This window comes from Aquarana catesbeiana, linkage group LG10, assembly GCF_042186555.1.
Source record: "Aquarana catesbeiana isolate 2022-GZ linkage group LG10, ASM4218655v1, whole genome shotgun sequence".
Classification (NCBI taxonomy): Eukaryota; Metazoa; Chordata; class Amphibia; order Anura; family Ranidae; genus Aquarana; species Aquarana catesbeiana.
In genome coordinates this window covers 186,238,279-186,382,457 of record NC_133333.1, presented here as the reverse complement: position 1 = coordinate 186,382,457, position 144,179 = coordinate 186,238,279, and the positions used below count along the sequence as shown (strand labels likewise).

The 144,179-nt window shown below is 43.8% G+C and overlaps 1 protein-coding gene across 4 annotated transcripts; it reads left to right on the top strand.

Annotated features, from left to right (window-relative positions):
- Positions 1–30,787: 30,787 nt before the first annotated feature.
- On the top strand, positions 30,788–142,356 carry LG10H1orf159 (linkage group 10 C1orf159 homolog). Of its 4 annotated transcripts, none has more exons than XM_073603066.1 (10): positions 30,789–30,900; positions 49,298–49,432; positions 62,345–62,417; positions 70,403–70,472; positions 78,636–78,737; positions 113,893–113,958; positions 116,952–117,086; positions 131,643–131,668; positions 140,380–140,410; positions 141,795–142,356. In XM_073603066.1, exons 3-10 carry the CDS (start codon positions 62,346–62,348, stop codon positions 141,890–141,892), a joined length of 600 nt encoding a protein of 199 aa, XP_073459167.1. In that variant the 5' UTR covers positions 30,789–30,900; positions 49,298–49,432; position 62,345; the 3' UTR covers positions 141,893–142,356. The 4 variants fall into 4 exon arrangements, with proteins under 4 accessions (XP_073459170.1, XP_073459167.1, XP_073459168.1 ...); XM_073603067.1 differs by lacking the exon at positions 30,789–30,900 and adding an exon at positions 30,909–31,051; XM_073603068.1 differs by lacking the exon at positions 30,789–30,900 and adding an exon at positions 40,225–40,469.
- The last annotated feature ends 1,823 nt before the right edge of the window (positions 142,357–144,179 follow it).

Sequence of the window (144,179 nt, the reverse complement as noted above, 5' to 3'; positions counted from 1 at the left end):
TAAAGGTTTTAACCCCCTGATTGCCTCCTAGTTAACCCTTTCACCAGTGATCACCGTATAATTGTTACGGGTGACGCTGGTTAGTTTATTTTTTATACCCGCCGTTTATTACCCAATAATGGTTTAACCCCCTGATCGCCCGGCGGGTGATATCAGTTAGGCTTTAGGGTCAGTTAGTGTCTGCGTCGCCCCAGGCAGAGTCAGATTAGTGCCAGTACCGCTAACACCCATGCACGCAGCATACACCTCACTTAGTGGTATAGTGTATGAACGGATCAAGATCTGATCAGATCTATACTAGCATCCACAGCAGTTTAGGGTTTCCAAAAACGCAGTGTTAACGGGATCAGCCCAGATACCTGCTAGCACCTGCGTTTTGCCCCTCCGCCCAGCCCAGCCTACCCAAGTGCAGTATCGATCGATCACTGTCACTTACAAAACACTGAACACATAACTGCAGCATTCGAAGAGTCAGGCCTGATTCCTGCGATCGCTAACAGTTTTTTTGGTAGCGTTTGATACAGTTGCTGACAGCCTAGGAGCTTTTTTACCTGTGAGTCTCACTACTGTGCCAGTAAATTTAGAGCCCAAAATGGCAAATTGAAGGTACACTAGTGAAGAGGCCTACACGTTTCTGTGCATGACAGATGAAGAGGAAGTCACTCATCTGTCAGATTCAGGCTCAGAATACGATCCTGTAGACCACAGCGACTCCATGACAGATAGCTCTGACGACGGAGTTGTGGTCCCTGCCAAGGTCAGGCGTACCAGACCCCAATCTTCTTCTGCTGTTGTTGAGGTGCAAGAACCGCAGGGCTCTCGTATGGAGCAGAGAAATACTAGTGCCGCTCATCCTTCTGGTGAACTGGCAAGCACCAGCGGCCTAGTACACCCTGGTTGTACATCCAGCACTGCAGTATCACGTGGTGGCGAATCCCATAAGTGCAGTTCAAGCTGGCGAGGTGGCAAGCACAAGTAGTGTCCTGCTGCCACCAAGAAGACAAACACAGGCCCGTCGTGCCCATAGTGTCCTTCCTGCAGAATTTGCCAATCCTAATCCCAACCCGGCAAATGAGTAAGTTGCGGTCATATTGGTCCACTGACCCAATTTACCATATGCCCGTGTTCTCATGGCCAGGGCACGACACGAGCAGATCTTGCGGTTCATGCACTTCAACAACAATGAACTCTGTCGTCCTCATGGAGACCCTGGATACGATCGGCCACTTCAACAAACGTTTTGCAGCCTTGTTTACTCCCCATCAAGTTGTCTGCATTGATGAGTCCCTGATTAAGTTTTCTGTCCGCTTGTCTTTCAAACAGTATCTACCCAGCAAGCGTGCCAGATACGGGGTCAAGATGTAAAGGCTCTGTGACAGGGCCACAGGCTATACATATAGTTTTATGGTTTAAGAGGGAAGAGATAGTCACGTAGAGCCGCCGAACTGCCCAGATCACATAGGGAGTGCTGGCAAGATTGTGTGGGACTTGGTGTCACCCTTATTCGGAAAGGGGTACCATTTGTATGTGGACAATTATTACACAAGCGTGCCACTTTTTAGTGACTTGTTTGATCATCAGATTGGCGCATGTGGCACCGTGCGATCTAATCACCGGGGCTTACCCCAGAGGCTTGTAGATTCTCGTCTTAGGCTGGGGAAAGAGCCTGCTTGAAGTGTAATAACTTGCTCGCTGTGAAGTGGAGGGATAATAAGAATGTTTTCGTTCTGTCCTCCCTTCATGCAGACACGACGGTCCAAATTCCTACGGTGACTGGTGTTGTGGAGAAACCGCTCTGTGTCCATAAATATAACCAAAATATGGGAGGGGTGGACCTCAACGACCAGTTGTTGGCGCCGTACCTAGTTGGCCGTAAGGCCAGACGCTGGTACAAAAAAGTGTCTGTATACTTATTTCAATTGTCTTTGCTGAACGCTCATGTGCTATACAGAGCTTCAGGACAGACTGGATCCTTCCTTAAATTCCAGTAAGAGATCGTCAGAGCCCTTCTGTATCTAGACGGTGCTCCACCTCACCTTCCCGATTCAAATCCCTAGTACCTCTACCCAATGAGCCCCCTAAAGAAGATGTGGTGTCTGTAGCAAGCGCGGATATAGGCGTGACACCCGCTATTATTGTCCCTCCTGTCCTGACAATCCTGGTCTTTGCATTGTTGAATGTTTTGAATACTACCATACACTAGTGGAGTTTTAGCGTAGGATACAGCACTGCACAGACTAGGACACTTTCACAGGGTCTCCCAAGATGCCATCACATTTTGAGAGACCTGAACCTGGAACCGAACCGTTACAGTTACCGGTACAAATAAAAGTGTAAAAGTAAAAAAAAAAAAAAATATAGAATATAAAAAACAAAAATAGTTGCCGCTTTATTGTTCTCTCTCTCTCTATTGTTCTGCTCTTTTTTACTGTATTCTATTCTGCAATGTTTTATTGTTATTATGTTTTATCATGTTTGCTTTTCAGGTATGTAATTTTTTATACTTTACTGTTTACTGTGTTTTATTGTTAACCATTTTTTTTGTTTTCAGGTACGCCATTCAGCTGCAGCGTGAATGTATTTATCTTGACAGCAACAGCGTTTGCTCCCACCATGCATAAAGCCGTGACTCCAGCGCTGTAGGAGGTGATTTCACCACCACAGTTAAAGCGGGGGTCCACCTATCTATCGTTTTTTTTTTTTTTTTTTTTTTTAGTTCATTCACAAACTTTTCTTCTCAGCATTACATACTCACATATTGTGTGTAATATGTCCGCCTGTGTCAGATTTCGTCGGAAAGAATAACTTATATTATTCACTGCAGGCGGTTTCCATCTTCATTGTGGGCATTTGAAGCCCACAAGCATTTATTTCCTGGATGTGGTGAATGCTGTGCTCCCAGCATTCACCGCTCGTTCCCGCACATGCTCAGTGGCATCCTGGGAAGCCTGAGACTAGCTCCCAGGAGTCTGGGAGAGGCTAGAAACACGCCTACTCCCATGGGAGGAGAACCAGGAAGTGCAAAGAAGAATAGAAAAATAAAAGGTAATTACGGCGATTTAAATTTTTTTAAACGGCATGTCAGCATTTAGGCAAGGAAGAGAATACATACAGATATTGTTCAAAATTTGGGTGGAACCCCGCTTTAAAAAAAAAGAGCATATATGCCGAAGCATGGGGGCAGCACGGGTGGAGGAGCGATTTGCTCCTAACTTTTGGGGCTGATGCCCCCATGCTTCTGCATATATATATTTTAGGCACAGATTGCGTTAAAAAATGTTTTATTTTTTACAATTTTTTTTTTTGTATTTGCTTTGCAGGTATGGTATGTCTTACTGTTATACTGTAATGTTACTTTGTTTTATTGTTAACCATCATTTGCTTAGCAGGTGCGCTATTCAGTTGCAGCGCGTATTTATCTATCTTCACAGCAACAGCGTTTGCTCCCACGATACATAAAGCCGTGACTCCAGCACTGTAGGAGGTGATTTCACCACCACAGTTAAAAAAAAAAAAAAAAAAAAAAAGCATATATGCCGAAGCATGGGGGCAGCAGGGGTGGAGGAGCGATTTGCTCCTAACTTTTGGGGCAGATGCCCCTCATGCTTTGGCATATATTTTTTAGACCATTCAGCTGCAGAACTGATTTATTTATCTTGACAGCAACAGCATTTGCTTCCACGATACATAAAGCCGTGAATCCAACGCTGTAGGAGGTGATTTCACCACCACAGTTAAAAACAAAATGGTGCATGTATGCGCATCATTAGAAGTGGGTGGATGAAGGGAGGTATTCTAATGGTGGGCATACCCACCGATCAATCTCTTTTTTTCGTTTAGCTCACAGGCTGCATGAAAAAAAATATTACAATATATGCCCAACAAGGACCAGCAACGTACTGGTATGTTGCTGGACTTTGAGAGGTTATACCAGAATGATGCCTGCGGGTTTAGGTATCATCTTGGTAACATTCTTTTCAGCCAGCAGTCGGCTTTCATGTAACAGCAATCCTAGCGGCCAATTAGCCTCTAGACTGCTTTTACAAGCAGTGGGAGGGAATGTGTGTGTCCCCCCCCCCCGTCTTCCATGGTTTTCTCTGGCTCTCCTGTCCCAACAGGGAACCTGAGAATGCAGCCGGTGGTTCCACCAGCTAACCATAGAGCTGATCAGAGACCAGAACAGCCCCAATCATCTCTATGGCCTAAGAAACCGGAAGCTACGAGCATTTTATGACTTAGATTTCGCCGGATGTAAACAGCGCCATTGGGAAATTGGGAAAGCATTTTATCACACCGATCTTGGTGTGGTCAGATGCTTTGAGGGCAGAGGAGAGATCTAGGGTCTAATAGACCCCAATTTTTTCAAAAAAAGAGTACCTGTCACTACCTATTGCTATCATAGGGGATATTCATTCCCTGAGATAACAATAAAAATGATTAAAAAAAAAAAAATGAAAGGAACAGTTTAAAAATAAAATAAAAAAGCAAAATAAATAATAAAAAAAAAAAAAAAAAAGCACCCCTGTCCCCCCCCTGCTCTCGCGCAAAGGCAAACGCAAGCGTCGGTCTGGTGTCATATGTAAACAGCAATTGCACCATGCATGTGAGGTATCACCGCGAAGGTCAGATCGAGGGCAGTAATTTTAGCAGCAGAGCTCCTCTGTAAATCTCAAGTGGTAACCTGTAAAGGCTTTTAAAGATGTATGTAGTTTGTCCCCACTGCACGTTTGTGCGCAATTTTAAAGCATACGGGACCCCGAAAACCAAGCACCGCCTCCAGGCTTTCTAAGGGTGTAAATTTTTTATTTCCCTCCTCACTGCCTATCACAGTTTCGGAGGCCATGGAATGCCCAGATGGCACAAAACCCCCCAAATGACCCAATTTTGGAAAGTAGACACCCCAAGCTGTTTGCTGAGAGGTGTTTTGAGTATTTTGCAGATCTCGCTTTTTGTCACAAAGTTTTGAAAATTATAAAAAGAAACAAAAATACATTTTTCTTTTCTTTCTTCATTTTCAAAAACAAATCAGAGCTGCAAAATACTCACCATGCCTCACAGCAAATAGCTTGGGGTGCCTATTTTCCAAAATGGGGTCATTTGGGGTGGGGTTGTGCCATCTTGGCACTTTATTGCCTTCAAAACTGTGACGGGTAGTGAGGAGCGAAATCAAAAATTTACGCCCTTAGAAACCCTGAAGGCAGTGCTTGGTTTTCGGGGCCCTGTACGCGGCTAGGCTCCCAAAAAGTCCCACAAATGTGGTATCTCCGTACTCAGGAGAAGCAACAGAATGTATTTTGGGGTGTAATTCCACATATGCTCATTGCATGTTAGAGCAATATATAATTTAGTGACAACTTTGTTCAAAAAAAAAAAAGTTTGTCATTTTCCCGCAACTTGTGGCAAAATATAAAATATTCCATGGACTCCACATGCCTCTCTGCAAATAGCTTGGGGTGTCTACTTTCCAAAATGGGGTCATTTGGGGGGGGTTTGTCCCCATACTCAGGAGAAGCAGCTAAATGTAGTTGGGGGTGCAATTCCACATATAACCATGGCATGTGTGAGCAATATATCATTTAGTGACAACTTTTTGTAAAAACAATTTTTTTTTTGTCATTACTCAATCACTTGGGACAAAAAAATGAAACATTCAATGGGCTCAACATGCCTCTCAGCAATTTCCTTGGGGTGTCTACTTTCCAAAATGGGGTCATTTGGGGGGGAGTTGTACTGCCCTGCCATTTTAGCACCTCAAAAAATGAGATAGGCAGTGAAACTAAAAGCTGTGTAAATTCCAGAAAATTTTCCCCCAGTTTGTAGACGCTATAACTTTTGCGTAAACCAATAAATATACGCTTGTTGACATTTTTTTTTTTACCAAAGACATGTGGCTGAATACATTTTGACCTAAATGTATGACTAAAATTGAGTTTATTGGATTTTTCTTATAACAAAAAGTAGAAAATATAATTTTTTTTTCAAAATTTTCGGTCTTTTTCCATTTATATCGCAAAAAATAAAAATCGCAGAGGCAATCAAATACCATCAAAAGAAAGCTCTTTTTGTGGGAAAAAAGCAAATGTTGCTTGGGTACAGCACTGCATTACTGCAATTACCAGTTAAAGCAGCGCAGTGCCAAATTGTAAAAAGTCCTCTGGTCTTTAGGCAGCCAAATGGACTGGGGCTTAAGTGGTTAAGGGCTTTAGGAAAGAAAGGCTTTCTTTCTGGTTCTGCCCATTCCTCCTTAATAGCCTCAGAAATGACTGAGTCCACAAGAAAAGTAAGATTGTTAGGCGCACTGAGACCTGCGTACATGCTGTCATGCAGAGATAATTCTTTTCTTTCCTCTTCCAGACCCAGCGTAGTATAAATCGCTTTTAACAGGCCATCTACATGTTCTAAAGACAGTTTGTATTTAGTAGGTGCATTCTTCATACCTTCCTCCTCCTCCTATTCTTCCTCAGAATGGGAAGGGGAATGTCCCTCTTGGGTGAGAGCTGCCTCAGTCTCTACCACCGGGACTAATAGTGAGCCCTGAGAGGACTGTGAGGTAGTTGGCTGACTCAGGGATGGATTTGCTAGTGAAGAGCGAAACGATTGAATAGTGGCATCCAGCTCTTTTTTAACTGATGCAATCAAATTGCTGCATGTGGAAGAAGCTTCTTCTTTAACTAGCAAATCAATACAAATTTGACACAAGGGGGGTTATTTACGAAAGGCAAATCCACTTTGGTGCTACAGGTGTAAACTACAAGTGCAAAGTGCACTTGAAATTGCACTAAAAGTGCACTTGGAAGTTCAGTTGCTGTAGATCCGAGGGGGAAATGCAAGGAAAATAAAAAAAACAGCATTTTAGCTTGCACATGATTGGATAATAAAATCAGCAGAGCTTCCCCTCATTTCAGATCTACCCCTTATGCCGCGTACACACGGTCGGACTTTTCAGCTACAAAAGTCCAACAGCCCGTCCGACAGACTTTCAACAGACTTTAACGACCAAACTTGCCTACACACGATGACACAAAAGTCCGACGGATTCGTACGTGATGACGCACACCGGACTAAAATAAGGAAGTTGATAGCCAGTAGCCAATAGCTGCCCTAGCGTCGTTTTTTGTCCGTCGGACTAGCATACAGACGAGCGGATTTCTGGGTCCAGCGGAGTTACGACGTAAAGATTTGAAGCATGTTCCAAATCTAAAGTCTGTCAGATTTGTGGCTGGAAAAGTCCGCTGAAAGTCCGGTAAAGCCCACACACGATCAGATTGTCCGCCGGCGTCCGTCAGACTTTTGTAGCCGAAAAGTCCGACCGTGTGTACGCAGCATTAGATTTACAGCAACTGCATTTTCAGTGCAATTTCAAGTGCACTTTGCACCTGTAGTGCAAAGTGGATTTGCCTTTCGTAAATAACTCCCAAGGTCTTCTTTCAGCTTTCAGGTAGTTTTGCTTTACATGAAGGACACTTCCTTTTTGCCACCGGAACAGAAGTCTTGGCCTGCTGTGAAAACAAAAAAGGAAACAGAAAAAACTATCCCAGCGAGACAACCTGCCCTTTCAAGGGAGGCTCACCACAGGTGCACAGTGAGAACAACAGTCGCCTCATGTGCCCAGACAGGCCCCTGCTATCGGGGGGGGGGGAGAGAGAGAGAGACCCCAAAGTAACGTAGGGCAGTATCACATCTGCCGCTTACCTGGGCCTTGCTGGTGCCTGTGCCACTTGCTGCCGCCATCGATTCCATCGAGGAGAGTGGTATGTATGTGTGTGGCTGGATGCCGGTTCCGGACTCCAATACCGCAGCTCCAGAACCAGCAAATATGCACCAGCCCCTTTCCTCCCTTCTCCCCCTGCGACTTCCGGCAGAAATGACACCACGCAGCCTGCTCAGTGGGCGCCACCCCTTTCAGATACCTCACTTCCGGCGGATGCAGTCACAGAATGCCATCCCCCAGATGGCGGCGGTGTTAGGGGAAGCAAAGGAAAAAAATTATGTTCGCCTGCACCTCAACGCCACCCAGGAGTGATGCCCACAGCAGCCCCGACTCTCCCTGAGCACTTTGGAGAGGAAGGAGCCCACCCAGCAGCATCCTGTGGAATGGGAGGAACAGCTCTCTGAGATAAAAATAGAAAAACGGTGGAGCAGGAAGCCTGGCCTCTCAGGACAGCACCCAAGAGCTCCTGACTCCCCAATTATGCCGCGTACACACGGTCAGACTTTTCGGCTACAAAAGTCCGACAGCCCGTCCGACAGACTTTCGACGGACTTGCGGCGGACTTTTTAACTATCGGACTTGCCTACATACGATCACACAAAAGTCCGACGGATTCGTACGTGATGACGTACACCGGAATAAAATAAGGAAGTTGATAGCCAGTAGCCAATAGCTGCCCTAGCGTGGGTTTTTGTCCGTCGGACTAGCATACAGACGAGCGGATTTCTGGGTCCGACAGAGTTACGACGTAAAGATTTGAAGCATGTTTCAAATCTAAAGTCCGTCTGATTTGCGGCTGGAAAAGTCCGCTGAAAGTCCGGGGAAGCCCACACACGATCGGATTGTCCGCCGGATTTGGTCCGTCGTCGTCCGTCGGACTTTTGTAGACGAAAAGTCCGACCGTGTGTACGCGGCATAAGTGTTCCTTCCGGAGGAAACACAAAAACTGGCAACATGTGGGAAGGAGCCTCCTTTTAAAGTTCGGTGGAAGAGGTGTTTCCTGTTGGCAAGGGGAGGAGCCACTCTCTCAGGTGCTGTCCTGAAAGACGTTAAGGGAAATTGGCCTGTTAGGAAGGGTGTTTAACCAGTTCAGATCCGCGCTAAAGCCAAATGACGGCTACAGCGCGGATCTACATTGCCGGGAATACGTCTACTGACATTGTCCCCTTTCCTCGCTTCCGGCGCGCTCTCATGAGCGCGCCCTGGGGAAAATCTGTGTTGACCGTGTCCCTTGGACACAGATCGCTGTAAATGGCCAATCACAGCGGCCGTTTACAGCGCGATCACCGTGGCCCATGAGAGATGAACTCAAATGTAAACATATAAGTTCATCTCTCATTCCCGGCTCTCTCTCCTCACACAGAGACAGCGTGTGAGGAGAGAGAGGATTTGTGAACAGTGAGTGAATTTTTGCAGTCTAAAACACAAAGAGTCCAGGTGAACACGGAGAATTTTACCCCAATTAATTTTTTTAATTTAATTTTTACGGAGGACATGTTGGCGTCAATTGTGGCCCAGTGCAACCTGTATGCACAGCAATTTATTTTGCAAAAGCCAAAATCATATTATGCCCGTCCCTACGAGTGGAGAGACCTAACAGTGGAGGAGTTCAAGGTTTTTTTGGCCTCACATTTAATATGGGACTCACCAAAAAAAATCAATTGCATTCCTATTGGTCAACACACCCCATCCACCACATGCTGCTCTTCTCCGCGGTAATGCCCAGAACCAGGTATCTGATGATCATGAGGTTCCTACATTTCAGTGACAATACCCAGTGCCCTCCCCGAAATGACTCAAATTATGACAGGCTTTACAAAATTCGGCCAATACTAAATTATTTTTCTGAAGTATTCCCCCCAGCTGTTCACCCCGGACCAACACATATGTGTGGATGAGTCCCTTGTTAAATTTAGCAGCAGGCTTAAAATTAAGCAATTTATCACCAGCAAAAGGGCCCGCTATGGGGTGAAGGTGTACAAATTATGTGACCGAGCCACAGGGTACACATATGCCTTCATAGTGTACGAAGGGAAGGACACCCAGCTGCAGCGCCCTAATTGCCCGGACTACTTGGGAACCAGCGGGAAAGTTGTTTGGGACCTCATATACCCCCTACTGGAGAAAGGCTACCACCTGTATGTAGACAACTTCTACACATCTCTGCCCCTGTTCCACAACCTTCACCGGAAGAAGACACCAGCATGTGGCACGGTAAAAAAGAATCGGAAGGGCTTTCCTCAAAGTCTTGTCAATAAGAAGTTGAGAAAAGGAGAAACAGCAAGTCTGTGAAACAAAGATTCTGGCAGTGAGGTGGAGGGACAGAAGGGATGTCTACATGTTGTCTTCCATCCACAATAACACCTATGTGGAAATCCCCAGAAGGAATGGCCCCATCCAAAAACCAACATGCATCCATGAATACAATTTGTTTATGGGGGGAGTCGACTTCAACGACCAAATGTTGGAAACATACCTTGCCACAAACAAGATATTTGGGGGGCACACCTTCTCATTAAAGCTGGTGCAGCCATAAGACCATACACTAGAAGAGAAATATTACAGCGCACACATGCAAAAAGATTCACCTCCAGCAAGGCTAGTTTAAAAACAACTAAACATTCTCAAAAAGACATTTTCAAAAATATGGGGATTTGGTCACACCATATTGCTATATGGTGCTAAGCCCACTTACTACCTTGCCACAAGACGCACATACCATTGGTACAAAAAAGTAGCAATTTATTTTTTTCAATTGGCCATATTCAATTCCTATATCATTTACCGCAACTCCACCCAAAACCCCCAACCCTTCCTTGGCTACCAGGAGGAAATTTAGACTGCCCTTATATTCCCGAACGGCCCACCAGAAAACATCCAATCAGATGTTGTTAGTCGACTCTCCGAACGCCACTTTCCAGATAAACTCCCTCCCAAACCAACAGGCCAAAGACGTCAAAAAAGATGTAAGGTGTGTACCAGAGCAGGAGTCAGAAGAGACACATCTTATTATTGTGCCCAATGTCCTTCCCAACCAGGCCTCTGCATAGGTGAATGTTTCCGCCGTTACCATACTTCAATAAATTATTAGTGAAGTATGGTAAACGTAATCCTCAGTTCCTGCCTTCACACCCCTTATGCCACTGCCTGCTCTGTAACTGACCCTGGCTTGATATTCGACCACGCTTCTGCCTAACGATTCTGTACATACCTCTGCCTGATCTGGAACTGACCCTGGACTGTTATTCAACCATGCTTCTGCCTAACAATTCTGTACATACCTCTGCCTGATCCGGAACTGACCTTGGACTGTTTGACCATGCCTCTTGCCTGCCTCTTGGACTGATCTTGTACCCTGCAACTGGACTAGTGGGATTCAACGCAGGGGTCTCACATATGTGAAGGGCTCCAGAATAGTTTTTTCTGGATGAAGAAAACAATTTTCTTTGTTTTCTCATTCCTAGATTAGGGTCTGGAGGCTTCAAAGAGATTTGGGTGGGAGAAGCCTCTACCCCTGTCCCCATTCTGTCCTGAACGAGGCCCTACTTCTGCCTGTAGGACTTACTGCCGTCATGCCTCTGTTTGTCGCACTGACCACAGCACATGGACCATGTTCCTGCCTACTACCAGGACCAATATTTTGGCACTGCTGACAATCTCTGCCTGCACTGACCCTGGACTGTATATGGACAGTATCCCTGCCTGCACTGACTATGGACAGTATGCCATCCTGCTGCCTGAAAAATTGTGTTCGCTGTTGCTGACCAAGTCCCTGCCTGCTGCCTGGACCAGTGCTATCCTCCTGTGGACAACTGCGCTATTAAAACCACAGGTAATCTTTTGTTTACCCTTTGCTCAGCATAATGAATTTGGGGGTGTAATTCTTGGTATGTGCATGCTATGTGTCCCTGGAACACCTGACGGTGTTCCTTGCACGTTGGATCTCTATATGTGGCCAGGCTGTGTAAAGGTCTCACACATGTGGTATTGCCATACTCGGAAGGAGTGGCAGAATGTATTTTGGGGTGTGGTTTTTTTCTATGTAAATGCTATGTGTTGGAAATATCTTATAAACAGACAACTTTGTGTAAAAAAAAAATGTGTTTTCATTTTTTTCCACATTTTCCAAAAACTTAAACTGTTCAAAAGACTCATTATGCCTCATAGATTATACGTTGGGGTGTTAGCTTTCCAAAATGGGGTCATTTTGTGGGCGTTTCCATTGTCCTGGTGCTCTAGGGCCTTCAAAAGTGTTAAAAGTAGTCAACAAGTTAGATGGGTAATTTATGCTCTTTGAACACCTGATGGTGCTCCCTGCATGTTGGGCCTCTGTATGTGGCCAGGTAGTGAAAAAGTCCCACACATGTGGTATCGTAATACTCAGGAGTAGCCGAATGTATTTTGGGGTGTCATTTGTAGTATGCACATTCCATGTGAGAGAAATAAGCTATTACAATGACAATTTTCTTAAAAAATATAAAAAATAAAATCTTAATTTGCAAAGAATTGTGGGAAAAAATGACAACTTCAAATAACTCACCATGCCTCTTACTAAATACCCTGGAATGTCTACTTTCCAAAAAGGGGTCATTTGTACTTTCCTGGCTTGTTAGGGTCTCAAGAAATGAGATGAGCCTCAGTACATCAGATGTGATCATTTTTTTATGATTTGCACCATAGCTTGTAGACTCTATAAATTTCAGATCACATAATATCCACTAATTTGGGTTATTTTTACCAAAGATATGTAGCAGTATAAATTGTGGCCAACATTTATAAAGAAAATTGCTCATTTGCAAAATTTTATCACGGAAACAAAGAAAAATGCATTTTTTTTTCAAAATTTTTGGTCTTTTTTCATTTATAGCGCAAAAAAATAAAAACCCCAGAGTTGATCACATACCACCAAATGAAAGCTCTATTTGTATGAAAAAAAGGACAAAAAAAATCATTTGGGTACAGTGTTGCATTAATTGTCATTCAAAGTATGAGAGCACTGAAAGCTGAAAATTGGTCTGGGCAGGAGGGGGGTTTAAGTGCCCAGTAAGCAAGTGGTTAAGTAAATGTAAAAATTAAATTTTTGAGCCACCCCCTAATTTATTCCCTGCAGTACTGTGCCTTAGAGCTTACTGTGTGCCCCTGCCCAACGCCACAAAGACTTTTCTTTAAGCAAGCCCTGAATTTGCCAGGTTTCAGTGATTTCTGCAGTATGGGTACAAAGCCATTCATTGAACAGTGTGTATGCATGGTAGGTGAATAGTCCTTTTCCCACACGGTCTAAAAAAAAAAAAAAAAAACGCCTCAAACTGATGCTATTTACTCAAATAGAAACATTAAGTGGTCCTAACGACTGAGGCAAGGTTTGAGGCTACGTCTTGTTGTGTAATTGATTTATTTAGGGCAGTTTAACACCGGGAGCAGTGTGAACAGCAAGCCTTGACAAAGCATTTGCAGAGCTTTCATCAAGCTTTGAAGTTTTTAAAGTACCATTCAACTGGTCTGTAAATGTTGAACACAGACCCTAAAGGGAGTGCTGATTGCCACTTTAAACAAGCTGCTAGCAGGCTTTCAACAAACTTCTTTTAGTGCTGAAGCCTGTTAGCCACTTGCTTAAAGTTGCAATCAGCACTCGCATTAGGATCCGTGTTCAGCATTTACACACTGGAGCCGAATGGTACTATAAAAGCTTTGGAAATGCTTTTTCAAAGCTTGCTGTTCACACTGCTCTTATACAAGCTGAAACAGGCCTAAATTTATAAAACACTGTAGGCTAAACATTTTAAATTCAAAATGGAATGCATTAGTGTCTCACTGACACATCCCTGCGCTGCTGATGGGGAGGGGAGCCTCACGTGTCGGGGGTTGCCTACCCCTGATTTAAAAAGGGAAAGTTAAACATTTATACCAGCACTGTATTGATAAACATATATTTTTAAATAATATTCATGAATTTAAATAACCACTAGAGCAACCTCTCAACTAGGGTCATTCCCAGAGGTTGCTAGGGGTTCTTGCACAATCAGAAATTTCTAAATTGTAGACAAGTTGCCATTTCTCCAAAAGTGTGAGGGAATATTACAAACAAGCAACGTACGCCACATTACTTATTTTATTTATTCTAAAACCTAAAAAAAAAAAAAAGGTACGTCAAGGGTTCCTCAATGTTTAGAGGTTGAGAAAGGCTGGATGTATATTCCTGCACACTTTGGATCCAATCACACTCTCTCTATTGCAGTTGCCTAAAGGGGTTGTAATCCATCAGGGTTTTTCACCTTAATGCATTCTATACATTAAGGTAAAAAACCCTTCTGTGCCGCAGCTGCCCCCCACTTACCTGAACCTGGTCTTTCCATCGACGGGGACGAGCACACCAGCTCCAGCCACTGTCTTGGGTCCGCATTAGATAGATTTATAGCAGCAGGAGCCATTGGCTCCCGCTGCTGTCAATCAAATCCAATGACACAGGGGCCAGGTCCTGATGTCTGTCAATGAACGCAGCACGACATGGGAGCGCGCCTGCACGAGTGCCCCCCAGGGAAAGCGCTTCTCCGTCAGAGCAATTGAGAAGAGGAGGAGCCAGGAGCAGCGCGGAGGGACCCCAGAAGAGGAGGATCGGGGCCACTCTGTGCAAAACCCTTGCACAGAGGAGGTAAGTATAACATGTTATTTTTTTTTTTTTTTTTTTTAACGAGACTTTACAACCCCCTTAAGTTAAGCATTGCTACGTCTTATCTAGATATATAATCAACAACTGCAGCCATTTCCTTTAATGAACCAGACATACTTTGAAAATGTTCTATACTGTCACTATGAGCTGACTCACCTTCAGGATGACATCCCTGTACATGCACAGGACATGCTGTAACTGGCATAAAGAGATGGGATCTTACATAATGTCTCATCACTCATTAGGAATCCACAAACATCCTCTCAGGAACAAACACTTCAATATTACACTATGTAAATAACAGTATTTTAATATCATTGTTTATTACATCAACTTTTTTTTTTTTTTACACACAGACACTGCATACATCAGCCTTCTTACACAAAATCAGTTTTTACATTAGTAAAGGCAGCCAAACTCACAGGGGTATTTATCAATCTAGGTGCAAAGGGGCAAAGCTTAAAATGGGAATGGGAGATTCAATCTGCTAGCTGTTTGGTCTCCCCCCCTCCCCTCTTCCCAATCCAATGAACACAAACAGCTGTGTAGTTAGAAAGTAAACTCTCTAATGGTTTTGGGTCAAATTAAAAAAAAAAAGACAATTAAAGTTGTTGTAGAGGCTTAAGGTTTTTCACCCTTATGCATTCTGGTCAAAAACTTTGTGCTGCAGCCCCCCCCCCTACCCCCCCTTTCTTACCGGAGCCCGATCTAATCCAGCGATGTGCACAATGGCAGCAACTCCAGCTGCTGTTGCTCTCCCAATTGGACAAATTGATATCAGCAGGAGCCACTGGCTCCCGCTGCTGTCAATCAAAAGCTGTAACACAGGGGTGGGGCAGGGTCCCGCTGTCTGTGTAAATGGACGCAGCAGCGGGACTCGGGTGTGAGCCTCCACGGGTGCCCCCATGGAAAGTGGCTTTCTGTGGGGATATCCGATGAAGAGGAGGGGCCTGGAGCGCCAGTGGGACTGACCAGAAGAGGATCAGGGCTGCTCTGTGCAATTGGGAAGTATAACAGGTTTGTTATTATTTAAAAAAAAAAAAAACAGGCTTTATAACCACTTAAAGATTTTAGCTATGCACGTAAAATATTAAACAGGCTATAACAGTTGTAGAAGATGTATCTAAAAAAAAGACTGCGTTTCACTTCCATTCGCTGTTCATTTATTCAGCACCTTGCTTGATAAACTTCCCCCATGATATGGCAACAAGGTATTAAAACAGCAAAGAAAAAAAAAAAAAATACAAAAAAGCAAACTGGTCTAATAAGTTCCATCGGCTCCTCCACCGCTGGTGGTCAGTAGGATGGTGGCCCACCGGGCTCCTGCGCCGGCGGCCAGTAGGGTGGTGGCCCACCGGGCTCCTGCGCCGGCGGCCAGTAGGGTGGTGGCCCACCGGGCTCCTGCGCCGGCGGCCAGTAGGGTGGTGGCCCACCGGGCTCCTGCGCCGGCGGCCAGTAGGGTGGTGGCCCACCGGGCTCCTGCGCCGGCGGCCAGTAGGGTGGTGGCCCACCGGGCTCCTGCGCCGGCGGCCAGTAGGGTGGTGGCCCACCGGGCTCCTGCGCCGGCGGCCAGTAGGGTGGTGGCCCACCGGGCTCCTGCGCCGGCGGCCAGTAGGGTGGTGGCCCACCGGGCTCCTGCGCCGGCGGCCAGTAGGGTGGTGGCCCACCGGGCTCCTGCGCCGGCGGCCAGTAGGGTGGTGGCCCACCGGGCTCCTGCGCCGGCGGCCAGTAGGGTGGTGGCCCACCGGGCTCCTGCGCCGGCGGCCAGTAGGGTGGTGGCCCACCGGGCTCCTGCGCCGGCGGCCAGTAGGGTGGTGGCCCACCGGGCTCCTGCGCCGGCGGCCAGTAGGGTGGTGGCCCACCGGGCTCCTGCGCCGGCGGCCAGTAGGGTGGTGGCCCACCGGGCTCCTGCGCCGGCGGCCAGTAGGGTGGTGGCCCACCGGGCTCCTGCGCCGGCGGCCAGTAGGGTGGTGGCCCACCGGGCTCCTGCGCCGGCGGCCAGTAGGGTGGTGGCCCACCGGGCTCCTGCGCCGGCGGCCAGTAGGGTGGTGGCCCACCGGGCTCCTGCGCCGGCGGCCAGTAGGGTGGTGGCCCACCGGGCTCCTGCGCCGGCGGCCAGTAGGGTGGTGGCCCACCGGGCTCCTGCGCCGGCGGCCAGTAGGGTGGTGGCCCACCGGGCTCCTGCGCCGGCGGCCAGTAGGGTGAAGGCCCACCGGGCTCCTGTGGCTGTGGAGTGTTTTCGGGTCCCCAAGTTCCTTCACTAAATCCTATCAGGATAATAAAACAGTTTTTTTAAAATTTATACAGAACCAACGCTTTCCACAGTACTACATATTCAGTGTTATAAATAAAGTCAAAAACATGAATGGTGCTTATAAAGGTCCCAGGGCTGTTTCTCTGTGTGTTAAAGGGGTTGTAAAGGCAGAAGGTTTTTTATCTTGACGCATTCTATTCGCTGAGACAGAGCAGCGGCTGTCAGTCAGCCAATCAGGGGAGAGGGGGACGGGGTCAGGTTGGGGCTCTGTGTCTGAATGGATACACAGAGCATCGACTCAGCCTGGGTGCCCCCTGTAGCAAGCTGTTGGCTGAGGCACTCAACGGAGGGAGGGGGAGGGGGAGGGAGGGGCTAGATGCAGCAAAGAGGAACCCGAGAAGAGGAGGATCTGGGCTGCTCTGTGCAAATCCAACTGCACAGAGGAGGTAAGTATATTGTGTTTTTTTTTAAATTTCCTTAAATAACAAAAACACAAGCCTTTACCATCACTTTAATGCATTTTATGCAGTAAGATAAAAAACCTGTGTGCGGCCAGCAGCCCTCCTAATACTTACCTGATCCCTCTCTATCCAGTGATGTCCATGAGTGCCTTGGCCGTCCAGGATTCTCCCTGCTGATTTTATTGCATTTTAGGTGTAAATATGAGATCTGAGGTCTTTTTTACGCCAGATCTCATATTTAAGAGGTCCTGTCATGCTTTTTTTCTATTACAAGGGAAGTTTACATTCCTTGTAATAGGAATAAAAGTAACATTTAACAAAAAAAGACTGTGTAAAAATAAAGAATAAATAAAAAAATAAAGCTCACGCGTAGAAGCGAACGCATATGTGAGTAGCGCCCGCATGTGTAAACGGTGTCCAAACCACACATGTGAGGTATCACCGCGATCATTAGAGCGAGAGCAATAATTCTGGAGTCAAATTTGAGAAGCACCCCCACTGCCATATGTTTGTTAGGTGTTCCCATTTACACAGCACGCCTGAAAATATTATATATATATATATATATATATATATATCCATATCCCATTCTAGTTTCTATGAGCAGGCCTTTTTCCAAAGTCTTTCATATCAGTTGTCAGGCGTAAAGGTTTATAATTTGTACAAAGTACAAAAGGCAGACATATTTGCTTATCAGACATACAGACTCTGCTTCCTCAATATTAGTGTTGCACAAAGATTACACTATATTGCTCCTCTCTGGGTGCAACTCTTGTGGGTCTGACCGGAAACAAAAACGCTTAAGGCACCTTTCACACCAGCTGTTCGATCAGGTCCGCCTGTCAGTTTTTTAAGCAGACCTGATCAGACCCTCCAGTCTCTTCTATGGAGCTGTCCGCTATAGGGCTGGGGAAAAAATTGATTCAAATCTTGAATCGAGTTGAGAGGTCAAATCGATTCAAAATTTAATCAAATTGATTTTTTTTTTCACCGCACCAGTCCTGAGGAGCTGCGGGCAGGAGTTTTTAGGCGAGGCCACGGCTTCAGCCTAATCCGCGAGGCCAGACACCGCAGACTAGGCCGAAGCCGCGGCCTCGCCTAAAAACTCCTGCCCGCAGCTCCTCAGGACCGGCACGGTGTCCAAAAAAATAAATAATTATCGCAGAAAAAAAAAAAAAAAATCGCCCAGCTCTAGTCCACTAACACCCACCGCCATCCGATAAAAACAGACGGATGGTTGTCCTATTCCCCAGTCTGGTGGAATGCATGTCTGTTTCCATCTGACTGCCCCATAGAGAGCGGGGCTGTGTCCTTTCTGCATAGCAGAGCAGACACCGACCTGTCATCCACCTGTTCAGCAGGGATTAGGACCTCCTCTGAGCAAGGGGATTCCGCATAGCAGAGGCACCCATGTGAAAGGGGGCCCTTAAGCTTCTTGCACACAAAGGAATTTAGCTCATGTGAATGCAATCATTGTGTTTTAGCGCACCCGTGAGGCAAATATGCAGTGTCCAGTCCTAACACCTGCAGCCTATCAGAGGTCTATGGCATGCTAAAATACACTGCTGCTGGACAGGGCTAAAGGCTAAACGCTGTAGCAAGTGGTACTTACATTTAGGGCACTATGCAATTAGGGGCAAATGTACTACTTTAAACACTATACATAATTAATTAAGAAGAAACCAGCTCAATATAGATCAGTCTTGCCACCCCACAAATTACTCACCAGTCAAGGCTGCTGCAGTAAGAATATTCAGACTGTAAGGTTGCTCTAACCAACCTCCTTTGAGATCATCCTGCCATTAAAAAAATACGTAATTAATACTAACAGCATGGACAAACATCTGTACTGTAAACTCTGATTTATAATACTGTGTTTGGGACACAAAGGCAAACAACAAAGCACATAAGGAATAAAGTAGAAATTAAAAGGATAAGTTCACTTTTTGGGACAAAATAAATGCACATATTTTTGCAAAATCAGTGGATCACAAGCCCTACCGATAAAGCCTGTCCGATAAAGGGTTGTGCAGTGGCGCTTGGGAAGAGACAAGGAAATGCGGTGGGCAGATAAAGATTATTGAAAAAAAATCTGATAGATCAAAATATGGGGGCCAATGGCAACGTGTAAAAAAGGAACCCCAGTTCACCTGGCTCATTCTAATAAAGTTGAGATCAAATAAAAAAATAAAAAGTAACCCCAGTTATAAAAATGTTTAAAACAATGATCATAAGAATGAAGGATTCATGCATAAGAAAAAAAAATGGACATAAAAAAGTAAACCATAAAATAAGGATTAGAAAGTATATGGTGAAAAAGTCAGTATAGCGTTCAATAGTAAAGGGTTAAAATGTCTTTGCGGATTCTACCCTCAGTGTGTGCAGACAGCTGACAGGGAGAAAGTAGCTCTGAACAAGAAAGCAGGGAGACACAGCAGCGCTCATCAGTAGTATGATCAGTAAAGTTCATAATTTAATATATTAAAAAATGTCAGCTGTGACATCAGTGGGCAGCCCTTCATACCCACTGACGTCACAGCTGACGAGGACACGACTCTTGGATTCACTCGGAGCCCTGGAAACCACCAGAGCGGAGGTGTCTCCACCAGCGCCCAAACCCGCCAGCCCTCAGGATCCAGGACGTACAGCGAGGCCAATACATGTGACATGCCTTTATACACTTCTCCACTCTGACCAGAGCTGAAAAGAAAAATTCCTTTAGTTATACTTTAACCACTTCCCGCCAGGAGGGCGTACATGGATGTCCTGCCGTTTCAGTGGTATACCAAGATGATGCCTGCACCTACAGGTCCCATCCTCCTCCCTCCGCTGCCTCTCCAGTCTCATCGCGGAGGCCAGCGGCCACGGTTGCCCTGTACAGAGAGGAACTGATGTGGTTCCCCTCTCTCTGTAAGGAGCGACGAGCAGTTTGTGGTTCTTCTGGTTCCTCCCCTTTGTTTACCTGGCCAGCAACTGCCAGGTAAGTAGCCGATCTAAATGATCTTTGTCTGATCGGCTACATGGGAGGCCAGAGGAGAGATTTGGGGTCTAACAGACCCCAAATCTCTCCAAAAAGAAGACCTATCGCAGCCCATGCTATCACAAGGGATGTTGTTCATCCCTTGTGATAGCAATAAAGTTAGTACAAAAAAAAAAAAAAAAAAAAAAAGTGTAAAAAATAAAATATTTTTTGTAAAAAAATAAACAAACATAAAAAATTTGAAAGCGCCCCCATCCCACTGTGCTTACGCGCAAATGCATACGTTGCTCTCGCACACAACTGTAAATGCAGATCGACCCACATGTGAGGTATTGTCACGAATGTCAGAGCAAGAGCAATAATTCTAGCACCAGAGCTCCTGCGCAACTCTAAACTGGTAACCTGATTAAAGCATTGCCTATGGAGAATTTTAAGCACTGTAGTTTGCCGCCATTCCACAGTCAGATGCAATTTTAAAGCGTGACATGTTAGGTATCTATTTACTAACATCTTTCACATTATGCAAAAATATTGGGCTAGTGTTTTTATTTTTTTTTTATAAATTGCATTTGGGAAAAAAAAAAAAACGATTTTTACGTGTAGGGGCAAAGTGTCAGAAATGGCCTGGATGGCAAGTGGTTAAGTATATTTCTCACAAGGCAATGAGGGCAAGTACCATCAAGGGCACAAACGTCACAATTATGGGTGCATCATAGTAAGGCAAGGGCTGCAACAATTCATGTTTAGCACTGACTAGATAAGCCAGGTACACACGGGCCAAATGTCGGGAGACAGCGGCCGATTAAAGAAAAAACATTCGGCCTGTGTGTATTTCGGTCTGTCCGACAGAAGCCAGCATCTGACCGACGCCTGATCAGCGCTCTCAGCCAATGGCAGACAGCGCTGATCAGAGTATCCTGGCGGGTGGGGGGTGTTGGGGCGGTGCGGCGTCCCCTGTAGTACAGCGGCTCTGACCGGAGCTGACAGGTTTTTGGCTAAACAAAAAAAAAAGGCAATAGTGTGTACCTGGCTCTAGTAGATGAATGGTAAAGTCTGATTAGGTATTGGGGCCCGTTTGTGAAGAATGAATGCTGCTATATGCTGGGACACTGCGGTGTCTGCTAAACACTGCACCTGTATTTTATAACTGGTTTGTAAATTCAGCCTGGGGTATCCCCATTTAAAGAAAAGGAAGGTCACATGACTGACAGGACAAGTGGCAGAATGCTCTTCCTGTTTTTTCCCCCATTCATTGAAATGATTGGTGTGTCACTGCTTCAGTCAAAAAACAAATCAAGCACTAAATACATTTTTCTGCTCTGATAAAGTGCTAGTCTTTTTTTCTTCCTTTTTAAAAGCAATGCTGGCTATTTCAAGGTCACCATTACCCGGCAGGACTTGTATCAGCTTGTCTAAAAAGGAGTGGCTGTTTACAGAGTCCGGTGCTGTTAACCCCGATTGTATTTGTTGATGGCGATAAGTTAAAAGCAAACTAATCAGTTAATTGGGATAAGGAAACACTAAATGTTATGATACAATGCAACTACATTGCCTCATGCACACTGGACGGTAAAATAACGTTATAAAAACGTCAGTAGCTTTGCAGTGAGTTTTTAAACTTTTTTCAACATTTCTGTAATAGCAGTTTTTAGCGTTTATTAGCGTTTTTTTTTTTTTCCTTCAATGGATCAAAAATGTTAAACACTGGTAGGCGATGTTTGAGCGTTTTTACAGCTGAAAAACGTCTCTCAGAACTAGAGGTCGACCGATATGGGTTTTTCTCTGGCCGATGCCGATATTTAGAAATCGTGGTGGCTGATGGCCGATATGTGATGCCGATTTTTTTGGGCCGATATATTAGGCCGATTAGGCTCCCCTGCAGTCTCAGTGTGATATGCCGAGTGCTTTCACACTGAGGCGATGCGCTGGCAGGATGTTAAAAAAAAAGTCCTGCAAGCGGCATCTTTGGAGCGGTGTATACCGCTCCTCCACCACTCCTGCCCATTGAAATGAATGCGCACCGCTGCCGAAGCGCCTGCAAAGAGTTTCGGCAGCGGCGCTTCAGGGGCGCATTTAACCCCTTCCTCGGCTGCTAGCTGGGTTATAAGCGCCCTGCTAGCAGCCGAATAGCGCCACTAAAATGACGGTAAAGCGCTGCTAAAACTAGCAGCGTTTTACCGTCAACGCATGCGTGCTCCAGTGTGAAAGCAACCTTAAGTGATACAGAAAATTTTTTACATTTAAACATTTATTAAACAAAACAAACCTCCAATCAGTTCACTTGTATGTAGAATTTAGTAAAAAAAAAAAAAAAAAAACTATATCTTAAATATTAAATACACAAAAACAGGTAATCAAAACTTTTGGATGAAAAAAAAATGGGCCAACTTTACTGCTTAGTTTTTTTTATAAATTTATTGTATTTTTTCAAAAAATATTGAAAGACCGCTGCGCAAATACCGGGTGACAAAATATTGCAACAACCGCTATTTTATTCCCTAGGGTCTCTGCTAAAAAAAATATATATAATGTTTGGGGGTTCTAAGTGATTTAAGTGATTTTCTAGCAGAAAATACTGGATTTTTACGTGTAAGCAACAAGTGTCAGAAAAGATTTAGTCTTTAAATGGTTAAACTGAGAGCTTCTACACAAGGAGCTCAGTTCATTCATAAGTGTAAAAATTGTATCTCTTCAGGTTCTTTTTATCAGATTTGGCAGGCTGCCCAGAGGAGGAGAGAAGTGCTTCACAGAAGTTTTCAGGCAACTTGTATTGACTTCTATTACAGAAGTCATTTGCAAGTCTGCTGATATCGGCCTTTTTTATCAGTACAATTGGCTGATGCCGATTAAAGCGGAGTTCCACACAAAAATGGAACTTCCGCTTTTCGGAACCCTCCCCCCCTCCGGTGTCACATTTGGCACCTTTCAGGGGGGAGGGGGGTGCAGATACCTGTTTAAGACAGGTATTTGCACCCACTTCCGGCATAGACTCCCATGGGAGTCTACACCTCTTCCCGTCCCCACCGCGCTGTCTCCTGGGAAACACACAGCTCCCAGGAGAGAGTGGGGACCACTTACGATGCGCAGTGCGACTCGCGCATGCGCAGTAGGGAACTGGGAAGTGAAGCCGCAACGCTTCACTTCCTGACTCCCTCACCTAGGATGGCGGCGGCAGCTGCCGAGAACCGAGCGGGTTCTCGGCGTCGCCTGCCGACATCGCTGGACCCTGGGACAGGTAAGTGGCCATGTATTAAAAGTCAGCAGCTGCAGTATTTGTAGCTGCTGGCTTTTAATATTTTTTTTTTTTTTTGGCGGTGTGGGTGGACCCCCGCTTTAAGTAAAAAACACCAAATATCGGCCGATATATCTGTCAACCTCTACTCAGAACCCACTAGTTTTTGGGGTTTTTTTCTGCTCAGAAACGCCACTGCCCAAAACTGCTGATAACAGCCTATGTGTGCATGTACACATAGGATAACATGATGGAGAGTTTAATGGCTGTAGAAAAAGATGTCTAGAGCCAAAAACAGCTGCTGTAAAAACGTCAAAAAACATCCAGTGTGCATGAGGCCTCAATGTCCAAAGTTAAGATGGCCATAGACAGGGGGAAAGTCTTTCCTGCAACCATGGGATGCAGGAAAGAAATGTGAGATGCGGGAATCCCTCCTGCCGAGTGATTATTGCTAGCGGCTAGAACAGCCACTTGCAATAATCGCATGCAAATCCGGCAGGCTGACTGTACCAAAGTTGATTGAGCAATCAACTTGGGTACATTCAGCCTGCCCATACATGATTCAAAACTAGTCCGGTTCCTGCTGACCTGGCTGAGATTCGAACCGTCTATGGCCGGCTTTATTTTTTAAAGTTGCGGACTTATGAAGTCCATTGTCTGATCACTACAATAGAACCAAGCTGTACTTGGATAGCTTAGTTTTATCCTACCACTCCTCAAAGATCTGCCACACTCAGGTAAAAAATAAAAGAATAATGCCTCCTTTGTTTTGCACAGTGTCAGGCAAGAGTGCGAACATGGTGGGAAATATGCAAGAACCCAAAGCAAGTTTTGCTGGTGTTTGCACAGGAATTTTCAGGGCCTGCAGGGGGAAGCATGGGAGGGACAAGCAATGAGAGAGAGGAGTGGCACCACTCTGAGTGCAGTACATCAGTTAAAATTCAACGTTTAGTAAAAGTAATATCAACTCACATTTTGGTGAGACAAATTGTACATGGCATAAGTAGCTTGGGCTCCTGATGTCCAGCTGGGCAGCGATGGTGGTCAGCAGTTCCTGGCGGCTCAGAGGGTGAAGACGGTCACACAACAAGTGGGTCAGCAGTGATGGACGGGAGGCATGGTTGAGCTCACGTTTGGAGCATGCGTGCTCCTTCATCAGACAAAGATGTGTGTAAAAAACCTATTGTTTTTGTAGCTGCGCTGTCCCTTTAAATCACACAGGTGGCCTGTTAAGGACAGGGTTGATGACCACTGGTTTAAAAGATCATATAAAAGATTTGCACTCACATTTATGTGCCTTAGACCGGCACTGAGTCTCTCCAACTTTCCAGTATTTGCCAGTGATGGCTGTGTGCTACTAGGAGCCAGCGTGCGGTTTATTCGGCAGGAAATTACGTTAGCGCCGCTCAACCAGCCTCAATGCGTTTCGCATAAATGCTTCCTGATGATGCATTATTTATGCGAAATGGTTTGAGGCTGGTTGTGCAAAGCTGACATAATTTCCTGCCGAATGTACCACACTGAAAACGAGGCTTGAACCACACGCGAGGCTTGAACCGCACGCAAAGCTGGAGAGACTCAGTGCCAGTCTAAGGCACACATACACGCGAGTGCAAATCTTTTTTATGATTTTTTTTTTCAACTATTAAAAAAAGGAGAAGTCCAGCCTGAGCTTTTTAGGCTGGGCTTCTCCTAAGGGTCACAGGAGTGCAATTTGTTTTGCACTCCTGTGACCCGTTTTCAGCGGAAAGCAGTCTGAAGTCCCCTCTCCGCTGACGTCACTGCCAGTTGAGGCAACGCGTCATCTGCCAGCTGCCTTGATTGATGGCAATCTCAGCGAGCTGCTGAGACGACTACTCCCCGCCCCTCCACAGTTCAGTGCTCCAATGAGTATGGAGAAGCAGAGAGGAGAGACGCTGACTGACAGTCAGCATTTCTCCTCTCTGGGATCTGTGAAAACTGAGCCATTGGCAACGTCGGGTGGCTCTGTTCCCAGTGCAGAGACATCGGGGGACAGCTGCAGCATCGCTCTGATGCTCCATCCACATAGACAAGTATGAATCTAAAATAAAATAAAAAAAATCACAGTAACAATCTCTCCTGCGCTCAGGTGTCCATGAACCAAACATGTGGTGCGACCGCCTAAAAAGGTAATGCCTACTGTCTTGCAGCCCTCCTTTGAACAATGGGTATTCAAGCTAGAAAAAAAACAGAAAAGAAGGAGGGCGCACCAACCTAGTGCATTACCACTAATAAACTTTAATGCAGCATAAAAACAGCAGAAATAATACTCACAAACGAGCTTGTATAACCAGCTTTAAAAAGGGCGCAACAGCGCTGTTTCTGTAAATCGACAGAAACAATAATAAAAAAATAATAAAAAAAAAAAAAATCCCATAATTCTCTTTTAAAGCATGGAATTTTGCACAGTGATGGCCGTTTTTGTCTTTTGAGAAATATATTAACGGAGGATTGAGAGAGTGGTCTGGGATCTTGGTGGAGACATATCCATTTACCCATATGGAAGGCTAAAGAAAGGCTACATACAAGCTTGTTTATTTCTGCTTTTTGGTAAGCACATTGATTGGATGGTGGTGGTCAATCACAGCACAATTGTTTTGTAAGTCACCATTTGTTCAGCACGGAGGATAAATTTACTTGGACTTTATTTCTGATACCATGTATGTTATTTTTGTCGTGGGACTTTTTTTTTGTTTATATAAATGTTTTTTCATGGTAAACCATCGATACAATAACACACCTGTGTGATTTAAAGGGCCAGTGCAGCTACACAAATAGGTTCTTTACACATTTTTTCCACTGATCTAGTGGTGATTAGCTGCAGCATAGCCCGTACTATAAAATATTTGGAATTTGGTTTGCGCCGGTGGCACACATTATAGCAAAGATGTTGTGTGACCATCTTCAGCCTCGGAAACCGCCGGGAACTGCTTACCACCACCGCTGCCCAGCTGGACCTCAGGAGCCCAAGCTACTTATGCCAAGCACAATTTATCTCAAATTGTGAGCTGATTATTACTTTTACTAAACATTGAATTTTAACTGACATACTACACTCAGAGTGGTGCCGCACCACTCTCTCACCCATATACAGAGTCGCTTATGCTCTCTACAGCTGGCTGCCCACACTGATATAGACCAGAACCCCTAAACCCCGGTCTGGTCTCATCAATGAAGGAACTTTGCCTACTGGCACACCTGGGCCTTGGAACTATTTCCATATCGCACTAGCTGCGTTTCGAGTGCAGCATACTTTGAAGCAAATGTGTTCAAGTTCTGGGTACAGTAAGATTCAACAAAGTTAGCTTTAAAGTGTTGTCTAGGGATTAAAAAGAAAAAACAAGGATTGACAACACTATTTGGAATTTCAGCACACTTTTTTGTTTAGTTAGGAGCACACTGGATTTCTGGCAGATACAGGTTTTTGGAACATCTTTAACCACCTCAGCTCTGGAAGGTTTCACACGGGTACCAGGATCCGCAAATCTTGGGCACACAGCCCACCCTTAACAGGCTGGATGACATATATGTACATGATCCAGCCTACCTGTGCTGGCCGCCCCCAGTAAATGATAAGGCAGGTGGTTGGCAAGTGGCTAAAACAATGAATTGTGCATGTAAAGCAGGGATGTACAAAATAATTTTTTGCCCTAACATACTGTACACAATATCTATTGGCGTTGAAACGCATTCTGCAGGCAGCACTCTCCTGCATTCCAGCAGTGTGGGACCACTTTAAATAAAGCCCAGTGATAGAAACCAGCCCATTGCTGAAGGACACGTCTGCTATTACCAACCTGCAATTCTGAACAAAGCTTTAAGCTGGCCACACATGGGTCAAAATGTACCTGGTTCAGCAGGAACTAGACGAATTTCGATCCATGCATGAGCAGGATGATTATACCAATGTTGATCCATCGATTGACTTGTGTACAACCAGCCAGCCAGGAATGCTCCCTGTCCCTCTCAACTGGAGGAGCACAATAGCACTACAGAAGGGATTCCCCCATAAACACTGAATTTGTTGATGAGGGAATAGAGCATACGCTTGAGCTATGTTTTTACACACCCTCCCCCAATACTGCAGAGGCAGCTGTACATGGGGATGCACACATGCCACGCCCACAATGCTTTGAACCATGGTAAAAATGATCCTTACGGTCACCTTCACCAAACAGTTTTGCCCACTCAATGTGACCCGTTCAAGGACAAAGCATGTGGTTGCGATGTTGCCTTTTAGGGGTTAAAACAGGTGTTTGGGAAGACAACATAACACCACCTCATTACCTTTCAAACACCCTCTGAGCAAAAATCAAAGGATTGCTCTTCAGAGGGCCAACCCAATTGTAACCGGTTCCTGAATGGCTCACGCAGATATACTACAGCAGAATGGCTCCCTGGGAGAAATCCCGTACGGGTACATCCTTCTGCTTTTCGGCCACCAGAGGGGGCACGCGCTGATCCGCATGATCGCTGCCGGCCACGCACGAGCGCCGGCACAGGGATTTGTGTGTAAACTAAGTAGAAATAACAATATGTCTCCTCTCCTAGTCACTCCCATCCCCACACAGTTAGAACACACACCTAGGGAACACAGTTAACCCCTTCTATGCTAGTGACATTTACACAGTAATCAGTGCATATTTATAGCACTGATCGCTGTATAATTGTCAAAGGTCCCAAAAAAAAAAAAAAAAGTGACGGATCTGTCCGTCGCAATACCGCAAAAAAAAAAAAAAAAAGGAATAAAAATGCAATAAATCGTTCCCATAGTTTGTAGATCCGATAACTTTTGCGCAAACCAGTTAATATACATTTGCTGCGTTTTTTTTACCAAAAATATGTAGAAGAATATATATTGTTGGCCTAAACTGATAAAGAAATTTGTTTTTTGTTTTTTTTTTTTAATTTGGGTATATTCATTGTAGCAGAATGTAAAAAATATTGGTTTTTTTTTCAAAATTGTCACTCTTTTTTTTTTGTTTATAGCGCAAAAAAATAAAAACCGCAGAGGTGGTCAAATACCACCAAAAGAAAGCTCTATTTGTGGGAAAAAAAAGGACGTAAATTTTGTTTGGGTACAACGTCGAACGACCGCGCAATTGTCAGTTAAAGCGACGCTGTGCCAAATTGTAAAAAGTGCTCTGGTCAGGAAGGGGGTAAAATCTTCTGGGACTGAAGTGGGTAAACAAGCCCTAAGTAGTTTACTTTATGCTGCTGTCATGTAATGCATAGTCTCAACAGTTGCACTAAATCTGATCTCTCATCTGGCCTTTAGACACATATCACAAGCCTGGAAAATATATTTATGCAATTTGAAACACAAACCTGTTTAGTTGTCTTTAATTCTTGTTTCTCCAAGTTGCCAGGTGGAAGCGCGAATGCAGGATCAGCAGCAAAGTATCTCATTGACAACACAAAAAGGAAAAAAAAAAAAAACTTTACATCCTGCTTTGAAAAATTTGTAAGGTCATTAACAAAAAAAAAATCCACACACTTAGGCTGGCCATACATTATACAATTTTTCTAAACCATATTTTAAAGCCACAGATCAGTGCAACTTGCACCTCCGATTTCATTGCGGCTTGCAACTTCATTTAACCTAGGCAAGTGGCAATGAAATCTGTAAAAAGTAGTTTTCATAATCATGTCTCAGCAATATAAATGGTCCCATTGCTGGCAGTGCTGTGCGGCTTACCATGCAGTTTGAAACTGTCAAATCGCAGGACAAGTCGCTCTGGTGTGAACGGGGGCTGAAGGCAAATCCAAAGTTTATTGAAAAAGAAAATTGCACAGTGTATGGCCAGCCTAAAGCAGAGCTCCAGTCATTTGTGTGTTTATTAAAAGTCAGCAGCTACAAAAAGTGTAGCTGCTGACTTTTTAATAGACACATACTCTGTCCCAGGATCCAGCAGTGCACTCACCCCAGCAGTTTCCTTCCTCTCTCGACAGTGTCGGCATCTCTACAATGGGCACCAAGCTGTGACAGATTGCAGCTTCACAGTTGGGTGCCCACGGCGCTGCGCTCTGTTATTCGTCCCGAAGTCTTCTAGGACCTGTCCTGTGTCCCAGAAGACTTTGGGCGGGAAGAGAACTTGCACTTCAGATTGCCTAAGGCAACCAGAACAGAAGTGGCTGTGGGTACCTGCTCTCCCCTTCTCCTCCCCCCCAAAAGATCAGTTTCACCATCAGGAGCCGGAGAAGAGGCCTTAAAGTGGTTGTGCACTCTGTACAACCACTTTTACCTACAGGTAAGCCTATATTAGGGCTTACCTGTAGGTGCTGGAAATATCTTCTAAACCTCCACGGTTTAGGAGATCTTTACAAAAAAGCCAAGTGTCGATGACTACGGCGCATGCGCACTTTAGAAAGGGCACATTTTGCTTTTTCTAATAGGGGTCATGCCGTGACTGGCGGCTCCTGCGCGGAAGTGATGTCCGGCCAGTCACAGAGCCATAGTTCGCGGCCCTGGAAGGAAGAGGGGTGAAGATGGATGCTGCTAGTGGGGACAGCGGTGACAGGTAAGTGACACATAATGCATAGTAGCCCATTATGCTTTACCTTTGCAGGAAAATAAAGAGGAAGTAAAACCCACCAGGGCTTACTTCCTCTTTAAAGCAGAAGTTCCACTTTTGGGTGGAACTCCGCTTTAAGATTGGGGGTCACACTTGTGCAGGTCGGAAATGCTTGCAAAAATCACACAGGTTCAAGACCCGAAGGCAAAACACACTGATATTTAGTAGACGCACAGGGATGCCATTTATTCTTAAAGACCCCCCACATTAGGAAACGCCCGTGTATTTGTGCTCACAAAGCTGCATGGTGCGGCAGGATCATGCAATAATGCACAGTATGAATAAAAATAGAGGTCTGCTAATAAATGGCATTAATAATCAAATCTGAATTCTAATTTGTTAACAAACCCAGAGTGATCACCACCAGCATAGAGAATCTATAACAACTCCTCCCCCACCACCAGTGTGTGCGCATGCGCAGGAATCATGGCACCCTCAGGTCTCTCTCCTCACAAATCTCACCATCCCCTCCCCCCACTATACCGGCCAGCAATGTGCTCACCATTCCCTGCCCCCCCTATACCGGCCAGGAATGTGCTCACCATCCCCTCCCCCCACTATACCGGCCAGCAATGTGCTCACCATCCCCTCCCCCCACTATACCGGCCAGGAATGTGCTCTTATCTCCTCCGCCTGCACCGTACCGTGTGTGCTCACCTCTCCGGGCCCCATGCCTGCGTCATGCCTCCCGTGTACCCCTCTCTGCCCCCGTGTGACCCCCCCCAGCTCCCTTCATACCACCCTGCCCCGTATAGGACCGTCTATAGCCCGCTTATGGCCTCTACAAACACCCGAGTAGCCGCGCTCCCCGAGCTGTCCTTCCTTCCCTCATAGCAGGCGCAGCACGGTGTACGTCAGGCCCCTCAGACTAGCGCGCTCTACGCAGCCACGCCCCTCATGGCGCTTCAGACTACATCTCCCGGCATGCCTCGGGGCGCAGCCGAGCTGTCCCATCCTCCGCTCGGGGAGCTGCTTTGTTACCTGCAGCGGGTCGGACAGGTAGGTGGTCGCGGGGCATTGTGGGAAGCGTAGTTTGGCCGGCTGCTGTGTGACGGCGGGAGGTAATAAGGCCAGGAGGGGAGCAGGAGGTCTGGGAGACTACAAGTCCCAGAGAGCAGAGGAGGCTGCGGGGAGAGAACGGGACAAGGAGGTGAGGAGACTACAGAGACCGGCCTGATATGGGGGGGTGTAGGTCGTACTGGGGCTGATTTATGTGAGAGGAGAAAGTTCACAATGAATGTAACTTCTAGAAGGTTCACCTTTCCCAGATAATGAGGGGAGGAGCTGTGTACATTCCCTTCACCCTCCTCTATGGGAACACCATCTACAGCTGTCCTCTGGGGTTCTCAGCTCCGCCCACATGATGCTCTGTGTCCCCACAGAATCCACCCTTCAATGGTGACACATCACCGCCACCATCTTTATTATCCTTCCAGCTGCTAATGTTCTATAAAGCAGAACTTCAAGTGATTGTAAATGATCACCTTGTAAAACAAACCATTCAGCTTAAAACCAAAATGAATGGCAAACCATTTGTATATAGATATAAAAAAAATTATAAATTGATTTCACCTTTTTTTTTTTTTTTGTGATCGCATTCCCTCTGTTTTCAGCTGGATAGAGAGCTGGGGGAGGAGAAGCAGCAGCACACTGATCTTCCCAGTGAATGTCTGTGCAGGGGGGGGTGTCAGGACACGTCTGACTATTGGAGGAGAGCAGGCTGAGTTCCCAGTATAGCTAGAGAACTGACCACTGTGTGCTCTCCTGTCCAGTGTGGTCAGTTTTTAACCAGTTGCCGACTGCCCTATAGCAGTTTTCCTGCTACAGGGCGGCCGCACTTCACAGGATTGCGTGTCTATATACCTGATCCTGCATTTCTGGGTAGCGGACACAAGTGCACGCCGCCGGCGGCTCCCCCCCACTGTGATTCTACATAGCGTGAGCCAATCAGCGGGTCCCACAGGCTCTGTGTCTGCTGGCACCCGTTGATCATTTGGTACACCGGCAGAACAGCAGACGGTCTATGTAAACAAGGCGGATCGCCGTTCTGTCAGTAGGCAGGCATGGATCCTGTGTTATTGCAAAGCAGGGACCAGGTTCTGAGCCTTCCCCTGGTAAAAGCACCTCCCCCACTACACTAAAACACAGACTAGGCACACACTTTTTTTTTTTTTAAATCTTTATTTCTCATTTTTCATAACAAAAAATTTTTTTTCCCACCAGGGGCAGTTCTAGATACAAAATGATTTATAAATTCAAAAGTTGCACAAATTTAACCCCTGAAACCCCCCCTCTACCCTCCCCACCCTCCACCGCCCTCCCCCTCCCCCCTCCCCCCCCCTTCCGCAGGACGTAGCTCGCTAGGTGCGGATCATAACCAAGTCGCTCCTATCAATCTGTGGTTCCCTTTCTTGTTTTCGATTTATATAAACTCCTTCAGATAGGACCAAGATCTTTTAAATTTAATCCAACCTGACCACTTCCCAGTGTGTTCCGAGTCCTCGTCAGGTTCTGTTCCCCGCCGATCTAGACACTCCACATTGAATATATCATTGAGGCCAAGAAGCCAATCTCTCACATTGGGACTCGATGGTTTCAGCCAGTTTAAGGCAATCTGCCTCTTGGCCTCGTCCAATATTATAGGGACCAGCGAGGATCTATAACTCTTGACTGTTTCCTGAGTCCCATGAAAGAGGCAAGCCCATGGGTCTTCCTTAATTTCCCTCCCCGTAATATCCTTTATAAATGCCAGAATTCTTTTCCAGAAGGCCTTTATGGTGGGGCATTCCCACCAAATATGTGCCATCGAGCCCACAGTTGAGCACCCCCTCCAGCAGGTGTTAGCCTTTGTTCCGTCCATTTTATTGACTCTGTCTGGGGTGACGTACCATCTTGCTAAGACTTTATAGTGGATTTCCGTTCTCCTACTATCTAGTGACGTGTAGTGAGCTAAACTCAAAATTTTTTCTACCATATTCCTATTGCACTGTGTCCCCAGTTCCTGCTCCCACCTTTTAACATACGGAGGCCCTACCCCCTCCTGCTCTGCTTCCAAAATTCTATATATTTGGGCAATAACACCCCCTGTGTGTTCTTTCGTGCAGAGTTGCTCCAATGGCCTGAGCTCCTCCATACCTCTGAGAGGCTTCGGTAGGTTTCCGATGAAATGGGAAAGCTGGAGATACCTCCATCTGTCAATCACCCAGAGTTCTGACTCTCTGCTCAATTCCGTGAAAGTGCGTATTTTACCCTTATCAGTGAAATCTTTCAATTGAACGGAATCCTCCTTTAGCCAGTTCCCCCCCACCTCCCTCCTCCCTGGTTCAAAAAATAAATTATTTTTCATGTGTATCAACGGTGAATTATATGTCCATTTGTGCTGTGTATGTATTTTGTCCCAATATTTAAAAGTGTTTTGCGTTAGTATAGATGTGTTAGTGCTGAGTGCTCTAAACTTTGGAGGATTCCATAGTGACTGTGCTAGGTTATTATTACTTAAAGAGAACTCGATATCCACCCACCGTTTATCCGTCCCTTTCTTACTCCATTCCGTGATCCGTGAGAGCACTACTGCAATATAGTACCTATTTATATCGGGAACTGCTATTCCCCCTTTTTTTTTCCCTCTACTCAGTGTTGAAAAAGCAATACGTGGTTTTTTGTCACCCCAGACAGCTTCGCTGATTAATTTCCTTAAAACCTTCAGATAGTATCTTGGCATAGGGATCGGCAGCAGTTGGAATTTGTACAAGATTTTCGGAGTGATCATCATTTTGACCGTATTTGCTCGTCCGAACCATGAGAGAGGCCTAGACCGCAGTCTTCTAACCTCTTGCCTAATATCGTCTAGCAGTGGTATAAAATTTTTTTGGAATAACCCTTTAATGGTATTGACCAGCATAACTCCCAGGTACCCAATCTCTCTCTTCCAGGGAAAGGGAAATACTGTAGCTAGGTGGGCTTCTTCCTGCTTGGGTAGACTGATGTTTAAAATTTCGGACTTGGCGGGGTTTATTTTGAAATTGGAGACTTCTCCATATGTTCTGAGGATACGGAGCACGTTAGGAAGTGTTATCCTAGGATTTGAGACAAAAAATAGGACGTCGTCGGCGAACGCCGACAACTTGTGCTCCTCCGTTCCCACCCTTACTCCGCTGCAGTCCGGACTGTTCCGAATGGAGGCCAGGAGCGGTTCCAGGGACAGGACGAACAGGAGGGGGGAGAGCGGGCAGCCCTGCCTAGTACCATTTACCATCTCAAAAGGTTTGGAAATGGCACCGTTCACCCTTACTACTGCTGTTGGACTTCTATATAGGACCCTGATCCAGGAAATAAACCTGGGCCCGAACCCCATGGCTTCTAGGGTGTTCATCAAGAACCCCCAGTCTACCCTGTCGAATGCCTTTTCGGCGTCTATCGACAGGAATAGAGCTGGGGGTCCCCTAAGTCTACAGAATTCCGAGAGCAGGACTGCCCGAACCCCGTTGTCCCTGCACTGTCTTCCCGGGATGAAACCGGACTGGTCCGGGTGCACCAGCTCCGCCATGTAACTCTTTAGCCTATTAGCCATGACCTTGGCGTATAGTTTGACATCCGCGTTTAACAGGGAGATGGGCCGGTAGCTGGAACACAGCCCGGCATCCTTCCCTTCTTTCAGTATCAGAGTTATCGTAGCAGACAATGCCTCGCCTTCCATCTCATACTTAGTGCCCAATTCGTTCCAGTATTGGCACAGCCTAGGGGCTAGTATATGTTTCATTTTCTCTAGGTAGATGGTAGGGAAACCATCGGGGCCGGGGCTCTTACCCTTCGGGGAATCTCTTAGGGCTGATATGATTTCCTCTTCCTTGATTGGTTTGTCCAGGAGATCCCTGTCCTCTATAGGCAACACCTTTAAACCTGCTTCTTTTAAAAAGGCCCTGCTCCTAGCTGCCCGGGCCCTGACTTCCTCCTTCCCTCGCCCTAGTGAGTAGAGGTCAGCGTAAAATTTTCTAAACTCCTCTGCCATACCTCTGCTGGTCGCTATCTCTTTCCCTCCTGAGCTCTTTATTTTATCTATAAAATTCCGCCTCCTTTTTTTTCTTATTAATCTGGCTAAGTGTTTATTTAATTTGTTTGCCCAGAGGTATTTATCCCTTGCTATTAAATTGAAGGTTCTACTGGCATCCTGCTCCATCCTGTCCCTCAGCTCCTCTCTCCTGGCGACCAATAAGCGGTAACAGTCCTGGTCCTGCCCCTTTTTATGTGCTTGTTCCAGATTGAATATTGCCTCGATCAATTTTTCCCTTTCTTCCTTCCTTTTTTTTTTCCGACCTGCACCTATGGCTATAAGAGTCCCTCGGATGTAGGCCTTGTGTGCCTCCCATAAAATGGGAGGAGATACTTCTCCAGTATCATTTGTCTTAAAGAAAAAATCCACCTCATTCTGGATCTGCTCTATCACTGCGGGGTCCCTGAACAAGTCCTCATTCAGCTTCCACGAGAAAGGACTTGCCACCACTTCTGGTAGTTTTAGCCTCATCGTAACTGGGGAGTGGTCTGAGAGGGACATTATCTCAATTTTGGTTTCCGCAACCCTCTCCAATAAATTGTGGTCTACAAAAATGTAGTCTAGTCTGGAGTACGTCCCGTGCACAGGGGAGAAGAAGGTGAAATCCCTTTCTTTGGCGTGCTGCACTCTCCACACATCCATTAACTGGTTGTGGAATAGTTTTCGTCTTATTGCCCTTAGTGACACCTTCCTTATCTCCTGAGCACGGGACGTACTATCCAGGGCAGGGTCTAGGCAAAAATTTAAATCTCCCGCTAAGACCATTTCCCCTTCCCCAAATGTCAGCAACTTCTCCAGTACTTGTCCCAGAAAGTTGGTTGGACTTTTATTAGGGCAGTAGACATTGGCCAACGTAAACGATCTAGGTCCAATTGAACCCTTTAGGAAAATATAACGGCCATCGGGGTCTATCTGTCTATCCCTCACCGAAAAATTAGACGCCTTGGAGAGCCCTATAGCGACTCCCCTAGACCCCTTGGTAGGGGAATCCCCGTATACCCATTGAGGGATCCTAGAGGAGAACAGCCTGACCCCTGTCTCATGGGTCAGGTGGGTCTCCTGCAGGAAGACTATGTCCCCACGCATGAGACTCAGCTCCCCCATTATTTTGTGTCTTTTCCTTGGTGAGTTTAACCCTTTTACATTGTAGGATATAAATTTAATCTCGGACATAGTCAATAGAGCAACCGTTAACCTCTGTCCTCTGCTCCTCTCGCACCCGTCTTGCTGACTCCTCCACCCACTTCTGATCCCACCCTCTACCTAAACCCCTCCCCCCCCCGACACCACCACCCTCCCCCACCCCCCAATTTCCTCCTCCCCCCTCCCCCCCCTCAGTCCCGCCCGCCTCCCCTTCCCTCCCGTCCCCCCCCACCACCCCGTGGCGCTCATTTCGCCGAAAGCCCGCCCGTATGGAAATTTTTCCCATTCCACACTGCATGACTTCTCCTCCAGGGGTTGGCTCCAGACACCGGCCTCCGTCACCCCCCCCCCCCGAGAGGGAAAGGGCGAGGGAGGTGGGAGCACCAAGCGCCCCCCCCCCACAGATGTATCCCAGCTCCCACCGCCCCCCCTCCCGCCAGGACCATGCGTATGTTCTTCTATCCTCTTTAGCCTCCCGTCCCCTCTCTCTCTCGCTTCTCCTCCTACGTTCTGTCTATTCACGGCTGTCCGGCAGCTTGCCCGTCCCAAGACTCCCTCCACCTCTCGGTGTCGGCCACTGTCCCAAAGTACGTTAGTCTCGTGACCCTGAGAAATAGACATCCCTTTAATAGTGGAGAGGAGAGGCGGAGAAGGAGGAAGGAGAGAGGGGGGGGCGGGAACAGTGACAAAAAAAAAAAAAAAAGAAGGGGTCCCCTCCCCGCTCCCCCCCCCGCCCGCCTCCCCCTCTCCTCCCACGCCTCCACCCCATTGCCTCTTCTATCTCTGTAACAAGTCAGGGATGGGAATGCCCAGACTGCCACAGAAGTCCTGCATTTCTTCCATGAATCTCATTCTGTATGATCTTCCGTCCTTGGTTACGATCAGGGATGTTGGGAACCCCCAGCTGTATTTTAGGTTTGCCTTCCTAAGTTGGTCGAGTATTGGTCTCATCCGTCTTCTCCTCTCCAGTGTACCAGCTGAAAGGTCCGTAAAGATCTGCAGCTCTCTGTTTTCGAAATTTATTGGGGGGGCCCCCTTTAATTTTTTCCAGATTATTTCTTTGTCCTCGTATTGATGAAATTTTACAATGACGTCCCTGGGGGAATCTTGCTTTATATGGGGGGGCTTCCTTACTCTGTGGACCCTATCGATTCTTAATATTTCGTCTTCTCGCCTGCCCAGCAAAGGATTGAATATCTTCCTCATCTTCTCTTCCAAGTTTTCGTTGCGTTGTTCCGGGATGGATCTAATACGGAGATTTTGTCGTCGGCTCTGGTTCTCCTGTTCTTCCAGTCTGAACGTCAGCAGGCGGTTTTCGTTTTGTACATTCCTAATTTGTTCTTTTAAATCTGAAATGTCCTTGGCTTGGAGCACTGAGGCCTCTTCGGCTTCCTCCAGCCTGCGGAGGAGGTGGCCCATGTCGGAGCGGACATTTGAGATTTCTGCTTTAATCACACTTTCTAGTTTATTTTCCAGTTTTGTGAACATTTCACTCATGTCTAATTTACTCGGGGCTAGGGCCATCATTCGCTGCTCTTCGGTCATGTAGCTTGCGGGTACCCCCTCCGGGGCCGACTCTTCATGGGTCTTGTCCCCCTGTCCCCCCTTTTGTTTCTGTTGCTCCTTCTTCTTTGTACCCGTGTGTTTCGCCTCCATTCCTGGGCTCTTTAAACTAGCTTCTTTTAAATATTTTTGTATGGAGCTAGTATTTAAGCTTTCTCTTGAACTATGGGGTTCTGTTGTTCTTGATGACCGGCCTCGCATTCTTCCGGTCTCGATCCTAATTTGCCTCTGCTGGTGATTGAGTTCTAACAGATGTCACCGTCGTCCCGCTAGTCGCTTCACTCTTTTGGGATCTCCATCCCTCTGTGGGCCATATGGAAGAGGATCCGCCGTACCGCTGGGATCTATAAACTGTATTAGGTATCTACAGTGTCTGTGCCGTTTCTTTCTCCTTCCGGGCCACACAATACCTTTACCCCTATCGAGGAGAGTTAATGAGAAAACCAAGAGGGGGACCGGTGGGGGGGAAGAGTTGGACACTCTCAAGGCGTCTCAGCACCTCAGCTCAAATGTCCTCTCTAATTTATATGGCTGGGGGGTGAGATCAGGGGCTCCCAGTAATCTAGTCCTTTTAAATTTGGGCTGATAGCAGAGGAAACAAACGCCCCAGTTAATCCAGTTATACTGGTCTCCCAGACTCACTTCAGGTTTTCTCAATTAGACCCGTACAGTTCATACAGTTCATACCCGCTTGTGTCCACTGTCATTCAGTTATGTCAGGGAAGCTTCTCCTACCTTGCTTCTTCTTGAGCAGCCTAGCGACACCCTGAGTTCTTGGATCTGTAGATCTTGCTCTCAGATGCCCACGAGTTTAGTGGTCAGCTGCAACTCCGTCCTGTAACCCTCCTGTGGGAGGCTCGAGGTTCGCTGGGGCTGTCAGCTGCTCGTCACGCAGAGCTGGGGAAGGGGGATGGCATACCCGTCAGCCCTGCTTGTTTCCCGTGGCGGATATGTACTACCGCCGTTGCTTCGGTAATCCTGGCTGGGGGGGGGGAGCGGTATGAGAGCGGTGTGAGAGGGGAACCGGGCGCTCAGTCGAATGCCGGCACCTCGCCGTCTCTCATCCCGCACGGCATCTCAGAGCTCCTGGACGCCTCGTCTCCCTCCTCCCGTAGGGCCGGTGCTGGGCCCCTCCCCTGTGCCGACGTCAAACGCACATCACGTGCCGACGTCCACCCGGCAGGACTAGGCACACACTTAACCCTTTGATTGCCCCTGATGTTAACCCCTTCCCAGCCAGTGTCATAAGTACAGTGACAGTGCATATATTTTTAGCACCGATCACTGTATTAGTGTCACTGGTCCCCAAAAAGTGTCAGCACAATAAAAAAAAAAAGAAAAACCGCAGAGGTGATCAAATACTACCAAAAGAAAGCTCTATTTGTGGGGAAAAGGGACAAAAACTTTATTTGGATACAGCGTCGCACGACCGCACAATTGTCAGTTAAAGTAACACGGTGCCATATCATAAAAAATGGCCTGGTTATGAAGGGGGGTAAATCTTCTGGGGCTGGTTAATTAAGTGGTTACTAGGAAAGCATAGGGACTGTCGGGAACACCAGGGATTTTACACAAAGGAAGCAATACAAAGATAACAGTATACTTCCTCATACAATACATGGTACAGCAGGCTCATATCAGGACTATGAACTGCTGGGGTAACAAACGCTTTCATTCTCTCAATCAACATTGACTATCTTTAATCTTTATGCTTCTAGCATTAGTAAATACATAGGAAGGGATATCCTAGTTAATTGTGTTTTTAAACTTTTTTTTTTTTTTTTTCTCTGGTACAATAATTTTTATTGAAAAAATGCACAGATGCAGATCAACAGTTTACCCACACAGGGGGATCAGGTGAGGGACATAAAATTAACCTTTTTTGTTTTTTAATGTTTCTTCTGGTTTCTTTTCTAGGCAGTTGACATATCATACAATCCAGGAGTCTTCTGGAGGGAGGAGGGGCTCTTCTCAGCTAAGAACACCCTCCTGCCTGCAAGCCTGAGCTAATGGCAGATGGATTCCAGAAAGTAAATGCAACATGAATCATCTGCCCTTACTCAAGATGGCCGCAGCCAGAAATGGCAGGGGGTGTTTAACTTTTTGCCATCCAGCCGCCTCAGTTACAGTGCTGTGAAAAAGTATTTGCCCCCTTCCTGATTTAAAAAAATTTTTTTTTTTTTTTTTTTTTGCATATTTCTCACACTTAAATGATTTAAATCATCAAACACATTTTAATATTACAAAAGATATCCCAAGTAAATCCAAGATGCAGTTAAGTTATTTCATTTATTTAGGGGAAAAAAGCTGTTCTAACCTGCCTGGCCCTATGTGAAAAAGTAATTGCCCCCTCCCATGCTGATTAATGAATGAACTGTGATTAAACACAATTTTTTGGAAAGCGGAGTTAAATTTCACTTGCCAAAACCAGGCCTGATTACTGCCAGACCTGTTGAATCAAGAAATCCCATAAATAGAAGCTGTCTGACAAAGTGAAGCACGCTAACAGATCACAAAAAGCCACACATCATGCCACAATCTAAAAAAAGTCAAGAACAGATTAGAAACAAAGTAATGTACATGTATCGGTCTATGAAGGGTTTCAAAGCCATTTCTAAGGTGTTGGAACTCCAGTGAACCACAAGGGGAGAACCATGATCCACAAATGGAGATAACTTGGAACAGTGGTGAACCTTCCCAGGAGTGGCCGGCCTACAAAAATTTACTTAAAGAGCATGACGAAGACTCATCCAGGAGGTCATAAAAGAACCCAGAACAACATCTAAAGAACTGCAGGCTTCACTTGCCTCAGGTAAGATCAGTGTTCATGTTTCAACAATAAGGCCCCTTTCATACTGGGGCGGTAGGGGGCGTCGACGGTAAAACAGCGCTATTTTTAGCGCTGTTTTACCGCGGTATTCAGCCGCTAGCGGTGCGGTTTTAACCCCCCTCTGGCGGCCTAAAAAGGGTTAAAACCCCTCGTATAGCGCGGCTATAGCTGCGGTATTACCGCGGTATAGCCGTGCTGTCCCATTGATTTCAATGGGCAGGAGCGGTTTAGGAGCGGTGAATACACCGCTCCTTCACCGCTCCAAAGATGCGGCTCGCAGGAGATTTTTTCTTCTCCTGCCAGCGCACCGCTTCAGTGTGAAAGCCCTCGGGCTTTCACACTGAACAAACAGCGGAGGCTGTTTAGGAGCGGTTTGCAGGCGCTATTTTTAGCACAATAACACCTGCAAACCGCCCCAGTGTGAAAGGGGCCTAAGAAAGAGACTCAGCAAAAATGGCTTCCATGGGAGAGTTCCAAGGCCAAAGCCACTGCTGACCAAAAAGAACACAAAGGCTCATCTCACATTTACCAAACACATCTTGATCAACTCCACACTTTCACACTGGGGCGCTTTGCAGGCGCTATTGCGCTAAAAATAGCGCCTGCAAACCGACCCGAAACAGCCGTTGCTTTGTCTCCAGTGTGAAAGCCCTCGGGGTTAGAGCGGTGCGCTAGCAGGACGGGAAAAAAAGTCCTGCTAGCAGCATGTTCAGGGTGGTGAAGGAGCGTTGTATACACCGCCCCTGCCCATTGAAATCAATGGGGCAGCGTGGCTATACTGCCGGCAAAGTGTCTCTGTAGAGGCGCTTTGCGGTGGTTTTTAACCCTTTCTCGGCTGCTAGCGGGGGGTAAAACCACCGAATACTGCCGCTAAAACGACGGTAAAGCGCCGCTAATAGCTTTACCCCCATCGCACCTCCCGCCCCAGTGTGAAAGGGGCCTTAGGCAAATATTCTGTTGACTGATGAGACAAAAATTTCACCTTTTGGAAGGTGTGCGTCCCGTTACATCTGGCATAAAACTAATACAGCATTTCATAACAAGAACATCATACCAACAGTCAGATATGGCGGTGGTAGCGTGATGATCTGGGGCTGCTTTGCAGCTTCAGGACCTGGACGATTTACCATAATTGATGAAACCATGAATTCTGAGCTCTACCAGAAAATGTCCGGCCGTTAGAAACTATAAAAAAGCTTGCTTTCCAGGGCAATATCTTTGGCCACTAACAAAAATGGAACTTCCGCTTTAAGTGATGGTGACCCCCTGACATACCACATTTGGCATGTTGTTTTTTTGGGGGGAGGGGAGCGGATTCCCTCTTTTTAGAGGCACCCGGCTCCCACTTCCTCCTGGGGCTCCACGGCGCCGGAAGGAAGTTCACCTCGCCCCCCTCCCTGCAATCTTCTGGGACACGTCACAGGTCCCAGAAGATTACCCGGCCATTCACAGTGCGCAGCACGGCTCGCCCACAGTTACAATGCCGGCGCCGCAGAGAGGAGCGAGGCTTCGTTCAACCGCATCTTTTAAATGGGTGGAACTCCGCTTTAAGCAACTGCAGTCTGCTCACATAATTTGTAATAAAAACATCTTTGCCATTCTGCAGCTTCCCTCCAACCACTTTGCATATTATTTTATATATACTGTAATTCTGTATTTGTCAAATATGCTGCAGAAATCTCCCTTCACCAAGTCTGGCTGCAGCCATGTTAACTGTGGGCAGCTGAAGCCTGCTGCCTGTTCCATTCCTGGATTTACACAGACACACAGAGGCATACCTCCAACCCTGCAGCGTTTATTGGCCCACTTAATGACTCATCCCCTCTCTCTTCCTGCCAATCTCTCGCTCTCTCTCTGAGAGCTGTGCATGATGTCATAAGCCTAGGCTAATGACCAGACAAGAATAAGGAAGTGGGCTGTATAAGGTATTTACTGGCAGAAAAAAAAATTACCATCCAAAGTTAAAACAAGGGCAGAGGATTTAATAGATGGAAAGTTGAAAAAATTACTGAAATTCCACTTTGAGCTTAAAAAAAAAAAAAAAAACCTTACTGCATATTATCCCAAGTTTTATAATCTGACCCCTCTCTTATATCTAGTGGCTCACAAACCTGACTGCCAATGGACTTCTGGTTTCATAGGCAACAACAATCTAATTTATTTATTCTATTCCAAATAAATGCACACTTCAATCTCCCCCAACAACTTTTTTTGAATTACTCTTGCAGAATGCTCCATCTCATCGAGTATCTCTAGTATACTCAATTTTCTCCTCTTTGGCCTACCTAGGGCTATCTAAATATACATCTGTGTGGGAGAATGAACTTCAAACTGTCGTTCCTCAGGAGTGGGGAAAATGCTTTATATTAACTCATAAGCTATCAATGGCTTCCAGAGTTCAGGAGAAGGGATTCAAATTGATTACTAGACCTAGATTGTAAGCAGTCCTCTGATTCCTCTTGTACCAAATTGTAAGGTAACTGTAATGTCTGCCTTCATTTTGTTAAGCGCTGTGCAAACTGATGGCGCAATATAAATCATGTAGAATAATAATAGATGGTACAGATGCCTTGATCACCTTAATCGCATATATCCAACCATCTCTGATGTCTGCTGGATCCTGACACATGTATGGTGGGAGTGCCCACCAATTATAGCATTTTGGAAAAACATATTTGATATGTATCGTGAGATTACGACAATACAAATTTCTGACTCGCCAAAGATAGCATTACTATCTATGATTCCAGGCTCCCTTAAAACTATTACTGTAAGAAAGATATTCTTCATCACTTTATCTGAGCAGTGAGAGCAGCAATTCCTCGCCACTGGATATCAAGAACAAACTACCCTTAAGCCCCGTACACGCCGGGCGACAACGGCAGGTTCAATAAAAAAAGTCGACATTCGGCCCGTGTGTATGGCAGCCGGTCCGACAGAAGCCAGCTTCAGTCGGACGAGCATGCTGGAAAATCAGCAGCTGACCAGCTATTGAATAGCGCTATCTGCCAATGGTGGAGAGCGCTGATTGGAGTGTTCTGTCAGAACACAACAGCTCAGTGGGGGAGAACGCTCTACTAACGTTGAATCGTTGGTACAGCAACTTTGACTGGGTTAAACAGGAAAAAAACTTGGTGTACCAGGCTTTGGCAGCATGAGCAATAGTGTGAAAGACAATTAGCCCCACCTTCCTAAAGTGCTATAAACTGAAAAACTACAAAACTATAAAAACTGATAATTAATATACCACAGCTGCTGTACACTTCCAGTGAATTCACCTTACCATACAACATATTAATTAGAATAATAGCGCTGCACTTATATTTTGTTATGTGAAAAAATACAGTGATATCAATTCATAAATCAATCTATATTAAATTCTTTTAAAGTTCATATATATGAAAAACAACTTCTGTGTCTAATTATTATGACTTCTCAGTTCATATATCATTCACCACTGTGTTCATCGTGTCTAATCTGCAGATTATATTATGTGCACACCATCACCAGCCGTTATACCTGCTCCCCTCATACACCAGTCAGGGAGACTCAGAAACAATTCCTTTGCTTTCATTCAGCTATGGTCTCATCTCTTCCACATCCGACCTGCTACTTTTTATCCACTTTCAAATCAGTAGCCTCCCAGGGGGGATTGCGATAATGATCTCTCATATATACTGCCCCACTGCTTCTCTCCTTCCTCCACACCAACGTTATCGCTTGATATTCCTTATAGGATATGGCTCCACATTCATGCAACAATAAATAGAGGATACATAGTGCTCTCCATTTTGTAACATTTATTAAAATGCTACAATTAAAATACACTTGCAAGATATTCAATCAAAACCGGATCTATGCAATACAAATTCATCTGCCTGCTCACCACTGTGGCCGCGTGACGTCACGGGCTCTGCTCCTCCCCTCTACTCGCATATCGCCCTCTGATTGGGTTTTCTCAGCTGATGGTCGGGCCGCCTCACCCAAGCCCTTAAATAGCTCAGCGTTACCAAGGCAACCTCCCAGGCTTCACCCCGGCAGTCTGGAGTGTATGCAGACACGCCCACTTCCCGTGGACCACGGAAGTGTCACTTATCCGAATCAAACAATGGTACTTCTACCTCTGCTCCAACCCACATTTAAAATACATTATTATGCATTATACTTCCCATCACATGTACATCAGAGGGGGTTGTTAATGTGTTGGAGTGCCCTTCCAAGCTCTAGTATGTGGGTCCCACGTTGTGTCCACTGCTGTTAAGGGTACACAAGCACATAAACAATATTAGAAAAGGAATGAAAGAACATAGCGTGTCCAAACATTTCAGGGAGGTACATGGCAGGAATCCTAAAAGTTTAAAATTTTGGGGGGGTGGAAAAGGTCAACTGTCATTGGAGAGGAGGCAATTTTATAGGAACCCTCAGTCAGCGTGAGCCTTTCTGGGTGTGTGAGACCAAGGTCTTAGCACCCAGGGGTCTCAACATGCACTTTGACCTGAACTGCTTCATCAATATTACTATAAATTTATTTAAAAAACCCTGCAATTGAGTTGCTAGCAAGTAAAAGAGGAAGAGTTAGGACTTTAAATGAAGCCAATGGTTTGCAAGCCAACACATAACTGGTGGGTGAATAAGCTGTTTAATGGTTTACATATAAACAATGGTATCAAACAATGTCTTATTAACACTTAGCAAGATATCTAAGATGAGGATAAGGATTATTCCTTGTAACAGGAATTTTGAGGCCAGAAATCAGGCAAGCATTATCGTGCAATAATTGTTTACCCATTCTGACATTGGTGGTCCCTTGGTTTTACCCAGCAATGATGTTTGTACCAGTGTTATCTGGTTTACCTGTCTTGCCAATTGATGTCAGCAATCTGTATGCTGACCACTGTTTATCAGTGTTATTACTCATCTTAGATATCTTGCTAAGTGTTAATAAGACATTGATACCATTGTTTATATGTAAACCATTAAACAGCTTATTCACCCACCAGTTATGTGTTGGCTTGCAAACCATTGGCTTCCTCTTTTACTTGCTAGCGACTCGCTTGCAGGGTTTTTTAAATACATTTATAGTCCTAATGACAGGGATGGAAATATGTGACCTTACCAGGCCGTAATTTCATTTAAAGTCCCAATTTCCCCTCCCCCCTCATCACTATTGGTTAATATTGGTCGTTATTGATTGCATAGCATTGAAGATAGAAATCTGGATATATAATGAATAAAGATTTTTATGAACTGTACTAGAAATGGGATCAATTAATGTGATAGATTTAACCCAGTAGCAATAAAATAAGGAAACGTCATACTATGAATCTCTAAATATACCCATTAATACATTAGGAATAGGATTAATGGATAGTAAATAGAGGTATCCCATAATGAGAATATGTAGTGGTATTTCATAAGATTAGTTGCTACCTAATGGTGTGTCATATTAATGATAAACTTTAAGTGATGGCATTTGATAGACTAAGATTAGGAACAATAAATATAGTGATGGAGCAAACCCAGTGCTAATGAAATATTGGTATTTTTATATATTTATTTAAATTTAATAAATGTAATTTATTTAAATACATACTTTAAATTAAATTTAAAGTATGTGTTGATTAAACGAGTAATAAAATGTTGTGCAATATAACTAAATCATTTACAGCTTGGTTCATCTATACAAAGTCACTAGTCATGTATATAAGTAAAAGGTCAAAATGCAAGTATAAGTGGTACTATTTATAGTTTATTACAGTAATTTCTTGTTCAGATTGTGACTGGGTGGTTACCGCAGCAGTCCGGATTAGTAGGGCGGGAAGTATATTGCATAATAATGTATTTTAAATGTGGGTTGGAGCAGAGGTAGAAGTACCATTGTTTGATTCAGATAAGTGACACTTCCGTGGTCCACGGGAAGTGGGTGTGTCTGCATACACTCCAGACTGCCGGGGTGAAGCCTGGGAGGTTGCCTTGGAAACACTGAGCTATTTAAGGGCTCGGGTGTGGTGTCCCGACCATCTATTGAGAAAGCCCAATCAGAGGGTGATACGCTTGTAGAGGGGAGGAGCAGAGCATGTGACTTTACGCAGCCACAGTGGTGAGCAGGCAGACGTATTTGTATTGCATAGAGCCGGTTTTGATTGAATATCTTGCAAGTGTATTTTAATTGGGGCGTTTTAATAAATGTTACAAACGGAGAGCACTATGTATCCTCCTATTTATTGTTGCATGAATGTGGAGCCATATCCTATAGGGATTTCGAGGGATAACATTGGTGTGGAGTAAGGAGAGAAGCAGTGGGGCAGTATATTTGAGAGATCATTATTGTGATCCCCCTGGGAGTCTACTGATTTGAAAGTGGATACAGAGCACCAGGTCAGATGTGGAAGAGATAAGACCATAGCTGAATGAAAGCAAAGGAATTGTTTCTGAGTCTCCCTGACTGGTGTATGAGGGGAGCAGGTATAACGGCTGGTGATGGTGTGCACATAATATAATCTGCAGATTAGACACGATGAACACAGTGGTGAATGATATATGAACTGAGAAGTCACAATAATTCGACACAGAAGTTGTTTTTTTTTATCTATATGAATTTTAATAGAATTTAATAAAGATTAATTTATTTATGAATTGATATCACTGTATTTTTTTTTACATGATAGAATAATAGCGCTGCACTTATATTTTATTAATTAGAATGGGCACTAGAACTAGATACTATTAGGGATTTGGAAAAAATGCTATCACAAGAAAAAAACGATTGGAACAGTATAGAAACACTTGGAATACATGATCAATGTTCAGAAATTCTCAGGCCTTTAACAAATGGAGTGAGTCTAAAGGAAGAGACTGCGGCTTAAACGGAAAAAAAAACAAAAAAAACTCTGTGCGTACCCAATATAGGTGGTTGAACATTTGTCAGCCCAAAATACTGTATTATATATACATTTAAAAAAAAAAAGTCCTGCCTAAGAGTAAACACCATTTGGTGTCTGCTAATATTTATCACCTGAAAAAGTTAATGTGCCCCTCTGACTTTGGATTACTTCCTTAATGAAGCCTGACTTGGTGTTTTGTTACCCCAACACTTCATATTTCTGATATGTGCTTGCTGTACCATGTACCTGTATGAGAAAGTATCCTGTTCTCTTTGTATTGCTTCCTTTGTGTGAAATCTCTAGTGTTCCTGCTAGTCCCCCCCCCCCCCCCCTTTTTTTTTTTTTTTTCTTTCCCTATTAAAAAAATGACCACGCTTAGCAGGAAAACACACCATGATCAGTTCTCTAGCTGTGCTGAGAACTCTGTAGGCTCTCCTCCAATGATCAGACTTGCCAAGACACTCCCCCAATGCACAGACATTCGCTGGCAAGCTCAGTGTACTGCTGCTTCTCCTTCCCCTAGCACTTATGCAGCTGAGAACAGAGGGAATGTGATAATTTATAAAAAGGGAAAAGGGTATTTATAATATTTTTTTTTTTTTTTTTTTACATCTATACAAAAATGTTTTGCCTTTCATTTCTATTTTAAACTGAATGGGTTATTTTACAAAGTGATAATTTACAATCACTTTTAGCCCCATACACACGATCAGAATATCGTGCAAAAAATAATGCTTAGGTTTTGAAGCAATCATAAGATAATCTGAATGTTCGTACACAGCTTGTGTTCGAAGTTTTCCTGAAGGGACAAACACAAAAAAAGTGTTATCGTACCATACCAGATTGTATGATTTCCGTTTTAATCAGCACAGTTTTTCCTCCGAGAATACAATACAAATACATTACATCACTTCTGAATCTTTATTCTGTCGTATGAGAATTTTCGTACTTTAGTAACCTATTAGTTTTGGACATGGCATGCAAAAACAAAGAGGACGATCATTTGTCTGATCTCATCATGTGTACACTAGGCTTTACATTGACTGCATTGCTAAGCCCTACTTACTGTCTTCTATTTCAAATGAATGTCCTTACCAATCACTATAGCAGTCTCACTGGGCAGGGCTTGGCCCCTGTAATGAAATGAAATCAGCGAGGGGCACCCAAGTTGCCATCTTGAGGCTACTCATGGGCAGGATGTTTGTTTTGAAAGCCTAAAAATGGAGTTTAGGTTCTCTTCACTGGAAGCCATTTGCTGTGTGTGCTGACCATGTATACGTAATTCTGTAAACCTTTGGCCCTCGGCTTCTACAGTTATGTATACCAAGTTTTGTTTTTTTTTTACAACACCTCTACCAAAAAAAAAAAAAGTGAAGGGTTAGAACCTCTGGCAGACTCATTGTTGTAGCTGTCCCCATTGAAAAGTATTACCCTAATTTCCTGTCCTAGTGTGGGAGTCAATTGTATGGAGTGTGGTGAGAACCAATCCATTTTTTCAGTAGAGTAGGGAAAGGTGAGAACCTTGTGAAATGTCAGTATTTCCTCAGCATGACCTGGGTCCCAATTTTGAATCCTAGGAGAGTCACCAGAAACAAGATGTTTCAGTCGCCTTCCTGTCCCGTGACCCCATAGTTTCTTAGGTTTTTTGTCCTGGGATAACCGGGTCAAAGAGTGAGGTGACCTCTCCCCAGTAGAGTATGGATGGCAATTAAGACTTGACCGCAATCCTAACGCTTCCCCAGCTAAAACAAAAAAAGAAAAGATGGCCTGTGTTGCGTTTTATATAAATATTGGATTAAACATTGTAAAATTATTGTCAGTACATTATATACTATACCATGGTATGTTTGAGGGCCTCCATCTTAAACCAGGTCAGATCGTATTGCATTCTACACCTTACAGATGACCGTATTTATTTTTCCATAGCGCATCATTGTGGACCAGTTGGACTTTCTTGAGAAGATTGCAGAACTGAGACCTGCAGTCATTCATCAAAGAACTCAAGAGTCATGAGATCCCATAAGAAGTAAATGTTGTGAATTTATGTTACTTATGGACTGTGTAAGTACATTTGCCTTAATATTTTAATCTTAGAATATTTAGTCAAAAAAATAAGCTTAAAGAGAAACTTCACCTGAATTGTAAAAATTAAAATAAAGGTACCATTAAAAATGCTGTAAAATGTAATATTTACTTTTACATGCAGGATGTTTTTCATTAATATATTGCTCTTTCATAATTTCTGGTCATACTCTGGTGGCTACCTGCAGCAAGGGCAGAGGATTATTTGTCCTTTAATTTTTGGTATTCTTTGGTGCCCTACGATGATGGGTTAGAAGAGCCCATGCCTGCGTACTCAGCTCCCTAGACAGGAATTGCAATGTTTGCACGTTATCACAGATGTTGGCAAAGTATAAATACAATTCTGCTGGGTGCACATGCATGGGATTGGCAGTGTATGTGCATCCAGCACTCTGGTAGTTACCCGAAAAATTCTCGGATATGACATGCATATGCAAGTAGCAATGGGCAGTACCAGCAACAGCATTCTCAATTGGGCGAGAAATGAAGTAGAGGGAGGGAATCTAACAATCGACTTCTGTACAGCCACCCTGCCGGGTTTTTCCTGATCGATCAGTGCAGCCGGCTAATGCTAGCAGAACTAATCATTGTATTTTAACAGTGGGGAAGTCTCCCTGTCAGAATACAATAACTTGGCAGAAGTGATTCCCCAATCCACCTCAGATGCGTGCATGGGGAAATTGGGTTTTCAACCCATTGGTTGAAGGAAAAAAAAATAATGTATGGGCTGCCTAACCCTTTGGCTTACAGGCCCTACACTTCACTTTTAAACTCAGGTGGCCAGACCATTTTTGCAAGGATGCTCCAAACCAAACATTTTCCAAAAGCATCTGACCAGTAGGATAAAAAAAAGCTACTGGTGTTTTTTTTTTTTTTTTTTAGGCCCTGTGATTTGTGCGAATGTTTATCAAAAACATATTTATGCAAGAAATGTTAAAGGGCTGTGTTATTATTTAATAAATAAAACACAATAAGGGTTCTAAATAGACCCTCCAATGTCTCTCTTTTTGAGACTGAGAAAGGTACTGAGGACATGCAATCCTCATACCCTTTCTCTGCAGCCTTAGTTGCAGATGGATGAATAGAAGCCCCTGTACAGAGGCTACCTGTTAACAAACTGAAGCATGAACTCAGGACCGTCTGACACCGATCGCTCTCTGTGTTCATTCTGACACTGATTTCCAGCCCCAGCAGCTGGCAGGAGGGTGAGGAGGAGAAGCTGGTCAGCAGCACAGCAGCAAGGAGACGCCAGTGGATCAGTGAGGGGGCAGTTGGCCCACTAAAGGGGAATCCATGTGAATAGTTCCCCCTGTGGCTCCCCTGCAGCAGCTAAAACCAGTGACAGGTGAGAGGAAGGGAAGCCAGCAGCTGCAGGGCAGCCACAGGGGATTGGCGCTGTGGGGGAGGGGGGGATTTAGATGTGCGGATGGGGGCCAGTAGAGCACAGCAAAACAGGGGGGATGTGAATCGGCGGGAAGCAGGGAAGAGAAGTGAGTGGGGGAAATACCAGAAACAAAATTGCTGTTTTTTGTTTTTCTAGGGTTCCTATTCTCTACATAATTTAGTTAAGTGTGTAAACTATCTTTTAATTATAAACTGTTTTAAAACACAACTTTTTAATTACTTTTTCAGAAGTCTTTTTTTTTTTTTTCCTTCTTAGCATGAGAAGTTTTGCTCGAAACTAATCTCTGTGAGCAGCCATCCTGTCTCAATGTACAGCATGGCTCTAAAAGTCTTTCTAGTATCTAATATCAAATAGAGAGATTATCCACGCTGTATCTATATCTGTGACAAGCAGAGGTTTTGTCTATGCATGATTGTTCTGCGTGCCCTTTTCATCTGCTGCTACAGTGACTGTGCAGGCCGTGTGTGCTGGGAATTGGTTTCCCTCTACCCATCTCCCTGTCACTCGCAGATGGCATGCCACGGTGATTTAGGCTCTTATTATCAGCTGTTCCACACTGTAACCGTTCATCTGAGCTACATTGATTTTTCTTTTAATGGCGGATCCTTGCATGTGAAACTCATCCACAGGCTTACTGATAAGGTTCTTGGTTACATAGCAACTAGGCAGAAAAAAAGTTAATTTGTCTGTGCAAGGGCAAAGATTGGTCTTCAAAATCAGAGTGCGCTAAAAAGGGAAGTCAGCTAAAATGTATCAATAGTGTGCTGTGACAGGGTCATATAAAAAATTAAAAAAAAAATACAGCTTATACTCCTGCCCCCTTACCAATACTGAATATTTAAAGTATTACATAATCTTTTGTTCACCTTCTGGGAACAAAATAATAAAGGCACATATTTTTGCAGGAAAAAATAGTGCATTTTTTCCCCCACAGGATCCTGCAAAGCATTGCACTCATGATCAGTTGATCAGGGGTGCAATGTCAGGCTCCTGCCGATAAGCATTCAGAACTACAAGCCAAATGCAGCGGTGGAAGATGAGACTTGTAGTTCTCTCATTGCCCGATTCCTGTAAATGAATGATGCGGCTGTGCGGTCGAAGCCCCACACAGCTATGCTGTTTTCAATAAATATTATGTAACATGCTTCAGAAGGTGAACTTTTATCCTTTTTAGGGGCCCATTCACATTTCAGCATTGTAGCAACGTGGCTTAAAATGCATTTAACATGCATTGTTGAAATGCATCTGCTCTATGCGCAGTGCATTCTGATGCCATTTATTGTCATTGGTGCATGACGGCCAACTAGTTTTTTTAAAGGAGGTTAGAAAAGGTAGCATGCATTTCCTTTTAAAATGGAAGTCCAGTCAAATCCTAACTATACTTATGCCCTGTACGCACGATCAGACATTGATCGGACATTCCGCCAACAAAATCCATGAATTTTTTCCGACGGATGTTGGCTCAAACTTGTCTTGCATACACACGGCCGCACAAAGTTGTCGGAAAATCCAATCGTTCTGAACGCGGGGACGTAAAACACATACGTTGGGACTATAAACAGCGCAATAGCCAATAGCTTTAGTCTAGCTTTAGTCTCTTAATTTATTCTGAGCATGCGTGGCACTTTGTGCGTCGGATTTGTCTACACACGATCGGAATTTAACCGATCGGATTTTGTTGTCGGAAAATTTTATAGCAAGCTCTCAAACTTTGTGTCGGAAATTCCAAGGGAGAAAGTCCGATGGAGCCCACACATGATCGGAATTTCCGACAACAAGCTTCGATCACACATTTTCCGTCGGAAAATCCGACCGTGTGTACAGGGCATTAGTGTTACTAAAGCCTCAATATAATATTTTTTTCTTGTTTTTGTGTATGTGTATATGTATACATGTATGTGTGTGTATATGTGTGTATATATGTGTGTATGTGTGTGTGTGTGTATATATATATATATATATATATATATATATATATATATATATATATATATATATATATATATATATATATATATATATATATATATATATATATATATATATATATATATATATATATATATATATATACACTGTATGTATATGTATGTATGTATGTATATATATATGTGTATATATATATATATATATATATATATATATATATATATATATATAGTGTGTGTGTATGTATGTATATATAATATATATTTGGAATCTGCTCTGTGACCGCCTCCAACATGTGTGAACCGACTCCATTGAGAGCTGGTCACACTTGCCTGTCATGTGAATTGGATGCGGGGAAACCCCTGGATCCAATTTGCATATATGTGAACCCAGCCTTAACCTGCTCCCACCTCCATTCTAAGCCTATTCTAACTACCCTGTAAATGAAAGCGGTCTATACTAAACTTTGCTGGGCATGCTCCTGTCCAGTCACATGATTGTCTCCTAGCGCTGGCTTCAGTGTAGGACGTCTGACAATGCAAAGTATAGGCACCACATAGGCTCTGCAGCTATCCTCAGCGATCTCGCCTCTTCATAGAAGCCGATCGCTGGAGAGATCATGTGGCCGGACCGGAGCTCTCTCAGCATAGATAAGTATACATCTTTCATATGAAAAAGTTAGAATAGGCTAAGAATGGAGGTGGGAGCAGGTTTATGTATAGTTAGAATTTGATTGGACTTTATTGACTGCACAATGCGTACCTGCTCAGCTTGCACTAACTGCTGGGTTTGTTAAAACCTAGGAAAAAAACCATTTAGGCCTCATGCACACTGGACGTTAAAATAACGTTATAAAAACGCCAGTAGCTTTGCAGTACTAAAAAACCATAGATAAATATACATACACATACATACATACATACACAGGCATATATACATACAGTGGGGCAAAAAAGTTAGACTTACCGGTAACTTGTTTTCCAGGAGTCTTTCAGGACAGCACCTTGAGAGCGTGGCTCCACCCACTTGACAGGAAACACACCTCCACCAAACTTTAAAAGGAGGCTCTTCCCACTTATCAGTAGTAGTAGTAGAGAACCTCCGGCCCAAGCTGGAACACATAATCAGAACATGGTTAGTCACAGCATAGTAATTTAATACAATAAGGGCGGGTTGCTGCTGTCCTGAAAGACTCCTGGAAAACAAGTTACCGGTAAGTCTAACTTGATTTTTCCATTAACGTCTTTCAAGACAGCACCTTGAGAGGATAACAGAGACTTACCCACTTAGGGAGGGACCACAATCTGCAAGACCTTTCTGCCAAAAGTTTGTTCACTTGCTGACAGAAGATCCAGCCTGTAATGACGGACAAACGTAAGGTAACTTGACCACGTAGCCGCCCTACAAATCTGATCTGGGGTGGCACCAGCTATTTCTGCCCATGTAGTGGCCTGAGCCCTGGTAGAATGTGCTTTAATTCCCAGCGGGGGCGATAGCCCCGATTGAGAGTAGGCTGCTAGAATAGCTGATTTAAGCCATCTAGCTATAGACCCCTTAGAAGCTTGTTGGCCCTTCTTCTTACCAGAAAAAAGTATAAATAGAGAATCCGAGGACCTAAAGTTACTTGTTACCTCCAGATACTGTAATAAAGTCCTTCTTACATCCAAATTGTGGAATTTGCCTTCTTTTTTCCCCCGAGGGGTTAGAGCAAAAGGTTGGCAGGATGATCTCCTGCGACTTATTGTGTGCTGACGCTACCTTTGGCAAAAAACCCGGATCGATTTTAAGTATAATCCTATCTGTGTAGATAGTTAAAAAGGGTCTCTTAACAAGGCGTGCAGCTCACCAATTCTCCTTGCTGACGTTATTGCAACTAAGAACAAGGTCTTAAGAGTAAGATTCCTTAGAGATTTCTTGTAGTGGTTCAAAAGGCTCCTTTGTTAGGGCTTGCAGGACCACTGATAGATCCCAATTGGGAAAGTGCTTAGCCAGAGCTGGTCTAGATCTGGTAAGCGCCTTGAAAAATCTTATAACCAAGGGCTCAGAAGAGATTGGTCTTTCTAGAAATACTCCCAAAGCAGCTACTTGTACTTTAAGGGTGCTGACTGACAAGCCTTTGTCTGCCCCCTCTTGAAGGAATTCCAAAATTGACACTAAATTTCTTACTTTTCTTTTAGTCGAAAGACAGAGTTGAAAACTTTCCAATATTTAGCATAGATTTTTCTGGTCACTATTTTCCTACTGGAAAGTAAGGTAGTTAACAAGGGTTGTGACAGACCCTTGTTTCTTAACAACTGCTCCTCAGAAACCAGGCCGTGAGGCTTAGACTGGCCACTCCTGGATGCTGTATTGGACCCTGTAGGAGCAGGTCTTGCTGGAGAGGCAGCTGTCAAAATGGTTTGACTGCCATCTGTAGAAAGGTGGAAAACCATGCCCTTTTTGGCCAAAATGGAGTAATTAGGATTACTGCCACCTTCTCCCTCTGTATCTTCCTTAACACCAACGGGATAAGTTGGAAAGGAGGAAATGCGTAACCCAGAAGGAAATTCCAGGGCTGAATTAACGCATCCGTCCCCTGGGCCTTGTCGTTTCTGTGAATAGAGAAAAATACTGGGAGTTGTGCATTTTCTTCTGACGCAAATAGGTCTATTTGTGGTTGACCCCAGGCCCTGGTAATTATTGCAAAGATTTCCGGATTCAAGCTCCATTCTGACTCCTGAGTCCGTCTTCTGCTTAGATAATCTGCCACTACATTTAAGGTGCCTTTGAGGTGAACCGCTGATAAAGACCAAACATGCTTTTCTGCCCAAACCAGGATCTTTGAAGCTAGCAACTGAAGTGTTTTGCTTCTTGTACCCCCCTGTTTGTTTAGGTAGGCTATGGTAGCGGCGTTGTCCGAGAGAACCCGGACATGGGAACCGTGAAGGATAGGAGAGAAGGCATCTAATGCTATGGCGACTGCCTTTAACTCCCTCCAATTTGAGGACCTCTTTGCTTCTGTCCGAGACCACATTCCTTGCGTGAAGTCTTGGTCTAAGTGAGCTCCCCAACCCCATACACTGGCATCTGTCGTTACCACCTTTTCTATTGAAAATGACCAGAGCAGACCTTTTGACAGATTCTCCTGTCTCCTCCACCACCAAAGTGATCTTTTGACTTTGGTGGGTATTTTCACCTTTGCTTCCAGAGATTCTGTCCTGTGATTCCATATTCTCAGGAGAAAGGTCTGGAGAGGCCTGAAATGTAACCTTGCCCATTGAATGGCTGGTATGGTTGCGGTTAGGGTTCCTAGGGATGACATCACTTGTCGGACTGATAATTCCTGACTTGCCTGTAAGGACGCTACCACCTTCTGGACCTTCAACTTTTTCTCTTCTGGGAGAAAAATCTTCTGTTCCTTTGAACAGATCTGATACCCCAGGAGTAGTATTTTCTGGGCTGGATTGAAATTTGACTTCTGCATATTTATGATCCAACCCAGGGTTTCTAGATGACCTTGGGTTTTTCTGAGGTCGTCTAGTAGGCTTTCCCTGGAAGGGGCAAAAAGGAGTAGGTCGTCCAAGTACGGAATTACCGCAATCCCCTGCATGCGAAGAGGTGCAAGCGCTTCTGCCATTATTTTTGTAAATATTCGTGGGGCAGAAGACAGGCCAAAGGGGAGGGCCCTGAATTGCAAGTGCAGAACCTCTTTCCCCAAATTTATCACCAATCTTAGGAATCTTTGGGACTGCGGGGCTATAGGGATATGCAGATAGGCATCTCGAAGGTCTATTGATGCCATAAAGCATTCCTTTGTCAATAGATTCTTGACCGTGAAGATGGAGTCCATACGAAACCTTTTGTATTGGACTGATCTGTTCAGTGGTTTCAGGTTTAGGATTAAACGAAAATTTCCAGATGGTTTCTTTATCAGGAATATATGGGCATAAAATCCCTGATAAAGCTCCCCCTGTGGGACGTAAGACATAACCCCCTGATCTATCAGATCCTTTAATAGGCTCTTCATTGCTAGGGATTTTGTTACATCTCTTGGAAGATTTGTCACCAAGTACCTTTCTAGGGGGGGATCTGAAAATTCTATATTGTAACTCTGGGCTAGCATATTCAGAATGAACTGGTTTTCCGTTATGCTTGCCCAATAGGGGAGAAAGCCTTGCAGTCTTCCCCCCACCTGTAACCGGCTGTCATTGCGTCTTGCTGGTTGACGCAGGAGGATGGAAAAGGACATTTCCTTTGCCTTTTCCCCTCTGCCCTGACCAGTTTTTCTTTTTCTCTTGAGGCTTGTTTTGTTCCTGAGCCCTTTGAGGACGAAAAAACTGTTTGACTGGTTGTTTCTTCTTTTTTGACAGGAAAAGATTTCTTTTGGATTCAGTTCTGGACAGGACTGCAGATAAAATCAGGGCCGAACAATAAGTCTCCTAGAAAAGGGACCCCGCATAATTTGTTTTTAGATGCTGCGTCCCCCTGCCAAGTCTTTAGCCATAAAGCCCGTCTAACAGAATTAGCAAGGGCTGCCGCCTTAGCTGTCATCCTGATAGACTCTGCTGAGGCATCAGAGACATAGGCTACGACTGCTGAGAGGGTAGAAAAGGAGTCAAGGATTTCTTGCTTAGGGGAATCTGCTATTATATGAGCTTTAAGCTGATTTACCCAATACTCCAAGTCCCTGGAGATGCAAGTAGTTGCCATTGCTGGCTTAAGGTTGCCCATAATGGATTGCCAAGTCCGCTTGAGCTGTTGATCCATTTTTCTTTTTTTCCATGGGGTCTTTTAAGATCCCCATGTCCTAAAATGCTAGATCAGTAGATCTTGAGAAAAGGCTGCATCAAGTTTTGGAACCTTATTCCAAAGAGCCGCTGCGTCTTTATCAAAAGGGAACCTTCTCTTATGAGCCCTAGAGAAAAATGGTTTCCTATCAGGGTCAGCCCATTCTTTTCTGATTGTTTCAGAAATCACTGCATGGACTGGAAAGGTACATACATCTTGTCGTGTAAAGACCTTTCCTTATGCTCTTCCTCAAGGCCTAGAGTAGCATAAATAGCCCTTAAAAGGCCGTCCACCTGATCCAAAGATAATTTATATTTGGAAGACATATTTTCCAGCTCATCACCATCCTCATTCGATTCATTAGAATGGGATGGGGAAAGCCCTTCCTGGTTCAGAGGACCCATCTCTGTCTCCACTGTCGGGACTAACAGTGAACCTTGAGAGGACTGTGAGGTAGTGGGCTGACTTGCAGATGGATAGGTGAGTGAGGATCTGAAGGATTGAATGGTAGCATCCAATTCCTTTTTAGCAGATGCGATTAGATCACTGCATGCGGAAGTGGTTTTTTCCCTCACCAAGGAGTCAATACATGCTTGACATAAAGCCTTTTTCCAGCCTTCATTTAACTTAATTTTGCATGAAGGAAATTTCTTTCTAATCCCAGGGTCAGAGCTCTTGGCCTGCCATGATAAGGGAAAAAGAGAGCGAAAAAAAGACAAACCATCTTTTAGAGTCAGCTTGATTACTCAAGGTTGCTCACCACAGGTGCACAGTGAGAAAAGCTATCAGACTCATGTGCCCTGACAGGCCCCTCCGCCACCAGGGGGAAAAAAATACCGAGGGCTAGAGAGAGACCCCACAGTAAAGCTGAGCAGAAACTACAGTCTGCTCCTTACCTGGGCCTTGCTGGTGCCTGTGCCTGTTCCACTAGCTGCGGTTCCTGAATCCATGCTGAGGCAGCAGCGTGATGCCTGTGGCGAAAACGCCGGTTCCGGACTCCAATAGCACCTGTGCGCCGGACCAGAACCGGAAATAAATAGGCACCAGACCTATTCCTCCCTCCTCCCCCTGCGCTTCCGGCGGAAATGACGCCTGGCGCCTGCTCCATGGATGCTGCCCCCCACTTCCGGATACCTCACATCTGGCGGATGCAGTCCTCTGACTGCCCTTCCCAAGATGGCGGCGGCATCAGGGAAAAAACATGTGCTGGCAATAAAAAAACAAAACGCCTGTCATGCCTGATGCCCCTGCCTGGGAGCAGCGATACCCGGAGCAGTTCTGGCTCTCCCCGAGCACTGACGAGGGAGAAGGAGCCCATCCACCCGACACCCGTAAGCCTGTGGAAAATGGGAGGAATTGGCTCTCCTGAGGTAGGTAAAAATAGTGGAGTAGGAAGCCTGTTCTCTCAGGACAGAACCTTGAGAGCTCCAAACTCCCACATGTGTTCCCGCCGGAGGAAACACATAAACTGATGATAAGTGGGAAGGAGCCTCCTTTTAAAGTTTGGTGGAGGTGTGTTTCCTGTCAAGTGGGTGGAGCCACGCTCTCAAGGTGCTGTCCTGAATGATGTTAAGGGAAAAGTATTTAGTCAGCCACCAATTGTGCAAGTTCTCCTACTTAAAAAGATGAGAGAGGCCTGTAATTGTCATCATAGGTATACCTCAACTATGAGAGACAAAATGTGGAAACAAATCCAGACAATCACATTGTCTGATTTTTGAAAGGACACATACATCCTTTTTAAAAACTTCAGTACAGTACCCGCATTTGCATCAGGTTCTGCAATGTTGGGTACTGCCCTGAAGGGAGAAGCGGAGAACTCCGGACTCTGAGAGCCGCCTTCCCCTTCCATTGCTTTGACTGTACTGCCCCAACCAAGCGGGAAGTTGGTTGAATCTGACTGCCTTTTTCAAGCAGGATGCCGCAACACCCCTGAGGACCTCAGGCGGCACCCTGGTTGCACGAATACACAACATATACTCCATGCAGACTGAGCACTTGTCAAAACTGAACCCAAGTCTCAGTGTTGCAATGCTAACAACCATGCCCATCCTCTCAACTATAATAATTCTGCAATAGCTTTCTTAGCGTTTTTACACGTTAACGGTTTTTGGCGTTTTTTTTTTTTTTTTCAATGGATCAAAAACGTCAAAGTTGGTGAGCCACATTTTTGGGCGTTTATCAGCGTGTATCAGCGTTTTTTGACGTTAGAGAGTTTTTACAGCTGAAAACAGCTGAAAAACTCCTCTCAAAACCCACTCGTTTTTTGGGGGTTTTTTTACAGCCAAAAAAAACTCAAGCCAAATACTGCTGATAACAGCCTATGTGTGCATGGACACATAGGATAACATGATGGGGAGTTTATTGACTGTAGAAAAAAACATCTGAAGCCAACAACAGCTGCTATAAAAACGTCCAAAAATGTCCAGTGTGCATGAGGCCTTAGAGCAAACTGGAAAATAGCAGGATCTCAAAGTGAACAGTACAGGACTGGAAAGTTCCCCTATAATTTAAAAATTAAGAACTTGTCAGCAGCTTACGCAAGTTCTTTTTTATTGCTTGCTAATTTTCTTGCAATTGCCAAGCCAATGAAGCTAGAATCAGGACAACTGTTCCAAAGCAAGTCAGAAGTAACCACTTCCTTATACAGTATATATTTTAACATTTTCCCTTTTAAAGTGACTGCTGCTTCCCAGAAACAAATCTAGAATGGTAACTGCAATAGAAGACTGAATATTTACCTTTCTGGTGAGCAGCAAGTTTGACATATGCAAGCAGTACAGCCTCCATGCTGCACTCAATAGTTCCTCCAGCCTCTAAGCGACTACTGTGTCCTGCAGTGACTTATGAGCCAGTGGGGAGAACAGTGCACAGAGGGGGAATGCAGTCATTTGACACTCTTGGAAGTGTCAAATGCTTAAAGACTTTGGTAGAGGGTGCTTCACTTGAGTTGAGGTAGCCCTGTCCACTGGAGCTGTAAGTTATTAATTATAGTATTTTGTTGCCAGCGCTGTTATTTGGATATTTTTTGGGGGGTGGGACAGCTATAAAGTAAAGTGTCGTCTATAATTTTATTTTATTTTCTTATTTATTTTTTTTTCTAGAGTATAGATGAATTACTACCTCCAGTCTGGTTTTTACTGGTGTCCAAAGCTCAGTTCAAGCGAATTATTTTTATTTATTTATTTATTTTTTTTATTTCCCCTCCCTTTCTGTGCTGGTGACAGGAAATGTGGGAATATCTGGGACAGGGACACAGACAGCAGTAAAAAGTCAATGAGGCGTCTAGACATCCCCCACAAAAATGTTTTTGTTTTTATATGTGTTGGTTTTGGAGATTGCCCGATCTTCCTGTTTGGTGAAACCATTTTCACCAGGACAAAAAGTAAGGATAAATCTCTCCAAGGGCTTGTGTTGACAGGCTTTTGGGGCTTGTGGTGTTGGCATTAGTTTGACATCTGTTTGAGATACTTTGGAGACCATTCAGAATTCATAAACATATGATTTTGAGTTGCCTTTGCATTTTTATCTGCTTGTATGGCAATGCAAACCCACTTGAAGCAAACAAAATCCTGTTGAAACAGGCCATACTGGAGCCATGGATAGCCACAAAAATCCAAAGGGTATAACTTTGTACTCTACCAGGTGTTTATCTTTAATTTCAGTGGAACCTCGAATTGGGAATAACACGGTTAACGAGCGTTTCCCAATACGAGCAATGTATTTTTTAAAATCGTAACTCGGTTTGCGATTGTTGTCTCGCAAAACGAGCACGATTCAGGCCAAAGCGGTGTGCAATACTCAAAACTTTGCGTGGCCTTCAGATTAGAACAAAAGTGCGTAGAGAGCTTCATGGAATGGATTTCCATAGCCAAGCAGCTGCATCCAAGCCTTACATCACCAAGTGCAATGCAAAGCGTCGGGTGCAGTAGTGTAAAGCACGTATCCACTGGACTCTAGAGCAGTAGAGATGTGTTCTCTGGAGTGACAAATCACACTTTTCTGTCTGGAAATCTGATGAACGTGTCTAGGTCTGACCTTTGCCAGGAGAACAGTACTGGCCTGACTGCATTGTGCCAAGTGTAAAGTTTGGTCAAGGGGGGATTATGGGGTGGGGCTGTTTTTCAGGGGTTGGACTCCAGTGAAGGGAACTCTTAAGGCGTCAGCATATCAAGACATTTTGGACAATTTCATGCTGCCAACTTTGCGGGAACGGTTTGGGGATGGCCCCTTCCTGTTCCAACATGACTGTTCACCAGTGCACAAACAAGGTCCATAAAGACGTGGATGAGCGAGTGTGGGGTGGGGCAACTTGACTGGTCTCCGCAGAGTCCTGACCTCAACCCGATAGAACACCATTGGGATGAATTGGAGCGGAGAACGCGAGCCAGGCCTTCTCGTTCCAGCAACAGTGCCTGACCTCACAAATGCGCTTCTAGAAGAATGGTCAAACATTTCCATAGATACACTCCTAAACCTTGTGGACGATCTTCATAGAAGAGTTGAAGCTGTTATAGCTACAAAGGTTTGGCCAACTCAATAGTGAACCCTTCGGACTAAGACTGGAATGCAATTAAAGTTCATGTAAAGGCAGGTGTCTCAATACTTTTGAGAGTATAGTTTTTTTTTTTTTTTGCTCCAGTCTAAGATGCCTCATTTATGCAGAGAGAGAGAATAAGACCACAAAAGGGCATTTAAGGCTGTGGGTGTCCCATGTGCCTGTGTGTTGTCTTTTATTTTGCTGCCTGGATACCAATACACGTGTCTGTCACTTGTGTTTTTTGTCTTAGAATGGCTGTACCCTGCATCATTCTCCTGGGCAGATTAATTGTGGAATCCGTGGGAGAATCGGTGAACTCTTTGGTATGTATAACATGTCTTCTTAATATCTTCCTTGCTTTTTCCTTCTCATTGGGCGCACCCAGGGCACATGCAAGAAACAAAATAAGTGAAAGCTGGGGAACAGCCAAAATATATGCATTCACAATACTGTTCACGCATACTCTTTCGGGCTCATGCACCTGGCCACAAAAAAAGAAAGATGGGTTTTTAACGCTATAGCCTTTGTTTTTTCTGAACATCTGCATTTTTTTTTTTTTTTTATGAGCCCATGCACACAGTTGCATAAAGGTCAGTAATCTGTGATGCATCCAGGTCTTTAAAATCAAAACAGAAACCTGCATATGGACCATATTTGACACTGTACACATGTAAATGGATGTGCTATTCATGTGTACAGCACAAATGTACTCTATAAGCCAACATGTAAATATCAGGCATGTATATTCCGATTGATTACGCACGTCATGTTGGCATTACATGTCTGCCTGCATCCCAGCAACCAATAGGGCAAACAGGATAATTTGTGCTATACTGTACACATGTAAACTTTAGCACAAATATTACATGCGTACAGTATATGAACAGAATTTGCTGATGGCGAATTGTTGAGCATGAGCCCCTTTATTCCGCTCTAAAAACATAAACTCTCAATTTTAAGTGGAGAGTATACTGAAATGTTAGCATCAAGCGATGTTCACTTTAGCTCTGGAGTGGGATAACTAGGTTATAACCGAAGGACTGAAATATTTACAATTGCTGGACAACATTCTGATCCAGGCTCCCTTCAAAAGCGATTCCAGGCAGTAAATGTAAGCATTCAGTGAGCCAATAATGCTAAGCACACACTGCAATTGTATCCTTCTCAGAAAGTTAGACCGGCCGTACACAGAGCAAATTTCTTTCCAGCAACCACAGGGCTCATTGAGGATAATTTCACCAATTAACTTGGTAGGTGTAAATAATACTGCATAGAGATAGAACTTTGGTTTATAGTGGCATTGACCTCACCCTATAGGGATACCTGTTATGGTCTTTTACATAACTTTTTTATAATTTGTAATAAAGGTTACGTTTTTGGATAAGTGGCCTTTTGGTGCTTAGGGAAGCTCGTCCTCGTCTAGTTCATTTTTTGCCACAGTTAAGTACAGTAAAACCTTGGATTGTGAGCATAATTTGTTCCTGAAGTATATTTGTAATCCAAAGCACGTGTATATCAAACCAAATTTCCCCATAAGAAATAATGCAAACTCAGATGATTTGTTCCACAACCATTTATTCATAGGTCCTTCAGTTTATAGTCCATATAACAAAGATTCTAACAACGTAACCAGGTTGTGTAACCATAAAATGTCCATTTACAAATGGAAGCCTCCACAAGGGGCTTAGAAGCAAAATCTAGCAGGAGCTACAGACTATAAAAGAGAAGAGAGGCGCCTCTAAGTGTAGCAATATGCTGATAAATGTTGTACCTTCATTAAATGTAACCATATTGCTACACTTATGCCGCGTACACACGATTTGGACTTTTCTGGCATACTCGGTCCGGCAAACTTTCCAACGGACTTTGTCCGCCAGGTGCGCCGGACTTTAAAACGGACGGACTTGCCCACACACGACCGGACTTTCCGGCTGGCTAAATCCGCCTGTCTTTCCGACGGACTTTCGCCGGAGTTACGGCGGACTTTCAGAACGAACGGACTTGCCCACACATGGACAAGTCCGTTCATTTTGAACGTGACTCAGGTACGATGGGACTAGAAAAGGAAGTCAATCTTGCCGCTTTTATCGGCGAGATTGACACCTTGCGAGCCCCATCGCGGAGCATACCAGGCCCTTAGGTCTGGTATGGATTATAAAAGGAACCCCCTACGCCGAAAAAACAGCGTCGGGTCCCCCCTAAAATCCATACCCCCCCTCCTGAACCGTACCAGGCCGCATGCCCTCAACATGGGGGGGTGCCTTGGGGGAGGGGGGGCCCTGAGGGGCCCCCCCACCCCAAAGCACCTTGTCCCCATGTTGATGAGGACAAGGGCCTCTTCCCAACAACCCTGGCCGTTGGTTGTCGGAGTCTGCGGGCGGGGGGCTTATCGGAATCCGGGAGCCCTCTATAATAAGAGGGCCCCCAGATCCCGGCCCCCCACCCTATGTGAATGAGTATGGGGTACATGGTACCCCTACCCATTCACCTAGGGAAAAAGCGTCAATAATAAAACACACTACACAAGTTTTTAAATTTATTAAACAGATCTGGGGGGGTCTTCCTCCGGCTCTTCCCATTCACATAGGGTGGGAGGCCGGGATCTGGGGGCCCTCTTATTATAGGGGGCTCCCGGATTCCGATAAGCCCCCTGCCCGCAGACCCCGACAACCAACGGCCAGGGTTGTCGGAAAGAGGCCCTTGTCCTCATCAACATGGGGACAAGGTGCTCTGGGGTGGGGGGGCCCCGCAGGGCCCCCCCTCCCCCAAGGCACCCCCCCATGTTGAGGGTATGCGGCCTGGTACGGTTCAGGAGGAGGGGGGCTGCTCGCTTGTCCCCACCCCCTTTCCTGTCCGGCCGGGCTGCGTGCTCGGATTGGGGTCTGGTATGGATTTTAGGGGGGACCCCATGCCGTTTTTTCGGCGTAGGGGGTTCCCTTTATAATCCATACCAGACCTAAGGGCCTGGTATGCCCCGCGCTCGCCGCAATAGGAAAATTAGTTTTTCCTATTGCGGCGAGCGCGAAATGCAATACCCTGCCCTTGCGTCGTATCTGGTCCATCGGACCAGCATACAGACGAGCGGGCTTTCCGTCGGACCAGCACACAGACGAGCGGACTTTCCGCCAGAAACTGAGTCCGGCGGAAAGATTTAAAACATGTTTCAAATCGAGGTCTGGCGGGCTTTTGGGAAAAAGTCCGCCGGACCAAGTATGCCGGAAAGTCCGCTCGTGTGTACGCGGCATTCGAGGCGCTTCTCTTCTCTTTTATACTCGGTTGTGACATGACGTTACTTGTATATCAAGTCAAAGTTTATTAAAAAATTTAGCTTGTCTTGCAAAACGCTCTCAAACCAAGTTACTCTCAAACCAAGGTTTTACTGTATTATCAATATCACAGGCTTTTGCGTATTTATAAGCTCTTTTTGTTTGACGTGTGTGTTGCCCTAAAATTAAAAACCTCCCATATGTGTTTAGCTAGTCACATACTGGGAAAAGTAACCTGTAAGTTATTTACTTTGTAGCTCCTGCTAAATAGCTGTTGATCCTGCCAGTTCCCTGTGCTTCCTGTCTCAATTTGACCATGCCAAGCCTGTAAGCATCTCCATGCTGGACTGGTCAGTTTGTGTCCCTTAGATCCCTGCTAGGAGATGCAGAACACCATGTAAATCCTGTAATCCCTGTAGTCCGTTTTGTGACATGCCCCCCCACCAGCCTTGCTGTTAGGATGAGATACTGGGTGGCAAGCATTGCTCTACATCTCCCTGTTCTCAGAGCTGCCACATCCCGTCCAAGCTCCACTCTGCTGATTCATAGGGGTTCCTAGCAGGAGCACCTCTGTCCAAAGTGCAGTGTACACAGCCCTCTGTGTATGACCCATCCATTTATATCCTCCCTTCCCCAAATGGGTAGTCAGGAGACAACTAGTAGCCACAAACACATCCTAAACTGCTGTCACTTTCCCTAAAGCACAGTACGAAATCGTTCTCCAGTCTGCACCAGTCATATGAGGGGACAGTCACACATAGCCCTGTACACACGATCCGTAAATCGGGCATCAGATGCTGCTAGTCGCATATCAAAAATGGAACGGTTACTAAAGTTACGAAAATTCTCATATGACAGAATAAAAAATCGGAAGTGATGTCATGTGTTGTAGTGTATTTCTATTGTATTTTCGGACGACGACTGTACTGATTAAAATCATACAATCTGGCATCATATGAGAAACATTTTCGTATTTGTCCGATCGGATAATATCGAATAAGCTGTCGTGATCGGCTCTCGAAAGCTCTGTACGAACGATCTGATTGTCGTATGATCGCTTCGAAAGCGGTATTTTTCGTCCCATTTTCGGATCGTGTGTACAGGTGGCTGGCAACAGAAGTTGGGGGAGGGCTGCAGGTTGCCCAGAATGTCAGCTGGAGTCAGTGTACTTGGTTGCAATGTGTGAGGTGGAGAGAGGCAGCCAGGACTTTAACATAGATTTGGAGGTGAGAGAGGGCTGGAGGCTGACCAGCATACTGACTGATGCATCAGAGACAGCAATGCACACAGATGAGGGATGTACATCCCCGATCAGGGAGACATCTGACCCTGCCCACCCATTTCTAATCGGATACGCCCCCCCACTGTTAGGAAAAGGGAGGCAAGGAAGGCTTTACAGTCATGTGACTGCAGAATAAAACATCACAAAAAAGTACTAAACATTAATTTTTCAGTGGTAATAAATATTTCCTGTAGTAAAATATGCTTTTATTTTTTATTGCAGTGTGTGTGTATGTACAGTATCCAGTGTGTATGTATGTGTAAAAAAAAAAATATATATATATATATATATATTATATATACACACACAGCATCTCACAGAAGTGAGTACACCCCTCACATGTTTGTAAATATTTTATTGTATCTTTTCATGTGACAACACTGAAGAAATTACACTTTGCTACAATGTAAAGTAGTGAGTGTACAGCTTGTATAACAGTGTCAATTTGCTGTCCTCTCAAATTAATAACACACAGCCATTAATGTCTAAACCACTGGCAACACAAGTGAGTACACCCCTAAGTGAAAATATCCAAATTGGGCGCAATTAGCCATTTTCCCTTCCTGGTGTCTTGTGACTCGTTAGTGTTACAGGGTCTCAGGTGTGAATGGGGATCAGGTGTGTTAAATTTGGTGTTACCGCTCTCACTCTGACTGGTCACTGGAAGTTCAACATGGCAAAGAACTCTCTGAGGATCTTAAAAAAAATAATTGTTGCTCTACATAAAGATGACCTAGGCTATAAGTAGATTGCCAAGACCCTGAAATTAAACTGCAGCACGGTGGCCAAGACCATACAGCGGTTTAACAGGACAGGTTCCACTCAGAATAGGCCTCGCCGTGGTCGACCAAAGAAGTTGAGTGCACATGCTCAGCATCATATCCAGAGGTTGTCTTTGGGAAATAGACGTAGGAGTGCTGCCAGCATTGCTGCAGAGGTTGAAGAGGTGGAGGGTCAGCTTGTCAGTGCTCAGATCGTACGCCGCATACTGCATCAAATTGGTCTGCATGGCTGTCATCCCAGAAGGAAGCCTCTTCTAAAGATGATGCACAAGAAAGCCCGCAAACAGTTTGCTGAAGACAAGCACACTAAGGGCATTGATTACTGAAATTTATGTCCTGTGGTCTGGTGAGACCAAGATAAACCTATTTAGTTCAGACGATGTCAAGCGTGTGTCGCGGCAACCAGGTGAGTACAAAGACAAATGTGTCTTGCCTACAGTCAAGCATGGTGGTGGGAGTGTCATGGTCTGGGGCTGCATGAGTGCTGCCGGCACTGGGAAGCGACCGGTCATTGAGGGAACCATAAATACCAACATGTACTGTGACATACTGAAGCAGAGCATGATCCCTTCCCTTTCGGAGACTGGCCTGCAGGGCAGTATTCCAACATAACGACCCCAAACACACCTCCAAGACGACCACTGCCTTGCTGAAGAAGCTGAGAGTAAAGGTGATGGACTGGCCAAGCATGTCTCCAGACCTAAACCTTATTGAGCGTTTGTGGGGCATCCTCAAATTTAAGGTGGAGGAGCGCAAGGTCTCTAACATCCACCAGCTCCATGATCCCGTCATGGAGGAGTGGAAGAGGACTCCAGTTGCAACCTGTGAAGCTCTGGTGCACTCCATGCCCAAGAGGGTTAGGGCAGTGCTGGAAAAGAATGGTGGCCACACAAAATATTGACACTTTGGGCCCAATTTGGACATATTCAGTTAGCGGTGTACTCACTTTTGTTGCCAGCGGTTTAGACATTAATGGCTGTGTGTTGAGTTATTTTGAGGGGACAGCAAATTTACACTGTTATACAAGCTGTGCACTCACTACTTTACATTGTAGCAAAGTGTCATTTCTTCAGTGTTGTCACATGAAAAGATATAATAAAATATTTACAAAAATGTCAGGGGTGTACTCACTTTTGTGAGATACTGTGTATAAATTATTATTATTATAATTATATTATACACACAAACACTTCTTTTTTTTTTTTTTTTTTTTTTTTTTATCCAGACATACATTTGGCATTAGGCCCGGACTGGGACAAGAAATAGGCCTGAGCATTTTAGACTGAGCAGCCCTTTTTTTTCATTTTATTGTTTTTTACTACCGGTTTCTGTCTTTTTGGTTATGTTTAGCCTCCTACAATCACTGTAATTTATCAATCATTTCGAGTTATGGAAATATATGATAATAAATGAAAGCATGAATGCAGTAAATAAAGTGCTACATCTTTAATGAACGATTCAAAACAATAAAAAAATGGTAAAATCTACTACATTTTTTGCCATATATTTGTTATATTCAAAATCGCAGGACAAAATAACTGCACCCTGGATTCAGTTTAAGTTTTGTAGAACTATCCTAAGCACATTGTGTATTCTAAACTATGTGCGTAGCCTGACACATCTTTGTTCCTCCTCCGACGGGTTGCCTAGGCTATCATCCTACTGTCCCTCCCTGAGTGCCGGCATCCTCTATTGAACTCTGCGTTGGCTGACACACTGGAGCGGGAGGATTACTTGAGCAGTGCAAGTTCCTGCCTGTGTCACAGACCCTATATGGAAGTAGAAAATAGAATTGCGTAACAGATTCTGGGTTTTTACAGGCAGCTACCTCTGCAGTGATACAGAAGGACGGACCGGTCCGGGAGACCTCAGAGTCCTGCTTGGTCATTGTCACTCCCTAGAGGCCCACATGGTTTGTGGCAGACCGAGACCCACAGGTCAGAGCCAACAGTAATAATTGCATATTTTATGTCACAGTTCTCACCCTCTGGAGCTCTCGGTCACATTTGTCTACTCTTGTTAGGACATGCGGCCCCGGGGTGCTCTTTGGCCAGTCCGAGCCTGCTTGGCGTGCATAAAGTTGAACTCCAGGCACAAACCTTTTTCATTTTATTGTACCCCTCCCTCTGCAGAGCTTGTTTGAGGGACCCAGCAGTTCCACCCACTAGGAGCTGCACAAGACCAGTCACCTTGCACATGGAGAGAGACCAGCAGTGACCGGTCTTTATTATAGGAAGCGCCTGCACTGGATTACTGCACAGATCTGGAAGAAATACACAAAACAAACCACATGTCTCTAGTATTTGGACAATATTTGCCCATTCTGGAGCTCAGTGGGACAATTGTACTTTTTTTCCCTATTCAGGAAGGTGGAACATGTGCATTGTAATCCAGTCACGCTGAGGATGTCCTTCAATTCCCTGTGATGGTAATCTATTAAACCGTTGACAGTATGATTGAATGCAGCAGTCAAAGTACCATTTTTGTTGCTATAAAAATTAAAGCCCAACTCAAGGAAAATTTAAGATTTATTCCTTGTATCAGGGCAGTATCTGCAGTGCAAGGGATAATAGCTTGTTTCTAAGAGGAGGAAGTTTTACTTAACCTGATTGTCTGCTCCCCCATGTGCCGGTGGTAGATTGTCCCCCGGAATCGTCAAGTCTAGTGCAGACCGATGGTCCCTGCTTCTTAATGATGTCAGGACCCTAGACCACTGGATAGTGGGGGAGAAGAAGCTGCAGGGACCATTCTAGCTGGGGAGAGGAGTAGATGACCAGGAAAGCCCCTGCACTGCAAAGGATACTTTTTTTTTTTTTTTTTTTTTAGTTGCCTGGAGTTGGCCTTAGATTGTTGCCTTGCTCAGAGATCTTGTCGAGTGTATTATTTATTTATTTATTTTTTTTTTTATCCTTCAGTAATTATAGAAAGATAGACATGATTGACAAAAAGATTAATCTTCACTTGTTTTCTTTTGTCAGGTCTCGGATTGCTGTAGTGAAAGGCTTGTTTTAAACGGCACATGCCCTGCTGACCAAAGATGCAGTCCAGGTAATTATTTTTCTGTTGCCAGTGCCAACAAATGTCAGCATTGCCAGGCTTCTACCTAATTACAGAAATACTGACCTAATTGTGTATAATGAAGGTTTTCTTGCATAAGTATGGAAGCTGTGTGACAGCAAGATGTAATTATTTCTTCTCTAGCTACAGCTTTACATCTTAGCAGTTCAGGCTGCTAAAATAAGTGCTATGTAGATTAATATTCAGTACATCTGGATTGCATTCCCTGGTGCAGTTGCATGCTTTATCTGGCAGGGTTGGTGCTTTAGTACTATGGGTACATCTGAGGTATTTTAGGTTTTTATGTAGATGCACTACAAGCTCCTGAAGAAGCGACTTCAGTCATGAAACATGCAGAGCATACTATTTTTGGAAGGTTGGAACCCCCGCAGTTGGAGTTTGGAAAATACTTTGGGTCATTTATGTACAAGTACCCACACAACTCCTAGGTGCTTTTATCAGCTCCGGGAATACACCATGCTTCACATACCGAGTGCATACATTTTATGATTGGTGACTTTAAATTATTTCATGACGTTGTTAAAGAATAAAGTCCTGTCTCTGCTGCTCCGTTCCTCTGTTAGCATGATAACTTCTGACAAGTTCTCTGACACAGGAGATAAAAGCAGCTGGAAATTTTTGTTGGGGTGGGTGCATAGAGACAGATAAGCAGAGAGCTGGTCTATTCATAGAACAGCTCTGCATGTTTCTTCATTCCTCTTCCTATGTGGAGGGGTGGGTGTGTGCTTTTCCTCCAATCAGCTGTCACTGTGTATGCCAAGCAGGGCAGCCATCAGATTTTTTTTATGGCCCCTTACACAGATTTAGGCCTGGGCCCCCCAGGCCTGACCACAGACATTCCCCAGGGCCGGTCCCCTTCAAAGCCCCCCTTCCTTGCCCTCCGGTCCTCATTACAGCCCCACTTCTTTGCACCTCCACCCTTTTCACAGGCCCCCTTCTTTGCACCTCAGTCCTCTTCACAGCCCCCCTCTTTGCACCTCAGTCCCCTTCGCATTCCCCCCCCCCCCTCTTTGCACCTTGGTCCCCTTCACAGCCCCCTTCTTTGCACCTCTGTACCCTTTACAGCCCCCCTTCTTTGCACCTCAGTCCCCTTCCTTGCACCTCCATCCCCTTCACACCCCCCCTTCTTTGCACTTCAGTCCCCTTCATAGCCCCCCTATTTGCACCTCTGTCCCCTAACAGCCCCCCTTCCTTGCACTTCAGTCCCCTTCACAGCTCCCCTTTGCACCTCTGTCCCCTTCACAGCCCCCCTTTTTTTGCATCACCATCCCTTTTACAGCCCCCCTTTTTTGCATCTCCATCCCTTTTACTGCCCCCCCTCTCTTTGCACCTCATCCCCTTCACAGCCTCCCCTTCTTTGCAACTCAGTCCCCTTCACAGCCTCCCCTTCTTTGCACCTTCACAGCCCCCCACTCTTTGCACCTCTGTCCCCTTCACAGTCCCCCCTTCCTTGCATCTCCGTCCCCTTCACAGCCCTCCTCTTTGCACCTCCATCCCCTTCACAGCCCTCCTCTTTGCACCTCCATCCCCTTCACAGCCCCCTTTATTGCACTTTCCCCTCTTTCACAGCCCCCCTTCTTCCTTTCACCTCCTTCACAGCCCCCCCTCTTTGCACCTCTGTCCCCTTCACAGCCCCTCTCTGCACCCTAGTCTCCTTTATGTGAATGCCCCTCCCTTACTAAACCTACCTTATATAGCAGGTAGTAGGGAGAATACACAGCATGTCCGGACAGAGGGCGAGAGCTTCCCATCTTTTCTGTTAAGAGGCAGATGATTGGTTGCTAGAACCACCCACAACAAATCACCTGCCTCTCAACATGAAAAGATGGGCAGCTCTCACCCTATGTCTGGACATGCTGTGTATTCTCCCTACTACCTGCTATATAAAATTGAATGCGGTGAGGGGAGGGAGGTATAATACAACCCTTGAAAAAAACGCATTATTTTTTACTTTTTGCTATAATAAATATCCCCCAAAAATATAAAAAAAAAACAAAACAAAAATTTTTTTTCCCTCCGTTTAGGCCGATATGTATTCTTCTAGATATTTTTTGTAAAAAAAAAAAATCACAATAAGCGTATATTGATTGGTTTGCGCAAAAGTTATAGCATCTACAAAATAGGGGATAGTTTTATAGCATTTTTATTGTTTTTTTACTAGTAATGGCGGCGATCTGCGATTTTTATCGTGACTGCGACATTATGGCGGACAGATTGGACAATTTTGACACATTTTTGGGACCATTGGCATTAATACAGCGATCAATGCTATAAATTTGCATTGAATACTGTAAAAATGTCACTGGCAGTGAAGGGGTTAACACTAGGGGGCGATCAAGGGGTTAACTGTGTTCCCTGGGAGGTGATTCTAACTGAAGGAGGAGGGGACTGACTGGAGGAAGTGACGGATCGTGGTTACTAGCTAATAGGAACACACAATCTGTCACTCCTGTCAGAACAGGGATGTCTGTGTTTACATACACTCGTCCCTGTTCTGTCTCTCCTGCTCACGATCGCTCATGGCAGGCGGTCATCGCGACCGTCGGCCATGAGTACCAGCATCCCCGCTGTGTAGCGGGCACGCACCTGCTACGACCCCGCGAGCTGACGTATAGCTACGACGGCTTGCGCAGGGGAGCCAACCTACCGCAGTATAACTGCAGCGGTTGGTTGGGAAGCAGTTAAAGCATTTCCTGCATTAACCGCTTGCCTACTGGGCACTTAAACACCCCTCCTGACCAGACCAATTTTCAGCTTTCGGTGCTCACACTTTGAATGACAATTACTCAGTCATGTAATACCCAAATTAATTTTTTGTCCTTTTTTTTTTTTTTTTTACACAGAGCTTTCTTTTGGTGGTATTTGATCACCTCTGGGTTTTTTATTTTTTGCGGTATAAACTAAATAAGACCGAAAATTTTGAAAAAAAAAAAAAAACGCATTTTTCTTCGTTTCTGTGACAAAATTTTGCAAATGATTAATTTTTCTTCATAAATTTTGGCCACAATTTATACTGCTACATATCTTTAGTAAAAATAACCCAAATTAGTGGATATTATTTGGTCTGTGTGAAAGTTAGAGAGTCTACAAGCTGTGGTGCAAACCATAAAAAATCGATCACACCTGATGTACTGGTGGCCTATCTCATTTCTTGTGGCCCGAACAAGCCAGGAAAGTACAAATACCCCACAAATGACCCCTTTTTTGAAAGTAGAAATTCTAAGGTATTTAGTAAGATGCATGGTGAGGTTTTTGATGTTGTCATTTTTTTCCCCCAATTCTTTGCAAAAATTTTTTTTTTTCACAAAATTGTCATTGTATTCTCACATGGCATGTGTGTACCACAAATAACGTCCCAAAATGCATTCTGCTACGATACCACATGTGTGGGACTTTTTCACAGCCTGGCCACAGAGAGGCCCAACATTCAGGGAGCACCGTCACGTGTTCTAGGAGCATAAATTACACATCTAACTTGTTGACTACCTATTACACTTTTGAAGGCCCTGGAGCACCAGGACAATGACGCGTGGCACTGATGACAGATGGCACTAATACGTGGCACTGATAACACATGACACTGATGGCAGATGGCACTAATATGTGGCACTGATGGCAGATGGCACTAATATGTGGCACTGATGGCAGATGGCACTAATATGTGGCACTGATGACAGATGGCACTAATATGTGGCACTGATGACAGATGGCACTAATATGTGGCACTGATGACAGATGGCACTAATATGTGGCACTGATGACAGATGGCACTAATATGTGGCACTGATGACAGATGGCACTAATATGTGGCACTGATGACAGATGGCACTAATATGTGGCACTGATGACAGATGGCACTAATACGTGGCACTGATGACAGGTGGCACTAATACATGGCACTGATGACACGTGGCACTAATACGTGGCACTAATACGTGGCACTGGGGACAGGTGGCACTAATACGTGGCACTGGGGACAGGTGGCACTAATACGTGGCACTGACAGATGGCACTGACAGGTACTGTGGGCACTGTATTTTCTTTTTTTTTTTTTGTGTGCACTCACAAGCTGCAGCACGGAAGCTCTCCCTCCTCACGCTGTCTCTGTGTGAGGATGGAGAGCTGGCAATGAGAGATGATTTTATATGATAGATTTAACAGGGAGCTTGTCTATTCAAACTGCAGCATTGCAAGTTTCTTCGTTCCTCGGCCTATGTGGAAGAGGGGGTGTGCCTTTCCTCCAATCAGCTCACACAGTCCACACAGTGCTTATATAACCTGACTCCACACCCAGTGCTGAAGGAGGAAGACAGATTTGTAACATGATGTGCACTTTCTAAAGAACTGTAGGACTTTTTTTCCCGTCCTGCTAGCGCACTTCTCCAGTGTGAAAGCCCTCGAGGCTTTCACACTGGAGAGACAGCAGTGGCTGTTTCGGGTCGGTTTGCAGGCACTATTATTAGTGCAATAGCGCCTGCAAACCGCCCCAGTGTGAAAGGGGCCTTAGTAGTTCTCTAGTTTATGAAGCCAGGATCAAACTTGAGCTAAGGCCAGAGCACTAGGGTACAGGGGAGGTTTTGTACTACCCAGGTAGTGCATAATGGCAGCTTGGGAGCTTGGCTGGGTAACTATACATTGCTAGGGCCATGCACAAAAGCCAGGGAATAAGTATGACAGAGAGCTGCCATTTTTAGAAGGTGGTCAGAAAATATAAGCTTCTTTCTTAAGTTTACTTTAACAGAATCTTCCTTTAAACCGAGAGTGCTGACATCTGTGGAAGAAATTGCCACAAACCTCCATTCTCCCACTTCTGCACCGTATTCTAGTTTCAGGGCAGTGAAACATAAACCTTTTCAGCTTCGCAGCAAGTCATATGACTGTCTTGGAAATTAGCACATGCTTAACACTGGTCTGTTTTATTAGTTTTGGTTGTTGCTTATATAACCTGTTTAAAAACTGAGAGATTTGAAAAGACAATAAACCATTTATGCCCTGAAGAATTTAAATAACCACACATTGTTCCTAATGTAGTGCAGATTTTTACATCACTGCAAAGATATTTTCCTCTCCTGTCATCTGTTCTGATAGAGGGTTACACCCTAAATCCCTTCAGTTCACGAGAGCAGTATTAAATGACATGAATCCTGCAGGCTGAGCTGACTAAGGAATGGGGTGTATACAGAAGAAAAACACAACACAACATTCTTTCAAACAGCGTGCATATTTCAGTTCTTACCTTTTTTATGCGTCACTAGGTCATCCTTGTTGAAAATCCATGTAACCGTGTGCTAGGATGCAGCTGCATTGGTCTGACTTCAGTAAAAATATTTATTATCACCAGATCTTTTGAAAAATTAAACTTTTTTTTTTTTTTTTTTTTTAATAAAGCACAGAGAATCTGTCTATTTTTTATTTATTTTTTTAAACCTAATATTTGTGTAAAAAGTTTCCAAAACAAAGTATTAATAACACAAACAGTCCCAAGATTGTGATAATAGGTGAAAATAATCTTGTATTCCAGGCACAGATAGAATCCCTTCACCTTGTGGATTTACCGCCACCACATATATGGTTGTACTCTTACCAGAGAGCATAGACCTCCTATTCTGGGAGGTTAAAGCAGGCTCATGTATCTCATCCACTGTTCCAGCAAGGAAAAACGATAATCATCACTCTAGGCCATCCATGGACTTGACAACAATCCTCTCAACTCAGGCCGTCATAGCCAATAATGTAGCCCCAATAAAGAAATAAGCATTAATAGTGTAAAACATTTTAAGAGCTGACTTTATTAAAAGGATTGCTTTTTCAATTCAGCATAAAATTAAATCCAGTATGTAAAATATTTTTATTAGAGCGGTTTTTATAATTTTTTATTTTTTTTTTCCTTGCTGGAACAGTAGTGGATGGGATAAATGAGCCTGCTTTGACCTTCCAGAATAGGAGGTCTATGCTCTCTGGTAAGAGTACATCCATATATGTGGTGGTGGTGAATCTGCAGGGTGGAGAGATTCCATCTGTGCTTGGAATACAAGATTATTTTCACCTATTACCTCAGTCTTGGGACTTTGTGTTAGTAAACTGACACTTGAACTGAATAATCTTGACCTTGGCGCAACACATTTATTTATGATATAATATGTACACCTGGCCCATTTGCACTAGTGCCTGTGGATGCATGGGCCAAGCTTTCCCTTACCAGTCCCCAAAAATTATTCCAAATAATAAAAGGTATTTATAAAACTTAGTAAAACCAAGTAATGGGTCTTAGTAGTGAGGGACACCGGTCATGTGCGCTAAAATCAAAGACCCGTACTGATTGCACATAACCCCTCACATGAGTGGTAACATGATCAATGCCTCAGAGCCTAGACATGGATGATTTGTTGCTAAACGCCCAGTGTGTGTGCATCCATAGCAAAGAGTGGTCTAGCGTAGATCGTTGAAGGGGATCCAACTTTAGGATCTTGCACACAGGCCCACTGCATTCAGAAAATGTCCATGGGCTGAAATGAAGTATTTAACACTACTGGGTACACTGAAAGGGATAGGGGGCTATAAAGGACAACTTTACTGTAAGCAAAGTCATATAGTTACATAGGTGAGGTTGAAAAAAGACACAAGTCCATCAAGTCCAACCAATGTGTGTGATTATATGTCAGTATTACATTGTATATCCCTGTATGTTGTCTTTCAGGTGCTTATCTAATGTTTTTTTGAAACTATCGATGCTCCCCGCTGATACCACCACCTGTGGAAGGGAATTCCACATCCTTGCCACTATTATGCCCCGTACACACGGTTGGATTTTCCGACGGAAAATGTGTGATAGGACCTTGTTGTCGGAAATTCCGACCGTGTGTAGGCTCCATCGCACATTTTCCATCGGATTTTCCGACACACAAAGGTTGAGAGCAGGCTATAAAATTTTTCGACAACAAAATCCGTTGTCAGAATTTCCGATTGTGTGTACACAAATCCGACGCACAAAGTGCCACGCATGCTCAGAATAAATAGATGAAAGCTATTGGCTACTGCCTCGTTTATAGTCCCAACGTACGTGTTTTACGCCACCGCGTTCAGAACGATCGGATTTTTCGACAACTTTGTGTGACCGTGTGTATGCAAGACAAGTTTGAGCCAACATCTGTCGGAAAAAATCCTAGGATTTTGTTGTCGGAATGTCCGATCAATGTCCGACCGTGTGTACGGGGCATTACAGTAAAGAACCCTCTGTGTAGTTTAAGGTTAAACCTCTTTTTTCTTATTTTAATGAGTGGCCACGAGTCTTGTTAAACTCCCTTCCGCAAAAAAGTTTTATCCCTATTGTGGGGTCACCAGTATGGTATTTGTAAATTTAAATCATATCCCCTGTCAAGCATCTCTTCTCCAGAGAGAATAAGTTTGGTGCTACGCAACCTTTCCTCATAACTAATATCCTCCAGACCCTTTATTAGCTTTGTTGCCCTTCTTTGTACTCGCTCCATTTCCAGTACATCCTTCCTGAGGACTGGTGCCCAGAACTGGACAGCATACTCTAGGTGCGGCCGGACCAGAGTCTTGCAGAGGGGGAGAATTATCGTTTTATCTCTGGAGTTGTTCCCCTTTTTAATGCATTCCAATATTCTGTTTGCTTTGTTAACAGCAGCTTGGCATTGCATGCTATTGCTGAGCCTATCATCTACTAGGACCCCCAGGTCATTTTACATCCTAGATTCCCCCAGAGGTTCTCCCCCCAGTGTATAGATTGCATTCATATTTTTGCCACCCAAATGCATTATTTTAATTTTTTCTACATTAAATCTCATTTGCCATGTAGTTGCCCACCCCATTAATTTGTTCAGAAGTTTTTGCAAGGTTTCAACATCCTACGGAGAAGCTATTGCCTCTAAAGAATGTAAGTTTTGGGTTGGTTGCCAAGGGCGGTGCAAATTATGAGACTAATTCTTAAAGTGGAATTAAGCCTCTGCTTTAAATTTTTTTTTTAAATGGCCCCGGGAGCTTTATGCAATAATGTACTGGTATGGTGTGACAAATTTTAAAGTTCAATATTTAGTTTTTCCGATATAATGTGTTTGAAACAGACTAAGTGCCTAAATGTAATCACTACCTTGTCTGTTTTCCGTATGCCAGGATGCTTTCAGATATGGCCCAGCAATGGAGGAACCTCCTGTATTAAATGTGCAAATGACTCCAGTCAGGAAGTGGCTTATAATCTTACAGAGTGCACAAATAGTAAGTCATTAAATTTTTATATGTTCATGGAGTGTATTGGAGTGTATTAATGACACACTGAGCACACAAATCGGTGTAATATGGTGTTCGCTTATCCTGAGCTGCTAAGAAAGTATGGTGATATTCAACTTATTCTATTCCATTTTTTCCTAATGCAGCGTATACTTTATTTAAAGGCTACTTTCACACTGAGGTGCTTTACAGGTGTTTTAGCACTAAAAATAGCGCCTGTAAAGCGACTTGCCTGTCACTCCAGTGTGAAAGCCCGGGTGCTTTCACACTGGAGCGGTGCATTTGCGGAACGCCAAAAGTCCTGCAGGGGGGTGTGGTTTGAACATGGCGGAGTAGAGACACACACTAACAGAGCTCTGATCATTCCTCCGGCAATCTAGCTATCGATGCACTTATACTACCCGGTATGAAGAAGAAAGAGAAGCAAGTACAAAAAACACCTGCTCAGCCCGAGATCCAAATTTTTTTTTACCGTGCACGTGGGCTACTACATCTCGGGCTCAAGCATCGGAGATTCGAGGTGCGGCGGTTTGTATGATGGCATATTCCACCTCACTTACCCCTTCAGCTATGCAAGGACTCTCTTCGGTATCACTGGGCTCTGTGGACGACCAGTGGCTGAGCCTCCCAGAGCAGCAGAGAGCTCCGCCTCCCGTGCTGGGTGACTCGGACCTTAGAGCTTTCCTGCAGGCTTTGCCGACGCGAGTTGACATGGAGGCGCTGGTCTCCCGCCTGGAGAAGGTACATCGCAGGGATCTAAAGCTGGTCCAGACGGAGGTACAGCTGCTATCAGACTAACTACAGGGGAAACGTCTCTGGCTTCCCTGGAAAATCACATCTCCTAACTAGAACCGGTACAGACCTCCAAGTCTCCCATGCCTCCTCTTTGCAACTTAATTTGGAAGAGAACCCTGGGAACTCGCTCAGTAGATCTGAACAGACCCAGTGATGTTATATTCCGTGTACACCATTATGCCCATACAGAGTTAAGTAGCAAGGCACGGAAGGCAGGGGAGATTGATCATGATGGGGCCCTGGTGAAAATACTAGCAGACCTATCCCGAGCTACTTTACAACGAAGGGCGATGTTGCGTCCACTTTTAGACAAGATCAGGCAGTTGGGTGGTACATACTGGTGGGGTTTTTCCCATCTCATTAACTGTGAGGAAAGACTCCTCTTCATTCGTTCTGCTTCACCCTGTTGATCTCCCTGATTTGTTTACTTTCTTAGGGATAGAGGCTTTTTTTAATCCCAAGCTGGCTGTAACCTATAGTGAGGTCTATACAACAAGCTCTATCCCCTTCTATAGCAGCTGATTTCTCTCCCTGAACAGCAGGGGGATGTCCAATCTCACACTTCCTCCCAATCTGGAGATCGTGAGACCAACTTGGCAGAGGTTTTTTTTTTTTTTTTTTTTTTTTTTTTCTAGATTGCAGAATATTTTTTTTCTCTTTATTTCGATCGACTTTGAACAGGTTAATATTTAGAGATCGACTTTAAGAATTTTTTGAGACCAAATTATAGACCACTGGGGGGATGGCACCTCAAATTTTGGAGCTCCTTTTTTTTTTTTTTTTTTTTTTTATTTATGCTAGTAGGTGTTCTCTTCTAGGGAAATCTATATATATATATATATATATATATATATATATATATATATATATATATATATATATATATATATATATATATATATATATATATATATATATATATATATATATATATATATATATATATAATATAGATTTCCCTAGAAGAGAACACCTACTAGCATAAATAAAAAAAAAAAAAAAAAAAAAAAGGAGCTCCAAAATTTAAGGTGCCATATATACAAGATTTTGGTTTTGAGTTTTTGAGTAAAAAAGGGGAGGGAGAAGAAAGAAAAGGGAAGGTTCCCTCTTTTTTGGTTTGAGAGAGATGATTAGCACTAATAGTATAGTCTACGTACACTGTGGGGTGGTGGACTGTGGAATTAGGAGGGTTCCCTCCACGGAGCCCGAAGAAGTAAGTTTGGGCCCGTGGATTGCCTTCCATATCTGGGGTATTGCCTTGGTCCCTTCTCCTCCCATATCCCCAAAAGAGTTTATTGATACAAGTAGGCTTGGTGGAAAAGGTTTCACGTTGAGAGGGGTAGGGGAGGGGTAGGAGGGGAATGATGGCAATAGAGCCATAGGACGGAGATCCCCCCCTGTAGGGGACCAGGAAAGATTATCGCTCAGACCTGGGACAGGACCTGGGATAGGATGGTAATAAATATACTGTAGTAACCCCTCGGATAGCCTGCAGTTGTGGGATCATGGAACAGGCCCAAGGGAAGTATAATGTAACATGCTAGGTGTTGTCATCAGAAGCTCTGATAGGGTAACATATTGACTAAAGGTATGGTGAGTTTTCCCTTCTTCTTTTCTTTTCTTTTTTTTTTTTTTTTGTTCTATAAAGAAAAACTGTTATTTGCTGCTTTCTTTTGCTTTTCATGAACGTCTGTGTGTGTGTCTTGGTATGTGTCAGCTCAACCACATCTTCCACCGTTAAATGAAATTGGGATTTGCTTGCTGTCTCTGTGTGTGTGTCTTGGTATGTGGCCTTCTCTATCTGTTGCCCTGTGTGCATAGCCATGACGTTGTTATTTGTTGCTCTGGACTGTCTTACCTAAGTTTTATGTGTTGATCTTATCTTGGCCTCTGGCCTCTTGCTATTCTGACTTTAGAAGCAAAAAGTCCACTTTGATTGTTAGGCATTCTTATAGTCACTCATGATTAATTAATGAACTTTAACCCCACCCTTATAACAGTATAAATTTGAGCATCCTTAAGGGGTGAGCACATTGCTCGGGGAGCACATTGCAATGGCTTCTATCCTTAAGGCTTCTATCTCTAAGTGATTCTTTCTACAAGTGATATGCACTTCAATCTCTGCACTTCAGTGATTGCACAAAGCAAACAAATATAGCAATCTGCACTGGAAAGCACCTAACAGACTGCAGGTGACCCTGTCTCTCTAATAAGCTCTCCTTCCACTCTGTAACATGCACTCTCTACCACTGCTTCTGACACTCCTGTCCTCTCTCCTCAAACTCTCTTACCTTCACCCCCCCTCTCCACCCGCCTGCTTATACATATCACCCTTCCTTCTGTCTTCTCCCTACTACTGCTCCTACCAACTCTTGCTCATTCTACATCCATATACTGATAAAACCTCCAGTACTCTGAGACATGCCCCTTCACATAAATCACATTCCCACTTTACCTCCCTCACCCTCCTGCTTCTCCTAATCTCTGGTGACATATCCCCAAACCCTGGCCCACCATCATCTGTCTTTGCCCAATGCTCCCATCCCCCTACACCCTCTGGCAGGAGCCGCAACCCACAGAACTTGGTCTCTATTCCTCTTTCCAAAACCAGCCCCCCTTTTCCTGTGCCCTGTGGAGTGCACGTTCTGTCTGCAACAAACTCACCGCCCTTCATGACCTCTTTATCACAAATTCCTTTAACCTACTTGCCATTACAGAAACCTGGCTTCATGAATCAGATACTATTTCTCCTGCTTCCCTCTCCCATGGGGGCCTTCTCTGGACTCACTCCCCCAGACCAAGTGGATGGAAGGGAGGTGGAGTGGGTATCCTTCTAGCCCCATGCAGCACCTATCAGGTACTTCACCCACCTCCCTCTCTGACACTCTCCTCTTTTGAGGCACATTGCATTCGTCTATTCTCTCCCATTTCTCTAAGAATTGCTGTCATCTACCGGCCCCCTGGACCAGTATCAGCCTTTCTTGATGACTTCTCTGCCTGGCTACCCTACTTTCTCTCTTCTGAAATCCCCACAATTATTCTTGGGGACTTCAACATCCCTGTTAACACTAACACTACTATTACTTCTAAACTTCTCGGTCTAACCTCATCGCTTGACCTGAAGCAATGGATACAGGCTCCTACCCACTCCAACGGCAACACCCTTGACCTTTTCTTCTCCTATCTGTGCCCTCTGTCCAACCTTTCCAACAATCCACTCCCACTCTCTGATCACCACCTTATTAGTTTTGCTCTCTCCCTGTCTTCCACCTCTTCTCCCTCCAACCACCTAACAGTTGCACGTAGAAACCTTCGCCACCTCAACCCTTCTCTTCTCTACTCTGCTACTGATCACCTCTATGACAAAATCTCACCTCTGTCCTGCCCCAACCTAGCTACTTTCATCTACAACAGCTCACTGTCTTCCTCCCTAGACAAGCTTGCCCCCCTCACTACACACAGAATTAGGCCCCGACTGCTACAACCCTGGCAAACAGATGACACCAGAAGTCTCAGAAAACGTAGCCGCGCTCTTGAGCGCCTGTGGCATAAGACTAAGACCCAGGAAGACTTCACACAATATAAATCTGCCCTCCTAAAATACTACTCCTGCCTTCACACTGCCAAACAGACCTATTTTATCACACTCATTAACACCTTCTCATCCAGTCCACGTCAACTCTTCTCTACCTTCAACACTCTACTCTGTCCTCCACTGCCTCCACCCACCAACTCACTCACCAATGCGCAAAAACCTCCCCCATGCAACACCCCATGTCCACAGACACAATCATTACTTCCCTCATTCAACCCTGCTACTATTACTGAGGTTGCTAAACTTTTATCTAGCACTCATCTAATCACTTGCCCCCTGGATCCTGTTCCCTCTCAAATGCTACGCTCACCCCCTGACTCGATTCTACACTCTCTAACTCACATTTTCAACCTCTCCCTCTCTTGTGGCATCTTCCCAAACTCTCTAAAACATGCGCTAGTCACCCCCATACTAAAAAAGCCCTCACTGGATCCCACCAATCTCAACAACTTACGTCCCATCTCCTTACTCTCCTTCTCCTCCAAATTTCTTGAAAGACTGGTCTACAACTGACTAAGCGACCATCTGACCATGAATAAACTTCTTGATCCCTTTCAGTCCAGTTTTCGCCCTCGACACTCCACGGAAACTGTTCTCCTTAAACTCTCAAATTACCTACTAATGGCTAAAGCCTATGGACACTATTCTGTACTACTTCTCCTGGATCTCTCTGCTGCCTTTGACACAGTGGACCACCCCCTCCTTCTCCAAAAACTCCACTCCTTTGGTCTCTGTGACTGTACTCTTCGCTGGTTCTCATCCTACCTATCCCACCGCTACTTCAGTGTCACTTACAACTCTACTTCCTCCTCTCCTCTTCCTTTTTCTGTTGGGGTCCCCCAAGGTTCTGTTCTTGGACCTCTCCTTTTCTCAATCTACACCACCTCCTTGGGTCAGTTGATTGCCTCCCACGGCTTTAAATATCATCTCTACGCTGATGACACCCAAATCTATCTCTCCACCCCCCAGCTCTCTCCATCTGTCTCCTCACGCATTACCAACTTACTAGCAGACATATCAGCCTGGATGTCACATCACTTCCTCAAACTCAACCTATCCAAAACTGAGCTCATGATATTTCCTCCCTCAGGTGCCACTTCCCCTGATTTCCCTGTCAATATCAACGGCTCAACTATCAACCCATCTCCCCACGCCAAGGTCCTAGGTGTAATCCTGGACTCTGAACTAACCTTTCGACCCCACATTCTATCACTATCCAAAGCTTGCCACCTCAGTCTCCGCAACATCTCCAAGATATGCCCCTTCCTAACCAATGTCACCACAAAGCTTCTAATCCACTCCCTGGTCATCTCCAGCCTCGACTACTGCAACTCCCTCCTCATTGGTTTACCTCTAAATAGGCTATCCCCACTTCAGTCCATCATGAACGCTGCTGCCAGGCTCATCCACCTCACAAACTGCTCAGTGTCTGCTACACCCCTCTGCCAATCCCTGCATTGGCTGCCACTCAGTCACCAAATTAAATTCAAGATACTAACTATAACTTACAAAGCCATCCACAACCTGGCCCCCAGCTACATCTCTAACCTAGTCACAAAATACCAACCTAATCGTTCTCTTCGCTCCTCCCAAGACCTCCTGCTCTCAAACTCCCTTGTCACCTCATCCCATGCTCGCCTTCAGGACTTCTCCAGAGCCTCCCCCATCCTCTGGAATGCTCTACCCCAATCCGTCCACTTTCAGACGATCCCTGAAAACTCCTCTCTTCAGAGAAGCCTATCCGGCCCCCACCTAACAACTGTACATTTATCTTCTCAATCAGCACATCAGCCACAGTTATTACCTCTTGTATCTCTTGACCTTCCCTCTTAGATTGTAAGCTCTAAGGAGCAGGGCCCTCTGATTCCTACTATATCAAAGTGTATTGTATTTGTACTGTCAAGTTGTAAAGCGCTACGTAAACTGTTGGCGCTATATAAATACTTTATAATAATAATAATAACGTATGTCTAAAAACATATTGGGTTTGTATGGTTGTATTACATTACGTGATTATATAAATAGCTGGGGGAATATGGTCTGGAAGCTTAGCTCCTTGGTTATTTCAAAACCACCTTCCCATATAGGGCTGCATGCACATGAACCTGTGTGTTCAGAAGTGGGTACCTTCCTTAGGGTTTTTTCTTTTTGTAGTCCCTTTACCTTTGCAAAGGAGATGGATGTGGTGTGCATGACTTCTTTAAATGCCAAAGGACTTGATGTCCCTGAAAAATGGAGGATGCTTCTTAATGATTTGAAGTGCTCTCTCGTACAGATGTGGCATTTGTGCAAGAAACCCATTTTAAGGCGAGCGGACTTCCTTTTCTCCAGAACAGATTTTTTTTCCTTGTGTATATCATGCTTCTAATCAAGAAGCAAAATCGATTGCACCAAATTTGCATCAAGATTTTTTTTTTTTCTGGTAAAGTTCTTTCAAAGCTAGCGGAGTTCAGAAAGTAAATTGATCCTCAGGGATTTTATTGTTCCTTTGGATCCCAGAGTAGACACCTCCCTTCAGACTTCTTCTGTCCCAGTTGGTTCCAGGAAACGCATTCTGCGGACGTTGCATGATCTGCAGCTGGTAGATGCCCGGCGTACTTTTCATGGGGGGGAGAGAGTTTATACTTTTTTTTTTTTTTTTTTTTTCTGACCCTCACTAACTATATTCTCATATTGATCTGTTTTTGGTCCCACATCAATTACTCGCCTCAGTATTAGATGTTTCCATAGGTCATATAACGTGGTTGGATCATGCTCCAGTTATGCTCGGTCTCTCCCTGTGTAGCTTGACTTACTCCCCGGAATGGTGTTGGCGCTTGAATGAAAGCCTATTGCAGACCCCTGAAATTCGGGGTGATGTGGTTAAAGAGCTTACAGCGTACTGTCAGATAAATGACACTCCCAGGAGTGACCAGGGCATGATGTGGGAAGCACATAAGGCAGTAATTGGAGGGGATCTTGATCAAACATGGATCCCGTTTGAAGAAGGCTCGAGAAGCACAAATAAAAAAACTACTTGAGGAAATTCAGGCCCTTGAATTGCAATATAAGAAGACACCGGTACCTTCTTTGGGGAATGATCTTGCTCATCTGAGGCGACAGATATCAGATCTTCTTCGCTTTTAAAGCTAAAGCAGCAATGTAGTCAGGCAAGAAGGTATCATATGAATTTGGAGATAAATGTAGCAAATTGTTGGCTGGGAAGCTTAGGGACCCGGGTACGGCATTGTATATACCCCATATAAAAGGAAGTAATAGACAATTATTCTCTTTGCCAAACGATATTGCTCAGGCGTTTGGGCAATATTATTTTTCTTTATATGATCTGGCATCATCTTCTCCATCCCCTTCTTCCATGGAGGAATATCTTTCCTTGGCATGCCTTTCTTGTCTGCCTTCCTCGGTTCCTTGTAATCTTTTTTTGGGCCTGTGTCCTACTGGAATGGTGCCTGTAGGTGGTGTTGCTGCAGAGTTTTTGGCGCGGAAGTCAGTGCTGAGACAGCGTGGAGTGAGAGGGAGTGTGTGAGCAGGGAGCAGAGGACCGGACCCCCTCACGACCGAGAGCGGTGGCAGAGCGGGACATCATGGCGCAGGAGCGGGTGGACAGTCATCGCCCCACAGACGCAGACAGAGGAGGTTGGAGGACATCCAGCTGGACCGGGAGGTGGAAGGCTGACCGGGAGAGGCGGCAGGTAAGTGAAGTGCAGACCGCAGGAGACAGTGTGAGGCTGATCAGTGAAGCAGCGGCACTGAAGGTGACTAACTGCTCATGTCAGATTACAAGGAGAGGCTGTGCAGAGTGACAGACACAAACTACGAAACCTGACTGACAGTGTATGGGTGTACCTGAGTATTGGGTATACCTGAGCAGTGTGTGTGTGTATCGTTAGTACCTGTGTATTGAGTGCACGTTGGCTGTGAGTACCTGTGTATTGTATTGTTGAGTGCTTGTGCAGGGGCCAGCACAGAGACGAGTGGAGACAAAGAGGTGGCGGCACTAGAAAAGAGTAGATGGGTGACAAGAAGGTTAGAGGGGAAAGTGCCAGGGAGGCCGAGCCTGGGCTGGAACATCCCAATAAGTACGCTCCATTGAGTGACATTGGTGAAACCAGTCAGGGACAGCACTGGTGGAGCTGAGAGACTCCCCTAGCTGCCAGGAGGAGAACTTCTCCAGTTGGGGGGGGGGGGGTGAAGGGAAAGGAAAGACCGATTCTGGTGGTAGGGGACTCAATTCTTAGAAGGACAGAGAGGGCAATCTGTGACAAAGATCTGAAGCGCCGAACTGTCTGCACTCTACTGGTGCTCGGGTTCGGCACATCATGGATCTGATGGACAGATTACTGGGAGGGGCTGATAAGGCTCGGCTGTCATGGTGCACGTTGGCACCAATGACAGTCAGAGTCAGATGGAGTTTCCTAAAGAACGATTTTAGGAACTTAGGAGCTAAATTGAGGAAAAGGACCTCCAAGGTAGTATTATCAGACATACTAGGGAAGTAAACAAGTGGCCGAGGAACTGGTGTAGTAGGAAGGGGTTTGGGCTCCTGGAGAACTGGGACAACTTCTTAGTGGGTCACTAGTTCTATAGAAGGGAGGGACTGCACTTAAATGAAGAGGGTGCAGATCTGCTGGGAGTGAAGATGGCCGAAGAGGGGGCTTTTAAACTAGGCAAGGGGGTGGAGGGTCCAGAGTTAGAGATGATCAGCGCGGAGCATATTCCAGAGGGTAGTATTGGGTGCATTAGTGGTAGGTTGACTAAAGCACATAAACCCAAGGTAAGTATAGGAACAAGTCCTATTTGTAATCTCGAAACACCCATGAAGAGGACTGTATGCAACCGGTCTAAACTGCGTGGCATGTTCACCAATGCCAGGAGCCTGGTGGACAAGATGGGAGAACTAGAGATACTGTTGTACAAGGAGGATTTAGATTTTGTGGGAGTTTCAGAGACTTGGTTCAACAGCTCTCATGATTGGCTGGCAACCATTCAAGGGTAGTCCCTTCATTGCAGGGATAGAGAGGGTAAAAAAGGAGGAGGGGTATGCCTGTATATCAAGAATAATATACAAGTGAATGTGAGAGATGACATCACTAGGGGAGCTAGGGAAGAGGTGAAGTCCTTATGGGTAGAGCTCCAAAGGGGAAAATAATACTGGGAGTATGCTATAGGCCCACTAGCCTGAGGGAGGAGGGGCAGACGGACCTCCTATCACAATTTGTATTAGCAGCAAGGATGGGAAGTGTCGTCATAATGGGGGATTTTAATTATCCAGACAGACTGGGCGGAAGGAGCCGCGCATTCGTCTAAGGCTCGCCGGTTCCTAGATGTCTTGCAGGACAATTTCATGGGTCAGATGGTGGACGCACCAACTAGAAACACAAAGCATTACTAGACCTACTGATTACCAATAATACAGACCTGATCATGGATGTGGAAATAAGGGGCAATTTAGGAAACGGAGATCACAGGTCAATTGGCTTCAGTATAAATCACACATAGGAAACACAAGGAGAATACAAAGATATTGAATTTCAAAAGAGCAAACTTCCCCAAACTACGAACCTTGCTAGAAGATATAAATTGGGATAAAATCTTAGGAACAAAGAACATGGAGGAGAGAGTGGTGTGCTTTAAGAGCATATTAAATAAGGGCATTAGCCAGTACATCCCATTGGGAAATAAATTTAAAAGGGCGAACAAAAGTCTTGCATGGCTTAACTCCAATGTAAAAATGCGTATAAAAGCAAAGGAGAAGGCCTTCAAAAAATACAAGGCTGAGAGATCATCATCAGCATTCAGACTTTACAAAGAATGCAACATGAAATTTAAGGGTGCAATTTAGGGCGGCTAAGATAGAACATGAAAGACACATAGCGGAGAAGAGCAAAAAAAAGTATATAAACAGTGAAAAAGGGAGTACAGACCATATTGCCCCATAAAGAATGAGGAAGGACATCTGGTTACAAAGGATGGGGAGATGGCAAAGGTATTTATTTTTCAATCCTTACAAGGGAATTGGGGGCTTCAGTAACCAAAACTGGAGTGTTTATCCTCATGACACATCACAGGAAGCACCCTCATGGCTAACAGAGGACAGAACTAGAAATAGACTTGGAAAGCTTAACATTAATAAGTCACCAGGATCAGATGGCTTGCACCCGAGGGTCCGGGGGGAACTCAGTCAAGTAATTGCCAGACCATTGTTCCTAATTTTTACTGACAGTCTACTGACGGGAATGGTACCAGCTGATTGGAGAAAAGCCAATGTAGCTCCATTATTTTAAAAAGGGCCAAAATACATCCCTGGGAATTACAGACCAGTTAGCCCCGGTTCACGCAGGGGTGACTTGTCAGTCAACTAACTGTCGGTTCACACAGGGGCAACACGACTTGCAGGGCGACTTGCAAAACGACTTCTGTATAGAAGTCAATGCAAATCGCCTGAAGTCACCCTAAAAATAGTACAGGAACCTTTTTCTAAGTCGGAGCAACTTGCATTGCTCCTATTAGAATGGTTCCGTAGTACAGAACGGGACACGACTTGTCAGGCGGCGGAAGGCCCGTAGACGTGGTGTATCAGGATTTTGCAACACCATTTGACACAGTTCCCCATAAACGTTTACTGTACAAAGTAAGGTCCATTGGCATAGACCATAGGATTGACCATACATGGATTGAAAACTGGCTACAAGGGCGAGTTCAGAGGGTGTTGATAAATTGGGAGTACTCGGAATGGTCAGGGGTGGAAAGTGGGGGTCCCACAGGGTTCTGTGCTGGGAAAAATCCTATTTAATTTGTTCATAAACGACCTGGAGGATGGGGTAAATAGTTCAAGTTCTGTATTTGCGGATGATACTAAGCTAAGCAGGGCAATAACTTCTCCGCAAGATGTGGAAACCTTGCAAGAAGATATGAACAAGTTAATGGGGTGGGCAACTACATGGCAAATGAGGTTTAATGTGGGAAAACGTAAAATAATGCATTTGGGTGGCAAAAATATGAATGCAGTCTACTCGCTGGGGGGAGAAGCTCTGGGGGAATCAAGGATGGAAAAGGACCTGGGGGATCTAGTAGATGATAGGCTCAGCAATGGCATGCAATGCCAAGCTGCTGCTAACAAAGCAAACCGTATATTGGCATGCATTAAAAAAGGGGATTAACTCAAGAGATAAAGCGATAATTCTCCCACTCTACAAGACTGGCCTCACATGGATTATGCTGTCCAGTTCTGGGCACCAGTCCTCGGGAAGGATGTACTGGAAATGGAGCAAGTACAGAGAAGGGCAACAAAGCTAATAAAGGGACAGGAGGATGTTGATTATGAAGAAAAGTTACGAGCACTGAACTTATTCTCTCTGGAGAAGAGATGCTTGAGAGGGGATATGATTTTAATATACAAATACAATACTGGTGACCCCACAGTAGGGTTACAACTTTTCCATGAAAGGGAGTTTAATAAGACACGTGGCCACTCATTAAGATTAGAAGAAAAAAGGTTTAACCTTGAACTGCGTAGAGGGTTCCTTACTGTAAGAGTGGAAAGGATGTGGAATTCACTTCCACAGGCAGTGGTTTCAGTGGGGAGCATTGATAGTTTCAAAAACAAAGCACCTGAACGACCACAACATACAGGGATATACAATGTAATACTGACACATAATCACACACATAGGTTGGACTTGATGGTCTTTTTTTCAACCTCACCTGCTATGTAAGAAGCCCCTATTACTATCGAGGAATTGCATACAGTAGGAAAAAAACGGTTAAACCTGGGAAAGCCTTACTTCTCTCTGTTTTTCTTCTTTTACCAAGGCTCTTAGCCCTTTTTTCATTGCCAACAGAGGCGCCAGATGATCTTAATGCAGAGTTAATGCATTTTGTCCTGGTTATTCCTACACCTATAGGGGGTTACCCCAATTATGTATGTTGCACTCTGGATTTCTGTGACTGTTAATTAGGAGGCTACCCTCTTCGGTTTATGTTGTATTTCCTTTTGTTGTTTTTGTCTCTTATGCGCCAGTTCTAGCCCCTGTGTGGGCAATCTAGGTGCCTTTGACACTGATGTATTTTTAACACTACTTCTGCAATAAAACTTATTATTATTATACAAGAAAAAAAAAAACCAAAAAAAAAAACCTGGGAAAGCAGCAGGCCCTGACGGATTTACCATACAGTATTATAAAAAACTCCTCCCGTTGCTAGGTCCACATATGATTAGAGTGTTTAATGCCCTAGGTTAGATGACCGCATTTTCCCCTGGATGCACTTTTGGCACATATTTTAGTTATCCCAAAAGAAGGGAAAGACCCTTCTGATTGCGGTAGTTATCTGCCAATTTCGTTACTTAATGTTGACCTAAAGCTTTTTACTAAATTACTTGCCTCTCGCCTTCAATCCCAGCTTTCCCAGTTGGTCTATTTAGATCAAGTGGGTTTCATTCCCTCTCGTGAAGCGAGAGGAAATACTTTTAAGGTGCTTAACTTGGTCTACCACACTAATAAAATGAACACTCCCTGCGTCTTTTTGAATACTGACGCAGAAACGGCCTTTGATAGAGTAAATTGGACCTTTATGTTTGCAGTCCTGAGACATATGAGTCTTGGAGACCATATGCTTCATTGGATTGCCAAGGTGTATTCCACTCCACAGGCCTTGGTTAAAGCAAATGGAGTGTTTTCAAAGCCTTTTAGTATTTCAAATGGTACCCGTCAGGGCTGTCCCCTTTCACCCTTACTATTTGCTCTTTTGTTGGAGCCATTACTGAATAAAATTCGGCAAAATCCTGATATTTCGGGGCTACAAGAAGATCATAATTCTAAAGTCTCAGCTTATGCAGATGATTTGCCTTTTTCTATGCCTAATCCGCATGTTTCATTGCCTAACCTTATGAAGGAGATTGAAAAAAAAAAAAAAAAACACCAAATCTTAAGGTATGGGAGTTGCATTGCCTTTTTCTGTGCGTCGCACTATACAACTTAACTTTAACCTTAAATGGACGCCTTCAGCGTTAAAGTACTTGGGCACATATATACCACTGAATTTAGCCAATACTTTTAGCGGCAAATTTTCCATCTTTATTTAATTTATATGGGCAAATAAACGACCGAGTATTAGTAGATGCCTCCTGACGTTACCCAAGTGCTTTGGCGGAGTAACTGTCCCGAATGCATTTAAATATTATCAAGCTGCCCATCTTAGCAGAATGATTTACTGGTGCAGACGCAGATTTTAAACTCTGGATGGACATAAAACAGCTTAGTCCCGTACTTTTGTGTAGTTTGTCTTTGGTGTTACGCAGCCCTACCGGCCTCTCTTAAAACACATCCCATTATAGGACCCACACTGCAAATTGGTTATAGGATTTGCCGGAATCCTAAGTTCTGTTCAATACAATCGCCGTTGTTCCCCATTTTGGGGAACCCTAGTTTTCTTTCAGGTATAGAACTGGGCGTGTTTAACAGTCTTTTGGAAAGGGGCTTCTTTCAGGCCTCACATTTTTGGATTTCTGAGACTTGGCCCACGGTGGCTTCATTAATGCAACCAGGGGGGCCGGTATGAAATTAACTTCTGGCAGGCGTTGCAGTTAAACCATTTTTTTTATCTTTAGGACCACCGACAAACTATCAACGTCAACAAACATTTGAACTAAACCATGCTTAAATTGCTCCTTCAGATGACTTTGTGATTCCGGGCCTTAGTAAATGGGAAAGAGATCTCAAGACCTTTACACCAGCTCAGCGTCAGAATATTATCCATCTCTCGTTGAACTCATCTATTTGTATGTAAATTCTGTAATCTAATTATAAATTACTAACGTGTAGGTACTATACCCTGTCAATTCTTTGCAAATTTTCTCCAGAGGCCTCAAGTCACTGTTGGCGATGCAGAGCGGAACAGGGGACTTTATTTTACATCCTCTACATCTTCTGGTCTTGCCCAAAGATTAGACAGTATTGGTTGGAGGTACAGAGGATTTCTCAAAAATGTACAGAAATCCCAATACCAGAAGATCCTGCTTTCTTCTTGCTTCACTGTTCACAAACTCCGCTTCACATCTATAAAAAAAAAATCTGTGCTATGTCACTTGGTTAATGCCGCCAAAGCCTGTATTACCCTCTGTTGGAGGGATTTGAAACCTACTTCTACTGCTATGTGGCTTAACAGGGTCAGAAGTATCGGTGCCATGGAGGACCTAGTGCTTTCCGCTCAAGTCAGAAAGAAACAATATACTAAAACGTGGTCATCTTGGGATCTGTTTGTATATTCAGAAGAGGGGAAGAGGTTACCACCGCCTTCGTTTCCATCAATACACGCAAGTAATGCACCTCCTCTGGGAATTTGTTTCCCTTTTTTTTTTTTTTTCTTTTCTTTTCTCTTTTTAATAAAAATAGAGGATTGAAGAGTCCATTTGGGTAAATCCTGATGTATTAGTGGTAGTTGCTTTCTAAAATATTAAGACAAGAAGGAGCTTTGAGGCTGGAATATTATGTATTTAGTTGTGGAATATTAAGCCATCCTAGAGCACTATTAACCCCCTTCATCGGCTGCTTGTGGGGTGAAAAGCTCCCCGCGAGGGGCTGAAAAGCGCCGCTAAAATGACGGTAAAGCGCCGCTAAAAATAGCGGCGCTTTACAGCCAACACCCCCACTGCCTCAGTGTGAAAGTGCCTTAAATGTTTCAAGCGCAACTTTACCAATAACAATTTGATTAAAAAAAAGTTCTTTAGCAAGTAACATACATCCCACATTAATAATTATACTACCAAATCTAGTGTGTACTGTAAATTGCCTCCAACATTGCTCCTGTTTCTTGTGGCTGCCATTGTGCTGTAGCCCAAAGCCCCTGAACAGAAGTAAATCCTAAAGCAGAACTAAACGAAATAAAGTTGCATTCCTGGAATGTCAGGATTTCTAACTGTCACCTTTGTTTCCTCAACCAAACTGTCAAACCATCAGATGGCTGGTGTCATAATTGATCACATGTGCAGATCAAACAGAAGCCGCTTCCTTGGCTGTAAAGGACAAGAGGGTTTAATTATGATTGAAGGCTGTCAGCAGATCGGCCTCTACAAATTAGTCCGTGCCTAAAAATGGAGAGCAACTGAGCATGTGCAGAGCAGGGTCAGACAGTGTATTGCTGGATTTTACACAGTATAGACACTTATTTTTAATCATTGAAAGGCAAGATACAATCAGCGCAGACACGTATGCCTAAATTAAAAATAGACAATAAAAATATTGCAAGCTGGACACTAAGGAACTTTTTTTTTTTAATGTCTTGCGTAGCTATACCTGCAAAAGGTGCCAGCCTAAAGTATTCTAGCAGGACTTAATTTTATGACTAAAGTTACACTTTAAATTAAAGCCCAAATTTAAAGTACAGAAAATCAGCACAAGAGACCTTAAGTTACATCCTGTAGGATGTGTCCTTGATGATTCCTCTTGTGTTAGTAGTAATCTTCCTCTGTCCATGCCGCCCAACCCCTGAAATCTTCCTGTGTGGCGCTATTAATGCAGCTAAGGGAGAGCTTGACTATGCCTACCCTTTGCTGTACTAAAGCTACTTCTGTAAGTGAAACCTATTCTATAAATGGAGGGGGTGGAATTATCAATTATCTGCTTGTCCATTCCTGGATTGCTTTCCATTCATAGAAGTTGTAATATGACTTGTATGAATGTAGCAGCTGGTGTGCATAGTTGGGCATAGTTTGCTGGAGTGAGATTTTCATTAACAGAAGAGAAATCGGCACAAGGGGCACATCACACTGACTGTAAGTTATGTCCCTTGTGCTAATTATTTGGTTTGTGATTTCCAGTTACCTACCGCATATTTACTGCGGCAGGGCGGCTCTATTGCGCAAAATCGCGTACCTGTACGTGATTTTGTGCACTAGCCACTGGGGGCACGCATCCTGCCGGAGGCACGATTGTGCGCTGATTGGACATGGGGGGAGCCATTCAGCAGGTCCGGAGGATGCAGTGTTCACAAGTCACTCGCGATCCCTCCCCACAAACATAGAATGGCGGTCTGCCAATGTAAACAAGGCAGACCACTGTTCTGTCAGGCATGGTCGCTGATCTTGTGTTCCTGCTAATCAGCAACATGGCTCACTGTGTCCATGCAGTGAGCCCATCCCCCCCCCCCCACCCCACAGTAAGAAAGCACAAGCTGGGAATATGCTTAACCCTCACATTGCCCCTGATGTTAACCCCTTCCCTGCCAGTGTCATTTATACAGTGTCAGTGCTAATTTTTAGCACTGGTCACTGTAATGTCAGTGGTTCCCAGAAATGTGTCAGGTATCCGATCTGTCCCCTGCAATGTCGCAGCCCCACTAAAAATCGCTGATCACTGCTTTTACAAGTAAAAAAATTTAAGAAAAATGCCATAAATATATCCCCTATTTTGTAGACACTATAACTCAGCACAAACCAATCCATATACGCTTACATGCAGTCCCCGAGTTACAAACCAGATGGGGTCTGTAGGTTTGTTAAGTTAAGAATCTGTAAGTCGGAACAGGTATGTTTTTTAAGTGTAGCTCCAGCCAAAAAAAACTTTTTAAGCTTTTTGGATAGCATAGGGAAGGGTTAACACTCCTGTAACAATTGTTTTGCTGTTTGTGCCCCTGTTCAGAGGATTTCACCTCACTTTCTGTCCCAATGACAATTGGATTTTGAAAGTTTTAGGTTGTTTTGGAAACAAGCCATGGTGATAAAGCATCAGTGGAGATACCTTTTTTACCATAACTCTTACAGGTGTAGATTTCCTCTCACTTCCTGTTGTCTCCCTTCGTTTGTAAGTAAGTCGTTTGTAACTAGGGGACCACCTGTATTTTTTTTTTTTTTTATTATTGGATATGTTTTTTAGCAGAAAGTAAAAAAAAAAAGTTTTATTATTATTATTTTTTTTTTTTTAAATTGTCGCTCTTTTTTTTTTGTTTATAATATAAAAAACGCAGAGGTGATCAAATACCACCGAAAGAAAGTCGATCAATTTTATTTGGGTACAGCATCGCACGACCACGCAATTGTCAGTTAAAGTAACGCGGTGCCGTATCGCAAAAAATGACCTTGGCAGGAAGAGGGTAAAACCTTCTGTGGCTGAAAGCGATAAATCTTGCCGAAGAATAAATACCACAAGATGTCTATTCTTTAGCCAGAAAAAACCCTGGGTGTCCCTTTTTTATCTTAGTTTCACTTTGTTACTGGGGGCTTTTCCAATTTCTGTGCTAAATTTGACCACTATTGCTAAATAAGAAAGTAAAAAAGTTTTATCTATCATTAGACAACAGCGATATCAAATGGGTAGGGCTTAGTGCCAGGAGGCAGAGTTTATGCCAAGGATTAGGGAAGTCCAAACTTTAGTAATAGGAGGGAAACCAGGTTAATAGGGGGGCACAGAAAAGGCTTTCCTGGGTAACGAGGGTATACAGTGTCTGCTTGTAGGAAGGACTCAAAAAAAGGGAAAATGGCTGACTGGCATTATAAAGAGTGAATACACTGAAAAATTGGAAAGGTGTAGAGATGAGGCCACGGATGCGATATTGCTTTCCCTTGCAGAATGTATTAGTCTGTGCTGTAGAGAACAGTGACACTAGAAGTCACTTCTTACATAGTTGGTAAGGTTGAAAAAACACAAGTCCATCAAGTCCAACCTGTGTGTGCACGCTTTTATATCAATATTACATTTTATATCCCTGTATGTTGTGGTCGTTTAGGTGCCTATCTAATAGTTTTTTGAAATTATCTATGCTCCCTGCTGAAACCACTGCTTATGGAAGAGAATTCCACATTCTTACCGTAAAGAACCCTATACCCAGTTTCCAGTTAAATCGCTTTTCCTCTAATTTTAGTGAATGGCCATGAGTCTTTTTAAATGCCCTTTCGCTAAAAAGGTTTATCCTTAGTTTGGGGTCACCAGTACGGTATTTGTACATTGAAATCATATCCCCTCTCAAGCGTCTCTTCTCGAGAAAACGTTCAGTGCTTGTAATCCTCTCAAACATGAAAGAGCCTCAAACTCTTCCTTGAAGAAAACTAGTGTGACGGGAGGGCCCGTGGAACTCAGAATCCCTTGGAAAGTAGGGGATGTCCTTGTTTCAGCTCCCCATATACCTCTTATGTCTAAGTCACCCTGTGCTATCCTGGCAAAGGGTGAGTGAGAAAATATATCTTGGACTACTTAAAATGGGACAGTAATATTTGTCCACAATATCTCCCAGGATGTATGTCGAGACTATTCTTGGTTTGATTCTGTTAATTGAGTGAGCTGATCACATTAGCCTCCAGGACTGGCTAGGAGATGAACTGTTGATGACTAGGCTGAGGAGGGAAGAGATTGTTGTTTGTATTGTTAATTGTAATTCGCTCCTGCTTTTGTGTTTATACTACTGTGTGAAGCTCGGTGCCCACAAGTCTGTGTCCTACAGGTCATGTCTCTGAGTCATCTGGTCTGGGTAAATGATTTAGTAAATTAGCTCATGTTAATTAGATTAGCTTTGAGTCATCCTGCTGTATAAATTTGTGTGAGATCTCAAAGAGTTAGTCCTGATGTACTCCAAGACTGGTGTTGTCTAGTTCTTGGGGGTTCCTATAGCCAGATCCATTGGACTCGTGTTCCAGAACTTAGGAAGCGGTATACTGACGGAGGCACTCAAGCGGAGTGTGGGACGTTCCGTGACAACTAGAATTGAGAAATACAGAACCAGTTGCTGAAACCAGCTTTTAAGAAGAAATTCTAATCCAGCAATCTAACTCATCTGAATCCACTTGCATCCATATTCACACTCTAAGCCCAGATGAAAGGGGAGTTTTCTGACTTCTGAAATGCTTTGACGTGTTATCTTGCCATTTTATGATATAATAAATATTACAAAACTCTAAAACTATTGGAGTTGCATTCTCATTTAATTTAGTTGCCTATATTAGGCAATCGTAGAATTTAGAAGCCAGACAGCCCAATCTAGGAAGTGGCAGGCACTTTTTTAAGGCTATGGAAGGTTTTTTTTATTTTTGTGCTTTTCCTAAATTTTTCCATTTGTCCGGGGGAAAAAAGTGATATTATGGTTAGCTGACATAGAAAACTGAAACAAAGGAAGTAGTCAGGTTGTGCTTGCTGCAACTAGTTAGCAAATTATTAGTAAACTCAATAGATCTGGGTTAGCAATAAACTTCTTGCACACAAGTTCTGCATGGCACCAGGCATAGATTTATGCTTTTCCTATTGAACTGCTTTACACTGTTTGCATTTTTCTTGTCTAAGCAATTAGGCAGGTCAGCTAGGACATCATATTCGCAGCTTTCAGTTTGAGAGTAGAATATGTAACCAAGATTTTCTCTCTCACACAAAATGTAAGTCAGAACTCTGGAATTTCTAACGTTAGAGCAGTTTTTACGAACATGAAACTGGGTAGGCAGTTATAACGAATCAATTCTGTGTTTGTAGCAAACACAGGATTCTGTGGGGGATGTCAATTCTATATCATTTCATCCCTACTCCCATTGGAGTTGTGCTTCTGCCACTTCTACATTATTTGCAAGCCTTCTGTCATAACCTAGAGTTCCAAATTAAGGGATTTTTTTTTCTTTTTTTGCCTTCTCTGTAATAATTAACCGTTTCATCTGCATGGTCAATGTTAGCAACACCTCCACTTTTCATTGCTGCTTTATTGAACAAATCCTTGTGCGTGCAGATGGTATATCTTAACACTCTGGAGCCCAACATGCATCTGTTTAAAGAGCCTGTTTGCGCCACAACATGGTGAGCCACAACACATATTCATGCAACATGTCACTTTAGTTATTCATATAATTTTGATGGGACTTTCATAACACTAAAAATTATGTTCTGCACAATTTTTAGAGCCAGAGCACACCATAATGCGCAACAATCTGCATCTGTGCTTTGCAATGTGCTATGTCACACTGTAAATGTGTGTGGCTGCAAATGACAATGAATAGCAAAGCAACACATACACCGATCAGACATAACATTAGGAATACTGACAAAGTGTATAACACTGATTATTTTGTTACAGTGGCATCTGAAAGTGTGTGAGCAATATTAGGCAGCACGTGAACATGTTGTCCTTGAAGTTGATGTGTTGAAAGAAAAAAAATAGATCCTGCTCCTTTAAAGCATGTTGTATGACACAGTGCTTGTCCCTGTCATTTGGCCGCCTGTAAAGTGAGTACACAAGATCAGACTTTTCGACCGGACTGGTCCGACGGAACGAATCCTTCGGACAATCCGACCATGTGTGGGCTTCAGCTGACTTTTTCTGTCGAAAATCAACTTTAGATTTGGAACATGTTTCAGATCTTTCCGACAGATTCAAGTCTGGTCAAAAATCTGTTAGACTGTAAGCTAGTCTGACGGACCAAAAAAGGACACAAGGGCAGCTATTGGCTACTGGCTATGAACTTCCTTATTCTAGTCCCTTCGTACGTCATCACGTTCAAACCAACGGACTTTCGAACGGACTTTAGCCTCTGTCATCCGCAGCCTGCTGCCCTGTGTCTCCTCTGTCTCCTGTGTCCTCCTTCCCTCTCCCCTACCTGCCTGTCAGCTCATGACCGTCCCACCCCCTCTGCTCCCGCTGCTCAAAAAACACTAACCTGTATGCACCATCTGCTTTCTCCTTATGCAGTGTCCCCCTCTGTGTGATTAATTTAAAAAATGCTGTAAATACTTCATATAAGAGCCCAGATTCGTGATCACATGACTTGGCCGGGTCTCTCCTCCTCTCCTCCTCTCCTCCTCCCCTCCTCCCCTCCTGAGTGACATCAGCGGGAGAATCCCTCCTGCTGCATCTGACAGAGAAGGAAAGGAAAGACCCGGCCGGTTATTTGATCAGATTTCGGCTCTTGCATGAGGTATAATATATAAATTGCACACAGAGGGGGACAATGCATAAGGAGACAGCATGGATGGGTGCATACCTGTTATGCCCCGTACACATGGTCGGATTTTCCGATGGAAAATGTGTGATAGGACCTTGTTGTCGGCAATTCCGACCGTGTGTGGGCTCCATCACACATTTTCTATCGGAATTTTCGACACAGTTTGAGAGCTTGCTATAAAATTTTCCGACAACAAAATCCGTTGTTGGAAATTCCGATCGTGTGTACACAAATACGACGCACAAAATGCCGCGCATGCTCAGAATAAATTAAGAGACGAAAGGCTACTGCCCCGTTTATAGTCCTGACATACGTGTTTTACGTCACTGTGTTCAGAACGATCGGATTTTCCGACAACTTTGTGTGACCATGTGTATGCAAGACAAGTTTGAGCCAACATCCGTCGGAAAAAATCCATGGATTTTGTTGTCGGAATGTCCGATCAATGTCCGACCGCGTGTACAGGGCATTAAAGTGGCTTAACAACCACTTTAAGGATTTGTGCGACAAGGGTCAAATTGTAATAGCTGGACCTATGCTGACATGTGTCCACAGCCGATGAGCATCAGAAATGGACCGTGGCGGAATAGAAGTAGGTGGCCCTGTCTGATGAATCGCATTTCTTTTACATCATGTGGCTGACCAGGTGAATGTGCGTCTCTTACCTGGAAAGAGATGGCACCAGGATGCAGTATAGGAAGAAGGCAAGCTGCCCGAAGGCAGTGTTCTGCTCGGAAACTTTTGGTCCCGCCATTTATTATTCTACAGGATTTCTATAGCTCCAACAGTTTGTGCAGCGCTTTACAACATGAGGGCAGATAGTACAGTGGCAATACAATTCAATAAAGGAGGAATTGGAGGGCCCTGCTCGTTCGAGCTTTCATTCTAGGAGGGATATGGATATTACATAAAAACGTACCATTTGCCTAAAAATTGTTGCTGCCAAAGTCCACCCCTTCATGGAAATTTTATTCCCGGATGACAGTGACCACTTTCACCAGGATAATGCACCATTTCACACTGCAAAATTCATTCAAGAATGATTTGAGGAACAGAACGAGTTCAAGGTGTTGACTTGGCCTCCAGCTTTCAATCCAACCAAACGTCTGTGGGATGTGCTGAAAAAACAAATCCGATTCATGAAGGCCCCACTTGGCAACTTACGGGACTTGAAGGATCCACTACTGACAGCTTGGTGCCAGATACCACAGCATACCCGGCGTCTTTGATATGACAGGTCAGAGCTGTTTTAGCAGAAAAGTGGGGACCTACCTAATGTTGGGTAGGTGGTCAAAATTATGGCTGATCAGTGTGTTACCATAACCCATGCTTTGACTCAAGTTATAAAGCACGTGTGGTGTGAATGAGCCTGTAGTATGTCTATATTTAACTGATCTCTTGATACTGCTTCCCTGAACATATGGACCAATTTTGTGATGGGTATCAATGGAAGATTTTGTCCTCAATAAATGTGAATTTGAAGGAAAGCTTCCTGTTACACAGGCCCAGCAGTATTGGATATTGTTGGTTCCCCTATCCATGGTTCTTACATAAATGTGTTAGCTGTATGTTTTTATCTTTTGGTTGTTTTTAAATTAAATGTCCCGTGGAAGACAGGTTCCTGTATATCTGCTCTCACCTGTTTTTAGTGCTTAAAGTGAAATTAAAATTTACAGTGTACTACACAAGCTAAAAATAAATGTTTGAACCTATGTAGCTGGCATAAGATCAGTATAATTGTTTGTGGCACAAGCTGTTCTTTCACTCTGGTTTCTTCTGAATGTTTTTATAGCATTAATTGATTCTAGTATGTAGGCATGGTGCTGTTCTCCATCTCTGCCCCTCCTGCTATTGGCCCATCAACTTGCAGACAAGTTGCTTTTCTTATGTCATAGTTTAAAGTCCTAACGCCAGCCAAATTTTTATTTATTTTTTTCTTAAATGGTGAAGAATGATTAGAAAGGGCTTCAACAAATTTGTTCTCTAAAGTTCTGCTTTAGAACAGACACCACAAGATGCTTGCCATTACCTTTTTATATGCTTAGCAGCCTATCCGGTATAATCTTTGTTTCTGGGGCCTTGCTTTTGCTAACCTCATGGCTAGAGATGTAAAAATTCTGAACATTTTGAAGCCTTTGGAGAAAAACCAGTTTTTTCCTTGTGGTGTGTCCTTCTTCCTTTTTTTTTTTTTTTTTTTTTTTTGTTTTTTTTTTGTTGTTTTTGTAGGATGCACTCAATACTTGGGGTTCCTTTTGCATGATTTACTGAATCAATGCGGTGTGGCATGGAGGCGATCAGCCCTTGGCACCGCGGTGTTATGGAAGCCCAGGTTGGTCCACTGTGAGTCAAGTACTTCACACAACTGTGTGTATGTATGTGTGTGTGTCTCGATATATTATAATTTTTTTTCCGGTAATTAAATAATTCAAAAAGTGATATATATAAATCACTTTTTGAATTAATTACTGGGAAAAAAAAGCCCAGGAAATTAGATCCAGCGGTAAAGTTTGTTTTTATAGAGGTTATATATTATGTAATTACACTACACAGATAACAGATAAAAATTGGGTTCCCGTCCCTTCACTTTTATTTTTCTGGTATAACTATTTTGTAACTTTTCATAATAGACTGCACAACTAAGGGATAAAACATTGTTTTCCCATCCTTTTAGGCAATGTGGCTGTATACTTTTCACATTTTTCTGCTTTTTTGTGCTTGTTGTACTACTGACTCTGCCAAAGGCGAGATCTTGCCATTGATAGAATCACAAAGGTGCAAGTGACAATTTATCTATTTGGTGTTACCTCACTGACTAACAATGTAGCAGTGACTGAGAGACAATTCGCTGGTTTGCCCAGTGAGGAAGCAATGCCATAGGAGGAGGTAAGTGATCTGCTGGTACTCCTTTTGCTGGCGTCACATACCACTAAGGGTGGCAATCCTTACTTTGTGCTACACAGAACAGGATTTTTTAGACAAGCCTGGGGAATTAATTAAGCTTCCTGTGCCATTATAATAGAGCAGGAAGCTGGTGTCAGTGACAGCCCATATATTTCTCATGCCAGGTCTTATATATAGTGTGCATGTGTGTATTTTTTCTTCTGAATAAACCTCTGAGAGTATAATTAGAAAATTTTTACTTTTATGTAATCACGAACACGATCTCGGATCTGAAGTGTGGGAAACGTAGGTGTAGTCCTGGGCTATAAATATCACAGGCTTCTGTTTTCTGATGGTTTGCACACTATTATTATCACACTGTTCTTGTTTTTGAAAATGTTTGCATATCTGAAAAACCAGTATACCTTGCTTCTGCTTTTTTGACATGCGTAAAATTTAACAGTCACCAGTGTGCTATTCTAGTACGAAGACTTCACATGTTTTAAATCAACACCTGTAAATTCTTCAGATGTGAAGTGTGAACAGTTCTCTTGCAAAAGATACAAGCTTAATCTGCTAATCCCAACTGCCAAGTGTGATTGAAGATTATCAGAGAGCAAAGAACCTGGAAACCTTTTGTACAAGACACATTCCTCTAGGATACATTTATCAAACACAAGGCCCTGGACTGAATGCGGCCTGCCAGGCCATTTCATGTGGCCCTCACACCTCTCCTACAGCTACGGCACCCACTTTGTCTCAGTTGGCAGCAGAGAGGACAGAACTCCTGCTACAGATCCTGAACCTCTGTGCAGTCACAGCACCCCCTCATCTCTGCCTCCCCTGGTCTCAGCATTCAGCAGACTCTGGCAGCTGATTCCAGCCCTCCTCTGGTCCGCCTCCAGACCCTGCAGCACAACTTAAGGGGGATACACTGTGATGTAAGGAAGGGTGGAGAGCTCTTGACATCTGATGTAAGATGGAGTGGAGTGCTCTGGACATCTGCTAATAAAGATTATGAGAATAATATAATACTATGCAAGCTGAAAAAGAGGGTTACACACTGCTAGTATCATCCACAAGAAACTTTATTGGAGACTGCTCAGACAGAACATCGTGGCAGAACCATGTTCTTTCTGAGCAGTCTCCAATAAAGTTCCTTCTGGATGATACCAGCGGTGTGCGACCCTTTTTTTTCCAGACTTCATCTCCTACAGGAGTGTGAGTGATCTCTGTGCCAGTCTGCACCTGTCCTTCACAGCTTAAGTCTAAGTTATTAATAGCCGAATGCAGAGGCAATTATTTAATGATAAAGAGTAGATACATTTATTTAGTTGATGCAGCCCACAATGAAATTGAGTTTGACACCCCTGCTCTAAGGTATCAAACAAGGAAACAGAGGTTTACAGATTTGAATAAAATTTGCATGTATAAAAACAATTTTGGTTTTTGTTTTAGTTTTTTTAGTTTTTTGAAACTAAATTCATATTCTGAAAAAAAAAACATATTCTGAAAGCAGAATTGTGGTGATCAAGAACCTATTCAAATGTTCCCCTTTTTATTGTGTGATTTAGCTATGTAAGCGTGGAAAAACGAATAGGGTTGCTATCAACGATGCAAATGTTTGCATCAGTTCCACTGTCCCCGATCACTGCCACACCAGGTACAGTGCCCCTGATGTCTGTGTCACCAGTTAGTGCACCTGATCACCTCCACACATCTGTCCCAGTGTCCCTAAACACCGCCACATCTGTCCCAGTGTCCCTGATCACTGCCACACCAGTCCTAGCGTCACCAGACCAGTGTATGCCAGCAACTTTATTTCTTATCACCGCCACACCGGTGTAAGATAGCACCCTGATTGTCACCACACAGACCCAATGTTACCAGTAGTAGTCATCAGTAGTGTTTCGGACTGCTGTCACTAGACCAGTGTAAGCCAGTAACAGTGTTAGTGATCACGCCACACCAAGGCAGTGTTGCCTGGGACTGCTATTGGTAACCCTGCACTAAGCTATATTCCCTGACCACTTGTACAGAGGCAACCATTACAGTACATTGGTTTTGATACAGTTGGTTGATTTGTGTGACAACCCGGATACAATGTCCAATACATAAACAGTCCAGATACTGAAAGTACCACACATGTGGCACACTCAGGAAACCTAGCAGAATGTATTTTGGGGTGTAATTATGTATATGGTGTACTTCATTTTCCAAAAAAGTGTGACAAAAAATTACAACTTCCGTAAACTCACCATGCCTCTTACTAAATACCATGGATTGTGTATTTTTCAAAAAGGGGTAATTTTGGGGGTATTTTGTACTGTCCTGGCATTTTCAGGCCTCAAGAAATAAGATAGGCCATCAGTACATCAGGATTGATCAATTCTCAGATCTATATATACCAGTTCGTAGACTATATAACTTTCCTATAGAACAAAACAATATACACCGATTTGGGTTATTTACACAAAAAAAAAATTAGTAATATATATTTTGGCCTAAATTTTATAAAAGATTATTTATCTGCAATATGTTATAATGGAAACAATTTTCGATCTTTTTTCATTTATTTAGCAAAAAATAAACAGTGGTGATGAAATTTAATATAAGTACAGTGTTGCATGACCGCTCAATTTTCATTCAAATGTGATGGCGCTGAAAATTGGCCTGGGCAGGAAGGGGGTAAAAGTGTCCAGTATTGAAGGGGTTAAACACCAGTCTTACTGGAATGGTCACTTACATTAACCTCTGCATTTTAAAATTATACGGTTTGGCATGGTGACATGGTCTTAAAGCTTGCTGAAAGCTCTGTTAATGCTTTGTAACATTCTGTATGCGTTGTTTACAACTACAGAAAAATAAATAATGATTATATATATATATATATATATATATATATATATATATATATATATATATATATATATATATATATATATATATATATAATATTTATTTATTTATTATGTATTCTTTGGAATTTGCCTTCCTCTGTTACGATCCCATTTCCTTGAATTACTCTGCAACAGCATATTTAAAATCCTATAATTTCCTACTGTAAAAAAAGTTAGGTTTTGAAATGGGCTTGGCTTAGTAGTCTTTGCAGTAGATATAAATGAGGGTTAAATGAAATATTTACAGTCATTTTTTACAACTCCGATTCATAGAATAACATCTTAACAAATGTTTGAGGTGCTGTTGGCCTTTGACTATGTAAGGGAGCACCATCTTTTAGCATTTACACTATCCATGATTATAGTACTTCTGTACATAGGCCTCATTCAGAAGCAAATTACTTCTGAGTCCTTTGACTGACTTGCCTTTAAAGCGGAGTTCAATCCGGTTCTGTGTTTATTAAAAGTCGGCAGCTGTGGGTGTGGCCTAACACAACATGTGAGCGGACGTCTTTCTTAGCAGCTCCAAGATCCCCTCTGCATAATTCTGTGCAATCCTGTGTACCTGCCTCTATACTTCGGCTGATTTCCTACCTGGCTACTTGGTGAGGGCCTGTGCTCCTTTTTGAGCATTTAGTGGATGGGAATTTGCAAGAAGAAGCAGCCCCCAGCCAAAAAGGAATATCACCATGCGCTTCGGACAAGATGGCTGCCGCTCCACTGCTCCACATGAATCCCTTGCATCCACGCCAGAATTGTTTGGTGAGGAGCCAGACCCCTCTCTACCACCCTCCCTTGGGGTCCCCGCTCCACCGGCGCTGCTATCCCAGATCTCCCCTAGCGATGATAGCATGGAAGATGACCCGGAACCCGAGCCAACTCTGCTGGGTGTTCTTAAATTTATCAAGGTAAATCATTCAGATCTTATGGGCAACGTGGAGGAGCTTAAACTAGACTACTATAATGCGTCAATACATGAACAAAATCAGGGTTTGGGTCTCCTGACACGGATCGGCGCATTAGTGATCTGGAGGACAATGTTCACCCTGTCATCCCTGCTCTTAAAACCTGTGGCACCAAAATCAAATCACTGGAAGGCAAGGTGAACGATTTGGAAAACCGCCTGCTCAGAAACAACCTGTGAATGGTGGGCCTCCCTGAGTGGGTCGAAGGGTCTGACACGGTATCCTTCCTGGAATGCTGGTTCACCCAGGAATTTGGGAAAGACTGTCCCCCTGCTTTGTCCTGGAAAGAGCTCATAGAGTTCCCGGCAGACCGCTCTCTGAAGGTAACCCTCCCCGCACCGTGGTTATCCGTCTTCTCCACTACCGGGACAGGGACTCCATCCTACGCGCTGCTCACCTGAAAGGGAGGCTCAAGATCGACAACGCGACAGTATCCCTCTTCCCTCATTACTCCTCCCCTGCTGTCCGTGCATCGAGGGCCAAATACCAACATGTTAAGCAGATGCTACGGGAAAAAGCCATTCAATACTCCATGTTATTTCCTGCCACATTGAGGGTCGTTTACCAAGGTCAGGTGCATTTCTTTCAAACCCCAGTGAATACTCTCTCCTGGTTTGAATCCCTGTGATAACCTGGTCGTTTGTCTGACCAGGCACCTGAAACCTGAACTGGGTTCTCCTACTGGTAGTGAATCCTACCCTTATTTTTCTTCACTTTCAGCTCCTGGAATCGTTGCAAGGACAGGTACCCATAGTTATTTGCTCTGTCAAGAGGATGTAGATCTCCACGTGCGAGACTATGCTGCTAAGGCAAACTTTATTTTTGATCACGGACTGATCTAACATTTGTTCACTGACTTTGGCTGTATAGGTCAGGTCCCCTTCCTTCATTTATTAGCTGTTTGGGGTCTAAGCCCGCTCCTTGTTTTTTGGAGCTGGGCAGGGGTCAAATTCTGGTAGGGGTGTTTGCACTTGTACTTTTAAAATGTCCTACTTTCAATTTGCTCGAGTGTTTGCAGGTATGTGTGATGCATGTTTTGTGTGTGTCTCAAAATTTAAATGGGCCTTGTTATTTGATTTCCTTAAGGTGCACAGACCGTATATCCTGTTCCTACAGAAGACACGTTTAACAGGGTACAAGGTCCTTCTCAAAAAACACTGGGTACTGTACACTTCGGACCCAAAGGGTTGATATATTTTCCTCCTTTGTACAGTATATGCTGTGCCATTACTACTAGTGGTGTATGTGTCGTCCCCCCCCCCGTCACGGCTGCAGTCTTTACAGATTTGCGTGTTCACTTGTCAACCTTAACAAAACTTGCAACCCTCATTGTCTGAGACTTTAATTCGGTGCTTGACCCAAGTCTGGACCGCTTGAAGCCTCTTCACTATGAATCTAAGAAGTTCTGTCAGCGGTGTGCTTCCTTTGAATATGTTGACCTATGGCTACAGAGGAATCCCTTGGCTAGGGTATACTCGTATCAATCCCAGACCTACCGTGCTCTTTCCAGGCCGGATTATGCCCTGGGATCTAGCCTCCTCCTCTAGCCTCCTCTCGTATATAGTGCAAACGATATCAGACCACCCTGCCCTTTCAGTAGAGCTGCTATTGGGGGCACAGGCCCTCATTTTGGCTGTGAAAGCTCAGTCCACTCTAGATGACTACTCCTGATCTGCAGGAACCCATACACCAGGATATGTCTCATTACTGGAGGGACAATGTGGGGTCCTCTCCCATGGGCCCCACATGGAATGCCTTTAAGCGACTGTGTGGGGCTCTTACATCTCTAATATCGCCAAGCATAGGAAATCCACCCAGGCTACCCTCCAGACCTTGGATTCCTCCTTAGAAGCAGCTAGGACCCAATATACTACACTCCCCACTCCATATTCCCATGGTGTATTGGTGGGGGCACATAAAGCTCTTGATCTCTATATGGTGGATACCACTCAAAAACAACTGTATTTGTCAGCTAGGATACATGAGTACAGTGGAAAGAATGGCAAGTTGCTGGCATATCTATCTCATACAGCATACACTGATAGGTCCATATCACAAATTAAAATCCATGATGGATCAGTTACATCAGATCCTTCATTTATTGCCAGACGTTTAGGTCCTTTTACGAACACCTATACTCGGCTCCGGCACCCCCTGTCGAGCTTGAATTGGCGGGCTTCTTTGAATACATCCAATTTTCCAAATTGGAGGACTCCCACAGACTTATACAAAACTCCGGGGTTGGACGGTCTACCCGAAGAGTGGTACGAGCACTATGTGGAAGACCTTGCAAAACAACGACATTCTCTGTTTGAAGCTGCATTGGAGGAAGGGGTGCTTCCCGCCTCTGTGCGAAGCTTTGATGATACTCCCCAAACCTGACAAAGACAAATTATTATGCGGGTCCTATCGTCCAAGCTCACTATTAGTGATGTTAAAGTGCTGGCCAAACTTCTAGCTGTAAGACTACAGAAGGTTATTCTTCACCTTGTCCATCAGGATCAAACAGGGTTCATGCCTGGTAAGAGCACATACGATAACATTTGGCGTCTTTATTTACATGTTCACAGGGTGGCCATTGACCAAAAAAGCAGACTGGTGTTATCCTTGGATGTGCTGAAGGCTTTTGACACAGTTAATTGGTCCTTCCTTTGGGAAACCATGCATCAGATGTGTTTTATCCTTCACTACATCAATTGGGTTCGCCTGCTCTAGACTAACCCTAGGGCCAGAGTATGTACCAACAAGGACATATCTGATGTTTTTTCTTTACAGAGGGGTATGGGACAGGGCTGCCTGCTCTCGCCGCTTCTGTTTCCACTGGCCATAGAGCCTCTTGCTCTGGCAGTGTGATGGGGGGTGGCATATGTTACGGTGAGCAAATGGAAAAGATCTCTCCCTTTTGCTAATGACGCATTCATTTACCTAGATGGTTCGGAGCAGTCCTTTGTGTCATTAATGGGGGTCATGGAGGAATTCAGGAAGGTCTCTGGGCTACAGGTCGGTTGGGAAAAATCTGTTGCGTTTCCCATTGGCCCTAACCTCGATTACACATATCGAACTCGCTCCATATAAATGCAGATCTGTCTACTTATGAATCCCTTGACATAACTCCAATTATACTACACATGGAGTCTAGGCTCCGCACCTGGGCTTCCTTGCCTCTCAAGTTGATTGGCCGTGTGAACATTTGTAAAATGATATACCTACCCAAATTTTTATGTTTTTTTGTGCATCCCCAGTTTTTTGTTATAAAAATGTTTAAAAAAAATTAGACTAGCTTTTGTCCACCTTCCTCTGGCAGGGGGCAAGTCCACATTTTGCAGAAGTATCTCTTCAAACTGCTAAAGCAGATGGCGGATTGTCTTGTCCAAATCTAAGGCACTATTTTTTGGCATCACAACTTGGCTACGTCTATGAATTGTTCCTGGAGACCTCCTCATCTCCCTCCACCACTCTGCTGACTGCACTCTATGGTTCTAGGGCCTCAGCTGTGGATGCACTACACAGGTCGATACCTAAACGCTGCTCTCCGATAGAGGTTAGCTGGCTTGCCTGGCATGAGGGTACTAGAGTGTTGACAACTTCAGGAGGGGTGTCTCCTAATGCCCCCCTGTGGCAAAATACCAATTTCTCAGAGCTCCTGGCCCACCTGGACTCCCTGTGGTGGACATGACCTAGGGGTCACCCATATCTCTCACATTTTTGTTCATAACATTTTTGCTTCCTTTGAGTTGAAGGCCAGGTGTGGAGTGACTAATAAATTCTTTTTTAAATATCTTTTGTTGTGTCATGCCATCCAGGCACAGTTTGCTGGTTTGACCAGGAGCTCTCGGTATCACCTTTTGGAGGTGCTGTTGTCCTATCCAGATATTGAGAAACTGGTTATGACAGTTTATTCACCTTTTCGGTCAGCTGGGGTCAATCCCTTCCAGCTGGCTCAACGGAAATGGGAGGTTCTGATTTCTGTGCTGTCAGAGGAGGTGTGGGAGGAGGCCTCTGAAATCTGCTTCCAGAACCTTTTATAAGTTCTAATGATCGCTATACACAGTTCACATTCATACACCAGCTACATTATGCTCCTGCCAGATTGGCCTGCATGGGTTTTGACTCTGCATCCCCCTGTCCCAGATGTGGGCATACGGAAGCTGAGTTACTTACACATGTTTTGGTCTTGCCCTGCCTTGTCAGTATATTGGAAGGACTTTATTTTCTTTTTTTTGACAACACTTTTTACATTTACCTGTACCTCATTCCTGAAGTTGGTTTACTTGGTGTGTTAAATGACTTTATCCACAGGACTCATGCTCGTACCCTTGTACGTATATTGTTGTTCTATGCCAGGAAATTAATTCTGTTATGCCACATACACACGATAGGATTTTCCGACGGAAAATGTTTGATAGGAGCTTGTTGTCGGAAATTCCGCCCGTGTGTAGGCTTCATCGGACATTTTCCATCGGAATTTCCATCGCACAAAATTTGAGAGCTGGTTCTCAAATTTTCTGACCACAAAATCCGTTGGAAATTCCGATCATGTGTACACAATTCTGACGCACAAAGTTCCACGCATGCTTGGAATCCAGCAGAAGAGCCGCACTGGCTATTGAATTTTTCTTGGCTCGTCGACGTGTTGTACGTCACCGCGTTCTTGACATTCAGAATTTCCAACCAACTTTGTGTGACCATGTGTGTGCAAGATAAGTTTGAGTCAACATCCGTCGGAAAAAAAACATGGATTTTGTTGTCGGAAAATCCTATCGTGTGTACAGGGCATTACAGTGGAAAGTGTAAAAAATTGGGAAAAACCGCGCTAATATACCAAAATAATCAATAAGTGTAAAAAGCTGCAATCCCCACAACAAACATCAATTGTGGATAAACGTAGAAAAAAATATAAGGGGTTGCGCTAATACCTGTGTACCTTAATGCGATGTCTACAGTGAGAAAATAATTATAATGTGACTGTAAATAAGCCAAAAATAATGTGCAAACATTAAATGTAAATATAAAAAAGTCCCATCAAGTGAAAACATCAAAAATGATATCTTAGTGAGTCCACAACATCAACAGAACCCAACAAAAGTCCAAGTGATGATTGGTAATAATCTGTGACAACAAAGGAGGGTCCACCACCAAAAAATGAAAGGGGTAGCTCCTTACCAGATGGCCATGACCCCCCACTACAGAGGATCACAGCAAGCAGAAATCTTTACAGGCCCGAATTAGGAACTGCCAACGATATCCACCAGAGGTCCTCTCATCATCAGTCACACCAACGAATCCATGGCAAGGATCCCATAAAACACAGAGGGGGCTCACATAGTGTAAAACTGATAGATTTATTTGTATAAAAACAACTGACAAAGTGCACACTTACAAAGCGTGATGTAATGAACAGCCTTAAGTCCGGCTCCGTGGCCACCGGAGCTTGGGCAAACCCGTCCTTGCTGGAATACAATTCGCTTGGGGGTGAGGTCAGCGCGTCGTCTGGCTCCGCCCTACGCGTTTCGTGACATCATCACGTCTTCCAGGGGCACAGGCGGCGCGCTGCGTCACCTCCCTTAAATAATCCCAGACCTAAACCAAGCCTCGTTGTGGATCGCTGCACGCTATGGGCGACCCAAACCACCACAAACACTTCCGGTATCCGGATGCGTTCCACAGCGCGAGCGATCAACAGAGGCTGCATAATCAGGGCAGAATGGCTTAACCCAGTACGAACATAGAGACCCACAATATCTGTTTGGTGAATAAAAAGGCACTGTGAAAGGGGGAGTTGGGGATATAAAATTCCCATTCCTCCGTCTTAACATCTAAACCTGAATTTAAGAGACCGGAAGTACCAAAATCAATAAATCGTGGTCTCTAATCTGCCTCACCCAAATGGGTACAGCAGCGCCACCTCGTGGTGGAGTCCTACAAACCCATTAGATGACAAACATCATTTTTTTGACTTAAATAAACAATCAAAAAATTGTAATGGGGCTGAATTAACTTACAGTCGGTGAAGTGGAGCTACACAGTGGAAAAACGCTGTGGCTTCGGATATACAAACCTTTTACTGCACAGTGAATAAAGTATTGCCCACTTCAAGCTCATTTACCATGGCAGAGCCTGCCCTAAAAAGTTGTTCAAAATCTGGAAGCCATGGCTTGATATTGCTGATTCCTTTCGGAGAAACACTCCGCTATCCCAACAGTAGTGGGTTTTATAACACTATATTTGTACCTATCATGTGTTCAGATGGGCGCCCTCGGGTGGCTGGGGAGGGGTAGCAAGGCGTGTGTGTGTCAGTTTGAGAGACAAATTTGGTTGTTAATTGAGTTTGAAAGTTTTCCTCCTTTTATGAAACCGTACTGTTGAAGCAAGGGGTCCCTAGAAAGCAATATTGAGAACCCACTATATGACACCCCCCCCCCCCCCCCCCCGTTTGGGAATTGGAGGTTCTGAGTCTGATATGTTATTATGTTGTGCCAGAAGTTCTATAAAATTCATTGTATTCCTGATGTACCCTTTTTGAAAAGTGTCTGTTAACATTTTTTTATGGAAAATTCAATAAACAAATACTTAAAAAAAAAAAAAAAGTCGGCAGCTACAAAAAGTGTAACTGCTGACTTTTAATGCCTGGCGAAGGGGTCCTGCGTGACTCTCCTTGTGTTGTGATCATGCAATAAATTACACGTTTGGACGCTATCTACATCGTTCCATGGTGTGCTGGCAAATATCTTCTTGTGACTTTTAATAAACACACACTCAGCTGTCCCATGGTTCAGCGATGTGGGCGTCCGAAGCCTTGCTCCTCTCTCCCGTTTGTCTGCGGCGCTGGCATTACTACTGTGGGCACTTGACTGTGACAGCTTGCGGCTACACAGCCGGGTGCGCACTGCGCGTCATGATTGGCCGTGCAATCTTCTGGGACCTGTGACGTGTCCCGGATGATTGCAGGGAGGGAGTGGCCGCCTAGGTGGCCTGGAGCAGAAGTGGGAGCTAAGAGGTTCTGGTATCCTTTTCTGCTCCTAGTGTGCATGGACCCTTTTTATAAAGATTCCTGGGGTGTCTCATTGCAGTGTCATTTTATTCATGTTTTCTTTATTTGTTTCAGTTACCACTCAAGCACTGGAAATCCATATGAATCTCAGCACAACTTCATCTTCTCCTCATCACTTAAGTAAGTTCTTTGTTTAGAATATTTGCTTGAATGTTGAAATACCAGTATATCTTGTAGCAGTGATTCCCTAGACTGTCCTTTTGAATGAATAACCTGTTAAGGGGTTTGCAGTAAGAAAATTGAAGCTCAGTTGGGAACTGGCAGAAAACAGAAGTGGAGGCTTTGTCTGTAGCAGGCAGTTTGATTGTAGCTGAATATTTTCTAGAGCAGATGTCCAATCCCATGTGATCGTAATGAAATTAAGAAAAAAATGTATTGAAAAAAATATTAAAGTTAAACTGCACTTTAAGCACAGTTAGACTTGCAGTATTCCCCCTCCAAGTTTAAAAACTTGACTCTTCCTAATCCATGGAGATCTTGGCTGTGAACATTTGTGCCCCAATCTCTGTACACATGTACAGGGCCTAAAGCGCGTGTACATACATAAACATTCATTGCCTGACACATTTTGGTATCCTCATGTGCACTGGAAATTAAGCTTTTTCAATACTTCCCTTACTTGGGCAGTTGGGCACCTTTCGTTTTTTACTGTTTAGCAAGCATGTGCAACTTAAGATCAACCTAGCTACTTTCATCTACAACAGCTCACTGTCTTCCTCCCTAGACAAGCTTGCCCCCCTCACTACACGCAGAATTAGGCCCCGACTGCTACAACCCTGGCAAACAGATGACACCAGAAGTCTCAGAAAATGTAGCCGCGCTCTTGAGCGCCTGTGGCATAAGACTAAGACCCAGGAAGACTTCACACAATATAAATCTGCCCTCCTAAAATACTACTCCTGCCTTCACCCTGCCAAACAGACCTACTTTATCACACTCATTAACACCTTCTCATCCAGTCCACGTCAACTCTTCTCTACCTTCAACACTCTACTCTGTCCTCCACTGCCTCCACCCACCAACTCACTCACTGCCCAGGAGATTGCCAATCACTTCAAAACTAAGATTGATACAATTCATGAGGAGATCACCAATGCGCAAAAACCTCCCCCATGCAACACCCCATGTCCACAGACACAATCATTACTTCCCTCATTCAACCCTGCTACTATTACTGAGGTTGCTAAACTTTTATCTAGCACTCATCTAACCACTTGCCCCCTGGATCCTGTTCCCTCGCAAATGCTACGCTCACCCTCTGACTCGATTCTACACTCTCTAACTCACATTTTCAACCTCTCCCTCTCTTGTGGCATCTTCCCAAACTCTCTAAAACATGCGCTAGTCACCCCCATACTAAAAAAGCCCTCACTGGATCCCACCAATCTCAACTTACGTCCCATCTCCTTACTCTCCTTCTCCTCCAAACTTCTTGAAAGACTGATCTACAACCGACTAAGCGACCATCTGACCATGAATAAACTTCTTGATCCCCTTCAGTCCGGTTTTCGCCCTCAACACCCCACGGAAACTGCTCTCCTTAAACTCTCAAATGACCTACTAATGGCTAAAGCCAATGGACACTATTCTGTACTACTTCTCCTGGATCTCTCTGCTGCCTTTGACACAGTGGACCACCCCCTCCTCCTCAAAAAACTCCACTCCTTTGGTCTCCGTGACTGTACTCTTCGCTGGTTCTCATCCTACCTATCCCACCGCTCCTTCAGTGTCACTTACAACTCTACTTCCTCCTCTCCTCTTCCTTTTTCCGTTGGGGGTCCCCCAAGGTTCTGTTCTTGGACCTCTCCTTTTCTCAATCTACACCACCTCCTTGGGTCAGTTGATTGCCTCCCACGGCTTTAAATATCATCTCTACGCTGATGACACCCAAATCTATCTCTCCACCCCCCAGCTCTGTCCATCTGTCTCCTCACGCATAACCAACTTACTAGCAGACATATCAGCCTGGATGTCACATCACTTCCTCAAACTCAACCTATCCAAAACTGAGCTCATGATATTTCCTCCCTCAGGTGCCACTTCCCCTGATTTCCCTGTCAATATCAACGGCTCAACTATCAACCCATCTCCCCACGCCAAGGTCCTAGGTGTAATCCTGGACTCTGAATTAACCTTTCGACCCCACATTCTATCACTATCCAAAGCTTGCCGCCTCAATTTCCGCAACATCTCCAAGATACGCCCCTTCCTAACCAATGTCACCACAAAGCTTCTAATCCACTCCCTGGTCATCTCCCGCCTCGACTACTGCAACTCCTCCTCATTGGTTTACCTCTAAATAGGCTATCCCCACTTCAGTCCGTCATGAACGCTGCTGCCAGGCTCATCCACCTCACAAACCGCTCAGCGTCTGCTATACCCCTCTGCCAATCCCTCCATTGGCTGCCACTCAGTCACCGAATTAAATTCAAGATACTAACTATAACTTACAAAGCCATCCACAACCTGGCCCCCAGCTACATCTCTAACCTAGTCACAAAATACCAACCTAATCGTTCTCTTCGCTCCTCCCAAGACCTCCTGCTCTCAAACTCCCTTGTCACCTCATCCCATGCTCGCCTTCAGGACTTCTCCAGAGCCTCCCCCATCCTCTGGAATGCTCTACCCCAATCCGTCCGATTTTCTCCTACTTTATCCACTTTCAGACGATCCCTGAAAACTCGTCTCTTCAGAGAAGCCTATCCGGCCCCCACCTAACAACTGTACATTTATCTTCTCAATCAGCACATCACCCACAGTTATTACCTCTTGTATCTCTTGACCTTCCCTCTTAGATTGTAAGCTCTAAGGAGCAGGGCCCTCTGATTCCTACTGTATCAAAGTGTATTGTATTTGTACTGTCTACCCTCAAGTTGTAAAGCGCTACGTAAACTGTTGGCGCTATGTAAATACTGTATAATAATAATAATAATCACATGCCAATTATATTTAGAATTTTTTTTTATATTCAAACTGTGTTTGCAATTTAAAAAAATAGATTGGTTTGAGCAGAGTTTTAATTTCTTTGTTTTTGTGTTTGTTCTTTTCATCCTCCATCCTCCCCCAGCCTTAGCTTGAATATTCAGGTTCATCAGTGTTTTGTATTTTTTCAGGCAATCCTGGGATAGCTGCATCACTCCTGCTAGGAACTTTTTTCATCAGCCTGTTCCTTGTTCTTTCTGTGGCCTCGTTTTTTTACCTCAAGCGTTCACACAGGCTGCCAGAAATGTTCTACAGGAGGAATAAAGGTACATGACATGACTTGGTCCTTTTGAGGGTTATTTAGGAAACTATTAGGCAAGATTTAGTGGGGAGATTATACAGGTTTGTGGTCTGTTATTGGGATTAATTGGGTCTTAGAGTTTTAGGTATGTTTCACTCAGTGCAAAATGTACTGCAGTGACCATAGTTTTTCAGTACTTCGGAAGAAGGTATGTAATGGATCTTGTGATTTCCCTTCCCTCCCAGAGTAGGCCATCCTTTCAACAATTATAATTGGGTTTTTGTTTTGCTTTTTTGCCAGCATACAAATTGCATCGGAAGGGCGAACCTAAAGCAAATCTGTTGCCTTTAAAAAAAAATATAAAGTGCCCTGAAAAGAATGTTTATACTCGCCTGTCAAGCTGTCCGTCCTCTGGAATCTTCGCTCCATTAAAGAGCTATAACTGCCTGAAGGTTCTTTACATTCTTGCTGTGGTCCTTTTCCCCCCATGGGCCTATGTCACCACTGTGTTCTGTATTGACAGAGGGGCCAGCACATGGAACTACTATGCATGGCAAAGAACCAGGCATCCAGCACACCAGAAAGTGTCAGATGTGATGATTCTTTGGGTAACTGTAGCTCTTCAAGAGAATGAAAATCCTGGGAACAGGAATTCTTCTGTTGCAGGGAACTTTTTCTTTGACTTTTGTAAAAAAAAAAAAAAAAAGTCGCTCTGAAGTAGAAGTAAACCCTCCTCTAAACGTAAACTATTCAGATATCTGATAAGCAGGAGGCTTTTTTTTTTTTTTAAGAAAATGTACATTTTGAAACGTTGAGTTGTGTGTCATGCACAGCTCTGCAGCTCCCAGTGACTCTTCACTCACACTCTAGCTGCAGCTGCACATCACAGCCCACTAGGAGATACTTTTGTCTGTTTGTGCTACTGCTGCCTTTCACATTAAATGATTGGTTGAGAGACAAGAAGGTGATGCCCTGTAACACCATTCTTAGCAGACTCCTTTAGTTGGCTTTTCTCTCCTGTTCTCTCCTCTGCCCTCCAAAAGCATATGATCAAATCGAGATCAGTTTGAGCAAATGCTCTACAATCTGGTAACGGCTGCTTGCTAATGTCCACCTTACCACCTGTCCCCTGGATCCTGTACCCTCGCAAATGCTACGTTCACCCTCTGGCTCTATGCTACACTCTCTAACCCACATCTTCAATCTCTCCCTCTCTTCTGGCATCTTCCCCAACTCTCTAAAACATGCATTTGTCAGACCCATACTTAAAAAGCCCTCACTGGACCCATCCAGTCTGAACAACCTATGTCCCATCTCCTTGCTCCCCTTCTTATCCAAACTCCTTGAACGTCTGCTCTACAACCGACTGAGCATCCACCTAGCTGTTAATAGCCTTCTTGAGCCCCTTCAGTCTGGATTTCATCCTCAACACTCCACAGAAACTGCTCTCCTAAAACTAACAAAAGATCTACTAATGGCCAAAACCAATCGACACTATTCTGTACTCCTACTCCTGGACCTCTCTGCTGCCTTTGATATGGTTTACCACCCCCTCCTCCTCAAAAAAACTCCATGCCTTTGGTCTCTGTGACTGTACTCTTCGCTGGTTCTCTTCCTACTTATCCAACTGCACCTTTAGCGTTTCTTACAACTCTACTTCTTCCTCTCCTCTTCCTTTCTCGGTTGGGGTCCCCCAAGGTTCTGTTCTTGGACCTCTCCTATTTTCAATCTATACCTTCTCCCTGGGTCAGCTTATAGCCTCCCATGGCTTCCAATACCACCTCTATGCTGACGACACCCAAATCTATTTCTCTACCCCTGAGCTCACTCACTCTGTCCCCTCACGTATCACTAATTTAGTATCAGATATATCAGTCTGGATGTCGCACCACTTTCTCAAACTCAATCTATCCAAAACCAAACTTATAATTTTTCCTCCCCCATATTCCCCTTCCCCTGATCTCTCAGTCAAAATCAATGGCACAACTATAAGCCCATGCCCACATGCCAAGGTTCTAGGTGTAGTCCTGTACTCTGAACTCTCCTTTAAGCACCACGTCCAAAAAACTGTCCAAATCCTGCCGCCTCAACCTCCGCAACATCTCCAAAATACACCCCTTTCTAACCAATGACACAACAAAGCTCTTAATTCACTCGCTGGTCATCTCTCGCCGCGACTACTGCAACTCCTTTTTCATTGGCTTACCTCTATATAGTCTATCACCTCTTCAATCCATCATGAATGCTGCTGCCAGGCTTATCCACCTTACCGATCGCTCTGTGTCTGCTACCCCTCTGCTACCCTTCTCTGTCAATTCCTCCACTGGCTTCCGCTCGGCCAAATAATTAAATTCAAAATACTAACAACTACTTACAAAGCCATCCTCAATTTCGCCCCCAGCTACATCACTAGCCTAGTCTCTAAATACCAACCTACTCGTTCTCTTAGTTCCTCTCAAGACCTCCTGCTCTCTAGCTCCCTCGTCACCTCCTCCCATGCTCGCCTCCAGGACTTTTCCAAAGCCTCTCCAATTCTATGGAATGCCTTACCCCAATCTGTCCGCTTATCTCCTACTCTGTTAGCTTTTAGACGATCCCTGAAAACCCTTCTCTTCAGAGAAGATATATATACATACATACATACATACATACATACATACACTGGAATTTACATTTTTAAAAAAAAATTTTTTTTTTATACTACTAATAGTGGCAATCAGCGACTTATAACGGGACTGCGATGCAACGGTCAATCTGACACTGATGCTGGGGGGAACCGATTAACTGCTATACAGTAATCAGTGCTAAAAATATACATTCAGGTCCATAAATATTGGGACATCGACACAATTCTAATCTTTTTGGCTCTATACACCACCACAATGGATTTGAAATGAAACGAACAAGATGTGCTTTAACTGCAGACTTTCAGCTTTTATTTGAGGGTATTTACATCCAAATCAGGTGAACGGTGTAGGAATTACAACAGTTTGTATATGTGCCTCCCACTTTTTAAGGGACCAAAAGTAATGGGACAGATTAACAATCATCCATCAAACTTTCACTTTTTAATACTTGGTTGCAAATTCTTTGCAGTCAATTACAACCTGAAGTCTGGAATGCATCAACATCACCAGACGCTGGGTTTCATCCCTGGTGATGCTCTGCCAGGCCTCTACTGCAACTGTCTTCAGTTTCTGCTTGTACTTGGGACATTTTCCCTTCAGTTTTGTCTTCAGCAAGTGAAATGCATACTCAGTCGGATTCAGGTCAGGTGATTGACTTGGCCATTGCATAACATTCCACTTCTTTCCCTTTAAAAACTCTTTGGTTGCTTTTGCAGTATGCTTCAGGTCATTGTCCATCTGCACTGTGATGTGCCGTCCAATGAGTTCTGAAGCATTTTGCTGAATATGAGCAGATAATGCCCAAAACACTTCAGAATTCATCATCAAGTCACATCATCAATAAATACAAGAGAACCAGTTCCATTGGCAGCCATACATGCCCACGCCATGACACTACCACCACCATGCTTCACTGATGAGGTGGTATGCTTTGGATCATGAGCAGTTCCTTTCCTTCTCCATACTCTTCTCTTCCCATCACTCTGGTACAAGTTGATCTTGGTCTCATCTGTCCATAGGATGTTGTTCCAGAACTGTGAAAGCTTTTTTTAGATGTTGTTTTGGCAAACTTTATTCTGGCCTTCCTGTTTTTGAGGCTCACCAATGGTTTACATCTTGTGGTGAACCATCTGTATTCACTCTGGTGAAGTCTTCTCTTGAGTGTTGACTTTGACATACATACACCTACCTCCTGGAGCGTGTTCTTGATCTGGCCAACTGTTGTGAAGGGTGTTTTCTTCACCAGGGAAAGAATTCTTCGGTCATCCACCACAGTTGTTTTCCGTGGTCTTCTGGGTCTTTTGGTGTTACTGAGCTCACCGGTGCGTTCTTTCTTTTTAAGGATGTTCCAAACAGTTGATTTGGCCACACCTAATGTTTTTGCTATCTTTCTGATGGGTTTGTTTTGTTTTTTCAGCCTGATGGCTTGCTTCACTGATGGTGACAGCTCTTTGGATCTCATATTGAGAGTTGACAGCAACAGATTCTAAATGCAAATAGCATACTTGAAATGAACTCTGGACCTTTTTATCTGCTCCTTGTAAATGGGATAATGAGGGAATAACACACACCTGGCCATGGAACAGCTGAGCAGTCAATTGTCCCATTACTTTTGGTCCCTTAAAAATTGGGAGGCACATATACAAACTGTTGTAATTCCTACATCGTTCACCTGATTTGGATTTAAATACCCTCAAATTTAAAGCTGAAAGTCTGCAGTTCAAGCACATCTTGTTCGTTTCATTTCAAATCCATTGTGGTGGTGTATAGAGCCAAAAAGATTAGAATTGTGTCGATGTCCCAATATTTATGGACCTGACTGTACATGGACATTGGCTGGGAAGGGGTTAACATCTTGGGCAATCAAAGAGTTAAACGTGTGCCTAACTTTGTGTTAAGTGTTTGTTTAATGTGTGGTGCTTTCCCTAAGGGATGTGCCGGTTTTTGTTCCTTTGCAGGGAAACAAAAAACGTCACATCGCCGCTGTCAGAGAGCTTTTGTGTTCACATACACTGATGGAGCCAGTGACCACACACACGCGCGCGCACACACACACACACACACACACACACACACGCGCACACACACTCGCATACTAAATAAATGAGACAAAAATGAATCATTTCAAAACTTTTTCCACCTTTAACCTCCCTGGCGGTAATCCCAAGTGTGGTCATATACACTGGAAAAGGAACAAAATTCAATCCAAAATACAGCAACTATGGAATGGCAACTTCCATTCATTCACTCATTGAGACATTGCTAAATCAGGGCTATTGCATAACAACCGAGAACTTTTATACGTCTCCTGAACTTTTTGAGTTTCTTCTGCTAAACAAAACAGATGTCTATGGAACCGTTAGGGCTAACTGGCGTGACATGCCGCCAATGTTTGGCAATAAGAAGCTGAAGACTGGAGAAATGGTTGCCTGGCAGAAAGGCAAAATGATGGCACTGCGATGGCATGACAAAGATGTGTGCCTAATGAGTACAGTTAAGAATACCTCCACTGTTATGGTACGCACGAAAGGTGGGAAAGAAATCACGAAGCCACAAGTAGTGATAGATTACAATAACACCATGGGAGGCGTCGACAGAGCCGACCAAGCAATGACATTCTACCCAGCAATGAGGAAACGGCAAAAGAAGTACTATAAGAAGATCTTCAGGCATCTTCTTCAGCAATGCTTGTGGGATGCCTACATTCTGCTCAAAAAAGAATGACAAGCCTGTGATTCATTCTGACGTCATTTGGAAAGTTGCTGAACGTATCTTTGTGAACCACCAAACACCATCAATGGCTCTGAATAGAGCTGGACAACATGCTGTTGGCGTTGTCAACCCGGAACGCCTGACTGTTCGTCACTTCATGGATTACATCCCACCAACCAAGAAAGTCAGCACCTACAAGGATGTCCGTGGTTTGTTGCTCGAATCAAGATGACCGTGGAAAGAAAATCAGAAAGGAAACCAGGTTCCATTGTCCTGATTGTGACTTCAGACTTTGTGCAGTCCCATGTTTCAAAATTTTTCATACCCGGGATGTTTACTAAACCAATATGCAGTGTCCAGTATTAGTGACTAGTGATAATGAATGAATAACTTGTATAGCGCTACATATGCCAACTAAATCACCTCAGGGACTAGTAATATTGCATCCTTGTTTGGACAAATTTCTGTGTTTTTGGTTTGATTAAATTATTGAATAAAATGAATTCTATTATTTTTTTATAATTATTTATAATTATTGCTTTGATTTTCATGTTTCAAACTTTATCATACCCGGGATGTCTACTAGACTCTGGTTTGGACAGACTTATGTGAGTTGTTCCTAATGCCGCGTACACACGAGCGGACTTTCTATCCTACTTGGTCCGGCACACTTTCCGACGGACTTTGTCCGCCAGGTGCGCCGGACTTTAAAACGAACGGACTTGGCCACACACGCCGGGATTTTCCGGCGGGCTAAGTCCGCCCGTCTTTCCGACGGACTTTCGCCGGAGTTCCGGCGGACTTTCAGAATGAACGGACTTGCCCACACACGGACAAGTCCGTTCATTTTGAACGTGACTCAGGTGCGACGGGACTAGAAAAGGATGTCAATCTTGCCGCTTTTATCGGCTAGATTGACACCTTGCGAGCCCCGTCGCGGGGCATACCAGGCCCTTAGGTCTGGTATGGATTATAAAGGGGAACCCCGCTACGCCGAAAAAACGGCGTGGGGTCCCCCTAAAATCCATACCAGACCCCGATCCGAGCACGCAGCCTGGCCGGTCAGGAAAGGGGGGGGGGGCGCTCGCTCGTCCCCACCCCCTTTCCTGACCGGCCAGGCTGCGTGCTCGGATCGGGGTCTGGTATGGATTTTAGGGGGACCCCACGCCGTTTTTTCGGCGTAGCGGGGTTCCCCTTTATAATCCATACCAGACCTAAGGGCCTGGTATGCCCCGCGCTCGCCGCAATAGGAAGATTTGTTTTTCCTATTGCAGCGAGCGCGAGATGCAATACCATCCCCTCGTGTCGTATTTGGTCTGTCGGACCAGCCTACACACGAGCGGGCTTTCCGTCGGACCAGCACACACACGAGCGGACTTTCCGCCCGAAACTGAGTCCGACGGAAAGATTTCAAACATGTTTGAAATCTAGGTCCGGCGGGCTTTTGGGAAGAAGTCCGCCGGAAAAGTCCGCCGCCGCCCACACACGGGCGGATTGTCCGGCACACTCTGGTCCGCCGGACCAAGTATGCCGGAAAGTCCGACCGTGTGTACGCGGCATAAGAATTACAGACCTACAATATAAAACAACAAATTTCCATGCAAGACAATGTACTATAATGCTTTGACATTCAAAAATACTGACATAATTGGGCCGCCAGGGAGGTTAATGTGACCTATAAACTGTACAACTGGGTTGAACACCAAACCGAAATATTTTAGGTGGAGGGAAGTTAAAATAAACTAAAATAATATGGTTGCATAAGTGTGCACAACCTTAAACTAATACTTTGTTGAAGCACCTTTTGATTTTATTACAGCACTCCGTCTTTTTGGGTATGAGTATCAGCATGGCACATCTTGACTTGGCAATGTTTGCCCACTCTTCTTTGCAAAAACCCTCCAAATCTGTCAGATTGCGAGGGCATCTCCTGTGCACAGCCCTCTTCAGATCACCCCACAGATTTTCAATCAGATTCAGGTCTGGGCTCTGGCTGTGCCATTCCAAAACTTTAATCTTCTGGGGAAGCAATTCCTTTGTATTGGATGTATGCTTTGGGTCGTTGTCATGTTGAAAGATGAAGTTCCTCTTCAGGTTTTGTGCCAATATTGACTGGTATTTGGAACTGTTAATAATTCCCTCTATCTTGACTAAGGCCTCAATTCCAGCTGAAGAAAAACAGCCCCAAAGCATGATGCTGCCACCATGATGCTTCACTGTGGGAATGGTGTTTCTTTGGTGATGTGCAGTGTTTTTGTTTTAATTGTTTTTTTTTTTGCGCCAAACATATCTTTTTGAATTATGGCCAAAAAGTTCAACCTTCATTTCATCAGACCATAACACATTTTCCCACATGCTTTTGTGGGAGAATTCAGATGTGTTTTTGCAAAATTTATCCGGGCTTGGATGTTTTTCTTAAAAGGCTTCCACCTTGCCACTCTACCCCATAGCCCAGACATATGAAGAATATGGAAGATTGGTGTCACATGTAGGAACAGCCAATACTCTCCAGATATTCTTGCAGCTCCTTTAATGTTGCTGTAGGCCTCTTGGCAACCTCCCTGACCAGTTTTCTTCTCGTCTTCATCAATTTTGGCAGGACATTCAGTTCTTGGTAATGTCACTGTTGTGTCATATTTTCTCCACTCGATGAAACACATAATTGCATAACATGACTGTGACAGACCTAGCCGGGAAAGAGACTTTTGGAGGGGACTGTATGCTAGCCTCTTGCCGATCGATCGGGGGCCCTTGCATTTAGGGGAACGGTACTCTTTGTGAGCTGTATGCCTGGGAACCCTTGAGGTGGTATTACTGTGGATTCGGGTCCTGGTCCCCCAGGACACAGACTCTGGGAACCCTGGATTTGCCATATTGGAATAGTGGCTGATTCATAATGCTGGGACAGATACTGTTAGGAGATGCTGATGTAAATTCCAACACCTGTCTGTCTATTGTCTGCTAAAATGTGTATTGTAAATAAGTCTATACTATGGGATCTAAGAGTCATTAGATCCCCATTGTTATTTGTGTTAATTAACTCTGCTATTGTGTGAAGAAGAGTCTATGTTGATTGTGATAATGTTGATTGGATTTTCTGAACTACAAGATGGCCAGTCTGGCCTAATGGTCATGTCTGAGTCATCTAGGCTGTCTAAAGGGATTAGTTAATTAGGTCATGTTAATTAGGTTAATTAGGTTACAGCTGTATTGATAGAGTAATATGAGCAGGAGGTCTGCACCTCCACTTTGAGTGTATAAAAGCCTGTATTTTGCAATAAAAGAGATTCCTGTTTGAACTTGCATACAGCCTGCCTGGTGTTTGTTCTGAGCTATCACAACTGGACTAGAACGGCACAGAGCTGTAGTTCTAATCCCGGAACATTGGACGACCAAACCATCAGACGTTGCAGTCTGATTCAATAGCTGCAGAGGAGTGTCGGGAGAGTGGAACCGAGCGAGCAAAGGGGCTCGTTACAATGACATTCAAAGATCACGATATACATGACATTCCTAAAGTATATAAATCACATAATATTCCCTGCCCTCAAAACATACATGCAGTTCTAAGGTTCTCCCAACCATCTTCCACATTTTCAAGAGAAAGAAGGGATAGATTACCCCCTTCACCCAATCCCCCCCCCCCTTTTTTTTTTTTAGAAATGTTTAAGGGACTTTAGGTTTTGTAAAATAGATAGATCTAGAGAGAGAGATTGATATTAATTTTTTTTTTTGTAACACCCTGGAGAATAAAATGGCGGTTGTTGCAATACTTTGTCACACTGTATTTGCGCAGCGGTCTTAAAAGCGCGCTTTTTTTGGGGGGGGGGGGGGGGGATACACTTTTTTTTAATTAAAAAATAAGACAACAGTAAAGTTTGCCCAATTTTTTTTTATATTGTGAAAGATATTATGCCGAGTAAATTGATACCCAACATGTCTCGCTTCAAAATTGTGCCCACTCGTGGAATGGTGACAAACGTTTACCCTTAATCTCCATATGCGATGTTTAAAAAATTCTACAGGTTCCATGTTTTGAGTTAGAGGAGGTCTAGGGCTAGAATTATTGCTCTTGCTCGAACGATCGCGGCGATACCTCACATGTGGAGTTAGAACACTGTTTTCATATGCGGGCGCGACTCGCGTATGCGTTCGCTTCTGCACGTGAGCTCGGTGGGACGGGGCGCGTTTTAACCAGTTGACATTCGCGCTATAGCCGAATGACGACTACAGCGCGGACCTGAATTCCTGGGAGGCCCTCATATGATGGCCTCCCCTGTGCACGCACCCTGCAGGGCGCGCGTGGAGTGCGCTGTGATCACCGAGTCACTGAGACTTTGGTGATCACCGATCTGAGTAAGGGGCCGGTCCTGGCCCCTTACCATGTGATCAGCTGTCAGCCAATGACAGCTGATCACATGATCAAAACAAAAGCTCTGTGATCATTTTTTTTTTTTTTCTCCTCACTGTCAGAAAAAAGCCGATCACCGGCTCATCAGCAAGGGACATCGGTCCCAAACAGTAAGAGGCAATAATGCCTCATGTGCCACCAGTACCCCCTGCCAGTGCCACCTATCAATGCCCACCAGTGGTGCCAATCAGTGTAACAGATCAGTGCCCATTATTGCCACCCATCAGTGCCCATCACTGCCACCTATCGGTGTCCATCAGTGCCGCCTCATCAGCGTACATCAATGAAGGAGAAAAATTACCTTTTTTAAAATTTTATAACAAAATTATATAAAAAAAAAATTTTTTTTTTTTAATTCTGTCTTTTTACATTTTTTTAACAAAAAATAAAAACCGCAAAGGTGACCAAACACCACCAAAAGAAAGCTCTATTTGTGGGAACAAAATGATAAACATTTAATTTGGGTACAGTGTTGTATGACCGCGCAATTGTCATTCAAAGTGCGTCAGCGCTGAAAGCTGAAAATTGGTCTGGATAGGAGGGGGGTTTAAGTGCCCAGTAAGCAAGTGGTTAAAATTTTTTTTTTTTTTTTTAAATTGTCACTTTTATTCCTATTACAAGGAATGTAAACATCCCTTGTAATTGAAAAAAATGACAGGACCTCTTAAAAATGAGATTTGGGGTCAAAAAGATCTCATATTTTCACTAAAATGCAAAAAAATAAAATTAAAATAAAAAGTTGTTTGAAAAAAAGAATTTTGCTTTAAGACAAGGGTGTCAAATTTAATTTCATCGTGGGCCGCATCAGCATTATGATTGTCCTCAAAAGGACCGGTTGTATCTGTAAGATTAGATGTCCAGCGCATCCCCTCCCCTTACATTAGATGTCAAGAGCCACCCCACCATCAGAAGTTGTGTCCCCTACTCTCCCTAACATCACAGTGCACCCCCTTTCCTTATGCTGCTGCTGGGAAGAAGCTGGATGCATTGCTTGAAAGCAGAAAGTAGGGGTCTGGAGGAGGACCAGAGGAGGGCTGGAGCTCTCCTGCAGCTGCAGGGGAGGTGCGAGGGCCACATGAAATGGCCTGGAGGGCCGGTTTCGGCCCGCGGGCCTTGTGCTTGACACCTGTGCTTTAAGAGCTATGGGCGGATACCACAGAGGACACGGGATCCGATTGCCCCCCGGCGCTTTCTGTAAGTGGCGGAGGGCACCGTAGCGTGGCAGGGGGGCCCTCTCCCGCTGCCAATAACTGATTTTGTGGCGAATCTGCTGCAGAGACCACTTTTATCTGAAAGAGGAGCGCTCGCTGAAGAAGAGGATACCGGGGTTATGGCAGATAGCTGCTGTCAGAACGATATTCCTATTCAAAGTACTACCGTATAATGTCGGCGGGCGGTCTGCAAGTGGTTAAATGATGGCAGGTGTGTACTGACTCCTATTTAAAATGAGTTTGAATGTGATTGCCTAATTCTGAACACAGCTACATACCCAGTTATAAGAGGGTGTGCACACTTCTGCAACCACATTTATTTTATTTTTTACTCTTCCCCCTAAAAGATTTCAGTTTGTTTTTCAATTGAGTTGTACAGTTTATAGGTAACATTAATGGTGGAAAAAGTTCTGAAATTATTTATCTTTGTCTCAATTTCTTTACATCACAGAAACCTGACATTTTAACAGGGATGTGTAGACTTTTTATATCCACCCCTCACATTTTTGTAAATATTTAATTATCTTTTCACGTGACAACACTGAAGAAATGACACTTTGCTACAAGATAGTGAGTGTACAGTTTGTATGAAGGTGTAAATTTGCTATCCCCTCAAAATACCTCAACACACAGGCATTAATGTCTAAACCATTGGCAACAAAAGTGAGTCCACCCCTAAGAGAAAATGTCCAAATTGGGCCCAATTAGCCATTTTCTCTCCCCAATGTCATGCGACTCGTTAGTGTTACAAGGTCTCAGGTGTGTTAAATTTGGTGTTATTACTCTCTCTCATATTGGTCACTGGAAGTTCAACATGGCACCTCATGGCAAAGAACTCTCTGAGGATCTGAAAAGAATTGTTGATCTACATAAAGATGACTTGGGCTATAAGAAGATTGCCAAGACCCTGAAACTGAGCTGCAGTATGGTGGTAAAGACCATACAGTGGTTTACCAGGACAGGTTCCACTCAGGACAGGTCTTGGCATGGTCGACCAAAGAAGTTGAGTGCACGTGTTTAGCCTCATATCCAGAGGTTGTCTTTGGGAAATAGATGTATAAGTGCTGCCAGCATTGCTGCAGAGGTTGAAGGGGTGGGGGTCAGCCTGCCAGTGCTCAGACCGCACGCCACACACTGCATCAAATTGGTCTGCATGGCTGTCGTCCCAGAAGGAAGCCTCTTCTAAAGATGATGTACAAGAAAGCCAGCAGTTTGCTGAAGACCAGCAGATCAAGGTCATGGATTACTAGAACCATGTCCTGTGGTCTGATGAGACCAAGATAAACTTATTTGGTTCATGTCAAGCGTGTGTGGCGACGTCCAGGTGAGGAGTACAAAGACGAGTGTATTTTGCCTATATTCAAGCATGGTGGTTGGAGTGTCATGGTCTGGGGCTGTATGTGTGCTGTCTGTACTGTGGAGCTACAGTTGGAACCATGAATGCCAACATGTACTGTGACATACTGAAGCAGAGCAGGATCCCCTCCCTTCGGAGACTGGGCCGCAGGGCAGTTTTCCAACATAACGACCCCAAACACACCTCCAAGTCGACCACTGCCTTGCTAAAGAAGCTGAGGGTAAAGGTGATGGACTGGCCAAGCATGCCTCCAGACCTAAACCCTATTGAGCATCTGTGGGGCATCCTCAAACAGAAGGTGGAGGAGCGCAACGTCTCTTACATCCACCAGCTCCGTGATGTCATCATGGATGAGTGGAAGATGACTCCAGTGGGACCCTGCTCTGATGAACTCCATGTCCAAGACGGTTTTGGCAGTGCAGGAAAATAATGGTGGCCACACAAAATATTGACACTTTGGGCCCAATTTGGACATTTTCACTTAGGGGTGTACTCACTTTTGTTGCCAGCGGTTTAGACATTAATGGCTGTGTGTTGAGTTATTTTGAGGGAACAGCAAATTTACACTGTTATACAAGCTGTACACTCACTACTTTACATTGTAGCAGTGTCATTTCTTCAGTGTTGTCACATGAAAAGATATAATCAGGGCTTTTTATCAGCGGGAACGTGGGGGAATGCAGTTCCGGCACCTCCAGCACTGAATGCATCTAATGGCAAGGGGTGCTGGGGTGTGCTGGAGGGTCTACTGATGCTGGCTGCTGGAAGATCTACTTTTGCTGGAGGGGATCTGTTTTTGTGTGGTGGCCTATTGTTGCTGGGGAGGTCTATTGTTGCTGGTGGGGGATCTATTGTTGCTGGGAGAGGTTATGTTGCTGGGGGGATCAACTGCTGCTGTAAGGGACCTACTGTTAAAGGAGGGGTCTATTGTTTCTGGATGCTGGCCGCTGGGAGATCTGGCCTTGCTGCCGGGGCTCTATTGTTGCTGGGATGATATTTTGTTGCAGGGGTCCTATGTTGCTGGGGGGGTCTATTGTTGCTGGGGGGTGTATTGCTGCTGGCTGCAGGGGATCTATTGTACCGCTTTTCTTGTTGTTACCAATTTCCATACAAATTACTTTAGCATAGCATGCCATAATCATAATTGGCTCTGTATTCTCTAAATGAGATGGTGCTAGGAGGTGGGTAAGGGGTGGAACCAAGAGATGTTGCTCAGAGGCGGGTAGGGGCGGGGCAGAGACAAGAAGTGACTCAGTAGGTGGGAGTTCCAGCACCTATTCTCTGAGGAAAAAAAGCCCTGGATATAATAAAAAAATGTGAGGGGTGTACTCACTTTTGTGAGATACTGTATGTGATTCTGCGCAGCCAGCCCGCACTGTAGCAGTAAAACTACAGCGTGTGGCTAGCAAGTGGTTAAATTTAAGTATACTGGCAAATTTCTCATGTGTTATGACAGTGGGGGGTTTCCATTTTCCAAGCCCTCACTGTAAAAATTACCAGGATCTTTATTGTGGACTTTACGAAGCTGGGTTAATAGGAGGATTTCTCTACCAGTGTAAACAAAGATTAAGCGGTATTGTGACTGCAACCCTATTTTCCAGCCTGTAAAGCCTTTCATTTAACATCATGTTAAACGGCTGAGTGTCCAAATACTGTCAAATTACAGATCGGTTCTTGGAAAATGTTGCCAGACGTCCTTGCATCCATAAACAAACTGTTGTCAACCTGTCATACCTAACCATACCTAAATGTTGTGTTTATGGTATACATGGGTTTACCTGCAGCTAACAAGATTTCTCTGCTTTATTATATACCAAAAGTAATGGCAAAATATTCAGGACCAAAATAGGCCTGACAACTAGAATGACACATTTTTATTGTCTGATAAATGAAAGCTAAACAGTAACATGTTTCATATTACACTTTTTTGTTTTTTTTGTTTTAGAGCTTCACAACACATTGCACAATGTTTGTTAGTATGAAACATAGTTTAAACATGTTGGTAAGGAAGTGTTCACTGAAATTGGTAAATATTTGCATTCTAGAGTCAAACAAAGGAAACCAATTGTTCTGCTAGGTGTACCGGCTTTCTAAAGACCTATGAGGAGAAATTGTGTGCGTTTTCTTTCTTCTTTCTTCTTTCTTCTTTCTTCTTTCTTCTTTCTTCTTTCTTCCTCCCTCTTCCTTTTAATAATCCTCTCTCTACACATATATTCACCAACAGCTCACTTGTACTAAAGGCTGTCATTTATTTCCCATGTAGCATCCATCTTGCAGCCCAGTGAAATGGTAAGTCTTTGTTACTCTTGTGCAGTACTTAACTTTATTATAAGAGTGTAAATTTCCAAGCAATGTAACAGACTTATTAAGTAAGGCACAACGTCATGACACAGAGACCCCTTATTCAGGTGAAAACTTCACAACCATGCCATGGTTAGAAATGCCTTGACTCGTGTCGCTGGAACTGCTTACATTTTTTTTAGATTACTATTTTCTTAGTTATATAACAAGAAAAAGCACAAATATACACAGTCATGTGTATAGTGTAAAGGGACAAGAAATCTTCAGTCCACAGTACAATGTATTAAAAAAATAACCAGTGCAGGTAATGCACCTTGTACGTCCAATGAAGAAAAAGGAAAGGGACAGATAAAGAACATAGCCTGGTGACAAGCAGACATATAAGAAATCCCATGTATGTGGTGCCAATTGACGTATAAGCAAATAGGTATGGACTCCAATAAGTTCTGAGTAAAGGGACCTCCATAGCACGTGACATGAGCGTTCACTCATAAATACAATCAGTTAGGTGTTTGTTTTATTTATTGCAGGTACTTATATAGCACTGTCAATTTTACGCAGCACTTTACAATTTTATTATTGATTCCCATCGGCCCCCTCCCCTCAAGGAGCTTACAATGTAAGGTCCCTAACTCACATTCATACATATGCTAGGGCCAATTTATACAGGTGCCAATTAACCTACCAGCATGTCTTTTGAGTATGGGAGGAAACCAGAGTACCCGGAGGAAACCCAGACAGGCACAGGGAGAACATGCAAACTCCAGGCAGGTAGTGCCGTTGTTTGGATTCAAACCAACGACCCTGACCACATTTTGTTGAATTTCTTCAGACAACCTGTAGAAGATTGTCATTTTATACAGGGGTAAGGCCTTGTTTATAAGATCATTGAGGGGGGGGGTAGGTGGGTTTTAAAATGGGGCAGTGACTGGGTAGTGTCATATGCCTCCATCCATGGTACAAATAAAAAAGAGGGGAAATTTGGGACTTTAAATGAAGCACACGGCTATAAGGTGATAAAAAAATAGATACCGTATTTATCGGCGTATAACACGCGCCGGCGTATAACGCGCACCCCAAGTTTAGGAGGTTATTTTAAGGAAAAAAAACTTTTAGGAGGGAAGTTTAAGGAAAAAACTTGCGTTTAAATACCCATCAATGCAGCCTTATTAGTGTCCATCTGCAGCCTTGTCCATCATTGCAGAATGATCATTGTCCATTTGCAGCCTTGCCCAGTGCCGTTTGCAGCCTTGCCCAGTGCCATTTGCAGTATGTAATTGTTTAAATTTGCCGCCGCCAAGATAGACAGAGCCTGTGTACTCTGCTGTACTCGGCTCGGCTCGCAGTCCCGCCCAGGTCCTATGATTGACATAACACAGGTCCAATGGCGGGACTGGGCGGGACTGCGAGCCGAGCCGAGTACACAGTACACTCGGCTCGATCTTTTTCGGCAGCGCTCGCTCCTCATCCTCTCTGAGACAGCAGGAAGGCCTCACTGCGAGCGGAGCCGAGCACTCTGCTTGCTCTTTTTCGGCTCACAGACAGTGGGGATCCAATTTTCCCCCTGATTTTAAGAGGAAAAAAAGTGCGTGTTATACGCCGATAAATGCAGTATATAATATGTTTATTGGTACATATGCACATGTTGAGTCATAACAAAATACAGTGAATAAATAGTATTGCTCATTAGTAGCACATGGTACATAACATAAATATCGCTGCTCCACCGTGGTGTGGGTGGTGTTAGTTGGTGACCTAGACCTCTCTAATATAAAAAAAAAGTCAATAATGAATCATGATTGTAAAAGCAAGTATGATCAGATGGTAGTGATAGCATAGCATCAAAAAAAGGCTTAATGCGTTTTCGTGGGTTCTATCCACTCACCAGGAGCCAATGCAGGGTACATATACTTGTATCTGCAAAAAATTGCATATATATGTAATCTGGTATTTAATGCAAAGAAAGAGAGGGGACGGAAAAGGGGAGGGGGAGAATCCCTTGGTTACTCACAAGTCAGCTATAGGTTTCAAATTGACCATCAGGTGAAAAAAATCAATAAATGCAAAAACATCTATATAATTTTACCACAGTAGCGCTCAAAAAATGTTTAGACTGAAATACAAATGATATTCAAATAAATTATGTAAATATCTGTCTAAATAAGTGAATCGTGAAAAATATTTATAAAATCCAATTCCACACATGTAAAATAGCAGTCCTTTTGAAGAGTTCAGAAAATTGCAGAAATATATATGTGAATATACACGATAGCTTCCACCAGTGATGAATAGGGGATCAACCGTCTTAAGAAAAGCACTCACCGCATGCTGCTGCCATTCACTTAGCAAAATATCCTCAGAATATATTGAATCTTTCAAATGCCACACTTCGTTCAGATGACTGGCTATAAACTCCACATATATGGAATCAAAATAGAGATGGAAGCCTCCAATAGTGTAAAATCACTTAGGGTAACAAATGTATTTAAAATTCTATATTGCACGTACTTCAATTCCAAATTATAATCAGCTTTTGTTACATGTTACAAGCCAGGAGGTTCTGCGCTGCGTTCTCATCACTCCTTCACTCACTACACGTCTGATCGCCATCCCAGACTTGGCATATAGTTGTCATGTAGCCACGTCCGACGCGTTTCATCACTTCCGACTTTGTTACGGGGGTGGCGACACGGCACGGCAACCAAGTTCAAATACCCTCGTCCTAGCACAAATTACTCCTACTAAATTGCACTATTTATCAGTCTACTCATACGATCTGTAAGTGCGGACAGCTTCTAGGTGAAAACTCCGTTCAGACATGTCGCAGCTTCATCTGTGTGTACAATTAACCCCATCCAAACCAAATACAGATTCAAGGAGGAAATTCCACTTTACATCGAATTAATCTAATGATTAAAATAATGCAGTGTAAATTACAATAAGCTGACCCATTCTACAGTGAGTGTTACAAAATCACAAATAAATGCCTGGAGAGGATCAAATGGGGTGAGAGATTTATCCAAGAGAGAAATCAAATGGATCCATTTATTGCGGACGATGAGTCCTGATGGGTTAAATATTGATCTAGACTTAAATTGTTTCATTAGTAATTGATTGTTAATATTTATTTTGTGGTTGTGAAGGTCCCTATATCTACATTTTTAAGTATGTACTTATTTCTATGTATTTTATATTAGCTATTCCATTAAGGTTTTGGTTATATGCTATTTTAACATTAACATTTTTGCAAAAGCACTGATATTGCTCCTCCTTTCAAAAAACATTTGGTGTTAGAACCTATTAAATAGAGTTCAGTGTGGTTAGGCAATTAGTATCCCGTGAGTAAGGGGTTAATTGCACGTATGGATGAAGTAGCCAAGTCTCGAAGGGATGGTGGCGCTGACATTCATTTGTGATTTTCTAACACTCGCTGTAGAATGGGTCAGCTTATTGTAATTTACACTGCATTATGATTTTGCTCATTAGATGCATTAGATGTAAAGTGTAATTTCCCCATTTAAACCATATTTGGTTGGGATGGGGTTAATTGCACACACAGATGAAGCTGCGGCATGTCTGATAGTTTTCACGTAGTAGCTGTCCATGCTGAGTGAGAATACAGGAGACTCTGATCAATTGTGCAATTTAGTAGGAGTAATTTGTGCACACTAACACATGTTCCTTGAAGGAGGAGGGTATTTGAGCTTGGTTGCCGTGTCACCACCCCCTGTGACGAAATGCATCGGGGCGTGGCTACACGGCAATTGTATGCGGAGTCTGGGATGGCGATCTGACGTCTAGCGAGTGGAGTGGTGAGAACGCAGCGCAGGGCCTCCTGGCTTGTAACATGTAACAAAAGCTGATTTGAATTTAAATTGACGTACGTGCAATATATATTTTAAATACATCCGTTATCCTAAGTGATTTTACACTATTGGAGGCTTCCATCTCTATTTTGATTCCCTATATGTGGAGTGTATAGCCAGTCATCTGAATGAAGTGTGGCATTTGAAAGAGATTCTTCAATATATTCTGAGCTTATTTTGCCAAACATGAAAGTGAATGGCAACAGCATTCGGTGAGCACTTTTCTTAAGGGGGGTGATCCCCTATTCATCTCTGGTGGAGGACATTGGTGTATATTCACATATATTTTTCTGTACTTTTCAAAATGACTGCTATTTTACATGTGTGGAATTTGATTTTATATATATTTTTCACGATTCACTTGTTTATAGACATTCACATACACTTGTATTTCAGTCTGAATATTTTTTGTGCGCTACTGTGGAAAGATTATTATTATATATATATATATATATATATATATATATATATATATATATATATATATATATATATATATATATATATATATATATATATTATGTGTGTGTGTGTGTGTATGTGTATATATATATATATATATATATATATATATATGTATATATATATATATGTATGTATGTATGTATGTGTATATATATATATGTATATGTTTTTGCATTTATTAATATTTTCACCTGATGGTTGATTTATGATTATTTTCAGTAGCAGCACATATTTCACTTAATATTAGTTTCCTAAGCGCAGTGCGCATTAAATTTATTATAGGTTTCAAACGGAGTGCTGAGAACCGAAGACTTGGGGGATTCATCTCCGGGAGCTGTGGTAGTGGCCAGTGGCACAAAGACAACACAAGTAGTAATGAATAGACTGCCATGAGAGTGGGGTCTCCATTGGAAATTAAAAGTGATGCAGTTTGTATTGCAAAGTAGAGTAACAAAATCTATATCAATGTAACTAGTGCATGTCTAATGATATAGTGAGGACTAAAGGCCAAAGCATAGTGTCAGTAAAAGTGAGCCCAGGTGAGGAATCAAGGTAGATAATAATTAATTACATGTAGCTCTCACCAAAGGAATAAAAACACAGAGAAAAACAGTGAAACAAAACAGCCAAAATGAACAATATACCCAAGTGATACCTGAATCCTAGGTGAGAGAGCATGAGCCAAACAAGTGTGTTTGTAACCAGCAAAGCAAGAAACAGGAAGTGAGTGCTCAACCTGGAAGTGATATTTATGGTGGGGTCATGCCACTGAGCCACTCCCTAACGCCACGCTGGCATACTTGGCGGGGGGGGGGCTGCGTCAGCGCTCTGCACTTGACGCCAAGGATGTCGCCCCCCCCCCTCCATATGTTATTATTTAAGGTGCATTCACATCATATATATAGTATGCAGATGACAAAACAGCGCGCCAGCGGCAGACGCCACGAGTGGGGTTGATGCACATCGAGTGCCCACCAGTCCCCCCACGCAAAAATGAAACCGAGAGGGAGAGGAAGGCACCAGGTGCGTATCACAGCTCCCAGAAATTTATGAAAACCCCAATGCCTCCAGTATCCAGTCTCATATGGAAAGGACAGCCATTCCTTTTCACCTAAGTGGTGTTGGCTATTTATGTCAAAAACATGTATTGGATAGATCTACCAACCCCCACAACTTGCCAAGTGGCCACCCCTCTGCCAAAGGGGGGCGGGTGCAAGGAACCTGCTAATGCATGGGACTGTGCATGGTACATTTCCAAGAGCTGCAATACCCACCTGGTGCCTTCCTCTCCCCCTCCATTTCATTTTTGCGTGGGGGGCTGGTGGGCACTCTATGTGCATGGACACCACGCCTTGTGGCGCCTGCTGCCTGCGCACTGTTTTGTCATCTGCATACTATTTTGGGGGGGTAATCCTTGGCGTTGAGGGCCAAGCCACAATTGCCACTCGGGTACCCCACCACCCTCTGAGTACACCAGCGTGGCATGACCCCACCATAAATATCACTTCCAGGTTGATAACTCACTTTCTGTTTCTTGCTTTGCTGGTTACACAACACACTTGTTTGGATCATGCTCCCTCACCTAGGATTCAGGTATCACTTGGCTACATTGTTTATTTTTGTTGTTTTTTGTTTCACTGTTTTTTCTTGGTGTTTTTTTTCCTACCACTTATTTCTTTGAGAGCTACAGGTACATGTTTTTATTTATATCTTATCTACTTTGATTCCTGGGTTCACTTTTACTGACACCATGCTTTTGGGCTTTAGTCCTCATTATATCATTAGACATGCACTATTTATATTGATATATATTGCATTACTCTCCACAGAGTGTCCTTTGTGACACACACTGCATCACTTTTGATTTCCTATGGAGACCCCACTCTCATGGTAGTCTATCCATTACTGCTTGTGTTGTCTTTGTGCCGCTGGTCACTGCCACAGATCCCGGAGATGAATCCCCCATTATGTCTTCGGCTCTCAGCACTCCATTTGAAACCTATAGCTGACTTGTGAGTAACCAGGGGGGGTTCTCCCCCTCTCCTTTTTCCTTCCCCTCTTTCTTTGCATCAAACACCAAATAATATAAAAAAAATATATATTAAGCAATTTTTTGCAGATACATGTGCCCTGCATCGGCTCCTGATGAGTGGAAAGAACCCACGGAATGCAGAGAGCCTTTTTTCGATGCTACGCTATCACTACCATCTGATCATACTTGCTTTTGCAATCATGATTCATTATTGACTTTTTTATATTAGAGAGGTCTAGGTTACCAACGAACACCACCCACGCCAAGGTGGTGCAGCGATGTGTATGTTATGTGCCAGGTGATACTAATGAGCAATACTATTCACTGTATTTTGCTATGACTCAACGTGTATATGTACCAAAAAACATGATATTATATATCTTTTTTTTTTTTTTTTTTTTTTTTTTTTTTGTTTCGTTTTTTTCATCACCACATAGCCGTGTGCTTCATTCATTCATGCCCTCCTCCTCCTTTTTTTTTTTTTTTTTTTTTTTAGATTTGTTTATAAGAAAGATCTTTTCAAAGTTTGAAATGGAAAGAAGCCGATCTTTCCATCATCCAAGACCCAAGCTTTTTTTGCATAAAAGAATAAAAAAATGGAGTAATGTTTTGTGAACTGCGCAGCTCCTCGCCAGCTTTTGTGTGGTCTTCTGATCTATGTGTTGGTACAAAAGTGTTCACTATTCAGAAGCACCTATTATTTTGTGGTACATAACAAGCTGCCAAGAAGAAAACAAAACGTTGGTAATACCCTTGGTTCTTCCAATAGTGAAGGTGTTTAAGTGAGTTGGGATGAATAAAACAAAGGCTCCATATTAGAGCATGTAACCTATCTAAGGTTGTTCACATTTAGCCCAACAGTGCTTCCAAGGAAATGTTAACTAGTAGATCTGCTTATCCAACATGAACTAAAAGCTATCAGAATTTGCGTAGTCATGCCTGTCCTCCTTAGCCTCTTTTTCAGCATAATCACTTTAAATACGTTGACAGGGCACTTAAACCAATAATTACAATTTTTTTGGGATAAATTATCCCAGAATGCATTTATTTCAGGCACCGTTCAGTGGAAAGGGTAGAAGCTCTTTCAGATTTGTAGAATCTGGGGAGATTTGACTATTTTAACTTTCGCAGAAAGTGATGGAAATCCAAATGTTTTAAGTTGGAGTAATAAAGGGACATATTCCAGTGGGGACAACTTAAAGAAGTCTCACTAGAGATTAATGAGGTGTGTTGCATTCCCTGGGGGTACTGTGTACATAGCACTTGTCACCATAAAAATTAGTGCTGTGATTCCTAAATGGCATTGCCTGATAGGTAGCCCCTGCCACTGCTATCCAACAATGCTGGACAGTAGAGATGGGCTTCTGACTGCACAGAGAAGAGAGGACGATACAGGAACTGAACAGAGCCGGCACAGCCCAGTCTCCCCTGAAAGCTGCAGACAGAATATCTGTGCCCTTCTTGCCACACATTCCTGTGCTTCCTTTGCTCTGTTTGTACTTATAAAAGGCTGATCCTGCAATCTCCCACATTCCCCTCTCTATTCTGCAGCTATGCTCCTTCGGTTAGTGTTAAAAGACTGAGGCTGAAATCTGCAGCCTCCAGCTAGTTCTGGAGGAATTAATTATAGTAGCAGCTGGCAATTTGTGTTGTGTGAATAACAGTGGTTGGGGAGCAGTGCCAACAGCACATGCCAGAAACTACTAGATGCCAGAGATAGACTAGTATAGTAGCTGCTGGCACATGCTGTTGTCAATTTTTTTTTTTTATATGAATGACCAGTGCTGCCCCCCAGCTGCTGCCAGTCCCACAACACAAGCAGCCAGCTACTACTGTAGTCATCTCCTCTGTAATAAAAAAAAAAGGCTACAAGCTCCACAGCCACCAGCTAGTTCAGAGTCGGTGTGGCAGCAGGATGAAATGCCCATAATTTGGGCTTCTGCCTGGGCTACAGTCAGCACTGATAATAATAAAATCTACACTATGCAATACCTAAATGAAATTTTTGGTTAGAGATACTGAATACTCATTTGTGACTCACAGAAAAGTTAGTAAAAAAGGTCACTTTAAGTGTAGTGACACATCAGGCTAGAACATCCAAATGTCTAATCCTTTGGGGAACCTTCAGACATTTCCATTTGGTTGCCCTAGTCGCACAGTATCAGGCCCTTTTTTTGTTTTTAATTTATAAGGCATTTCTCTAAACTCTAAACTGATCCTTCCACTCCAAAAAAAAAAAAAATCTAGACAGTATAGGGATTTTCTAAATGGGCTAGGTCTTATTCATAATTATTGTGCTTTTCTTTTTTTTTTTTTTTTTTTTTTTTCCTTTTTAGGCATCAATGATTCCAAATCCAAGCTTTACAGGTAACTTTAAACTTGCATGTTCAATCAACCACATGAACTGATGTTTTGTTATGGATGCATGAGATCTTAATACCAAAGATTTCACAATGAATGGATGTTGTGCACGTTGTCACATAACACAATTTTCTTTAGTTTTGGATAGAGAAGGGTAAAGTGGGGAAGGTCTAACACCTCTCAAATGTATAGATTTCCTGTTTTCTGATTGGGAGGGGGGTACATTTCACTTCCTGTTCCAGAAATGCAGCAGGAAATTAGGAAATCTTTACAAATTTAGAAGAATTACACTTTTAGACAGTTGTCAAAGAGCAGGTGACCACTGGTTAGATTTGCCCCCCTGGGGAAATTTTACCCTCCTCAAAATGGGATTTTAAGGGCAATGCAGAAATTGGCAGTGTTGAATTATAGTTAAAAAAGTTTATTGATACAAAAACGAATAGGATATACATGAACATACACATTGATCTAGTTAAGAATAATTATAAAAACATCAGATATATGGAAACATATGATGCATCCTACTGCTAGTTACAAGTACCACCCCCAATAGGTGTGATGGCGTCCTGATAGCAGATTTCCAACGCGTTTCAACTTATTGTAAGGATAAAGTCTTCCTCAGGGAGGGACTGCATCACATTATTTGCATTTAGGACCCCTGCCAGCACTGGGAAAGCGATTTTTCACAGTTAAATGCAAATAATGTGATGCAGTCCCTCCCTGAGGAAGACTTTACCCTTACAATAAGTTGAAACGCGTTGGAAACTTGTAACTAGCAGTAGGATGCATCATATGTTTCCATATATCTGATGTTTTTATAATTATTCTTAACTAGATCAATGTGTATGTTCATGTATATCCTATTCGTTTTTGTATCAATAAACTTCTTTTTAACTATAATTCAACACTGCCAATTTCTGCATTGCCCTTAAAATCCCATTTTGAGGTACACATCTAGTTCTAAAAATTACAAGGGATGCTGGCAATGACACGGCCAACCCTCTGAGTCATACATTTATGTAAACAATTTTACCCTCCTTTCCTGTTTTAGTGACAATTATAACATTTTGGTTTGATTTGACTTTCTGTCCTGGTGTTAATGGCAACAGGATAAATGGAAAAAAGAAGCTCTCCTGCGAAGATATTGATGGCAAAACTTGATGTGGGTTCTGACCCTTCCCAACTCTATCCAGACCTCAAAAGTTTTGACTATACATGCACTTTAAGTTGGAACTCCAGCAAATACTCAGTTTTACATTGAGTGGAAAAGGGAGTTGGAACCAGTTAATATATTTGGCAAAACAAATGAAACCAGCAACAAGCAAACGTCAGTCTGTGCTCCCATATATGTTCTACTGTCTTTTTTTTTTTTTCTGTTTGTTTGTTTCAGGTCGTAAGCCAAGATATGTTAGACGAGAAAGGACGCACAAATCGTCTGCACCAGTGCTACTTACTTCATCAGAGGATACTCAAGTAAGCAACGTCTAGCCTTCTCCAGGATATCAAGATGGAAGGATCTGGAATGTACTGACACCTCGAGAGCACTTGGGATCAGAACAATCGGCCTAGCCGCAGAAACTGTGAAAATCAGAAATATGAAGTAAACAAATGGCTGAAGGATCTGATATAGATCTTTGCCTGCACAAGAATAAATGGCACATTTTGGGAATGTGGGGGGGGGGGGGGGGGACGACAATTATCTGCAATTTTACTGTGCAATTTTACCGTGCAATTTTGTGTCCGTTCCTTAGAAGGATGGCAATACTATGCTGGTTTATCAGATCAATTATTGACTGAAGAATATGCAGTTTTTGGTAATGTAATCATAAAATGTCAACATTGGACTATTTTTGTTCATGCATTTCTTTGTAAAATGAGCACTGCTGTCTATTTTTTATTTTGTTTTGTATTTTAATAGATTTCAATGGCTTTAATAAATTTAATTTTGTTTATTTTTTTTTTTTTTCGTCTTTGCTTAGCATTTTAGTTTGCATTGTAAAAACTTAGATTTCTCACACACATTTGGACCTGGAATTTGGTGATTTCCCTAAAGTAAACCTGTCATGAGAGAAATATGGCATTGTTGACTTCCTTTCTGAGAATGCTAGTTGCCTAGCTGTGTCTGGCTTCTATATTTTTCAGTCATGCTGTACAACTGGAACAAGCATGCAGGAAATTGGTGTCTGAAGTCAGAAACCCCCACATATTTCTCATAACGGTTTCTTTAAAATAGATTCTTTTAAAAGGGATGCAGAAAAATGGGAGCTGCTGTTACTGATTTTAGCTTGCTCTAGCACTAGCATTTGCATCCTTTCTCCTGTACTTATTTAGCCACTTGCTTAGAATATCAGGTGGGAAAAAATAAGGGGTTGCGCAAATGCCTGTGTAACTTGACGTAAAATCTACAGTGAAAAGAGATTTATGTAATAATTATGAATAAAACTAAAATAATGTGCAAAACATTTGATAGTGATCTAAAGAAGTCCCAGCAGGTGAAACATCAATAAGATATCATAGTGAATCCAAATCACCAGCAAAAAAAACAACAAAAGTCCAAGTGATGATTGATGTTAATCCGTGACAGCAAGGGATGGTCCACCACCAGGAATGGAAGGGGTTGCTCCTTACCAGATAGCCATGACCCCCCACCACAGAGGATCACAGCAAGCAGAAATCTTTATAAGCCAGAAATGGGAACTGCCAACGGTGTCCACCAGAGGTCATCTCATCATCAGCCACACCAACGAACCTATGACAAGGATACCATAAAATATAGAAGGAGCTCACATAGTGTAAAACCGATAAGATTTATTTGAGTAAAATAAAATACAAAATGCACACTTACAAAGCGTGATGAATAAAACAGCCTTAAGTCCGGCTCCGTGGCCTCCGGAGCTCGGACAAACCTGTCCTGCTGGAATACGACTTGCTTGGGGGTGACGTCAGCGCGTCGTCTGGCTCCGCCCTACGCGTTTCGTGACATCATCACGTCTTCCAGGGGCACAGGCGGCGCGCTACTTCACCTCCCTTAAATAATCCCAGAACTAAACCATGCCTCGCTGTGGATCCCTACACACTGCGGGTCACCCAAACCACCACAAACACTTCCGGCATCCGGATGCGCTCCACAGCACGAGCGATCAGCAGAGGCTGTATAATTCGGGCAATCCATGCGGACCAATACATGTTCATAAAAATCCTATACATTTAAACAGCCTATCCGGACATAAACACTGTGCGAATGCACACCATACCTAATACATATATAAAGCTGGACACGAAATGAACAGAATAAAATAAACCATTCTTACATTTCTTAACAATATTAAATCTCTGGTTAGTAACAAAAAACTCCAAGTTGAGTGGTTTGAACTAATCAGACATGGGAACCAACAAGATCTATATGAAAGTAGAAAAAGGACTATTAAAAGGCGGAATTGGGGATATATATATCCATATTCCTCCATCCTTGCATCTAGGTCTAGATTTTGAAGACCGGAAATGCCATAATCAATAAACAGTGGTCTCGAAACTGACTCTCCCACATGGGTACAACAGCGCCATCTAGTGATTGAGTCCTAAAGGCCCATTGGGAGACATGCATCGTTTTAGAGAGCAATCAAAAGTTGTAATAAAATTGAAATGGCTTCTGGTAGGTGGGTTGGAACTAAAGGGAAAGGGGTCCCCAAAGGGACCTCTATCCAGTTGCTCTAAAAAAATATTAGATATTCCTCACCACCTTAAACTTAAAAGTTACAAAAACCGGAAGTGGAGT

Bases quoted from the DNA above. Each gene is read 5' to 3' on its own strand.
- LG10H1orf159 (XM_073603066.1), top strand. From the start codon at position 62,346: ATGGCTGTACCCTGCATCATTCTCCTGGGCAGATTAATTGTGGAATCC. The intron at 62,418-70,402 runs GTATGTATAACA...TTCTTTTGTCAG, and splicing joins GAGAATCGGTGAACTCTTTG to GTCTCGGATTGCTGTAGTGA. The intron at 131,669-140,379 runs GTAAGTCTTTGT...TTTCCTTTTTAG, and splicing joins TCTTGCAGCCCAGTGAAATG to GCATCAATGATTCCAAATCC.